This window comes from Chelmon rostratus, chromosome 1 (assembly GCF_017976325.1).
Source record: "Chelmon rostratus isolate fCheRos1 chromosome 1, fCheRos1.pri, whole genome shotgun sequence".
Taxonomy (NCBI): domain Eukaryota; kingdom Metazoa; phylum Chordata; class Actinopteri; order Chaetodontiformes; family Chaetodontidae; genus Chelmon; species Chelmon rostratus.
This window is the reverse complement of record NC_055658.1, coordinates 27257043-27385976: the sequence shown is the minus strand read 5'-3', so window position 1 is coordinate 27385976 and position 128934 is coordinate 27257043. Positions and strand designations below refer to the sequence as shown.

Sequence of the window (128934 nt, the reverse complement as noted above, 5' to 3'; positions counted from 1 at the left end):
CATCTCATAACTAAATCTCATCACATTAAATCTCATAACATAACATGAGATTTAAAATCCTGCAAACAAAGCAACGCCACACCAACACCAGAGAGAATGGAGTCTCATCCTGGTGAGCTTGGAAAAACGCTTTCGAGCTGAAGAAACTGAACGAAGACAATAAGCAAACACCCAGGGCCAGATTTACTCTGGCTGGATCATAGACTTGCAGAAGGACACAGCAACCGGGGCAAGACTCCCTCTCAGCTGCTGCAAGACCAGAATGGCAGCAACAAATCATGTGCCAGAAAGTGGGGGCCCCCTGCCAGGGCCAAATGCATTAACCATGCTGTTTAGACTCCATAAAATAGTCCACTTCTGTCCTCGGGGAAAACACAGAGTTCATCCGGGGACAATGTGGAGTTTCGCTCACTTGAATTGGTGACAAAGAGCTCAGGATTTCTTTGGGTTAGCAAGTCCAATGAAAAACTGAAGCACACTTTCAGTGAGTGCTCCACCTCTGCATGGGGAATCAGGAGCAGACAGCTGGTGGAAAACACAAGATGTTTATATATATTTATACATAGGAAAATTATATGGTAATTGGATTTCCGGGGTCTAAAACTGGACTTGGTATAGTGCAGTGGTCCCAAACCTGAATGTCAGGACCACTAAAGGAGATGACATGACACTGATATTTGAATTCTACAACCAAACAAATATGCACCTCCTTCAGAAGGTAAGCCCCCCAAATTCATGGACAAGCGAATCACAAGCCTTACGTCAGCAAAACACAGCAACACTAATGTAAGCCACCTATCAAGCAACACCAGAGCAGCCTCCACATCCATCTTCATGCCTCTCCAATGTCAGCGGCCTCACACATGCTGAAGAGACTGTTCAACATCAAAAATACATCTTTCCCTCTTACCTGTAGTGGTGTTTATCCACCTAGACTGTTTTGCCGTGAGTTGTTGAGTTCTGGAGGACTGGACGTCTGCCTTCTCTCAAATATAATGGAACTAGATGCCGCGCGGTTTGTGGTGCTCAAAGCGCCGAAAAATACATTAGAAAAACTCAAAGGCGATGTCACTTTTCAGAAATCACGACCCGCTTACTCAAGATAATCACACACCTTGTTGTGAGCGGCTGCATGTGGGAACTACTTTCTTTCTCCCGAACAACACCTGCCAAACGTATCCCTGCACAGAGGGAAGCCGAGTGCCACCTAGATCCATTATACTAGAGAGAAGGCAGGCATCTCTGCAGCTGGTATCTCCAGAACTCGGCGGCTCACGGCAAACAATCTGAATGGATAAAAAAACACTCAGGCGATCTTGGGGTGAACTGTCCCTTTAACATGTTTAAGCTGTGGACGTTTCCCGGTGCATGAGATGCCACCTGTCGCTGATTGGCCGGAATAGAGCTGTGTGGCTCGGTCACTTGCTTTGTTTCCCATTTTCAAAGCCAGGGCTGTGAAGCAAAACTGGATTTTTTTTCCAGCGCGGACACAGAACAGACAGCTGGCGTACCGTGAAGACACATTCACTGAATTTGACACAAAAATATATCGGGTTAGAATGGCTGACCCCATCTTTCACTGAAACAATGTGAGAAGGATTTGGTTCGTGTGGTTCAAACGGTTGCGGGTCATAAACGAAGACAACCTGTGAGAATGGACAGTAACTGGACATTTATTCACCGTAGAGAGTCAAAAGCCAAAAGAGCTGAAACCACCAGTCTAGCATTTAAAGGATGAGTCTGGATATTTTCTATATTTTTTTTATTGTCAACAAAATCTATTAGAATACCAAAACCAACAATGACCTGATCTATTAATAAGAACTGTCTGCTTATACAAAGCCTGATGAAGCTCATTCCTCTGTGTCACAGAGCGCCACAAACAAAAAGAGCCAGTGTAGTTTGTTTTCAGTCAACCACACTTACACTGTCCTGCTTCTGGAAAAACTCCCTAATCCACCAAAATGTGTGTAAATCCACATCTGAAAATAGTCCCCAGTGGATGTGGGGCTGAGTGCCACAGGCAGGCGGCAGAGTCAGAAAGCATTGTGAGACAGACTAACACATTGATTTGGTCTTTTTACAGGATTTGTTGACAACAAGCAAAATCTAGAATTATTTCGCCTTATCCTTTAATCTCCTGGAAATCACTGAGGTGTGTCAAGCTTTCCCAGATTGACTAATGTTCACTGCACTGGAAAAAACTTCCGTAATATTAAAAACTTCAAATTGTAATAATAATAATAATAATAATAATAATAAAACAATATTTAGGAAAACCTGATTCTCTGTGTCTAAATTAGACAGACACTTAATAATAAGAGCTGTAATTTAATATCACTTTTCAAAACTAGGCAGCTAAGTGCTTTATCAACATTCAACATACACAGTGAAACCACCACAAACTGATCCAACAGCAGTGACATTAGACTGTAACCAGCACAGATAATGAGATAAAGAGCGAAGAAAATGTCTTCTCCAAGTTTAATCAAAATGTTTACCTGCTAAAGCTCTTGGGGCTGCGGCGTTTTAAAGCTCTGGGGGGCCAACATCAAAGACCCTGTCCCTTTTGGTGCCGGGACCGGCCAGGATGGCCCCCCTGGCTCCGGCTCAGTGGGATTAAAAGATGTGATGTGTAGCTGGGAGCCAGACCAGGCTGAAAAACGTAGAGGAAACCAGCCAAAGCTGAGGTAGCAGGACTCCCTGACACCTGCTCCGACTCAGCAGATAAGCACACGTCAAACAATCTGAGGTGAAATTATGTGCTTCGGCCTCCCAGCTGCTCCAGTGAAGCTGTTCGCTTTAATCAGCGGGAGACAGTGGTTGTACTGGACATTTCCCAGGGGTGGTTCTACATGGCCGACCTTCCGTTTCCCCTTTAAACTGAAATCCACCCCCAGAGCCTGTTACACAGGAAGATATCACCCATCTGTGGTGTCTGCTGCCTCGCAGGAGTTATTTTAGGACGTGTTTTAATTTGCGGTGGATCCAGTTTGATTTAATTCCTCACTGGTGTAACTGACGTCTACTTCACTTAATGCAAAGTTTCAAGACCAACCAGAGAAGAGACCTGAACTCAGATCCAGCTGTGGGTTATACACAGCATGTGCCGGTGGTCACACTGCTCGCTCCACATTATCCCAGTCTGTGGAAACTTTCTTTAAAACTGGAACCTTTACTAAACGTATGTTTCTGTTGTATTTTTGTCATTGAAAGCACCAATTGATATATGTGCTACTGTCTATCAGAAGTGGGAAAAACGTACGCACTGCTGTTTATCTTAACATAACCTTCATGTTTGTCTTGAGTGGCTTTTTAACGCCAAACATTTTAGCACAAAAAGCACAGGTTTATATAATAACACTAATTATTGCTGTGATGCATTTAATTGCCGGTTCCTGGACCCTGGCACTGTGGCTGATGGCTCACTTCGTTAATGCTATTAGTTCCGCCTGTGCTGTTCCTGCTATGACAGGTCAAAGCAGCTCCTGTGAAAAGAGTCCACTGGCTCTTGCTTTGCAAAACCAGCTTTATTTTTTGCTGTGCTTCTCACTGAAATGCTGCTGCTTTGTTTTGTTGAATTGTGTTGTGAGGATTTGCAAAAAAATCTTAAATTTGCTCCAATGTGTGGAAATTGTGCAGAAATTGCAGGAATGCTTGTGGGAATTATTTAAATTACCCCCGGTCTTGTGTTTATAATGGAAGCCTGAAATATCAAATAAACATAGAATTTGGTGTTTCTAAACTGATAATCAGCCTGTTTTAGTCCTAACTTTACACAGTTTACAATGGCAACAACACACGCAGCCAATCACTGGGCTAGCAGCCGTGCGCTACACACACACACACACACTCAAAACAACAACTGTGTCTGTGTAGCTAGCTAGCATCAAGCTGCATAGCAAAGGTTAAAAAACTGACAAATGATTTCCTGTTAGCCAACCGCTAAAAGCCAAGTAGCAGAGCGGAGCGATAAATCCATTTAAGTTAGCCTGCCTGCTTTAGCTAACTTTAACGCTGGAACCCCTTACCGCTCCAACAGCCCACCCGCACAACGCTGAAGCGTATGAGGTTTTTTATTGTTCTTCCTGTGTATTACACAGCGAACAATACAACGATACAATCACAACAGGAGGCACAGTAAACTGCAGATAAACAACCATTTTTAAAATTGAGGCAACTCACCGATTACGTCTCTTGGTGATCCACAGATCGACAACACTCCGACAGAAACGGTCTGGTAACATCGACAAAGGTCCCAATGATCCACTGTAGTAAAAATATTTATTCCAAAACACGATAATAATCCACAGAAAGTTGTGCCAAAGCCAGAATGTTTTCAATTTCCGGGAATGTATAAAGATGGACGCCATCTTGTGTCCAGTGACTCTGCAGAGTCTCAGGTTTCAAATGATACCTCACTTGACCAATCACAATCTGCCATATGAAGCTGAGCAACCAGAGAAGCCAATAACAGTCTGAGCTGAACAGAAGGCCTGCCTTCTCTTCTTCCGTGTGAAGATTGAGCCAATTACAACCAAGTTTGTAGATGACTGGCGCTTCCAATAGCCAATTAAGTTGTGAACATGCAATATGCCAGTTCAGTGGCTTATTTGCAGTTTACAATCACATCAGATTAATGATTTCAGTGCTAATAGGGATATTAGGGATATACACAAATTTGAAGTGATATGTTTGGCAAATGGCCTCAATTTAAAGATATATAGCCACAACATATAGATAAAAGTATAATTAGAGAAAACATGAAAGTATAAGCATGTACTCCAAATGGTTCAAGAATCGGAGTCGGTTTACTTCAGGTATGGTTCGATAGGCGTTTCAGGCAATTCTTTTACTGGACTGGTTTAAAATTATTCCCGTTGCATCTAAGCTTCTAAGCAGTCGTCACTAGGGGTTGTGGTTTATTAACCCGAATCAGATTCATCAGAATTTAGCAATATTTAGGGTTTGTGGTTGTTACCACTCAGAGAGTCAGTAATCAACACACTGTAAAATGTGCACGGTAGGACGTTGGTGAGCACTCCGAGGGAAGTCTTCATGTTAAATGATGTTTTGAACTATCACTGGGCCCTGCAGAGGCCAACAGGCTGTGCTGCATAAATCTGCTGAGCTCCCCGACAGACAAAGGATTCTCCAGCTCTGACCTCGATTACTTTTAAGCTGCCTTTAACTCCTGGACTCGCCAAAGCAAAGAGCAGATACCCAGTTTGACCTGGCCTTACATCTACATCGATCTGCTCTGGTTAAACTACAGCGGCTGGCCTTGAAGACAACTTCATCTGACTGCTACGACCCGCTCCATCCAACCACTATCACTGAATAACTGCCTCCACTGGTCTTACCAGTTGGATGGGTCGCCACCAATCAGCAACTCCTGTGGTGGAGAAACGTTTGATGCACACTACCCCTGCAGGGAGGCTAGTTTTTCCCTGAACTTTAACTTTGATTTATTTAGTCATGAATATTTAATGTTAGAGAGAAATGTTGTTGATAACTAATGATTATAAGGAGGCCAGCCAATCAATCAGTAAGCAACAGCAGGATTTAGTCCTGTGTTTTGAAGATTGGGTCGACCACTTCGGTTTATGTTTGGCTTGTGGATGTATTTTTCTTTTGAGACCCAGGTATGAAACAGCCTTATGATTATTGAACACAAGAGCAAAATAATGGGTGAAGACACATAAAACTCATTCTAAAGATGATTCAAATCTCTCCGTGACATTGCCTGGAAACAGATGTCTTTTATTTATTTTTTCACATCTTCCTGCATCAACATTAAGAATAAATGCTGTTGTAAATATGGCTGCACGCAGCCCCGTCACTGCATGCTGTTTCCTGTTGTGTCCTTGGTAAAGCATCGCTGCAGTGTGCATAAACACAAGAAGGTTACCGCATTTAGTTCACATAAATCCTTAATAAAAGGTAAAAACCTCAGCAGCACGATTTTCCTCATGAGCTTTAATGAGAGCGTATCTCAAATTGAATCTTACGTGAGTGACATTTGACAATATTTGAGGAAAATGAAATTAATTTCATATTCATTTATTCTGTCAGTCAAGTTTATTCCATTTACCTCCTTCAGCCAAAATACATCACGGAGCAGAATGCTTGCCTGCTCCACATATGGCAATTTATTCAAATTGAGAAAACAAATGTAAATATGAGGAAGGGTGAGGACAAGTGTAGACTGAATGGGGAATCTGGTGAAGAAACACCAGAGCAATACAAAGGCCTGTATGCCTCAGGATGGTGACAGGAGGACAAAAATAGCTCAGGACAAGTGGCAGAGGACGTCCACTGGCAGCTCCTGACCACTTTTCCCTCGGTTTAGAAACATAAAGGTGGAGAGAATCACCCTGCCAGTATTTCAATGTGTAAGACCTTTGATATTTTCAGCTGAAAGAGCTGGTGTGTTCCAGCTCGACACTGTTTACTGCGGATGAAAAGAAATATGCACACAAGCAAATTAATGAGTCGCTTGAGAAAACAATGCACGTAATATTCTGCATTTTCAGCAGGTCTGACATAGAACGAGTAAACCCTGCGTGTTTAGTATGCACACAAACTGATCTACTGACACAAAGAGATTTAAACCCTTTTTCTTTTCACCCTTGCACTTTTTTTGTTTGGATGTCTAAGATTCATTATGACTACGTGGGCTCCAAGCAGCAACGCTGCATTAAGTGTCGACCCGACCCCGGATGCAGCTCTAATTTGATGAATGAGGTCAACATCAGTAATGGTGGAGGGCATCTTCTTTAAGTGTATTAAATTGGTTGTATGTAAAAGCAGAAAATGACTAAAATCTGCAGGCTGAATACAAACAGAATAAAGAGCAGTTTACATCAAACCAGGGCTGCAAATAATTATCTTCACTATCAAATAATCCAAAAAATGTCACGATACAGTAAAAATTACCAACATGACAATGACATTGCTTGCTTTGTCTGACCTACAGTCCAAAACACAATTATATTTGGTTTTTACAACCTCAGATGATGACAAAACCCAGCAAATATTCACAATATTATGCTGAAACTAGTGAATGTTTGCTAATGAAAGCCTACAGTGAGCATCTACAGCCATGATAGAGGCTCAGAGGGTCCACATTTGCCAATTAGCACTAAACACAAAGTACAGCCAAGCCCTGATGGGAATTTCATGAGATTTACAGGTATTTATGAAGAAAATAGCTGATCAGGGGATCAAAATGATTCCAAGTCATTCTCTTGGGGCCATTAATACGCCCATTGGTGCCAGATTTCACAGAAATCCATTAAAAACCAGAAGAGTCAACCTCATGGTGGCGCTAGAGGAAAAGTCAGGGGTCATTGAAGTCATTAGGATACATCATCTGAGATAATTTTGTGCCAGTTCAAGTAGATGTTAAGATATGTCACAGTGAAATGCTGATGGCACCAGAGGGAAAAGTCAGAGGATCACCAATGCCAGAATTTATCCTCGAGAGACCCTGAATGTCTTAACCAGTCTGGACCAAAGTGGTGGACCGAGCAACTGTGAGGAAAATCAAAGTCCAAACAGAGACAAAGTCAGACACGGCTGTTAACAGTACTAAAGCAAAGTTTATTAGAATAAACAGAAAACATCACAAAGACAAAATAGCTATAAATCTATCATCTTCCTCATTTTATTTTTCGTACAGCGTGTTTACTCCAGACTTCAATGATAAAACTGAAAAGTGTGAATCAGATTGAACCTGTGGGGCGGAGAGGATCTGCTAACCGTGAACCTGCCTGCAACGCTCACAGCTCACACCCGTTTGTGGTCACGGAAATCTTTAGGGTTTGTCCTATTTATAGTCACACAATATTCCACACAGACGCAGTCACACATGCTCGCGCACACACACACACACACTCAGACCAATGTCTTCACTTTGGTCTTTTTGTTGTCCAAACAGGGTGCTACACACTTCGCCCAGAGACTTGTCTAAATGAAGAGTGCTACGCTCATCATGTGGCACCCTCAGGGCCTCGACGGTTGACAAATCTTGAAGTCTGAAGGACGAACATGCACACGCCGTTTATTTATAATTATTTACAAATCTGAAAAACTCAAGCCAAGTTCACTTGCTCGCCGTTGCGCCCGTCACTCCTCCTCAGGACCCTCCTCTTGCTCAGCGGGGGGCCCGAATGGCGGCTGAGGTTAGTGGATCCTCGTCAGCTCCTCCACAATCTTAATGACCTCGTCCACTGTGGCTTCACGCTTCATGCCGCTGCCGTCATCGATCTGAAATTGAGCGATACGAAACAGTGAGCCCCCCCTCTAAGACAAACCCCTCCAGCGCCACTGGATGAAGACACACTGTGGATTCAGTTGTTTCAGGTGAGATGATAGAGAGCTACAGGGGATCTTTTACAGTATCTTGCCTCTACTGATTATAGATTGACTGCATTTTGTGTTTCTGCATTGCTTTTCCTCCGTCTCTCTCATGCTGTTAATGAGCTAACCTAAAAACGTGACCATGTCTCGTTGTTTTCAGCCTTTTCTGCTCTACATCACGACCTCTTCCATGGCGTTTCGGTGTGGCTGTGCAGATTAGTCAATTCTTTGATTGGTCGATCAACACATTTAAGAACATTGTTCTTTTTAACTTGTTTTACGTTCAGCGCTTGGAGTTTCACTTGAATGACTTGTGCTATTTAAATAAAGTTTTGATTTGATTAAATTGGCCACCATGTTATATAGTCGATTACAAGTTTAAGCCATTTTATGCAAAAATGTCAAATATTTGACAGCTTTAAGTTTTCAAATGTGTAAATCTGCTGTATTTCTTCGTCTGAACGTTGTAGTAAACTGAGTATCTTTAAGAAACTGATGCGTGTTTCTCACTGTATTCCGATGATGCGGAGAAAGATTGTTGATATTCGCAGAATATGAAATCAGTTGTTTGTTTTGTGCATGTGCGCTGAAAAAAAGTGTCTCAGACCGAGTGACGCATCACTTCCCAGCCAATCAGCAACAGGTGGCGTTCGTGCTCGTGCAGGACAATGGGAGGGGAGGGACAGTAAATCTGGCATGCTAACATTGTGCAGAGGGAAGGACAGCAATATCCACAATCTTTCTGAAGAATGACGCACCTTTTATCAATTAATCAAGCCAAAAGTCAAATTAATCAACTTTAAAAATAATCATCAGTTGCAGTACAAATCTTCAGACAACAAGCTTTAAACAGGAGTTTCCTGACAAACACATCGTCCACATAGTTTGGACTGTTTGTATCAGCTGGTCCTGAGAGGCAAACAGGAGACGCCTTCGTTTAAGAGTTAGAAGTGTGGGATTTTTTGAAATGCAGTGACAGTAAAGAGAGACACAAAGCAGAATATGCTCATTTGTTTATTTGCAAAAAGTGTCTTTGCCAGCTGTTCTGCCAGGCGAGTTATTCCCAGTCCTCACTCACAAAGCACAGGAGTGTAATAAAACTGTCTGGAGGGTCTTTGAAGGTTCAACGTCGCTTCAAGCCAAATACAGAAACAACACCACAGTATCAGTATCAGCTTGCGTCTTCACCAGATGTTTGTGGGAGAACACAATAAGCTTGTTATCAGAGTGGAGGTCCAGGCTCTAATAACAAGCTTATGTCTCCTTGTCCTTAAACCAACGTTCATATTTGTGTCCATTACAACAGCAGCAACCTGATGTCGTACGAGAGTGTGGACGAACACGAGCTCCTACCTGTAGAGTGCTGACGACCTCCTGCATCTTGGCTCGTCCGAGATCCAGGAAGCTCTCAATCAGATCCCCATCGATGAATCCGGTGGCCTGCTCTGTCTTCCGCTCTGTGTGGAAGGACCTCCAGGTGCCGCGGAGTCAAGAAAAATCAATACAAAGCTGCTGCTCTGCCTGAGCGTTGCACTTTGGGTACAGTATCTCATATTTTACTTCAGGCACCCTCAGAAAATATTCAGCATGATGTGCAGGAAGTCTAATAAAAACAGCACTGTTCAGAGAGCAGGCAGCTGCTGTTGAACCTGGTGTTTAAACTGCAGTTTTCATTACAAAACATAAAGAATGTGCTTTTAAAAGCATCTTAATAAGTGATGTGTAATGCAAAACGCCTCCAGTTTATCTGGGTGCAATCACCCTTAATTCTCCAATTAATCCTCCAAAAGCTCAGGTTTTTAGGTTTTAATGCATAACGATGATTAAATGATATTTCTGCAGCTAAAGCTTCAAAAATGATTTTTCAAAAACACCATCACCAACACAGTTTCTGCGGATTTGCTCACATCTCCCGGAGCACTGGTCTGTATTACAAATAGGGCTTTGGGAATAGGGATTGTTCTGCTGGTTAGCTTCTCAATAAATTACCGATTTAGTTTAAAAATGTCAAAAAATACAGAAAAATGTCCAGGTTGATGTCTTCAGATGTCCTGTTTTTTACGACCAGCAGTCTAAAACCTACAGATATTTAGTTTAGTATTGTAAAAGACTAAACTCAAATTATAAAAGCTTGAACTAATGGCAAAAAAAATCAGAACTGTTGTTTTTCTTTCTATCAACTAACTCGTATCATCCGATGGCAGAGCGGCCACATACAAACTGTTTCATGCATGAGAGTCTATCAAACACATCCAAAGCCAATTAAAGCAACTATTACGGCTTTGTCACTTCACTCTCTGGGTTTACCGCCTACGAGACGACCACGGCGTTCGGCGCAGGTCGCCTCTGTCCCTGCGACAGTCTGAACAGAAGAAGGATATAAGCTGTGCTCGATCTTGCCCACACTCTTGATGACCTTGTTGAGGCGGTTCTGCAGATCCAGGAGGAGGCTGTACCAGCCCTCGGACAGGGACGTCACCAGACCTAACACACACACACACACACACCTAGTCAATCAACAACACAACCTTTTCTTTGAAGGTGTAACATTCACGACGGTAGCAGATGATAAACACTTTCTCATCAGCAAAGAGGAAGGAAGATGTTTTAGTACTGGATTCATAATGACTCAAAAAGGTTTTACAATAAATAAAATATCATTAGCGTGACTGCAACCCTCCTGATGCAAGTTTCATGCTTGCGTGCTGGACGATGTTAAGAGTGAAAAAGAATGATTTTAACACTTTAATAATTGAAAATCATTCCAAAATGTTGTGTTTTGAGAGTAATTTCCCTGTAAATGTTGGAGCCACAGAGCTTTCAGCGAGCTTTCCTCTATGCTAACGATTCTGTGACAGTGAGCGTATTATTCTGATGCTCGGGGGAAATAATCAGCACTGAAATTACCACCAAAAAATAGGCAAACTTGTGAACAAAAGGTTACACTGATTTGTAATGCAGAGCTCGTCTCTCTGCATATGAAGCCATGAAAGTGTTGGATTTTTGGGACAAACTGCCAGCAGCAGTTTGGAGGACAGCAGGGCTGCGACTAATGATTATTTTCATGATCAGTTAATCTGCCGATTACTTTCTCGATGGAGGAAATTAGAGGTTTTGTCTATACAATGTGTGAAAAACGCCCATCACCAACGTCAGATCTTTTGTTTCTTGTTTGTTTTTAAGTGAACTGAATGTCAGAAACAACCGTTTACTTGTTTGCTTTTGTATTATTTATTATTGCTCAGTTTATTATCATCCTTTTATGCTGCAACTGTCAAGGCTACTAAGTCTTATGATATTAAATGTGTTTCCATTCACCTGTTTTCATGTGCATTTTCAATTCGTGAATAAAAAAACAGTGTAAAAAACCCAACAACCTCAAAATATCTCAAAAAACCCTTTTACTCCTGGTTGAGGTGGACACGTTAATGTATCGATTAAAGCACAATGCGACAAAGTGGAACGGAAACATTGCACTGTGTTGCACTTTGCTCAGTCATGATGTACAAATGTCGACTGAAGCTCTGGTTCCACTGAAGAGACTAAAAATAGCGGCAGACTAAAACATCGGGTCTGCATGGAGCGATGTGGAGTCTGTGACCTTCATCACATTAACACATGAAGCAAACACGGATGCCATATTTCCATCATGTTTTCCACGTTGTGTTAATTCGTCTGAGGTTTTACTCGTGCTCTTTAAAGTTAGAAACTTTAGAAGACTTCCATTTAATTAAAAGTTTTAAGTCACCATTTATCTCCACATGAGTTAGCACAACGGTGACTGAGCCTATGGCCCCATGAGGAAATTATTGCAATAGTTATATATTTTGCAGTATTATGAGCTGGGTGTCATTATCAACATTCCTTGAAAAAAAAAGCTATTTTAAGTTACTGTGAATGCAAAGTGATGCTGCAGTTTCACATTAAAAGCATTTCACTCGTGAAACATGAGTTGACTTTTATTATGAAGTACTCACAGGAAATGCAATGTGGTTGTCAGTGAGCTTTGCACTTAACCACCATCGTTAATCAAAAATGGGTCAGCAAAACAAGACGGCTGCCATTTTTTCTGACAGAGGATCAGTTTGGCACATTGCAGGAAGTCATGGAACAAGCAAGAGCAGCCACAGTGAGCTGTTAGATGAAGAGCTGCAGGCGACAGGCTGCACACCTTCAACTTCTCAGCAGGGTTGCTCCTTTCACTGTGACCGGCTGTCTGCACACTCATGCCGTGTGCAGCATAAAATCAGATCGCAGTCGCTCACAGAGTTATGGAAAAAGGCCAATTATTGCCTTTATCAAAACGTCTGTTTGTTTTACTGCCCCAGAGTTCTCTGACCTGCAGCTTTAAATCACATTTGCTGGTAAATACAAGTCAACCAGGACTGACATCTTCTAGATGGTCACTTTAATTACATCATATTGTTGCGCCCTCTTCTTCTGCAACACTTTAATGTATTTTGCAAAGCACTTTGAAACATTGTTCAGAAAAGTGCTATATAAATTACGTTTATTATAATATTTTTATAATATTTGGATAACATTGGTGGCTGGAAACAAATTCATTTGCATTTTCTTTTGCAGATTTTCTGGCAGTTACGTTGGTTTGCAAGAAATTTTGGATGAAAAATAAATGACTAGTGACCTTTGTATATCCAAATAAAAAGTCAAAAAGGAATTTCCTAAAGGCCAAGTTCACATCAAGGAAAAAATGGTTACATAAAACAGAGAAAAGCAGAAAATCATCACAAAGAGGCTGGAACTGATAAAAAATGACTGACAGTGAAGACAATGTACTGATCATCATTTTCTGATGACTGACTAATCAATTGATTGTTTCAGCTCTCCAGACAGTGATTTGTTTTAATGAGACTGCCACAAAAAAGCCATTATAGACCATCTGCTGAGTCCATTTCTCTCCATATCACCAGTCCAAATTATATGTTGCAAAGGTTAATTAAATACCCAGGTTAATAAAGACGTATATATAATAGTTGAAACATTCACTTTAAGTTTTATCAGGATGGATTCAAGACAGATCTTTTTAGATTTGACAGTGAAATATAATGCACGCTTGTAAAGTGTTGAGAAGACAATTTGCCCGCAGCCAGGCCTTTTCTAAAGCTTTGAGTTTGGATGAAATAATTTGACATTAGAAGGCATTTTCTCAGACATCGTGTACTCGTCTTCCTCGCCTCACATATTGGTGTGATAATCTTTCCATCACTCAGTGCGTGGGTTTTCAACAGCAGCCCAAAATAAGTTAGTCCACTTGTTGGTTTCTTTTTGGGTAGAGTAATCATGTTCTTCCCAGAAACATCTAATTTATCACAGCATCTCGAGGAGCGATAAGACCAGCAGGGTATTTTTCTTCATTGCACACTCAAGCCCATTATGTTTTACGGGGCTAATGTGGAAAGTTTTTTACTGGAATGTATAACGGTTCTCATTTCCTGTTAAACTTTCCTCAGAGACTTTTAAAAGAATCACAGAAGGTGTTGAGGTGAAATAACGTGCCGAGTGTTAATGCTGTGCGAGTGCATGGTGTAAATTACTGTTGTGTCCAAATGATGTGCACTCCCTATTTTTCATCTCTGCCATCATTATTGCCAGACTGAAAGCTACGAGTGTAAATCTGAGAAATGAGGTGTAAAAATATGATTTCCCTCTTTCTTCTCTCCTTCTGAAATGGAAACATTAGTTCTGAATAAATGGTTCTGACAAAAGTTTGTGCAGTCCCTAATTGGTCTGTGGTCTCGTTACTGCAGTCTGCTGATTATTGGAAATACTGGAAATGAGAGCCATCTTTGTGCAGCTACAGTCTCAAACTGACAACTGCTCATGTTTATTTTCCTGCATTTGCCAACCAGTCGAGACTCCAGGAGGTTATTGTTTCCAGCCAAGAAATAATCCAGAACGTAGCATTGCTGTAAAACCCCAAGTTCTCATTTATGGTTGGTTGTTTGTACAGACTTAACAAACTAGATACAAAGTGTTAATTAGCAAGCTTTAGAGGTAAATTATGCTACCTTTGGTGTGAGCCAGGCTAGCTGTTTCCACCACGTTTCCAGTCTTTGAGCTAAGCTAAGCTAATCAGCTGCTGGTTGCAGCCTCTTAGAATATTTAACCTGCAGAGTCACGTAGGGTTAATTAGCAATCTTCTAATGTAACTCTCTGCAACAAAGCAAATGAGTGCATTCCCAAGATGTTGAAATATTGCTTTAAAATAATAAATATGTGTGTGTGAAATTCTGTGTGCGCCTACCAATCATGCCGTTAACGGTGCCGAAGAGCACGGAGCCCTGGGTGGGCGTGGAGCTCTCGCCCAGGTTCTGCAGCACCAGCGAGCCGTGGCAGAAGACATTGACAAACTCCCCGAGGTGGAAGACCCCCACCTCCTGCAGGTGCTGCCGCTCCTCGTCGGTGGTGGCCGCACTAGCCGAAGGAAGGACGGCGGGAGAGAAATACAAAGAGATTACAAACGTTGGGGGATGGAACAGGTGGGATACAGAGGGGTTGAGACGGGAGCAAACACAAAGAGGAATGAAGACATCAAAGTGTAAAAACAAAGAGAAAGAGATGTCAAAAGCAAAGTAAGAAATGTTTGGGGGCATGAGCGATTGATTAAGCAAAAGAAAAACAAGCCAGGCAGAGATATCAGATGCGGTGTAAAAGGTCAGAGAGTGATAGAGAGGTAATGGCAAAAAGGGTGAGGAAAAGTGGAGAGCTCAACAGGAAGAGAGATGTGATACAAAAATAAAGGTCAAAAGCATTGAGTGGTCCGACGTGATGTATTGGGCGGATGATAAGTGGTGGCATAAATGTAACGCACTCACTTTCGGACCACATCTTTCTTCCTTTTCCATGAAATCAACACTTGTCTAATACAAAATGACTAAAGTGGGAGATGCAGCCGAGCGGCTAAAAGCTCAGCAGTGAGATGACTCATAATTCCCAAAACAAATGCAAGGACAATGCTGTTAAAGCACATTCCTATCAACAACGCTGCTGTGAAAAAGCATGATGGGCCTCCTGATGACACAATGTTGGTGTCAGTGGATTAATATCGGAGGTGATTTAGAAACCTCTTGTCAGTTCGGCTATAGAGGAGCAGCTCGGGGGACCAATCTCAGTGCGTTTATATACAATAAGGTTTTAAGCGTCCCTCACCTGTCCTTCTGGCAGACGAACAGATTGAAGGCGTTCTCCGCGCCCAGGAAGTTGTCGTCGTCCAGGATTTCCACTGCGCTCATCCAGTTAGGATTGAAGTCACGTGCAATCTGGCCACAAAAAAAAGCATGAGATGTGTTGGATTAAACAGTAAACAGCACAGAGGATGGTTATTGTCTCCAAGCAAGTGCTGTATTATCAATGAGCAAGGAAGGTGCTGACTACAAAGTGCTGGAATCCTTACATAGTCAATAGGCTTCAGTGCAAGTACCAAGGCGATAGACTTTTTAAATACCCTTGAAGACATTTACATACTCAAAAATGAAAAATCAAAAACCGCCCGGACCATCTGTTCCATCTATGCCTGCTAGCTGTGGCCTGCATACTGCGAGCAGCACGAATCAAAGACTGTTTTGTGAAGAGGACGCAGCACTCTGTGCTGTTAATATCTCCTGTAACTGATTGCCTCACAACACTTTAAGACAGCACACGCCAGACAGTAATCAGAAACTGCCGGTTAAAGGAATCGTTCCACTTTTTGGAGGATAGTCTTACTTGCTCTTGCTGGGAGTTACATGAGAAGATCAATACCACTCAAAGGAAGGAAACAGGCTATATATACAAAGAGCTCCACCTGTATGTATACTGTCTGTGTATACATTCGAGTGTGTGGACAGCATCTCCTTTTGCTCTGCTGCTGTTTTTCATTTTGCACATGTACCAAAATAAGGTTGGATGAAGACACTTTCCGTCTAATTTGCTTTTAAGATCGATACCATTCTCACACCTGTGCATTAACCAAGAGGCTGGGGTCAGGAGACAGCTTAGCTTCGTATAAACTAACATGCGTAACATTTTCAGTAGTTACAGATTCACTTCTGTGGTGTTCTCAGGTGCGTTCTGCTTCTTCACAATCTCTCACACTTATTACACTGGGCACAGCGCCACAGCGTGCCTTCAACAGCGAGTGTGACTTGTCGTCAAATCTCTTCATTGTTCGACCACAAATCAATTTGAACACGCAGCTCATCAAAAGGGTGGGAGGTACACGTCAGCGGCAATGCTTTGTAGAGGGTAAAAAACATTTACACAGCGAACAGGAGGTAAAACATGCATCCAGGGATGTGGAAAACAAAAAGCTACTACATATTTGAACAAACAGCAGCCTTGGCTGAAAGCGAAAACCCTGATTTGTGACTTCTGTTATGGAGCATACACTCCTCAACTTGCTGTGCCCTTTACAGTTCTCGTGTTGTTTTCTCAAAATCCTCTTCGCATCTCACCTCTTCAAAGTTTCCCTCCATGGGTTTGTACGCCAGCAGGAGGACGGACCTCATTAGGTCTCCCACCAGGATGAAATCTCCTTTGGTCTTCAGGTAAAGGGCCATGATGTTGTTGTAGTGGTTACACTCTGTCCTCAGCTCCTTCTCAGCCGTCCACTCGTACAGACGCACCTGAAACAAACCGTCAAGGTGAGTAATTGTTTGTTGTCATACAAGCTGCCAAAAGTAGATCAGCAATTAGCTCCGGCAGTATTTGATGAACCGGCTGACACTTTAGTTCCTCAGCGCTATCACTCTGGATAAGAAGTGCCTCTGTGAGTGTGAGGTTGAAGGGCTGATTAAGAGTCTGAGTTATCAGCCGCCACATTACATGAACAGTTAACAGCTAATTATACCAACTGTTTCACACGGTCTGCGCCCTCTGACAATTGTTCAAAATGGTTTTGGGGTGGGTGAGTGAGTGACGGAGGTGTGTCTCTGGATCTAATTGCTGCTGACTTGAGGCCAGACTGATGTTGAGAAGGTACCGTGACATCAGATTCAGCGCTTGGAAATGTTGAAATAATGGCACGGATGAATGTGCTTTAAAGTATGAACTCTGTTAGAATGAGGAGCTCAGAATATCAAAAGTGCAATCTTTTTAATGTGAGTAGGACTGAAAAACAATGACTATACAAAAAATAAGCCTCCTCAATCATCAGTCTCTGCCTCTATTTTCTTATTTTGCTGCATTCAGGATGTTTCTGGGGGTCAGCCTTTGGGCAGCAGGTGTGTAGCCCCCAGCCAATAGCAGATCCAGATTCAGATCGAGCTACTGGTGTCGATGAGCTGGACAGGAGAAGCCAACTTTGAGTGTTGCTTTTATAAATCACAGTTCCGCCTTTAATGTGATGTATCTTTCATATCTGTTTTCCTCACATGGCTATTACATTTTTATTCTTTGATTTTCTTCCCACCACCATGACCCCCATGTTTTTTAATGCATTATTGTTTAGCTGTTTTTTGTTTGCTCTGATATTCTGTTTTACTTTGTTTAATCCTTTTAAGTGAAGCACCTTATGGGCTGAATCTCTGCATGAATGATGCAGCACACAATAAATGTTTTTTTAATACTTCAAAAAGAAAAAAAAAATCCTCATTTCACACATTTTCTATGTCTATGCATATCAATCTACCCCATGCAGTGACCTGCATCTTATGCATTTCTTCATGCATTTTACAGTATTGGTTGCACATCAGGAAACCTTATCCTCGTTGTCTACAAGGACGGCAAAAAACCTGCATGCTTATGATTTTGCTCAGATCCAGATCTATTAAAGTCCAACTGAACACATTTGGGCATCCCATTTGTAGTCAAAAAATAATGTCTGCGTGTTTTTTTAAATGTATTGTTAATAGTTTTTTATTATTAAAGGTAAGAATAAAAATCAGCAATGCTCCTTTTTATCTCAGCCTTGTAAGATAACTGTGGGTTCTTTAAGGCTACAGATATTTTTACTTGTTATAAAAATCTTGGTTAGTGAAATTTTCCTCTTCTGTCGGCTGCTAATTTTGCTTATTTTAAGTAACATTTCCCGCATCTTATTGCTTTTGCAGAGTATCTCTTTAATTTAGACATGCCTTAACACCTACATTTAGTCTAAATGAACATATTCAATAATGTGATACTAAATTTATGTCACCTCTTTAAATTTGTATCACACGCAAACTGAAATGAATACAGATGTCGAAACACGGGGAATCCGATCAAAGTAAATACAGAAGCAATTTTCACAGTCCAACAGACATGTGATGTCTGTTTCTACTTCAGTTAGGGAATTTCTAGAAAAAAAAAATTCACAACCCTCACATGAAGAGGTTCTGGCATAAATATGAAGCTTTCGGTAGTGACAGTGATGAAGAGTTCATTATTCTCAGCAAGAAAATGCCAGAGGAACCAGAACGCTGCACAAGTGTGCTGTGTCCAGTTGATGAAATTATTAGAAAAGTAATTTAAAAAGGCATTACACAAGCAACTTATGTCAGAGCTTGTCACTATGTTGTATTTTGTTCTACTGAGGCTGCTGTTGAAGGGGAAAATTGATATAACGTCTATGACGGATTGGTCCTTATTGATCCTTCAACTCTGGTGCGTAATAGTAAGTTAAGAGGCAAAGATTCAGAGAAGCTGACACAGCTGATTGACGTTTGAAATCTTAGTGCATTCTGTCATTTCGCTGTAGCTGCAACATGCAAAGCGCGTGCTAAGTCACGAACAGCATCTTGAAGTAATTTAGAGTGAAACGAGTTCTTGAAAGTCTAGTTCAATAAAGAAAATATAAAAGAAAGGAACAGGTAGGAGGTGTGTCAATGTGCTGTGTGAAGAGTTCCAGAAATCTGCAACTCGTGATTCTTCGATTCACAATATCTTAAAATAAAGCTGCCTTTTCAAGCCTTTAATCCTTATGATCTATCTATAGCTCAGTGTGGATGAGCGCGGTATTAAAGGACAGTAGGGGGGAAGCTGTTTCTTTCGCACTGTATGTCAAGTGATTTCACACAGCAATCCATTTGGGACATCTGTTTAGATATTGCACTTTAAAATGACTGCAAAGGCACCCTTCCTGTTGAACACATCACATGCTTCTTAAACAAAGAAAGTTAAAACACTCCAGTCATCAAGAGGCTGAGAAAAAAACATCTGAGTCTCAAAAAAGGGAGGTATTCAACTGAATACAGTGAAAATGAGTAAAACTGTCTGAAATCTGGTGAAAATTGCATCATGTGGTCTTTCAAATAAACCCCACTGAACCTGGATACTTCAGTCTAAACATGGCATCAAATGCTAGGCCAGATTCTTGGTCTGGTTCAGTTATTACTTGATATCATATTTTTATCATAACTTTATTTTAAGCCCTTGGTTGGTACATTTTGTTAAATGTGAAAAAGGGTTTTGTAGAAGAGCACCACTCTTCAAATGAAGGTCTTTGAAAAAATAGCACCAAAAACTGAAGCGCTGGACTGAGCACAGTAAATGTTTAAACGTTACATGTTGCATTAACATATTGTAATATTATCAGTGAGGGAATATGCAGTTTGTCTTTATTACAAGGTTAAACAAGGAACTGAGTGATAGCTTAGATAGATAGATAGATATACTTTATTTATCCCAAGCTGGGAAATTGCAGCTTCCAAATACATCTGATTTTATTTTGTATCTTTTGATCTCTTGTTGTTTTTATTCTGCTGTTGTAACAAGTGAATTTCCCCTACATGGGATCAATAAAGTCTTATCTTATCAATAGAGAAACTGGACCTCGGCAGCTGTGGAGTTCGGCCAGTTATTTCTATCCTATATTGGACATCCAGCGTAAACACAATGACGTTACATCTGATAGTTCTCGGGCAGAAAACGGAAGCAGTATTGAGAGATGCTGAATCGAAATTCCTGGATCAGAAGTTAAATTATGATGTTAAGCAACCACGATGGAGGCGCACTTGAAAGAGGCACTTTGTCAGCACCTTCTCAAGGGCTGAGATTTTAATTGTACAAACAAATCTTGAGAGTCTTTGACAGTAACTCTGATGTGAAAGAAATATTCTGACAATATTTCAAAGTGTATCTTGAAGCAAATTAAACATTCCAGCCACATTTTTCTCCAAGTCTTCAAAAACATTGCACATGAACATGACTGCAATTGGAAAATGTCTTTGTTTGTCCAGCTGAAAACTATACCCTCACTTACTGTGCTATTGATGCTGGCCAGCAGTTTGCCATTGAACTCCACCATAGAATAGACAGCTCCTTTCACCTCCTTCTCAGCCACAGTCTGCAGCTTACCTGCAGGAAAGCGCACAATGTCTGTCAGGCTGTCTGTTTGGTTACCATTCAGAGTGTTACAAGCTCAATGTCAACCTAAACTAGCACCTACAAGATATTACAGAGGCGTCGTGCTCGGTGAATGTGGGAAATGGTGAAAGAGAGTTTGGAATAAGTATGAAGGTAGAATGGAAAGCTAAAAAAGGATAAATGAAAGGCAAGCAACGCGCCTTGAGAGGGACAGAGTATGAAAGAAAATGAGGGGGCATCGGTGGTGGAGAGAGGAGAAAAGTCTGATAAGAACTGATAAGAAAATGATTAAGTGAGGAGGGAAACAAGAGCATGGCAGGACAAAGTGTCCGTGAGTGGAAAAAACAGGACAGAAGGCGGGGAGGAGAAAATGAAACCGGGTGAAGGATAAAGAGACAAAGCAAAATGAGCCAGATGAGAGGACACAGGATGAAGAACAAAACATGAAAGTGCAGAGTTTTGTTTGCTGTAAACAGGGCGAGGTGAAGAAAAGCCTGGCTACTGACCGTCAGTGTAGTGGAAGACGATGATGCGCCCCTGCTTGGGCTCGGCCTCCTCTGGGTACACCATGGCGGTGCCGACGATAAAATACACTGATGGGTCTTTCCCCAGACGACATGACACCATGCTGAGGGCGTACTCACTGGGGAGGAACTGATGGGCATGGAGGACTGATAGAGATACAAAACACACAATCCTCAGGGAACTGAGAGTGAGAGCAGAACAATACATCTCCCTCTTAAAAGGTTTTCTACATTATATCTGTTGGCCTTTGTGACAGCCTTCAATATTCAGTTTTAAAGGATGATTCTGGTTTATCACGATTCAGTTTCTGGGAACACGCTGATGTAGCTACAACATCCAGCGGGGTAAACGTGAAACAAAGGACACATGAGATGTCAGACACACAAACTAGTTTTAAAAAAGACAGTAGTTTAACTAATCTAAACCACTTTAATTGGAGGTATAAAAAAATCACGGCCCATTAGACGTCCTTTTAGCGATAGTTGCCACATTCCCAGACCAAACCTGTGACGATTACATAATAAACTGGAATTCTGTATCAGATCCACGTTACACGGTGACATTTCAGTGACTGTATTCTGTCTAATTAGACCCGCACGGTCATTGTTTATTTATTTATCTCCTCATCTGGCCGGTGTATGTGGAGACAACTGATAAACTGAAGTGGCGCAAGGTACGGCCCTAACCCTAACCCTATTAAAACACATATGACACAGTTGATGTTGGTGTGAGAGACAGTAGAGCTCATTATGGACAAAGCTTGTGGAAGTAACTGCAGTTTTCTGTGGTGTAGCAGTGACTGAATAACTGATTACGCTATGTATATGAACTGTGCATTACTTCTCAAAAACTGTGCACTTATATGCATCAGTGAACTCACTGTTCGACCTCGACAGTGCACATACCGGACACGACTCGACTGCATAAGAATGTCTTCACGTCTGATAGATGAAAATCTCACAATTTCACACATCTAAATGAGCAGCTATCCGATCACATGTTGATAGACTGGAGTCAGCTGTGGACACAACGCGCTGAGCCAGTCCCATATTTACATGTCATTAACATAGAACATACCATAATTTATGCTGGTGTGGTATCTCGTGGAGTTTTAAAAGGGAGGCTTGGCGCAGCGAAATCTGCATTGCAAAACAGGCTGGAGAAAAAACCTGCCACATTCAGTGGGCTTCACTATGAAATGATCTGCATGACGCTCAACATGTTTAATTATTCAGCTACTCCATAAAGAGCCTGTGTGAGTTTCATATGTTCAGTAATCAGGATAACAAACTGATTTAATGGAGCAGCAAGTACAAATAAACACCCCAACTTAAAAGACATGAGATTAAATTCTAAGGTAAAGTGTGCACCCATTTCAATGTGAGCATACAGTAGCTTGATGAATGAGCGCTGGGACCAGGCTGTGGAAAGACTTTTCAGCACTGACCTGGTTATTCTCCGAGCTGAGCGCAATATTTTGCCATCAGAAGCTCCAAATGAAAGCGCCAGCTCTGTGAGATCAAATGGAAATGTACATCCGGCTGTCTCACCTTCAAAGGTGTGCTGATCCACCACGAGCAGACTGTGAACCTCCACCTCTTCACCGAAGGAGGTCTCGTGGGGAGAAGTGCTGCTGGGGAAGAGTTTGCTGGAGCTCACGCTGCTGGAGAGAGCCTGTAGTGGTGGAGATTTATGAGACGAGACAGAAGAGGAGCAGGGACAAAGAGAAACCTAATAAAGCAATTCAAATCTCTATTTCTGCCTGAGCTCAACGGCACAGTCGGCACCATCTGTAGCACCAGATGTGCAGCATTTAAAATCAGGTAAACATCTTCCTGGTCATCACGTGTGAGAGGCTCTGGATGTGCTCCGTTTCCCCAAAGTTGTGCGCTGCAGCAATAAATACAAACACAAATAAAAGCACACACCTGTCCCCTTGGGGCAGCTACACAGCCAAGCTGAGTGGACATAACACATGCTGTCACTGTAAATCTGGCTGAAAAGACTTTTTTATTTCCTCTCCAAGCACAAATCTCTTTTAAATGTTGCTCCCACTGTTCTTCTCTGGCAGCTGAAACCTCACTGTCAGTATCCTTTGACAACAAATCAAAAAAAGATGATTATTTTTAATGGGATTTAAACTTAACTTGAACTCTTGCAACAGCTAAATTTAGCTCGAGTGGAACAGTTAAAGGAATTTCGGACTGTCGTCATTCATTTCACTCTCTTACAACCTACATGTCGCTGCAGGAGCGCCGAAACAAACAGCGAGAAAACATGCTGGAGAATTTTGTATTACACTTTTTCAAACAAATAATATTTCAAGTAAAAATATACAAAAAAAATCTGCTGGTAACAGCTTCAATTATGCCAAGATTAATATCCTTAGACTATGAAAGTAAATGATCAAACAGCATTAAAATTTAAATCCTGGTTTAGAAAATCTGGTTCCACGACACCTGCAAAGTGCCTAAGAGGACGAGATATTTGTTGTCCTGACAAGCTTCCAGCTAATGTTATAAATAATGTTCTTAGTCAGCATGCCTGGTTAGATAAGAGCACAAAACAAACAAGCCCTTCGGTGTTTATTATCCAAACACGACACGCAGCTACAGTACCTGAGTGCTCGCGCTGGGGCGAACAGCAGATGTGGTGCCGCTCACATCCTGAATCTCCACCCTGCTGGACAAAACCCCGAAACACTGGGAAACCTCCTGGTAGCAGATCCTCCTGGTGGCGTGTTAAGAGAGAGAGAGACGACGGGGGTGAGAAAACGTGGAGGGAAGCTGCTGGTAAACATGAAAACAGCAGCAAAGAGGGGTAAGCTGAACAAAAGAAGGTGCCTTGGGAGAGTGCTCTGTTTTCTCACTGGATAAAACAGCAGTCAGCCTTTTGATAACTTATTTAACAAGGCGGACAAATGGTTGTCACTTAAAAAATTGTGCACAAAAAGATGGCTGATGGATAACAAAACCAACAGGAGAAAGTCGCTGGAATCAGAGCAAACAAGTCGCTGCAAACATCAAGCAGCATGTTTGTACAGATGATGGCTCCCAAATGTTTGTTTGAAGGTCAACGCCAGCTCAGCGTGTGACTGACCTGGGAGACTCGTAGAGGGGAACAGTGCGAATGTGGAGCTTCTGAATCTCGTCGATGGTGCCGATGGTCAGAGTGCTGTTGTTGGCCAGAGCCAGACTGTGAAGGAAATCAAGATGTGCATCAGTAAGGAGGAAAAAAAAAAAAGAAGAAATACACCCACTTCCTTCGAATCAAAACAAAGTTTGACTGCATGGGCTTCTGTCAGAGAACACATCTGAGCCAGCTGTGTCTGCTCGATGATCAAAACAAAAGAAAGTGAAGTTGTGTGTGTGTTTCCGAACTCTTCAAAGCGCAGAGGAAGAAATCATAACACGAGTAAGGAGCTGCAGAGCGATGTAATGCGTGAGCAGTGAAAGTTGTGCTGCTGACCTGTCGGGGTAGCCCTCAGAGTTGAGCGGACACATATAATTGACCTCCTTGAGGTTGACGTTGGAGAAGACCAGCTTGTGGTTGGAGGAGTAGATGACGGTGGGCCGGTCGGAGCAGGCGAAGACGTTGGAAGTGGACAGGGATCTGAATGTCCTCAGCACAGTGGGCTGGGTGCCGAGGGTTACTTTCTTACGCTCGCTCAGGGCTCCTGGGGGGAGGAAATAAGATCGAAAACAAGTTTAACTGCAGTTAAGGTGGGTGTACTAATCATTGCTTGGGTCAAAAGAGCCACTTGCTAAGCGCCTTTAGCCAATAAAGTTTGTCCTTGTGTGCAGAATAGCTGTCTCCTTTTGAATGCTCTTTAAACCTGAATGGTTTCACGTGCCCTTGAGCCTTCAATGGAAGCATCTGCCTTTATGTTCCTCTGCTCATTTATTCTAATTTTTGCTTTTAATTTGTGTACAACTCATAGCCTTAATAGTAGCACGTACACTGTGTATAAGCTTTGGCTTTTCGACGCCCTTGTATTTTGTCACTTCTGACCACCGTACACATTTCCTGAAACGAGCTGATCGAACTAAAACACAATGAATGAGTAGAATTATAAGCGCACTAATATCCTGCTTCTGAGTCTGATCCTGTTTTTGATTCAATTCAGAACAGAATGTTTACAAGGATAATAGAAATACTGATTATATTCACAGCCCTGTGTATGTGGTTGTAACATCCACTGGTCACTGTCTGCAGTTTGTGCAGGGGTTTCTTTGACTGACTGGACACTGGAGCTGAAACGATTAGTCAATTGATCAGTTAGTCAGTCAACATATAATCAATCTGCAAGTATTCCGATATAACATTAACCTTTTCAATTATTTTTTTGCTATGTGCTTAATTACCTTCAGGTTTTAGACTGTTGGTTGGACAAAACATGCAATCTAAAGACGTCACCTTGCATATTAGGGAATTGTGTTGAGCATTTTTAGCAATTTTCTGACATTTTATATTGAATATGTAAGGTGAGGCCATAGATCAGGGCGGAAAGGGTGCTTCTTTATTCTTAATTTGAAAATGTTAATGGGGTTAGCTGTCCTGATGAGTAATGAGAAAGAATTCCAAGGATAAGCAAGCCAAAATAAGAAAATCCTACTTGTTTTTCTTCTTGTTTCCTGTTCATTCTCTGAATATGTGCGACACACACAAAAAAGATGTGGTCACATTGTTGTTAATGTCTTAACATCAAGGGACAATAATTATAAGTATTTCAGCTCTTGCATATGGTTTATTCTAAGTTTTGAGAGACTTGTATTCAGTCTTTGTGGACGTTTAGAGTTGAGTTTTATTCATTTTTGTGTCTCTGAACTGTAGACCATCATCATCCACAGGTCCTGCTATCATGGCAGTCTAACAGTTTGTTAACTCAGTGCATACCTGCTCCTTAGTTATGTGGGAGGAAAACTCAAGAGCTCTGGTAACTAGAATAAAATTGAACTATAAGTTAATCACACAAACTTAATTCATTTAAATATGTGTGGTTATTTTAGAGATTTACACTTGCTAACACCTCACATCCAAACCTTAAACTGCATCCAGTGAGGAGTTAAGGAGTTAATACAGCAACAGCCTAATGTTGTCCTGTCCATTCTGTTCATCTTTTTTTTTTTTTTTTGGCACGTGCCCATGGAATAACTGTTTCCATGGGCACATCCCAACATATACAATTAATATAAAATAATTTAAAAATTAATAGATTTCTGGCCCCATTAGGGTTGATAAACAAGATTTTTTCCATACATGCACCTATTCAAAAGAGAGACCTTGAAGTCAACTTAAACAAGAACAGACAGCCATTCAATAATGCAGTAATTAAAGGGCCATTGCATGGCTTTAACATGTCAAAGTAAAAATGCTCTTAAAAGGGAATCCGACACAGCCTGTAAAACAGTTGTATTACAATATTACAATAATTCTCATTTTATTACTTGAATGACATCGCCTGGATGTCTTGACCTAGTGATGTCATTTCATCATCTAGTCTTGGGCTTGGAGACTAAACAGAAAGACCTTATCACAAACTGAGGATGTGTGGTTTGAAAGACTTGAGCATTCGGCAGGCAGGAACAAAAGGCAATACTGAGCTACATTATAGAAAGCGTAGCAAGTGTGGGAGCTTGGCTGTGTCATTACAGACGAAAAGTCAGGATATAGCCTGTGCGGCCCCCACTGTGACCAGCAAGACCAAGTAACACTACATTTTGGCAAGCGATGCTTAACTGCTGGGGTGCTCTTTCAATCGAACACAGTCAAATTTATTTGATCTGGTGAGAATTTTAGATGCAGCATGAAACTGAGGTTATTGGTTCACTCTCACTGCTGTCGCAGCATTGCTTTCAGACCCAGCAGGCTGTTGTTTACAGAGAGAAAGCAATAAAAGCCCACTGTAGTCGACCTGTTTAGCACCAAACAGACACAGTTAGAGACTTGCTGATGAACAAAATGGAGCATTTAACAGCTCAAGACTCAGACCAAAACCAGAGCAAGAACAGAGTAAATACTGGATTCAAGTTCACCAGGTGGCCACAAACATGACTCCAAATGAACAAACATGTTGCTCTGGAACTGCTGGATGCTTAATAAGCAGCTGTTTGCTAACAAGTTTGACATATAGACTTCAAAGGTGTTCAGAACTCGTTCTGCTGCCACCAAGTGGCCAAACAGTAAAGGAAAAAATAAAAATAAAATAAAATCAGGTATTGGAGGTTTAAAGGGCTTTTTCTCTGCTATTTAAATAGTTGAATAATCTTCTGTTTGTTGAAGATTAATAACTGCCATGTGGTGGCACATGACATGTTTAAATCCACCAAAAAGGAAAAACACCAAATAAAGACATACTTCCAAGAACCTTAGTAAACTGGTAGGGCTTTAAAACAAGCATTCAATTCTATATATGAAACAGCAATAAAAACAGGTATGACATTGTGTTTGAATTGCATTTTTTTGGCCAGTAAAAGCTATTGCAGCCAAACGGCAGCCTTTCAATCAAACCCAAAGCTTTAGCTTTGTCAGGCTGCAAAGCTTCTTCACCATCACATCCGAATGTAGTTCTGCAATTCTCCATGAAATAATATTCCAAAAATGTAAATGCTTTCAGACAGCTGCCTGAGGCCCTGCCTGGAGGCCCGCATCAGTCTGAGAACTTAGAGAATCTCTCATCTAACTTTTGTGGTGATGGTGGTGTGATGGACCTACCAGTCTGCAGGTCCAGACCAAAGTAGAACAGCGCTCCGTCTCCCAGCGCACACAGCAGGTAGTAGCTGCCTTCAAAGGTGGTCATTAGGATCGAGCGAGGGATGATCTCTGGGGACACACACAGTAAAATGATTTATTTTTCCTGCACACTGGAGTCACAGGTTCATGGATGAACACCAAAATGATAAATGTCTGCGAAAACGTCTTTGTCAGAAAAATCAATATGGCCAGACTGGCTGGCAACTTTTGGAAAAAAAGAAACATTTAAATGCTGCAGGGTAAATATAAAGTCTTCTGTCTTTTCCGTTTCCCAAACCTCGTTTTCTCTGACTGAGGGCCAAATTATTAAAACAACACTGGCTCTGATTAAATGCTTGCAAGCTGACTCTCCACAAAGCTGCAGCATTAAAAAAATGGTAATGGAATGTTGTATTTACACATTTCTGTCAAAAAGGTTAAAAAAACTAACACAGCTTAAGTGCAACAGTGCTGGGTTGTCGTGTTAAAATGATTCCAATGACAGAGCTAAAAATATCAACAATTAGAACAGTATTAGCTTTTAATTTGAAGGCTTCCTGTTTTAACAGTGTGCAGTCAGACCGTCCTTGTTAGGGGAGTGTACGAGAGAGCACAGTTTGCAGTTTGCGGGTCGAGCAGCTGTCAATCAAACACGCCTGGAAAAATCACGTGTGACACTTAGAGTAAGAGTGTGGAAATATTCTTCATGGGTGAAGAATCCTAATTGGAAAGTAGGAGTCCTTCCTGTGCTGCCTCTCCATGTTACGAAACTTTGTCTCCAGTGACTGCTGACTTTTTGATAAGTTTAACCAAAAAGTCCTCTCTTGCATATTTTAACACGAGTTTAAATACTTTTCCAGTGTCTAAATGGCGCACTAAATGCGTTTTGGTTGGCAGCATAGTTAATGTTCAAGTGCTAAAAAATGAGGTATTTAATGGGAGATTCCATTTACATCCATTAATGAAGCTGGAGTTGTAATCCATTTTAGCTTGAACCACACTATTATAGACCCATTCCTTGGACTTATTTATTGGACCTTTTAAAGGAATAGCTCCACATTCTGTCCATTCCAGAGGCAACAAAATTAAAGAAAAAGCAAAACTGTATTAGACCTCATCACTTCATCATCATGATTTTCTGAAAGGTGGCTATTTGTAATTTACTTTAAGGAATCAAAATTAGTGTAAGCGATACTAAAAACCAAATGTATAGAAGCAAAAACATGGTACAAATGTAAAGTGTGTTTATGGCCTTTTTTGTTTGGTTATTTCTGCACTCTTGTTATCTAACAAACAGCCGCTGTCACAGTGATAATGAGATTAAAAATATTCACGCAGATAGAGCTGTGACGCTTTGTGCTTTCAGACAGTGTGCAGTTTGTCAAGGTTGAATGAGGATTTAACTGTATGCCCAGATAAAGTAACGAACCCCCCCCTGGCCTGTATTCAGGCTGTTGCTTTTTCCCCTTTTACATGTCAAGGTTTCTTTTCTCGCTTTCTGAGATAGCCTGAGTTAGGTTAGCATTGCTTTTGTAGATCTGAGAAGCCAATTGAGACATTGTATGTGCAACTAGGCCGTAGAAATAAACTTGACTTTATCTGACTTTATCGAACTATCTGCACGAGCCAGTAACAGCTTTCCTCTTCTCCTGTCAGTGCACCTGCCTCTCTTTTCTCTCACCTCCGCCCAGCATTTCCTTGTGCAGGGCTGTGAAGCAGGGCAGCTTGAGCACACGGGCAGAGATGTCGGTCCAGAGTCCCACGGCGCAGAGCGGTGACTCACCGCCACCCTCCCCCAGAGGTGTGATGTCCAGGCAGGCCACCTCGTGCTCCATCTCCGTGGTGCTAAGGGAGGTGTAGAGGACATGAGAAACACAGTGGCAAGCTGTCCTGCACATGGTGTGAAGGTGGACTGCGTGCGACAAAGTTTGACACAAGCAGCAGCACAAAATGACTGATGGCATCAATGTGCTAGTGACACAGAGCAGACGTTTTTTTTCTCATGTGAGATGCAAATTGAGAAATGTTTAAGTCATGTGGTGAGCTGAGCTGTGAGCTCACACTGGATCACGCTTCCAGACGACCATTTATGTCACAGCTGTAAGACTGTGGTGTGATCTAAACCAATGTGTGCACAGGCAACAAGATCTGTGTCTCAGCCGGCCACAGATGGACTCTGATCATTACCCATAAACAGCCAATCAGATTTGTTGTTTAAGCTTTGCTGTGAATTTATTTCCTTAACAGGTCCACCTGACAAATGCTAAAATGTTCAGCAGTTGATCAGTCATTTCCTCAATGCCCGTTCCCTGCAAGTACTGCTGGAAAAATGAAGCCTTAGGAACCATTTGAGGGCAAATGTTTGCATCCGTCAATAAGTCAGTGGTATGCTATGAAATTTTTATCAGAGCAATCATATTTTAAACATTGTGGGTATTAGTCTCAACTTGTCAAAATGATGAAGTGACAAGCAGTACAGAATCAGCAAAAAATTCACATTTGGCTTAATTTGTCACTTAACACTACTGCACTCAATGCCTCGACACAGAGCGACACGCCACTAAAGCAAATTCATAATGTCTAAATTTAAACTAAAATCTGAATGTCTGATTACCACTCAGTGTACAGTGTTTTAGAGCTGCGGGACATGACGACACACACTGTGAGATGATATAAAATTGCCTCGTTGTAATGAGGTAGCAATCCTTTCATATCTCTGGTTGTTCACGGCCACTGTGGGCAATGTAGCAAATCATGTAGTGGGAATCATTTATGGCAATATTGGATTTTTTTTTAATGATTTTTACATCAATGTGATGTAGTATCTTGATGTGCCAGGTATTTAATCCACAGAAGTAGACAGAAACAGACATCGCTGTCTGGTTATTTCACCCATGAACCAGTTCTGAATCATAGCATACTGTACATGAAATTACAAACCGTAATAAAGGACTGTGTCGATATTGTCCATATCTTAAATACAATAAAAAGAGGAAAAGCTATAATTGCAAAAAAATGGCCAATAACTAATGTAACAAGGATGATCACTCAGTGCTTAACTGCCTCACAGAAGAGCATTTCAGCCACGCACACACCTTTAATGCAACTATGGCTGTCCAGCATTTTCAGACTTTTGTGACTCACGCAGGAAACCAGCAGCTCATTGATGTTGGCCAAACATTATTTCACAGCTCTTGTGAGACACTTCACTCTGTCTCCTTCATTGTTCCATCATCTACCAACACTGTCAGGGCTGCAAACAAACACTCTGTGCTTCGAGCAGCCCCGATGGCCGTCTTCACAAGCCGTGTGTCTTTTTGTGTACCCTCAACTCTGTTTTTCAAACTACTGTAAAAATGGTGGCTAAAAGCAGAGTTACTGCAATGCCTGTAGAAAGACAGCCACAAGGGTAGACCACAACAGCAACATGACAGAAATATAATAAAATGTAAGACAGCTCTACTGCACCATTCACTCTGGACTTAAAAATGAGATGCAAATCCCTGGACTCAAACTTTACCGCAGATCAGGAAAGAAGATATTAAAACGAAGGTAAGAAGGTAAGTGCAGGATAATAATACCACATAACTGAGTCACAGAGAAAGTTGTTGAACTATTGGGAATACAGTAAATTAATGTTTGATTAATTAAACTTTTATACAACAGTTCTTTTGGGTATTTTATATGCAGTCATATGTCAGATTCCTCCCTGCTGTTGTTTCATATTAACTATTAAATTAACCTGTAGGTCTATTAGTTAGGCTAATTTAATAACAGCAGCAGGTTGGAATACAATATCTTGATTGTTTCCTGACGAGGCATGAAGACTGGTCTCTGCAGTCGATTGGGTTAGCTAATATTTGAAGTCCCCCTCCAGTCAGAAACGTGTTTCTCTTCTTGTTCCAACAGTTGAACGTTTGAGCTTCACTGTGCAGAATGATGTATGTGCACTTGAAAAGCTGTTTTTACAATCTTATTGCTGAAAGTGGAGCGTTTCTCTGTGCTCACTGAAAATCCAATTTCAAGGGGTGGGCCTACGAGCATGATTTGTGACATCACATAGAGCTTGGGAGCCAACCCTGGTCCAATATTCAACTTACAGAAGCGTGATGTGGAAACTTGAAGCCTCCAGTGCCCAAACACTGAGGGTTGACTTTTCAGAGAAGCAGGAGAACTCTTGTGCCCAACAGCTAAACTTTGGAAATGAAAAATAATTCTATTCATACATTCTTGAATTTCTGATTATATATAAGGGAGGAAGAGTAGATCTCATTTTAAGGATTTTATCCTAACAAGATAGTTTAACTGTTTGTGGAAAAACCACATCAGACTCAAATTATTATTCAAAGAAGAGTATTTTATATGCATCTTAAAATGTGTGCAAGGAATCTTTAAGTGACAGATGGATGATAGCTACTGTATGTAGCATTCATGCTAAAGGGCTTCTTTATAAAGAACACAGCTAGGGGATAACTGCAGGGACGAGGTTGGACATTTTTTTACTGTTAAGCTTTTCTGAACATGCAAGCTGACCCAGTTTGTAGGTGTCTCACCATCAAACTCACAGACAGACAAGAAGAGCATTAAAGGAATTGTTTGACATTTTGGGAAAGAGGCTTTTTCACTTTCTTGCCTAGAGTTAGATAGTAAGGTAGATACCACTCTGATGTCTGAAGGGTAAATATAGAGCTGCAGCTGGTTAGCTTAGCTAAGCACAAAAATTGGAAAAAGCATCAACATGTTGTCTTCTTATCTAAATCTAACCAGAAAAGTAAATGTATTTCCCAAAATGTCAAAGTGCAGGGCTGAAGTGTCCTCTCATTCTGTTGACATTCATTGCTTCTTGAATGTCATACCAGGAGATCTCCAGACATCCTGAATTCACCAGTATAGATTTATATATAAGATAGTGTAGATGTCATGAACAGGAAGCTGCATGATACATGATTGAAAGTGCTTATTGACCTTGATCAGCTCTGTTTGTAGTAGAGGAGGAAGTCAAATATTGGCTGAAAATGTCAGGACATGGACAATGGGTCTATCCCTTGTGTGTCTGTATCTCTGTCCTACCTGATCTGTTTGAGCTCTCCAGCCAGGATCTGCAGGTAGTAGAGGGCCCTTCCCACAGCAAGCACCACCTGAGTGTGATTGCAGGCAGCCACGCTGATGTTCCTGCCCTGCGGTTCCTTCCATTCACTCACTAATGCCTTGCTGTCCTGGAGCACCAGGCGCACAGAGCCTGACGTAATCTGGGGGAACACACAGTCGTTAAACCTTTTTAAAATGTCATTTTGTACAGCATTTTTGGGAAGTGACAGCGAGGATGATGGGGAGACTGGGAGCTAAAACAGAAAGCTGTTACAAAGTAAATATCATCGTTTATATATGATTCTGTGAAAGGATTGTTATTCCACTTTTTTAATTACTGAGAAGAAATCATGATTAATTGCAAGAAGATTTCTTTTTCACATTTGTAGTTTTGTAAATAAAAATGTGATGAGACTGTGTTTCTGATGGTGGAGACTGAAAAGAAGTTTGGCGTTTGGTAAATTATGAGATCTTTCTGATGTTTGAAATAAGATAGAAGCAAAGACAAAGTGGCATTTTACTCATTAGAAACCATTAAAGAATTACAATGTATTCATGAAAAATACTGCAGTCCAATCACAACACAAACATAAAGAAATATGGCTTTATATAAAAAAGTAAAAAAAAAAAAAAAAAAGAAAAAGTCAAGCCTTTGTGTGATCATAGAAATCTTACGAAAACATCAAAACAAGACGTTTGTGCTATCAAGACCTATTAGTATTGTTAGAAAAGTTTATTTCATTTCATTTGTTTTGCATGTACCAAAGAGGCTTTTGTAGACCTGGTAAAGGGCCCTCAGGTTAAGGAGATATAGAAATGTTGATATTGAAAACGTAATAATGTGATGAGGAGAGCCACACAGCATTGAAGAAGAAAGACAAGACAAAGGAAAAAAAGAGCTGGAGAGGCCTCATTAACAGACTGCAGCAGGTACGAGCAACAGTCAAACTATAAATGGCCTCTTGTGAATGTAAGCAATGACATGTTTTCTTTATGATTTAGGTTTTATATTGGAACACACTGTTACCCGGCTAGTGTTGTTCACCATGTTCTGTAGTAGTTTTTAATAAACCCACGTAGCTTGTCACGTGTTAGCAGGTTCACAATTGTGAACTAGCAATAAACACGAAGTGTAGCTGAGGCTTTAGCTTGGTAACAAAACAATTGAATTAATACTCCAAATCAAATAAAGTAGTGCTAACTATTGACTTTGGCTACATTGTCGTAAGCAGATGTGTATGTTGGGCCATGGGCGACACGAGCATCCCTTTAAAGTTGGGTTTTTTGTCCATCTGTTAACTCTAACATTCAGCGGTCTTTGAGCTCTGGCTTCGGCTCAAGCTCCCCCACAAGAAGAAATCTGGGTCTTTCTAGATGCTCAGTGTTCACCAGGTACTTCTTTAGACTTTTGAAGTTTCCTCGTGGGCAGGTAGTGCACTCGCCTGTGCTTGTTTGCTGGAAATTGCTGCCTACATTTTTTTTTATTGCAGGGTTAATTAGAGCTGCAAAGCTCAAGAACACAGTCTACCTACAGGACCAAAATAATGAACTACAGCAAGGCTAAAGGCTGCAAGAGCTGCAGAGTCAGGTGTTCATTCTTTTTGGGTTTCACACTATGAGCAACCCATTCACATTACATGGAGTCATTTGATTTATTGTTAGTGTCAAAAGTATTGCAATGTGCCGAATTTGTAAAAAAAATATATAAAAATGGGACACTGCCACTGAACATGCTGCAGTCTCTGTGTTTCTTTCAGTCCATTAATTCTATCGTCCCTGACGCTGTCTATCACAGTGTCTTTTTTGATAAGACCACTCAAGGCCAGAGTAAAAATATTCCAGCTCGACAGTTAGTGGCTTCAATGCAACTCTAAGTACAATCAACTTACATTATTTGAAGTAACTTTGTCTTATGCCAAAAAGCAAGAGCTGTGTGAAACGAAGTCAGATTAGCAAAAATGTAAAAATATATATTCTCTGTAAAAACACCAACTCTGAGAGGGAAGAGAGCTGCAGCTTTAAAACACAAGCAGTGTTGTCATAACAACCTTACAGTTGAGGGTCTAACAGTTGGCAGAATTCCCAGCAGGTTTCATCCTCGTTTCAAAAAGGCAGGCTAAAACTTGAATTTAAATGAAGTGCAATATTCATCCTAAGCAAATGTAAAATACATGAAGTCCTTTTGCGACCCTCACACTCACAACTGCCCCTTTCAATCATGCATGATTCAGCACCAGCAAAGTATATCTTATTAAAACGAGAAAGGCAGCTCAATAATTAATTTCGATAATGAATTTTGAATTTGTGAAACTAGATGCCTTCCTGCTTTGGCATGGGATGTACAAATAATGTTAAGTCAGCTAATTCTAGGAGAATAGACTCAGACATCAGATGAGGGTCAGTGTTAAATTAACCAAAGCATGTTCTGGGGAAGGACCCTGACAGCATATGTACTTTTGTGTGTGTGTGTGTGTGTGTGTGTGTGTGTGTGTGTGTGTGTGTGTGTGTGTGCGCACGCACTTGAATGAGTTGTTGGTGTGCCACGTTTCCACAGTAAAATGTCTGCTGGTTGTCCACAAAGCCTGGAAGTTCAGTCTCCTCGACTTCCTCGCCACTCAGCATCAACACTCTGGAGGGAAACACACTCTTAAGATAAGATAAAGGCATTCAGAATTGACTCTACACTTATCTGACAAGCTGCTCGGAAAACACTCACCGTGTCTGACCCACGAAAGACAGCACCAGCATGTCATCTGTCTCCCTGCCTGCCTCAGAGCGGAGCGGCCACAAACCTTGAAGGGTGTTAGAAAGAAAACTTAGGAGCAGTCCAGAGCAGGAGAAACAGAAGATAGAGCCGGTATCAAAGCTGATCTTTAAGTATTCCATGTGTCAAACGTTAACATGTCGGGAGACGTGCAGGTTGCAGATCCCTTTCAGAGAGCCATTGATTGGTTAAGTGAATAATTGCCTCTCATCAAGAGGCCAGGAGAAGGAGGCAGCAGCTGAGACATTCAGGGCAGAGATGGTCAATAAACGGCTGCAGCCTAACAAGTGCAAGCAGACCTTCCCTGGCCTGTGTGTCTCATTTAAGGATCAAAGAACAGTCTTGGGAGCGGAACCTAATTTTCGGAGATTAAGAGGTGTCTGCCATTGTTAAACCTGATGGGATTCTTCAACTTGTCACTATTGCAGATGCTGCAGAGCTCGTTGGTTCGCTAAATGAAAACAAATGTTTCCCAACGTAACCTTGGCAATCGTCCTGTTCTTTGGAAAGTGACGAGGCAAGACCTATGACGTCCGAGCTGTCTGCTCGCACTCACACGCCGAGCAACAGCTGGCGTCTTGGCAAGGACAGGCAAACAGATGTGCAGGTTGAAGTTGCTCTACTGTCAAGTCCGTAAAGGATTAAGGTCCGGATAAAGTCAAGACTTGAGAGGGAGGCGGTGGAAGAGACGCAGGCAAACACAGACACACAGACACACAACAAACAAACCTTTGATTCCTGGGAGGTCAATGCTGGCATGCTCATGAATGCCAATGCCATTGCGAATGATCCGAAGAGAGCCCTCCTTGAAAGCACCCGAGCACGTCACCAGCTGAAAGCAGGAAAGAAGACATAAAGACAAGGATTGATTTTTTTTTCTCCCGTTTTCTAGGATTGATCCTGTTATTTTTAGTGTTTTCTCCTTAACAGCTTTGTAATCTTGTGATGCCTTCTTATTTATAACCTTGGTTTATTTCGTAGTTTTAAACATCATTAAAATCTGTACTTGTAAATGTCAAGCTATGGTGTATGTAGTGCAGAAGTCTGCGTCAAAGCAGTAACAGGTGTAGCAGTGAAGGATTTGTAAATCAGTGTGAGTTTATAGTAAAGCTTCTCTGAGGTTGCCCACTTCAAACATGGCAACAGTGTTGAGATCCAACACCCTGAAGGCAAATAACTCTGGTGTCTGTACGGTCTGACTGGAGAGCATCAGAATGTTATTCATTCATCCTGTCATGGTAGACTAACAGGATTAATGCCAGAGCCTGTATAATCTCAGCCCCAACCACCTGCCACCCAACAGCTTCATCCTAATGGAAATAACCATTGTGAACCTGGCAACTCACCTAACTCCCCCGAGCATGTACTGAAATGCCCTCGCACACTCAGACACATTCTCACGGGACTGACTGCACCCTGATAATCTGCACACAATACGCTTGTGTTTACTTATGCAGGGTTGATCCTTCATAAACCCCGGCGTGGTTTGTCGCACATCTGTGAATACGATAATTTTCAGCTTTGACTGTAAACTATGCCGTCGTGCTTTTTCTGAGAGACATCCAGCAGCTTATGCACCAGTCCTCTGCTGTCTCGACTGTGTTGGAATGTGTCCGCACCAATTAACCAGGTCAAACGCTCTGTGGATTTACAGCAAATGGCATATTAAGACAATTATGATTGGATTTTCGTTCTGGGCCTCAGCAGACTGAAATGAGCTCGAGTGTGTGTGGATGAATATGGTCAGTGGCTGCCTGTGTGCTGGTCTGTACCCAGAGAGTGGCTCAGTGCTCTAGTGGACCGTTGCCTTTGGAACCACATCAAGTACCCCTGAGGCCTGCAGTCAAACCCTGCCAACAAAACCTTCTGCACTGTATCTCTCTCGTTACTTCACTGTTTCATCTCCCTCTGCCTCAGTGATTTGACACAAAGGACAAATATTAAAATCAAAAACTGTTTTTGTCAAACTATTATACTTGTGCAGTAACACTTCAAAGAATGTGCCAAAAACAACCAGAGCAATTCAGCATCTGGTTTCATTTAACAAAAAAAGACTTCATACTTTGATATTATAGGAAGAAATCAATTCCTCTACTGGGTAGATGTGAAATTGTATCTTGCTGCCTTTTAAATGTTACATTCACTTGCAATATGGGTTATATTACATTCTATTTGCAATACAAACTGTTTATCAACAGTGGAAGGCAGACGAACTTTAGTGCACAGAAGAACTAAAGAAGATCGATTGTCAGGGAACTCGCAGACGGAGAGCAAGCGAGACAAAGTCCTCACTGTCAGTTTTAAAAGGTGGAAATATTGTTAGAGGGAATAACATGCACAGCAATCTGTCTTTTTGCCGTGGAACAAGAAAGTCAATTTAAGCGTGAGTACCGGAGATGCATTTTAACATCAGGTGCAACTACAGTCCAGCTAAATCATATTGAGGTGCCACTAAGATACCAGGTGCATGCTAATGTCAGGCGTACAGGGACCACTGGCAACAAAAAAATCAACTAGACAAAAGAAGAAGAAACAGATGGCCTATAAAAAGGCGCAGGAAGACATGTATTTGATGTCAGCCTGAATCTCTTGAACACTGGTACCCGGCTACTCTGGCCAGTGGCAGGTTTATGCTGTAGTGTGTTGCATGCTTGATTCTGCTGACAAACACAATGTTAACACGACTCAAGAACTCGGCTGCATTGGTTGTATAAGCCCAGACTGCCTGAAGGCTGCATGATAAAGATGAAACCACAGATGGAGACTCGCCATACATGTATCCAATGGGTTTTTAGTCGTCGCCATGTAAAGAAACCTTTTATTCTATCTGAACGATCTGTTTTCAATATGTAACTGTAATATAATGCATTGTGTCTTTCATATTTTGATGGTTTGATTGTTTACTTTTCACAAAAATAAAGGAGCTTTTGGTTGTTACCTGGCCCTGGCCTTGCCTCTCCAGGTCTACCACACACATGTCCACGATGGGGCCCAGATTGGTGAACGTCTCCATCACGGCCACATATGAGCCTTGGTCATTGCTGTCCACGTTGAGCTGCAGGGAAACAAACAGAGGCCTCTTTACAAATCAACGAGAAAAGATGAGACTACGTGTAATTTAAATAATTTAAAGATTATCAAGATTTAAAGTTTAAGAAATTTAAATGGAAATGGGAAAGGTACTTAAAAAAATCGAAAGAGGGGACGTTTTCAGACAAGATGTAAGAAAAAAAAACATGCACACAAAAAACACCTGAGATTAAAACATTTTTAAAAAGTCATGAATTTTTATGATTGTAAAGGTGTGAAACTTTCTCTTGCTGTTTACCTTTACAAGCTGGGAGTCTCCCAGTCTGGAGCCCACAAAGACCACTCCGTTATCCAAGTAGGTCAAACACTCAGCAATGGATGTCTGTTAGTGAAGAGAGACACAGAAACAGCTCAATATCTGAGGCCACATAAATAAGTAACGATTATTTCATTTCAGCAAGGTTTGGCTCTAGAGATGATAATGTAGATGTGTCAGTCGGTCCAACACTTTAATGTATCTCACTAACTTTGACGACATCGTCTTTTTGGCTTTGATTGAAATGTCTCAATAACCTGTTGGATGGATTGCCGTTAAATTTGTTACAGACATTCATGTTCACCTTCGGATAAATTGTAATGACTTCGGTAAGCCTCTCTTTTTTCATCCAGGGCCACCATCAGGTCAAAATTCCAATTTGTCCAATATTTAGGTTTACAACCAAACACCTGCAAAACTAATTACTTCCACCCCAGTCTCAGCTGTACTTTATGTTTTGTGCTAATTAGGAAATGCTAGCATGTTGACACACTAAATTAAAATGATAAACATCATACCTGCTTAACATCAGCATGTTAGTATTGTCATTGTGAGCATGTTAGCTTGTTGTAATGTCCTTAGCCCAAAACACTGGTGTGCCTAAGTAAGTAGCCACTAACACGGCTGTTATTTACTCTTATTTACACCTGGTATTAAAATGCAATCTGTATTTGGACATGTTATCCAGATAAAGATAAACACATTAATGCGAGGTATAAATGTGTTGTGATCGGAGTGCGATTGGATCTGCCTGACCACATCTGGCTCACATCGTCTTTGGAAGTGCAAACCGTACACAACATAACACCGACACAGTCGTTTGTTTTAGTTAACATAAAATAGAGGTTGTTGTTCAAATTTAGAGAGCGAGCAAGCGAGAGGGCTGAAAGAGACACATCTCTAATGACTGATTATAAGTCTGTTCTGTGGCGCGAAACTCACCAAATGATGCATTATTCAACAGAACTGTGTGAAAAACTAAAGCAATAGCAGGAAGCAATAATAACTAACTGAGTTTGACGGTGTGTATTGGACTCTGTGTAGCTCATCTGCTGTTAACAAGACATATAATCTAAGAAGTCAAAGAGTACCAGAGTCATGATATATATTGTGACCAGCAATATATATATTCTATACAAAGAAAGTAATAACTTAATATATTACATTTCTAAAATTTACAAGAGGGGACAATTAAGAATCGAAGATGATTGTAAAGGTGACGTCTGCAAATTGTTTTGTTTGTCCAACCAACAGTCCAAAACCTGAAGATATTTAGCTTTCTATCATAAAAGAAAAAGAAAAGCTGCAAATTCTCACATTGAAGACGGTGGTAACAGCAATTATTTTGCATTTTTGCATGACTGACGTGATTTGTCAATCATCAGAATAGTTGCTCATTAATTTTCTGTCGATCAGCTTATTGGTTAATGGTTTCAATAATAACTGTCAGATTACTTCAGGGTTTGCAGCCCAACCTGTGCAATCGTCTGACAGCAACAACAGAAAGGTCACTGACAACGACTCAGCAATACTAAAGACAAATTAAATCATTAAAACAATGGCAGATAACAACAGTAATGCAGCGCTGTTGTTCCAAATGGAAGGAAGATTAAAACATCTAACTTTCCCACTGTTTAGAAATTTCACTTTCGGGCAGTGATGACAAAAACAGACAGGCTCTGTTTGAGACATTAATGATGTTTTCAAATTCACCTTCATCGGTGTGAACATGGCCTTACACTCTAAGGTATTACTGATACACAATAAAGAACATTTCTGTCTGACATTTTAATGTGGAGCTGCTGCTGCCTGTTGACTGAGCAGACTGCTCCCAACAATAAAGTTAAAAATGATTTGAAAAGCAATCTGTCTCTACCTCAGCGGTCCGACTCTGCTCGATTGTTTCTAGCTCCGGCATCAGTCAGCGAACTAGCAAGAAAGCTCTTTACCTTTCTAAACTCTTTGGCAAGTCATTAGCGAGAGGTACCACAAGCCAAACGCCGAGTGCCTTCAACATGAGATTTAGCTTTAAGCACAGTATTGACATACAGTCATTGTCTAAATCAACTTAAAAGGGATAAGTGACAACCCGGCAAGCAAGCAACAAAGAGGTGCACTCATTTTTTCTCATCTTCTGTACAAGTGCAGACTGATCCATTAGCTCCTGTCAGGGCCATAAACCATTAAGAAGTCAATCGTAACAGAAAGGGTACGGAGAGGAAAAGGCAGCGGGAAGAAAATCAAAAAGTAACAGCCAGAGTGGTCGAGCCAGGTAAAGAGAAACGGATGGGAGGAATGCCAGAGGAAAGACAGGTGGATAAACAGAGACAGAAAAGGATAGAGAGACACGGAGAATAAGATAAATAGAGGACCTCTCCGAGCAGCTCCACATGCAGGTCTTTGAGTGCCACCGTGCCATCCATTAGCTCCTCCTTCTCCAGCAGCAGCATAAACAGACGTCCCTCCATGTCCCCCAGCAGGTACCGCGAGCCATTCGGGTCAACCCGGTTGTGACAGACAATGGTGCTTTGCTGCAAACAAGAGCGGAACGCAAACAAATCATTAAAATGACGCTCACAGTGGAGGCAAAAGCCTGCAAGAGCTCCTTCAATTACACCAACACGAAAAAAGTCTTCATCCTCACCTCATGCATTATATATACACACCATATGAGCATGTCAACGTGCAGCCACAGAGACCTGTCTTCATAATGTTTGTTTTGTTCCTGCTCATTATGAAAACATACTCTGAGGAGATTCCCCAAAGTACAGCTTAAATCTGACTCATGTACAGCAGCAAGAGACTCTTCAAATTTCACCTGACAAGAAAAGCAGAGATTAAACAAGTCCGCCTGCCGTCCCGTCAGGAACCTGTGTACGCCACAACAGGCGTAACACAAAGGTTCATGCTGGAAGAGAAGGATTTTACTACAGTTTTCTGCTGCATGTTTGAGAAACTACAATTTGAGAGACGATTACAAATGTAATGCGACACACAGGGGTGTTAATGTTGAAGAAGTTTGTACAATACTTGTTATTAGGGCCTGATTTACACTGGATGTCTGATGCGGATTATTTTGATAATTAAGTTTTAAAAAATCTGATGACACCTTATAATATTTTTTCCATGAGCAGATTACATACACAAATATTCTGATAAGGATCCTTAAATTTTGAGATTAAAGCATTGTGACCAAAATACGTACTGAGCAGGACATTATATAAATATAAATCTTTGGTTTTTCTGTGCTGGCTTATCAGCTGACACGTACGCTGATACCGATAGATGTGCGATAAGCTAATATTGGCTGATAACATGAACCTGGCTAGGTTTTCTGTTTATAAGTACACGAATTCAGTGCATGTTGGCATACTGTGCAGTATTATATAAGATTTGTTCCCCAAATAAAACTGCAGAGCCACTCAGAGTGAAGCTAGGGGGGTTAGAAAAGTGTAACAGGAGTAACACGTGTTTTATTTTCCACCTCATCAAAACTCTTGTCAGAGTCTCTCTCAGTTTTCAGTCCTGGTTACACTTGAGCTGCCACACACAAAATGAGCCTAACCAGACCGAAAACATTTTTTAAAAAATACAGCAAGCTTTAAACTGGAGCTGCTGGAGAGTCTGTCTCCACTATAACTACAAGATAAGATGGCTCGAGAAGTATCCATGATTGGAATTGGCATTAAAATCACATAGTGTGACTGAGCCTGCTCTACTCTTAAACAGAAGGTATTGTTATTGTTGTCGACTACTGTACAAGCCGAGTCAATTTCTCACTTGATCGAGCCTTTACAAAACTTGTTTTCACAATCCTCCCTCCTGTGGTGTCGCTTACATTTTCTGTTAAACCCTGGAACAACTTTTTTCCACAAACCTCTCGCGTCCCTCCTGACTGACTGGCAGGTAATTAGCTTGTTAGATTTTACAAGCTTCATGCGACCACTGCGCAGACCAGAGACCAGTCTACCAAAAAGTGTTATGTAAGCTCAGACACACTGGGCAGACCTCCATGCAGGCAGAACCTTCGGTGTCTCACATTAGTTTTTCCATTTTTGTGCTCTAGAGTGACAATTTATTAATTAGCTGCCAAAAATGTTGTTATACATCAAAGGATACCCTTCTGTGTTTTCTTGACATTGCTGAGAGGAGTGTGTGTTTCAGCTGAATACTAATGTTGCGTCAGGTGTGAAAGAAAGTCAGAAATAATACTTCATTCTGAGTGGGGCTTTGTTTAAACACACAGCGACGACAGATGCTTCACTGCCTCTTCCGTCAAACATCTGCTGAGCAGTGCTGGGCATTGCTACTGTACTGTATCAGAGACATGACAGCTTGCAAGACAACTGTGAGTTGTGCTTTTAAAGACAGAGCTGATCAGCAGGACACAGATATGAGCTGCAGCCCACGGTGAGACGACAATGTGATGACGCATGAACACATGAAGCTATATTTTGTTGCATTAATCATTTATGATAATTGGGTAAGGACAACTTTTGGTGCAGCTAAACAACACTGAACAAAAGGTAATGGAGCATGTCTGGATGCTTAGTTGAAGGATGCTTAATTGCATATTAAAAATAATTTCCAGGCTCACTTCTGATGTGGTACAGATACCTTGTCTGTTTCACTGAAATTGAAAAAGCACTTTTTTTATGAGAGCCTGTTACCTAAAACAATACCAAACTAGAATTGCGTCCAAACATTCTATCTGGTTGAAGTCATTTGCATCCAAGACAACACAGGTTTTGTTGACTGAAAGGACAACAAGCGCTCAACAGCTGATTGTGACATTTCAATGACCAACAACACTGACATGTACTGCATTTAGTAGTACATTTGTTTTTTGGTAGCATAACGATTTTCTTTTCTAAATTTCAGAATCAGAAAGAGCTCATATGGAATGAAATATGAGCACAAATCACAAATAAATCACCCTTACGTAAATCACATTGATAAGTTACTTATCAGCATTGCCAATAACTCTAATATGACAAAGATTTTATTTTTTTTATAATAAAGATAACACAAAGCTGTGCCCCTCTAAATTAGAAGCTACTACATCTGAACAATCTGAAACATCCGTTTCAAAATGTATGAGGCTGTGGTACCAAAATGCAGCAAGACATCCTCTAGTTATAGAAGCAGGATGCTGTTGAGGAGCCCCTTTGGGCCATGAGCTTTGTTAAATATGAGCAGAGCAGTACAGACTGCAACTTAATCTTGATAAAAGCAGTGGTGTGCAGGGAGCTGCAGTCATAATGATGGCAGTTAACTTGTCTTTAAACGCAACTTCAACATCAATCACAAGATTCATCACAAATAAACTCTAACGTGTTCACCTCAGGGTCTCCCAAAAGTAGCCAAATACCCATATGTTCATATAATAGATTCTGATGACACTTTTACTAACACCATTTTACTTCACTTCATTATATCAAAGCTATGCATCTGGGACTTAATTTCTCACAAAATCTCCATTTAACTTGACTTAATTTTGCTGGAGCCTCTCCTACCCTCTGAACATAAACTGAACTTAACTTTATATTAAAAAAAGTCAGATCCTAATGACTGTTACTAGGCGTTTCTGAAATTAAAGACACCTATGGCGTTGCACTACATTGACTCTCCAAGTGACTATACATTACTTTGTAGCTTTATTTTGGTGGTCCTCATTAAAGAAATGCTTGTATTTATTGGGATGTAATTATATGCAACACATTTATATGAGGAAAATGCTCACTGCTGACACAAACGCTTGTATCATGATGCCAGCAGGATGCTTTGTTTTAAATGAAGCTGTATTCCTCTCCTCTATAAAGTCCTCCCTGCAGAGCTGGATGCTTTACATAAGATGAGGCTAAATATCTGTGATTTATTCTACCTCCAAATTGTGATAGGAAGAAATAATTGCTCAGATAAAAATATTATCACACTGAGAAAATAAAATATACTTGCTGTGTTACTATACACTCTGTAAATGAACTCTGCACTAAAATATGCTGCCACTGCAATGTTAAACTATCCTCCTTTGGACTACTGAATGATGAAATATCTCAATATTGTTCTTTTGCATGAGACGGACAGCAAAAATAGCGCACTATCAACAGCTATTATTATTATTATTTGATGTCCTTACCTTGATGGTAGGTGGTGCAATGGCCAAGTATTTGTCTCCATTGTGGTAGGTGATGGACTCTTGTCCTATGATTATAGCTCCACCAAATGGCTCTGGGACTGAAATACAAGCACATAGGCAAGAGAGTCAGTGCTAAATTTGTAGGAACATTTTCTATGTTCTAAACAGGTATACACTGAAGTAGGGCTGCAAATGATAATATTTTCATTATCAATTACCTTTGTTTTCATTTCATTAATTCAATCATTAAACTGCCTCCACTCAATACCAATTCATAACTCATACCACCTATGAAAAAAAGGACCATACTTTTAAAACTGCTTGCTTTTGTTTGACTAAAGGGCAGGACTCCTTTTATCAGGCCTTTATTGTAAATTTTAAAAAAATGAGCAAAAATCACACAGAACACTATACCACTAAAATACAGGTGAGAATCTGCTGATAAAAATACAACTTCAGTGCTATATTTTCTGTTGATTTAATAATTCATTGACTGACTTATCATTTCAGTAATGTACACAATATAAGCTGTGATTACCTGGGATGACCATCGATGCCTCAGCCTCCACGTTTTCCTGTTTCCAGGGGCCCTTGTTGAACTCCTTCTCCCTAAGAGAAACCTCGTAGGTCTTCACATGACGTCCTTGAGGGTCCTACAACACACAGAACACCATGTAAAAAAAAAGTAAGTCAGTAAGTCAGAAGTATAAACAAAATGAAAAGGTTCCTTGTAGTGTTTTAGACCTCTAGTAGCTATGAGAGGGTACCGGTTTTATTTATCACATGCACGCTCATGAGGATGCACACATGCAAACACCTGTATGCAGGTGGCGCACACTTTTACCGATGGTGTCACACTATTCTACTGATCAACAGTACGGATCCAAGTGGCAGTAATACACCAACATATGCTGCAATTTCCAGCAAAGCCAGGGAAAAAGACGACTGCAAGCTTGTAAATATGGATGGAAACAATGCTGGTTTTCAAATATTTAAAAAATCATCTTCACAAATGTTTATTTAAAAAATGGACTTCATATATTTGTTAGACCTCAATACAAACAATGCATTTTGGTGAGCACCGCTAAATCTAAACATAACTTTCAGTTGTTTACAGGAAAAAATGAGGCCCTTTAAACTTCACGATCAAACATACATCACAACAATATAATATGGGCTTGAGATTGTGCTTGAAAAATGCACACAATAAATGCAAAAGTCTCATCTTCTCTTATACACAGACACGTTCCCACATCCAAGCACAGCAGCTCCTACAGTACCTGGTAGATGAAGCAGACGGTTGGGGCCTGGCAGCCATACAGGAAGTGAACATCAATGACCTGCAGCTCCTCCAGTCTGATGTTGAAGGCCTTGAGTTCACGGTTGTCCCGGTCCAATGGGATCACCTTGAACAAACCATCATACAGCCGCAGGCCAATCATACGGCATTCTGGGTCTACAATTCCGATAATACCCGTCTCTGATGGACGCCCAATACGATCCTGCAAAAGAGTGTTTGTTTCGAAAGGTTTAGAGCCAGAGTACCCTTCAGACAAAACTCACATTTAATGCACTCTCAGCTTTAAACCCTTCGTCAGCTTCTATAGTTTAAAATGAGACCTAAGAATTGCACAACTTTGTTGATATAAATCCTATTCAAGAAAATAACCCTGATATTTAGATAAAATAGTCCTACCAATTTAATCACAGTATATTCTAATAACACCTGTCATAATGGGACTATGGAACAGCATTTGGCTGAATGTAAACAGTCTAACTTAAGTTTCATTAATGAGGGTCTGGTATTGATATAAAGAGTGACAAAGGGCATTGTAAGAAGGTCAAAATACACAACGTTCTTCATATAAACAAACCATAAAAAATGTAATTACCCTAAATTAATGCTTAGAGGAGATATCACATTACAGTGAATTTCAAGAATATATCTGTAGTGCTGTCTCACCCACCTGGACATTGCCGTGGGCACGAGTTATGATGTCAATGCTCTCCCCATTCTGTTTGTACTCTAGGATGCAGGCGTTGTACTTGGATGTGAGAATGAACAGCAGGTCTTTGCTCTCACCCTGAACAAGCGAAGAAAAGACACCAAAGTCATCAAAGACCAAACATGCACAGACCTGCTTCCAATTTAATGAAACCAGCCCGCCACAACAGGCTGTGCCAGTGGTACTGATCAGCCACCTGATTTGACAGCACCAGCCTAATTAGTAGGGACGGACTTGATCTGTTTATGAATTCACCATACAGACCACAGCAGCTGCTCGAATAGGATTATCGTATTTTTTTCCACACCAAAATGTATAATAGCCACCAATATTCGGGATTATGGCACATACATCTACCAAGTCTAAAGACTTCTATGAGAGGACATCTAGCATAATCAAAATGTTCAATTTCCCAACATGTAAAATTTCCACCTGAAAACTATTTGTAATGATCACTAAGAAACAAAAAAGACCAGCGCACTGCAGCGTTAAGTATAATGTAGAACATAGGGTATATCAGTAGGCAAGAAACTTGTTCACGGTGCAACCACAAATACATCTTACATTACCCTTTCAATATTGGGGCTGCAGCTATAAAAAATGACGGTCATCATACTTTGTACATTTGCTTATCTACAGTATTGAAAACTACTGCATTAGTGTTATAAAAAAAATTAAATAAAGATTAGATCTCTACGTAACTATACTTATATCTCTTTATAAGATTCATGTCTGTCACTCAGGACATAACATTTCTTATCCTTTATGGGTCACTGTAACTGATAATGATAATTGTGCAATACTGTATATCGTGACAGATTGTTATCATACTGTAAAAATCTCATATGCAACCCTATTTAACAATTTACACAAACAATTCAACTTGTAGATATTATATGTTGTTGTTTATTGTTGCGCTTTATATTAATTTTCTATCTATAGTCAAACATGTATCTACTTTTTTCCCTACCTCATATATAGCTAGATGTTCATTTAATCTTTGTTTAGCTTTGTTGTGCTTGATTTTAACTGCATGTCAATTTTTATCCATATTCCTGAAAACTGCTCTTGTTCTTCAAGAGTAACAAAAAACTGAAGTAAAACTCTTCGTATGTGTGCACATACTTTGCCAATAAAGCTGATTTTGATTCCGGTTCTGATATGAATCTTCACTGGGACTGGCTAGTTGACCAGTTGTTCCAACAGCCCACAACACGTACCTTTGGCCTGAAGAGCTCCATCACAGAAATCTTTCCATACATGCCCACTTCCTTAACGGGCCTCAGCCCCTCTGCTGTGACCACATAGATCTCCAACCGTGTGTTTTTAGCAATGAGCAGATTGAGGTCCTCTGCAGAGGTGAAGTGACCTGTAGAAGCACCAATGTTTAGAATATGTTAATAACGCTGTTGTTTAGGTGAGAGCAGCTGAGAAAACAATGACTGACATACGTGGACATGTGTCCCACAATGGGGCAGGAGAGCAACACTGATAACATCAAAAATCACAATTTTCTTGATCAAATATATTTATTGAGAGTGTGGCGATATTTAGGGCATGATTATTGTCACATTTCAAAGATATTTAGACTGTGGCAGCAACTAATAACTACTTTCTCTACGGATTTTGCATTGGTTATGAACACAATTTACTCAGTCTATCTCGAATAAATCTCCTATCACATATTAGTATCACATAGTAACTTGTATCACATTATCACTGAATCAACCAGTTGGTCAACAGAAAATCATATTGATTAATTAATCAATCATCAGCCATTTATTAAGTGAAACCCACAGACATTTTCCTGTAATCATAAATGTGTAGACTCACAGTCTGTGTTTTTTGACAGCAGGTCAAACAAAAAATGTAAATTTAAGGCATCACATTGATTATAGGCATACATATGATTTGTAGGCAGAGGGATCCTCTGTAGTATCACAACGCTGCATTTATAATGGCAGATTGTGACAGATATACGACACATTTTACTTTTATCAAAAAATGTCAGCTCATGCAGTTTGAATATTGCACTTTGCCATATTGCAATAACATTTTGATTAATGGTTCATTTGTAGCAATTATTATTCCTTGAACATGTTATTGATTGAGTGAAATTATGTAAACATTCAATCAAGAATAGTGTTGTCCATCTGTAGACATTTCAGATTTAACCTACATCACTACAGTATGATATGACCTAGAAAGAGAGCTGGCAGAGAAGCATTTTCATAGAGATGTGTGAACAGATAGAGAGGATTCAAACCTTGCCCTATTTATGATCATGTTATTACTACTAAACGGAAATGTGTTTAATACAGGAATAGGAAATGGAAACGGAAGGTTAACACTTAAGTTAAAACGGTCATTTCTATGTACTCAAATTCTAAGCAGTAAAATGCATTTAACGTTCATGGGGTAGGACTGAGCAACACATAGCCCATGGGCTGTTAGATGATTCAATTACACCACCTAAGTGTCGTTAGCATGAGTATATTTACGTGTCCTGTGGCCCATATTACATCGAACGACGACACCAGATTTTACATGGGAGGAAAATATTTGTCAGAACGCAGATAGCCAAAATCTGTCGGCATGCTGCAGACAGTTTGCAATAGCTGTGGAGTGATATGATCATGTTTGTCAGCAAGACGAAACATTTTGATCCGGATTGACTAAACTAGGCACGACAGCGGCTAACGTTAGAGGCAAAAAAAAGGGGTCCGTATTGCGTTGGGTATGTGCATTAGAACAGACATGACATTAACAGGTAAGAGACGTGTGTGCTATAACTCGCATAGAGATCAGTATGCCTTGTCTAGGACTGGTTTAGCAAAACAAAGGCTAGCGGTAGCTACAGGCCCGTCTGGAGGACTTTACTTGCAGCGCGGGAGCTCAGCTAGCACGCAGGTGGCAAATGTTTCATTACCGCACAACTGCAAAAACAGCGGATATTTACCTGTAATGCAGGCGTTGACTGCCGTAGGTTTCTGGGCTGTTACCACGTAGTTGTACGACATTTTGGACAACAACAAAAGACAAACACCAGAGTAGTGTTTTAATCTCACAAAAGTGACAAAATCATTGATAATAAAACTCCCGGAAGTAATTAGCTGAGCCGTTTAGGCATGGAGCACAACAAGTAAACGGCAACTGACTCTGGGTTGGAGCGCCCCCTGTGTCGCGGAGGCCGTTTTCGATGGTTAAAACAATCTCAACTTCTATTTTCTGCAACTGTATTATTCTACTCCACTACTCTTCATAGGCTAATATTGTACTTTTTACTCCACTACATTTATTTGACAGCTTTAATTAGGCTACTACTTACATTGCAAATTCAGATTATTAATACAAAATATAATGTCAACAAAAATAATTTAAGACTTTATTAATCTCACAATGGAGGAATTCACTAATTAATAAAAAAAATAATTATGATGTATTATTATTGATTAATCTATCCAGCACTATATAAAGTAGTTCAAATGAGCCCCACCTTTACTAGCTGCAACAATAAAGTGATGCTTACACATTAATGTATCAATAATTGTAATGCAATTCTATTTTAGATTATTCCTAAAGTTATTTTACTTCTGGTACCTAAGTATATTTTGGTGCTAATACTTTTACCTGCAACAGAGTATTTCTACACTGTTGTACTGTATTGTTATTTTAACTGAAGTCAAAGATCTGAGTGCTTTTGCCATCACTGGAAAGATATATGAGTAAAAGTATATTTTTCTGTCTTGTCAATGAACAATAGAATCGACCACATGTTAAACATGTTATTAGGGAAAACCTTTGTCAATAAAGCCAAAAGCATTTTATTTAGTCACAGTCTTTGAAATAAAGCTAGTGACATATTATCTTCTTCTTCTTCTAAAATTATGAAAGGCTATTTTGCTCAAAACTATTAACATTACTTGATGAATTGCGTAAAGCATAAATAATTTGACAGGATCTTTCCAAATGTGTTCTTATCTATTAAAGGAAGTTCTGTTACTCAGCATAACCTGTGGTGGTGAATATAGAGGGTATTGAGAGCTTGACTGATAAACCTTGAATATAGGCTACCGGTAGTAAGCAAGACAGTATGCTGAAGCTTTTCACTTTCAGTCAACTTGCTCAAAAGTACAGGGAATCACTTTCTTCCAAAGATGCCCCACCCACTTCATTTGAACTAAATGTGCCTCAAAATTTTCAGGAAAGGACTGTGTTTATATTTGCTGTAAATTATGAAGTGTTGCACCATCAGTGCAGTTTCCTTTGAGAGCAGCGACCCCTGGCGCCACAATGACGCCACTACAGAGGCAAAATCTAATTTCCCTGAGAACAGTAGCAGGAGAAATGCTGCTATGCATTTGGTGAAAAAAGGTGAAATCAGTAAGACCAACATCTGTTTGTTACAACATGAAAAGCCAAAATTACAGAAACATCTCCCTGCTGTAGTGAAAAGCTGTCTGTGTAGCTGAACAACTTTCACTGTTTAACAACAATCAAAGCAGAAATACTGCATTATGTTTTTCTATTTGTTGCTTTGTTTCACTGCTGGGAGTATGGTGACCTTTTACCCATTGATTTTTTTTCTTTAAGGTGATCTGAAAAGCCTTTTCTTAATCGTTTTTGAGTTATTGTTGCCGCTGTCAATCCAACGTCCGACATTTCAGATTTTACTTGAACTCACCACCGAATGTAGCCGTGTTGCCATGGAAACGGGACTCGTATAGCGTATTTAACAAGCAAGCAATCACTTTCTCAAAAGTCTAGCCAACGTTCGTCTATCGTTTGACTACAAACACGATGGAGACACCTGAGAGCAGTGCAGGAAAACAGTTGGCTATAAAAATAGCTGTCATCCGTGGAAATAACCTGGTAAGCTCATTCAACGTTAGTTTGTGTAACTAAAGTGATAAACTTGCTAACACATGCTAACTAGTCAGCTAACGTTAACTGAAATGACGTTACCAACGGCGAAAGCAACAGAAATGTGCCTAAAGGTTCTTCATGAATGTGCATTTTACCTGTCACCATTAACCCAGCATCTGTCTCTGACTGTCACCAAAGTATAGTTTGAAGCAGGTTTGCTGTGAAAGCCATGTTAAAACTCTAGACATCACTCAAACTAAGGACTGCTCATTTATTGTTGGTTAGCCAATGATGTTGAATTTCAGTGATCTGTATCCAGTGGTTCAGTTTTGAGCTAGTAATTATGTAGCAAGACCGACTCTTCACTTTTACAGTAAATGGCTCAGATATTACTTAACAACCATTGGTACTTATTTTGAAATAAATGCCCGACTTTTAATTTAATTTTAGGTTAAGTGGATGATAGATGATACTATGTAATAATAAACTAAATCTTACAGTTTACAGTGTGTTTGCTAACCGATATGAATTGGTACACAAGTGCAGGCCTAATTTGTTTATGTTTGTGTTATGTTTCACTGTTTTTGTATTCATGTCAGACTCTATATATATTTATTTAAATCTATTTTTGTATGTATGGTCGGATAACAAATGGGCTGCTTGTATTTTTGGTTTGTTGTTGATTGATGTGTCTCAATAATCCCATGGAGATGGGTCATGTAAAGGATAAGACACAATATAGCTAGTATAGCACGTTATAGTTAGAGCTGTACATTACGCTTATGCGCTTGTCTAAGAAAATGAAGAAATTAGTTTGCTGATGTTACTCAGTTGTTGTTTTACCTCCCCCTGTTTGCACAAGTGGTAGTATTAGTATTCATTGCATCATTAAATTCACAAGTGGGGACCAAGTATTCACCTTTAATGCAAAATACTCTATTAAATGTAAAAAAAAATGTCATCTAATATTCATTACCATCACCATTAATCATTAATCTGTGTCTATATTTTATTATTGAGCAGCAAACAGTATTTTCATCAAGTTTTCAGGTCCCACTTCACAGTTCCATTCTCACTTTTCAGAGGCATCAAACCATGCAACTGATCAAAGCATCATCCTGCCATGAGGGTTTGGCAACATACCAATGACTGAAATTCATGGGATACACATTTGACATTATGTCAAGTATACGTACATTAATAAATTGATTGTTTTTTAATAACAAAAAAACTTTATCTTGTCTTTTGACATAAACATCAGAGGACTGCTCAGTACTGGAAATAAATGATCAGGATCAGGGGCGAATGAAAACTCTGACAGCACTAGAAGAATAGCTGAGCTTGAGAAGGTGTGTCAATGGCACTACAGTATCCACCTCTTGTTACATATTCTGTTTCTTCTCTTTTCAGCGTGGAAAAAAGGCAGACAGCTTCCAGAGTTTTCTGCAGGTTGAATTGGATGGAAAGGTGTTGGGAGAGTCAGATAAGAAGCAGATCAACCCTGTGGAGCAGCGTGTTGACTATGACTTTACCTGCAGCTTCCACTGCCCCAGTGATGCTCAGGCTCTCAGTAGCATTGCCCATAAACCGATCATATGTAAGCTGAGATTGAAACATCTGCCTCCTGATGTCTGACATAACTGACAGCTGAGCTAGCCAGAATCTGACACTGAGGTTTCTTAACATTTAGTTTCACTCCGTCTCTTCTTTCAAATCTCCTTGAAAGAAGCAAGTATCTCCTTGATAGCCACATTAAACGTAGCTGGTTAAGTCTGCATGATACAAAAACAGGAAATGGCACTCTACAGACAGGACGGGAACATGGCAAATGGGAAGATTTAGGCGCTTAAACATGCTGATGCTATATAATTTATAATGCAGAACACTCTATACACTGAAAATGTTTCAGATTGCTGGCCTACAACCTCTCCCAACCAGCAGTGTGTGAGTTCAAATTTGGATCATGCTTTTACTAAGATGAGTGTATGTGGCACTTCGCTCATTGAGAACCCACTGCCAAAACAAGCCAGCTACAAGAAATTTGCAATTATATTACATTTCAGAAGAACTGTCTTAACTGTGACAATAGCCTTCAACCTCTAAAATCACCAGATTGTGCTTCAGTTTTCTTGTCACATGACAGAAATTTTGACCATAGCATAGTTTTTATGTTTGTCAACCATCCAAGACTTATTCTGTGCAGATACGTAACTGCAGCTTAAACCGAAACGAATCATTGTAATAACATTTGTGATAGTTGCTTGCTGCCGAATGAAAAAACACAGGAAGGTCTAGAGTGTTCATGCTGGTTGCACAACCCTCAGTTTTCACAGCACTGTTTAACGTGAATGGTTCTATTGCGGTCAGTGATGGTGATGGAGGTCCTGCCTGAGGAGAAGAAAACTGAGGCAAAGACAGCAGTGCTGGGTCAAGCTGTGGTCGACCTGCTGCCGCTGCTACAAGGTAGAGCTGCTCCTGTTAGAAATAATGTATTTTCATATTATAATTAAGCAAACTGGTTTATTTCCCCAACTGTAAGTTGCTTTATGTTTCCTTTCAGGGCAGGACTTTAACTGCTGGAATGATTTTCTCTTCTGTCTTCAGGTCAGTGCAACTTCTCGTCCACAGTCCCACTGAATCCAGTGACCAGCTCCCCAGCCAAAGAGTTTCAGTCCTCCAGCAGCAAGGTTGGTTGTTTAATGTCTCAACAATAATACCACTCAGTTACTGGTAGAGGCAGAGTCATAGCTACTATGAACACAAAGGTCACATCCTCTGTATTTTTGCAATTTACACAAGTGCATAAGTGCAGTTAGAAAAGATCATTGTCCAGCCTTCAATTACTCACTAATGAGATGTGCTGATACTAAATTTTAATGACTTTCATACTCTCCTTACTTGGGAAGTAAAACGGATTCACTTATCAATTGAATTTTAGTTACCTGTTGTCATAGTTCACAGTGTATGTTATTCTGTAAATAATATTTACACGAATAACATTGCACATAAATGATGTTTACATACTTGAATCATGGTAAATGGTGTAACCGCTGGGATGTGTTTTTCTGTCAGCCTGTTGAGAAAAAATCAATACTGTTACAGCAACTCATTTTACTCAGCTTTTCTGCCTCTACTAAATCTGTATTACACAAATGCATTGTGTATTCCTGATAAAGGTGGTACAGAAAGCTGCAACAACTCCAGAACCTCCTTACAGATTTTTAGTGATAAAAACCTTTGACATTTTTTCCTCATCATTAGAAATACTAAGCCATCAATACAGATGCACAGTAGAAACTGTTCAGCACAAGCGCTACATGGATGAGGATTCATGTCCAAAGCAGGAAGAGAAAAATGCAGCCAGTAGTACTGATGAGTGGTTGTTTGCAAAATTGTTTGATTAGTGAGTTGCAAATCTCTTTAGTTGTCAATGATATATGATGTTTTTGAGGATTTTGCGCTTTTTTTCAAATTCTTTGTCTCACCTTTTTGATTCAACAATGCGATTGAAACGTACTCACGTTTTGTGTGATGTTTCTGGGCAGATCAAAGACTCAGATGCAGAGAAGGACTCTGGATGCAAGGTAAAGTTCAAAAGACAAGGCCTTTACTAGAAACCCAGGCAGTCATACAAAGGTAATCATTCTTAAACATAATAACAAATCCAGGCAGGGAGTAGGCAAAAATCAAAAAAAGCAGAGAGCATAGCGAATTTAAAACCATGGAGACTAACACTAGAAAAAATGCTGGTTAGCAATGAACACACAACAAGGATGAACAAAGACAATCTGGCAGGGGAACTGGCAAACCAGGAGAGTATATAGTATATATGAGGTTGACAGCAAGACTGATAGCAAGACCAGGTGGGACCAGATGAGTAATAGGGAGGTGCGGATGATCCATGCAGTGGGAGACACGTGAGGACAGGAACTGAAATGAGATGACTTGTTAGTATTTAAAAAAAAAAAACAGGAAACACAACCAAAAGCTGATAAAGCACAAGATGAGGATCATTTTAATTATATAAGAAGATGGAACTTGTTAAATAGGCCACTTAAGAAACAAAATACACATGAACTGAAACCTTTAGTCATAGTCATTCTTGTATGTCCCTACTAAATGTTTCAACACTGTGAGATAAATCTGCGATTCAACTTTTCTCACTGCTGATGAACATGAACTTTTATTACGAGAGGTCCTTATCTTTGAATATATGACAGTTTCAGGCCAAAAAGTAAAATGACTCGACATTTTCCCACCAGCATTTGGAAAAGCGCTTTGAACCTCAGGTTAGAAACATCTGGAGCAGTTTACAGCCTTTAACATAAAAAATGGTATTAGTAGTAAATATAATTAAACAGATATGAACGTGTCTCACAATTTGAATCCCTTTAGCAGTCGACCCCGGATATGTGTTTCAGTGTGTACTCCATAAAAAGTAATCTAATATTCATTACCATCACCTCTGATCATTAATCTGTGTCTATATTTCATTATTGAGCAGCAAACGGTATTTTCATCCAGTTTTCAGGTCCCACTTCACAGTTCCATTCTCACTTTTCAAAGGTATCAAACCATGCAACTGATCAAAGCGTCATCCTGCCATGAGGGTTTGGCAACATACCAATGACTGAAATTCATGAGATACGCTTTTGACATTATGTCAAGTATACCTACATTACTAAAATGGATTGTTTTTAAAAAACTTGTTGTTGATTGAAACTTTATTGTGTTGTTGTTGATTGAAACTTTATTGTGTATCAGAGGAGGGCTCAGTACTGTTTTTAAACATATATGAACGTGCCTCACGATTTGAACCCCTTTAGCAGTCGACCCTGGATGTCTGTGTCAGTGTGTCGGATCCAGTGCTGTCTGAGGCTGAACTCTCAGCCTCCAACCTGCTGAGGGTAACCATGGAGACAGCCTACTCGGTCCCAGAGTCATGGATGCTGTCTGGTCCTGCACCCTGCACATACACTGCTGTCCTGGAGGTCCCTCTTACTGCAGAGGTGAGTGTTAGTGCTTTTCATGTAGCGTCTTTGTTATTTCACTGAACAGAACCGATGGCAGTCATGTGACACTCTAATGTAACCCTCCAAGAAAAAAGTGTAGGGTCATTTTAGGCCTTTGTGATGTAAGATTGTGAGTTACAAAGGTAATTGTTCAATCAGAGTGAAACAGAAAACTCATGCTGCCTCATTCAGACCAACTCAAATGTGAATCTATCCAGAGTGAATTATTCTAATACTGTGGTTGTACTACTCCTCCGACTCCCAGAAAGATCAGGTGCTGACGTTCTGCGAAGGGCAGACGAAGGCCGGGGGGCAGAGGGAGGAAAGGGGCAGACAGAAGAAGAGGCCACATCAGGCCCTGCTGGTCCCGGGAAACCACTTCTGGCCTGCTGCCTTTTTCCAGGAAGAATCCATCGAACAGGAGGATGGCGAGCTGACCGGCTTAGAGGTAGCTGCCAGTGCTGCTTGACTCTGCTGTCGGTTATATGAGCTAGAATACCTTGGTGCATTGATTTTGCAGTTTAGCACATTGCTGTCACCCACTGTCAATATTTGGAATTGCATGACATGAGGGATGTTATATATATTCTTTTCATTTGAGAGACAAATTTTAAGGAAAACACCAGTTTCATTTCCAAACACATCATGCAATTTGATGTGTTGGTAAACTGCATAAAGCTTAGTTGTCAAGTTTAGTGACTTAAAGGTGCCTTAAAAACATTAAAAGTAGGTAAATCAATTTGCCCTTTGTAGCATATATGATACTGTAGAAGACCCTGGAAAAAATAGCTCAGTTACATGGACAGTTACAGAGCTGAAGGTCTAAATGTTCCTACAGGACCAGGAGTTTCGCAATGAGGCAGAGACCATGAAGAGCAGGGTGAGCTGGGACACAGAAATGTGCTGCTTCCTGGATGAAGGAGGAATTACCAGGTCAGCTTCACACACACCCCACTCTATGTCTGGACTTTTCTACAAAAGAACCACATTTCAGGTTTACAGCAGAGTGTGCTTGAAATCTTATTCAATGCATTTCAGGCCAAGTGGAAAGGAAATCAGGAAGTCTCGGAAAAGTTGTTTGATCTTTTTATTGACTTTTCCTCAGCGTCATGTAATGAACCTGGAATTCTGTGATTTGTGTAACTGTAACTGAAGTTAATAGGATTAACTCTTAAATTAAAAATCTAATCTCAGTGAAGAAAACTTGTCTCAGCAGTAGCAAATAATTATTTTGGATTATAGCAAAACAAAGGTAGAGCAAAACAAAAAAAAAAGAGAAAATAAATAAGATCAACATCAGAGAGATAGAGATACAGAAAAACGTGAAAATATGTGTATCAGTGTTGACTCCAATTTCAGGCTGCGGCAGAGGATCACTGAGAGCAGACTCTGGCCGGTGGAGATTATGAGGTCATTGGCTCCGCTGGCAAAGGCAGAAACCAAACTGGTGAGATGGCTTTGTTATCAAAGGATAGGATGTATTTTCAAGTCTCCTCTCTGTACTGTATCGACCCTGAAGTTTTATCTCTAGCCTGAACACAGTGTAAGAAATAGGGGGCAACATCCACAGTCTTTTCAGGCTTTTAAGTTTAACCAAAGCTATTGTGATTAATCCCTTCCCACTTTGTGTGTGTGTGTGTTAGTGTGTGTGTGTGTTAGTGTGTGTGTGTGTGTGTGTGCCTATAATGTAAATCGTTAAATTTTAGGGTAAAGGCTTGGGTTAAGGTTAGGTTAAGGGTTAGGTTTTGGCAAGTAGTGGTGGTTATGATTGGGATAATTCTCCAGTCCATGTGATGTCCTCTGAAGTGATGGAAACATGACTGTTTGATTTCATGAGTTTGTGTGTGTGTGCGTTTGTGTGTATAGCTTGCTGAGGAGAACCCAGAGATCCCCTTCCATGGTGTGGCGTTTGTGGACATGGGGCGGCTGCTATATCCTGGAGTCAGCCGCATCCGAGGAGCATACAGCGTTCAGCCCTTCTCCAAGGCTGAATTGCTGAAAAAGGTCATAGAAATACACACATTATTCAGTTGCTTCCATTTTTGTTGATTTACATTATTAATAGTTTTGGATCTGTGTATTTACTGGATCACACGTTGTATGATGAGTACCGGGAATTAATCTGTACACAAATGTTTTTGGCTTTGTAACCAGAGTCTGACAAAATTGTATGTCCAGTCCAAAGACCATCATGTGTAATACATTAATTAAGACTTCACTTAAGATAGTCTACAAAATAAGCCTCATGCTGGTCCCACAGTGTGTAACGTTAACCCTTTTTAAAGTGAGTTTGTCATTGATCTTGTACTGAAAGGCCAAGCGGAGTGTCAGTGTGTTAAAGGAGCAGGCCAAGGCTGCAGCCAACCTGGTCAAAGCTCGTGCTGGCTCAGCTGCAGGCTCCCACAGGGCTAAAACAGGGAAGAACATGGATGGAAGCAACAAGGGAGCCAAGGATTCCAAGGAGGTAGCCAAAAAGGTCAGCAAGATCCTGGCTGTCAGGGGAGATTCATTTTTACTTGGCAGTTTACTAAACAGAATTTCCAGGGGTTTGGAAAATCAGATAAAACATATACTGTAAAACAAGTCCTTAAATGTTTTTGAAAACTTTTCAACCTGAGCCAAACCCAGTGGTTGATTCTTTTTACCTCTGAAACAATTGTTTCACCAGGATTTCAACACTAAAAACATTCCAGTTTTTAGTTTTCTAATTTCACCAAACTGTAGCCTTGGAAGTCTCAATTTGTATTTGTGAAGGTCAGATCCTAATGTAGCCTGTGTTCTTTATGTCAGCAACCTGGTAATCAGAGCAGGATGCCTGCACCCGACAGCGCAGCTGACAGCCTGTCCGAAACTGAGCTGCCGCACGGCAATACAGAGGGAAATGTAAGCTTCCACTAAACAGCAACACAACTCCACACAGTGTTTAGTTCACTATTAGTGCAGTCACAAACAATCTCCAGTTTACATGCTTGCTGTTATGCAATATTTTGGGAAGTCTTGGGAAGTCAGCCTATTAACACCTCATTCCTGTTAATGACAGATGTATGTGGAGGCCAGAACTTACATTATCATTGAGATATCCTTGGAGAAACCGCTCGTACCCATAACATCTCCAGAGGAACTGGTCAGAAGGTTAAGTGTTATATAAATCCTCTACGTCCTGTTGTCAGTGAGTTTGACCTGGTTCTGTTGGTTACACTGTCTTGCTAGATTGTTGGCCTGGACGATCAGAACATGTAAGTTATCAGAAAATGTTCACTTCTGAAGTTAACTGGTTATTAAATTGAAAATGAATGCCATTTTAACTATTATTACTGTCTATTACATTTGGTCTTTGCCTCTTGGGTTTGTGACTGACTGTGGAACACAAATGAGTGAGAATGTTCTGAGATGTGTCTCCATTTCCTGCAGGGTGAAGGAGTTGATCCCACCCAGACCTCCACTTCCAGCAGGCCCCAGCAGAGCAGAGAAAGTAAAACAAAGACACAATACACTATATACATTTTTATAGACGTGCGTACACAGAACATGCACACACACAGAAAATGAACATCACTTCTGAGGAGAGTTGCTTACTTACTGAATTATTTATTGAATTATCTTAATGGATGTGTGCTCCTGCAGGCAGTGCTGGACTTCCACAGCCAGGTAGGCAACGTGGTGACGCATGTTTCGGAGCAGTATAAGGAATTGTTTGGAACAAGATGCAAGCTGTCAGAAGACTCCAGCCAGGAGCAAGTGAAGGTTCAACTTATGGGAGCACTAAATGTCTCAGGGAGATACTTCACCTTCAAGGAACAGATGAAGGTCAGAACAACCGCACACATCCCTGGTGGATGGATTAAACTTGCAGGAACCTGAAAGTAGCTTTTTGGAGAGGATTTGTAGCCCATTGGGTTTTTCTCCGGGTGATGTTTGCTTACCTCTCACTATTTGACTCCATAAGTGTGTGTGTGTGTTTGTGGTTTAGCATGCAGTGGTGAGGATTGTACGTGACACAATGCAGCGCACAGAGCCATTCACCAACCCTCAGGAGCTACAGGCTTTTGTCAGCAAGCTTTATGTTTACCTGGTGGATGAGATGCACATAGCTCTCAACAAGGTAACACACACACACACACACACACACATACATATCTATGTACTGCATATGTATGTTTATTTTCATCCTCTCTTCAACAGATTTATTCAGAAGACGTCGATGATGACTCCCCGGATGAGATCCAGTTGAGTTCCTCTCAGCTCAGACAGTTTGCCAGGGAGGCTCGGCTTACTGGGGATTATCAGCAGGCTGTTCAGTACTACCAAGAGGTAAAATAACACGCTTGCCTTTCTTAATACTTCACACAAAATAAATGAAAAGAGCTCGCCTTTTAGTCACAACTAGACTGATTTATATACGTAAAACTACATTATAAATCAAAATGCATGCCTATGACTGATTTATTGGTTCGTTTGTCTGTTATCCCTATCAGTGTTTTTCTCTGTTTGTTGCATCAGGTGGCCACCAGTCATGTCGGAACAGTAATTAATTGTAATCTCTACAGTATGCAGATAATGACACACACTGGCTAATAAAATATCGAAAGTGGCCGATGATTTTTTTTTCCTGCAGCTGGTGGTGAGGCACCCCAATGAGCCCTCCTTCAAGTTTGAGTGGGGAAGCCTCTACATGCTGACTGCAGACTTAATGAAGGCTAAAGAGTGTTTCCATGATGCTGTGTCCATCCAGCAGGCACACCAACCCAGGTTAGAAATTCTCACTAAAAACACAAACTTAACATAATGTCCCACAACTGTCTGTGTAGTGGGAAGTCCTGTGTGTCTGTATCCTCTTGTTTCTCCAGTCTGATGATGTGTGGGGTCTTGGAAGCCATGTTTGAGCGTTATGAGGAGGCCCAGACCTTCCTGGAGCGAGCCGCCAGCCTAGACCCGACCAGTGTGGTGGCCTGGACGCTGCTGGGTGAGATGAAAGTCTGTGTTCCTACTCAGTGACTGACAGGCTGCGAATCCAAATGGTCTTTTGTGAAATATTAGATATCTGCCAGTGTTGTATACCTCTAATATGACAGAGGCTTCCTGAGACACTTCCATTGATATGGTGTATGTGTACGTTTTTAAAAACTTTAAATTCATTAGTTTAATTTCAGTACAGTGTTTTAATCTTAAAAACACTGTTTCAGAGGGTTTTCTTTACAGCTTAAAGAGGAAAACAGAAAAAAACAACAACCTGATAACGAAAATCAGGTACTCACAAATGGCAAATATCAAAGTTGTTAGTGATCAGCACAAATTATCCACATTTAGCTACTTTGGTCAAATAACATTTACATTAGCTCTCACAAACTCTGGCCCGAATTTACCCTGAGCAGTAAGGCAGGAGAGTTGCATGCTGGAAAATGTATAGTCTCATTTCACATTTCTGGGCCTGCTTTACAGGTTTACTCCATGAGAGCCGGAATGAATCCATCCTGGCTGAGAGGGCATTTCTGGAGGCCAGAAGGCAGCTGAGGGCAAACGAAGCAAAGAAGCAAACACAGAGGGAGGAGGAGAAGAAAGTCAAGGAGGAGAATTTTAAAAAAGAGAAACACCAGCCTGAAGAAGAGGAGATGGCCACGTCTGCATGTCCGTCTCTCACTGCCAAGCAAGGTGGGATGCAATTGCAGTAAAAGCAGCCGGAAACAAGTGTGCCGTCTCCTCATCCGTATGTAATGACGTGTTTTCCCGCGTCATGAGGGGCAACTAGGAGGCAGACATAAATGCTATTCTTGCAGAGAAAAGCAGAAATGCTAGAGGCAACTCTGGCGTTGTGTCTGTGCCAGTGGTGACTGAGAAAGGGCCATTTAGGGTTTAGTTTGTATCTCGTGTTTCTGGTTGCAGTTGGCATTTGTTCTAATGGATCTGCAGTGTTATTCTGAGCAAATCTTTGATGTATCATATCAACATATCAACATGTAAATAAAAATGTTGATATACACCATAGTCTCACATGCAATCAGAAGGTAGTGTCACTCTATAAGATAAGATAAAAAAAACTTTATTCATCCCACACCAGGGAAATTAAATTGTTACATGCAGCAAACAATAAAAGATAGACATGGGAAGACCAAAAGAGTCAATAAAAAAGGTATACAGAATAATATAATAATAATGGAATAGACAATCAGCTATGTATATGTACATTATATACAAAGAGTATGAGAATACTGCTGCCACAAGAGTACATAATGTATGCTGCCTTCAGATTAATAATAATAATAATAATAAATAAATAAATACTTAATACTATTGCACAGTAGAAGAAAATATACAAAACATGCATTAGATGCGTCGACGTTGGGAAGAATCAATAAAAATAAGACTTAAAAATAAGTCACCTCAGCCTGAAGGCCTGTAGCAGATATGGGTTCCTGGAGCAGCCAGTGTTCCCTGACTGTGTTACCATCATTTTCTCCTAGACCCAGACTGTGGAGACCAGGACTCAGGGGCACAAGAAGAGCCTCCAGCACAGAGTGTCAGCTCCAGATCAGCTGCAGCTAAACTCTCTTCCACTATTTATACAGAGACGGTTCAGTTCCTGCTGCAGAACGTTGCCCTGCAGGTAGAAACACACTCAGTGGCTGGTCAGCCAGCTGGATCCACACTGGTCAAATATTAATGAAAACAACCTACAAAGTGCAGTATCATTTTAGCGTCATTTTGTGACCCTCAGGTTAATGTGTTATGGCCAAAGCGATTTATGTCGACCATTGATACTCCGGCATTTGCAAAATGTCAGCTGGCTGTGGAAAAGCCACATATTATATAAATCTGTTTTCAGAAAGTCAAAACACATTGTGAAAGAAAAGAATTTGGTCTCTCAAATCTCAGTTGTCAGAAGATTTTTGAACATAGCAACAGGGAGAATCTCCACAAGTTCTATTTTATCTATATTGTCATGCTAAAATTGACAGTTTCTACCTTGAAAGTCTAAATCTTAAAACTCAAATTGTCAGCAGTTAAATTTAAACAAAAATGAAACAATACATGTCCATGTTGTGGTTGCTAACAGTTGTCAGCAGTCACTGTTTTGCTGTCATCAGATGGCGGAGCGTGCTCTGTCCCAGGAGCTGCTGTGCTCAGACGGTGGTCGCAGTGTCTCCTACCTTCTTCATCTGGCCCAGTTGCAGCTGCTCAGAGCTGACTATTGCAGTGCCACCGAGATCCTCAGCGAGGCGTTGTTTCACAATGAACAGGTATTCACATGCTAACTACTGGCTGCAACACTGACACAAGACTTGGTGGAAAATATGACATGAATGGTTCACTGTGTCTGTACTGCTCTGTTAGTCTGAGCTGTTTAAGTCTGCAGTCATAAGTTGTCACATGTTTAAACTGCAGCAAAGATTCACATTTAGTTTTTGATTGATGAACTTCTTTCACCTCATTGTTTTTTATATACAGCAAAAATATAATTGACTGGCCTGAAGACATGACTTTGAATATATTATGTCACTGAAATTATGAAGTTAATCAGCACTGGCATGATCAAGTGGAGAAGTGAAAACTGACAAACAGGATTAATATATCTCATTAGCAGATTATGGATGTTTGGCTATGTGGTATTTGTTTTTAACCACATTCCTCCATACAGATGAATAGAATACTGGAATTATTTCAAAATGTTACAGATTTTAAGATAAAATATCTAGCAATCTGTGCCTAACCTTTACAGAGGATGTAAGTCATAAATGTTCTAGTTTCTGCACTAACATTATAGTTAGTAGTCTAACAGTACATTCTTATTGCCTTTAAGTGCTGTATCAATGTGTATGGGAAGAATCCTCTGTGTTCCTTTGAAATTATGTTTGAAATATGGCAAGTGGGTGAAGCTGGTCAAGGAAACATTTGTTCCCAAGCTTGGACATTTTCTAAGTAGTTCAATTATATTATGGTCATGTTATACTTTCCCTCCTGATAATCATTTTTGTCCCACAGTTTAGTTTGAGGAAAAGCTTATGTACTATAGTAAACATGAGCCTCGGTGACTGTTACTTATTTTGACCAAAGCCATAAATTAGAGTCCTGTCATAGTTAGTTCTACATGCAAAGTGAAATGATTCAAATTTCATAACTTCTCCAAAGTTCTGCTACTGAAACTTTAATGAGTTCAGTGGAAAAAGACAGAAACTTCTGTTCAGCTTTTCATATGAATGCTGAGCTGTGTCAGAGCATGTTAAACACAGAAGACCAATTGAGGAAGATGTGTTGAAATGATTAACACTGAGAGCGAACACGAGTTTATCTGAGGCAGTGAGTCCTTCTCAAAGGCCCATTGGTGAAGTTAGACATGTGTTCTTCACTGACTGTGGTTCATTTATGAAACGCACTTTTTGAATTATTCTCTTCAGTGGATGTGGGGGAGCCAGTTTACGTCAATGAACCATCTTTTTAGTTTGGTTTAGTTGTTTTATTAATGCGATGTGAGAACACAGCAGTGGCAAAGTGAGCACCAATAAACCTGATTAAACGAGCATCTCTTCTGAACCAAGAACTGAGAAGTGTTGTGCATCGTGTGGGCAGGATGCGGATGTGTGGGCTCTGAATGGTCACTGTCACTACCTGCGGGGGGCCTTCAGTGATGCCCAGGAGAGCTATGAGCGGAGCCTGAACTCACTGCAGCAGCCATCAGACTCTCACCTTGTCCTCCTCCGCCTGGGATCCATCTACCTCCAGCAGCAGAAGGTCAGATATTGAGACAAGCTCCATTGCTGTCTGATTGGTCAGATAGTTTGCTGATGTACTGTGTCTGCTCATGAGTCAGAGGAGGAGATTTTACCAGGAAAGACCACAAATTTCACCAGTTCTTAGAATCAACCAGCCACAGGAGGCACTCCCACACATCTTGCAACTTGATCAGTAATGATCAAGTTGCTATTGTATTGCTATATGTGAATGTGTATAACTATGCGAGTGTGTCATAATTCACTAGTTCATGCAACCTTTATTTAAATCTCAAAGGTCACACTTTCAGTACAGTTAAAACACAATAAATACACACACAAATAAATAATAACAAAACAAACCAATTTTCTTGTTACATTCAAAGCAGAATAGTTTAAGGTTGATGAATAGAATAACTGTCACCGGCTTGCTGACAAGTGTGTTAAAGTGAAATTTAAGCTTAACTTTTTTCCAATTGGATATCAAGATATTTATACTCTTTCAGTGGCTGAATATGCAGTGTTGACAGAGCAATACAGAACTGTATCACCTGCATAAAGAGGAGTGCTACAGTTTGTTATATAGGATGTTATATTGTTAATGTAAGCTGTGAACGAGACAGGACCCGCTATTGAATCTTGTGGAACAAGGAGAAAAGAAAGAGCATTGTGCTGTAGACACCAAGCAGCAACAGCTATTCTCAAGTTAAAGATCATCATTATAACTGTAAAACATACTGTTGAAGCCACTAACTAGTGTAACTTAATCTCTCATTGGTAACTTTCAGTTTGAGCAAGCCAGAGTTGTCTACCTTCAAGCTTGTGAGGAGTCTCCATCCTGCCTGACCTGGCTGGGCCTGGGCACCGCCTGTTACCGGGTAAAAACACTACCTAAACTCTAACTGCTTAAATCCAGCTCAATGCTGGATTTAAAGGCTCCAAAGAAGCAGCCTTATTTCCACATTGTATCTTGTGACATTACAGCGATACAGGCAGTTGATGTTGGAGATATATCTTCACCAGAAATGCTGTGCAAATGCAGTGATTTCATCATCTGTTTAAAGCGCTGTCCTAATTTAATCTGAGCAAAGCCCAGGTTACTCTTTGATTTACTGTATAGTTAGCCAATAAGTTTCCTGTAAAGACAGCTGTGGAGTTGTTCGGAGCCACTGTGTTTTAATTGAGTTTGTAAGGAAGTGAGCCTGGGTTGTGTCTTTGTATTTGTTTTTGTGTGTCTGTCTGTGTAGCTGGAGGAGCTGTGTATAGCTGAGAAAGCTTTGACTGAGGCCAACCATTTGAATAACCACAACGCAGAGGTGTGGGCTTACCTGTCTCTGATCTGCCTCAGGGTGAGTGATGATGAGGCTCTGAAAACCTCCCTTGAAATCTATATTTAAATACAGGATATGACTCAATGGGCCGACACTTTCCCCTGATGAAGAATCCCAAAAACTGTCACCAAGAAATGTAGTGTCCTTTACCCAAACACAGGACACACAGCCGCTGTATCCTTCGGTCCCTAGTATCCCACGATCCTTTGCTCACCAGTCACACGACCCTGTTATTTTTCAGTGAGATTCGTCCGCTTCAGTTGTGGAGGAGAAGCAAATTCAGTTTAACCACAATGTCCAATGACGGACACACCTTTGTGTCCTGCAGCACTTCAGGAATGTAGCCAGTGAATTGGGACTCTTTTCACTGTGTGCAGCTGGATTTTAGGAGGCAGGCCACAGGAACCTGAACTAACCATGTCATGAATCTTTTGTTGTCAGTCTGGCAGAGAAGAGGAAGCAGAGCAGTTTTATAAATACGCAACAAGGGTGAGTTAGTCTGGTGTTTTTATCAGTCATGGCGATTTTAAAGCAGGGCTGGAACTAGTTCTGGATTTGTTGTTGAATATTGATAATGCCACAAAATCAATCTTTTTTTCTATATTAAACACTAAACACAGCAAAAGTCAGTAAAATACTAGAAATTTTCTTGTAGCATTTGATAATTTTTTTAACTGAAGAGGAAATGATTTTATATAGATTTCCAAGTTTCTTTGGTTTCCTTGTCACACAAACAAATCTATGCTTCTGTATTCAACAGTAAATTTATCATAATGTATTATTTTGACTGAATATGTCCCTGTCATTTAAGAGTTATTTGAAAAGTCATATCTATGCTTCTCTTTCCTTGGTATTCAGTTCAACCTGCAGAAGGAGTCACTCCTCAGTGAGTTCAGTGAGCTGAAGGATCAGCTCCGCTTCAGTCATCTGGCATCATGTTTTGGAACAAGTTCTGAAGCAAAGGTTTAAATCATATGACCAAGCACATTTCATACACATACACATGCAACGTGTCTAAATGAGCAACACTTTGTATATGTATTAACATTTATTGTGATGCACATGATGGGTCTGACAGTGGAGATCAGTAACCGGCCAAGCCATAATAAAGTTCATTATTGACATGACACACAGATTCAAAGAAATTTAAATAGTCTCAAATGTATATAAAACAACTGCAACGTGGTCTTAAAAAATGTACAGCATTAACAAAAGAAAAGAAAAAGGGCATGTGGTGACTGGTATCAACATAATATATATATATATTTTTTAAAATCATGATCACATTTTTCATTTTTTCAATCTGAACAGCAAAACAAGCCTGATGAGACGTTCTGGTGTTTGAAAACGTCTTACCAGATTTTGGCACAATCCTTCCTGCGCTGGAAGGGAATGTTGTGTGGAATATATATTTATTGGCTACATTTTCTGTCAAATACATTCATAATGCATATTTTGCACTGAATGCATGTTTTATTTTAAATTGAAAAATTTGTGTTCTCAATATGTAATTGGTGTTGTGGTTGGAAAAGCATTTTATTTTGAAGTAGCCTTTTTTTTTGTTTTATTTTAAATGTGCACTTTGTTGTAACATATTTGCTTTCCACATGTGCATTTTTTATTGTGCCATTTTTATACCAATTCTGGCCTCTGTGGCATCATGCGCTGTTGCAGTGGGGTCAGTGTCTGACCCGAGCGTAGACTTCTCGCAGCCACGGTGAGTCCTCGTAGAGGCGAGGGTCGCCCAGATACTCTGAGGTCCTCTTGTACAAGTAGTAGTACAACACAGATGCTGTGAACAGGAAAACATATGAGGATGTGTTAGAATGGAAAAACACCAAAACATACAGAAATTACGCTTAAGGTGCTCTGAGTCAGATCTTCCCATAGCTCAAAAATTACAGAGAGTCACCAAAGTTGTTGGTGAATACTGAGTCAGGGGTTACTCTATTGCAGGGGCTGACACTGAAAGATAGTTTCTGTCCTCGACTTTATTGTATTTAAAAAAAACCCATCCTTCGCACTAGTCCAAATTTCAATGAAAGGAGGACAGTGCTTTGAATAAGCAGTCAGCAGCACAATCACATCCAAGACAGCTAATGAAAAACCAAATGAAGTTTAGCGTCTCTGTCAAATCTCCTGCTGCATTAACTTTCAATATTGTCATGAAAATCAACTTGCAAAAACCTGAGACTTGCTTGAGTTATGCTAATCCATCACACCGTGTCACTTCAGTTGTTCCTCAGTGGCAGCGCACACTTTTTAGAGACCAAATTCCAATACCAGAAAAGTGATGACACTACATTTCCATACAAAAGATAAATGCATAAAAGCATGACAAATGATGGTGTAAATAAATATATTAAAGGCCCTTTTCAGTTTGCATATTTCATTAGCCATTTCCAAGCAAGTAGCTCCTATTTTACGACTACACAATGATTAAGTTTACATAGATGTTAGTATTGCAATGACAGAGCGAGAAATGGTAAATCTCCACCAGCATCTATAACTCTGTGTGGGATCAGAAAAGTACAATTTAGCCCAGCAGAGTTTACAGTGTCTTAATGTAGGATCATAATGAAAGAGACTCTGTGAAGTGGTGATGCAACACTGAATCACACACTGAGTAACCGTCTGGATGTGTCTTAAGTAGCAGACAAAACAGAGAGATAAATGAAACATGGCTACACTCCTCATACCCCCTCATGCTTAATAAGGGATCACCTGCAGAGAACAACAACAAGACAATAAATCCTTTTATCTACTTATGAGCTTATGCGTGTATGAAAATCACACCCACATGGAGATATGAGATCACTGCCTGGAGGCTGCTGGTCGAGAGGAGGGACTAACACATTCACAAACACACACTGAAATGCCATTCTGTTGTGTGTGATGTGTACTGCAGTGCAGAGGTCTGAAACAGGATGGGTCAGACATAAAGGGAGATAAAAGGTGGGTGGAGTGATGGTGCAGTTTACGTGGTCCTTTTGTTTAATCCTTGTACGGAAAAGCAGCATTCAGTCTCTTGTAAATGTTCCTGCTCTGAGGGAAAAAAATCTCCTTATATCGTCTCCTACGTCTTATATTCAGCTGAGAGGAAACATAAACACTTTCTCTGAGTCAGAGCATGTCTCAAATGTAAAAACTAATTCATACCAGTGGTACTGCCTTGCCGCTTCCCGTTTCGTTTAAGATTGTGAATACAATTAAAACTCCGAAACGAAATGTTTTGACATGCCCAACAAAGCTCCAGAGACAGCAGTAATTTAATATGCAGACTTCTGTGCTCAGACATTCAAAATAAATGCATTTGTTTGGCATTAAAAACGATGGAAAAACATGTCATCTTACCTGTTCTTTGGAACACAAAAAGCACCTGAAGGCCGTCTGTCCAAATAAATCTGTTGGTATTTAGCCAACGCAGATTCTGGAAATATTATACAGAAACATTAATGGTTATTTTGATGTCACAGCTTTTTTTTTTTTTTAAAGAAAAAATTATTTATAAAAATAAATAAATATTGTTATTAGTCGCATTTTAACCTAATTGAAAAATTTGTAGGATTTTGTCCCCTTGTGCATTTTTAGAAATGTTGCATAAATCCATGACATGAAAAAAACTTGCAGTCTATTTGGTTCATATAGTAAAAAACAAAATAACATTCATAAGGACTTTAATATATCTCTGTACGTTTGTGCACATACAGCACGTACCATGAGCCAGGAATGGAGTATGATACTGAAGGTCAAATAGAGAGCAGAGAGTATTAGCAGAGCTCTAAACCGCTCCAGCAAGATGGCGACCAGGCCGACCTGGAACACAAACGTGTTGAACAGCATCAACAGAATGATGATCATGTTAAACAGGATGGCAATGTCCTGGATGCTGTTGGAGAAAAAGAAAAGAGAAGACAGAAACAGAAAGATTACTGTCTTTGTGCGGTGCTATTTCATTTCATTCCAGCATCCCTAATGACTCAGTATAGACAACTAAAGCGTACTATTTTTAGCTCAGAAATGTTTTCCCCTCCAGCCAAAGATAATGCTCTGCAGCTGTAACAATGAGGAACTCTTACATGAAAAGTACCAGCTGAACAGCCGGCTCAGCCCTGAGCAGCTCGCTGAAGGAGTTGACAAACAGGTCGAAGGAGAGCAGGCTGAGCTGAATCAGTAACACCAGAGAGTAGTTGCTGGTTTGGAGCGTCTCCGGCCCGAAGGCAGGGCGCCCGGGCGGACTGTGGTGCCACGATGGATCCAAGGCTGCACTGCGCTCGCACACACACTACATAGAAACATCAATCCACACACAACAGTCCTGGCTGCTCTGAGGTCTTAGTTAGGCATTCGGATGGCTCCACCCTCGCTGCCCAAATGCAGGTGAAGTGTGATTGATACAACATCAGGGCTCCATTTTCTGTTGTTAATATTGTCCTGCTCACTTGGGAAAAACTGAAGTCCTTTCAAAATGGGAAATGCGGTCCAGTTTTGGGATGAGTCGCATGGAAGTCACGGCTGTCAGCATGTCACAGCAGCTGGTTTTCACAGCTCCAACATGAGCAGATGTGGTGTGGTGAAAACCTTCAGCATTGGCAAGCTGCGATAGCAAAGGGTTTCTTATCAAAACTGGTGAAATATCAGCGCCCAAGTAAAACCAGCAGAGGCTCTGTGGAAGGAGACAGGAGAGTCACATTAGTATTCTGCTGGAACACATCAAGCTGAAAAGCTGCATTTACTGCACAGTGCAACTCTCCTTTACATAAACTTAAAGCAGAGACTTGATTTGAAAGAGAAAAAAACATATTGTATTACCACCAGACACATTAAACTGCCTAAGGTTCTCCTCTAAGAGGGCAACCTTTGACCTTATCGACACAGCTGTTGAAAAAACGCTGAAAAGCATCAGACATTCAGTCACCTGGCAAAGGCTTAAGAGGAACAGGATGACCGAATAAACCTTCACCTGAATGAATGAATCACACTTCTGAAAGGGAGGGACCCTGTGCTTCCTGCAACAGTGACTGAGGTGTGAGTAACCAAGAACACTTTTCTGGAGAAGTTGACTGGCATGATGATGACTGAATACACTCCACACAATGTCGAAACAAGCAGAGTATTTTTAACTGCAAGTGAGAGGCTGTACCTGCCAAATGATTGGGGCTGGCATGCTCGGGTCAGTTGCAGATAGTTTGGGTTTTATTTGTTCCCATTTTGAGATTTCTCCCTCTGAGATTTCTGCCTCTCCCTTGCTGTCAGTGGGGTTTTTTGTTGGATTTGCTCTCTAGTAAAAGAAGAGTGAAAGAGAATTCCTGTTGAATTTTATTTCTGTAATTTTAGTTTTTTAGTATTGAGAGCACAAAAAATAGAAATTCCACCCGTCTCCAATGTATTGGCCTGGAAAACCTTATGATGCCAAAAGAGGCCAGTGAGAGAATCTGACCTCTAATCATTTGCATGAACCAAACCTTTAAGCACAGGAAAAAAATACCTTAAAACTATGATACTTTGAGTTTTTTTGCAAATTTCAAACATCCAAATAAGCCCAACACTGGTTAAGATTTAATGACACCAGGACATTTACATGTAAATTACAGTTTACCGTTAAGTAGAAAAGCAGCTTCTTTCTCATGAGAGCATCTTTTTCTGATGATATTCAGCGATATCCCAGTAGCAGCTCTTGAGGTATTCCTTCAGGTTACTTCTCATCCATTACATTAAAACTATTTCTTCACTTGTTTGTTGTAGACTGAGAAAGCAGGTCCTCCTTTCACTACTGCTGCACCACTGCGAGTATTAGTTAAGTAGGCACTGTAAATCTTTGCCTTGGCTCCCCTTGCCTCTTATGAGCCAGGATCACTATCCAACAGGCTCCTTCACACCGACACCAGGCGGATCCTCTTATGACTCCTGTATTTATAGCTTGGCACGGCCGCAGCAGGTGTGAGGAAGATTAGGACTGCTTCTAAACAGTGGAGCGTCGACCAGAATCCCTGAAAGCTTTCCCACTGAGGTTCTGGGTTAGCAGTTCAACTGGCGAAAACTTAGAAAACAGAAAATAACACCAGAGTCTTAAAGGTGAAACATCTTATTTGAGGTTTTCCAGTGCTGTGGATGCACGGCAGAGACAGAATCATCAATTTCCACTCTCTCTTCTTATAAAATGCAACCAAAAAACATCAGTTTGCCAGATATTTAGTTTTCCTACAACAACAACAATGTAGTGGTGTCATTTAAAAAGCTTCTGTTGTTGTTAATGTGCTCCCAACTTGTAGTTCTTAGCACTGCACCATTTAATCTTCTTAGGTAACTCTGTAACAGCTTGTTGCTTCAAACAGAACTGATGCATCCTCCCTTTTTACTATTTCAGAGCATCAACTACTACAGTCAAACTGTTGTCGGAACAAGTGTGTGTACCTGTAAGTGAAGGCTGATTTCAGAGGCTGAAGGAGCATCTGTCCAAATGATGCATGAGGCACAACAACACAGTGTGCAGCACAGATTGACAGCTTGTGTCTGCTGTCCCAGTAACAGGCTTTATCCCCTCCACCTCTCTAATAGACAGGCACAAGGTTTTTGTCGTGGCGAACTGAAGTGTGGTTACTTTGTTTACATAAATAATGACTGATTGTAGTTTTAAAATTTGTTTAAAAAAGTTAACTCCCTATTTCAAAGATTGGGTCGATGCAGTGATGGAGATTGTTTTGCATCCTTTTTTCAAGTTTCTCACTTCTGTATGTTTTATTTATTTAACTTATCCTTTATTTCTAACACCACGTCCTGCAACAGTGTCTGCTCCTGTGACTCTGAAATTATCTAAAGGTTTTCCTGCTGCCATGCCAACCATTTCTTTAAAATAAAAAACTTGAATGCCAAAAAACAGCGCTGCAAAATCTATGCCTTGGGTACTTTGTTAGATAAAGTTTAGTTTCTTTCACAGCGGACTGACATTTATCAGAAAGGACAGCAGGTCAAAGCTGCAGCTACTTATGAGAGAATGATGACGGGTTATAAGCTTCATGCTGTCTGAGCTTTTTCCAGGGCTTTTTCAGTCACATTTCCATTCAAGATTACGGTAATGCTTCTAGGAAAGACATCTGGAGTCGAGCCAAAGGGAAATCACTGTCATCTAGTGGTGAATGTGCATTACTACACACATACACACACACAAACACACACACACACACACACACACACACACACACACACACACACACACAGAGAGAGAGAGAGAGAGAGAGAGAGAGAGAGAGAGAGAACAATGCTGCAGCACTTCAGTTCGTTGTGCTTGGTTTTTGGTGACTGGATAATTGGATTTAATCTAACGTCGTCTGAGGATATGAAATGTGTAGTTGGTGTTGTGGGGCAGTTGTGGTTGAGGAGATGGAGCCGGTCGCAGGACACTGAACCCCAAATTGTTGCAGGTGGTCAGACCAGCACCTTGCATGGTATCTTGAAGCACTTTGGATAGAAACACAATATAAATGCAGCCATTTACCATGAAAGAGCCCCTTTAGATGGCTGATGGGTTTTACTACATGACAGCCAATAAGGATGCATAATATGGGTCATCAGGTGAATCAAGCCATGTGCAGTAGTAAGGTCGGACTGTTGTCTTTTATTTAGTGAAGGGTTTTGTGGAATCTTTACATTTTTCATTTAAAAAGAGATGTTGCACATTAATCTCCACTGCACTCACTTGCTCTGCAGAGTTACCTGAAAGAAGGAGCTGACTGACCTGCAGCAGCACAAATTAACCAACAGATACTCCAACAAAACCTTTACAGGACGAAGCACAGAATTTCTTTTTTTCATTCATTTAGTATCACAGAGAAACTGTCCCCAAGCGTTTGGCTAATAATCAGGCAGAATTACCACTTTCCTTCATTACATCAATTATTTAACTTCAACTATTCACACTTGATTTTGCATGACTTCATTTATTAGTGATTGCATACTTATTTTTTATTTCCTCTGTTTAACCTCAACTGCTTCAATGGTGGAGTGGAGCAAAGTACATTCACTTCAGTCCTGCACAAATTCAAGATATTTTTACTTTACTTGAGTATGTCTATTTTATGCATCTATATACTTCTTCTACTCCGCTATATCTCAGAGGGAAATATTGCACTTTTTAATTCACTGCATTTATTTGATGAGTGCTAGATCTGGTTCATGCCCAATTATGGTCATTCTTTAGGATTATACGTGATCAATTGATTTGGCTCTCCATATCTAAAACAAGGAGCAATGCTTGTCCAATGCACGTTCCCCAGCTCACGTTGCAAGCATCTTCAGGTCGCCATCAACACATTTCCTCTAACAGGAGATAGTCTGCCCTGCCATGTCTGGAGGACAGCACAGCTTATCACCTATGCCCTTGGTTGCCTCAGCAACAGATCTTCTCTAATTAAGAGTAAATATGATGCTTTGCTGTAGACAAAATTTAACTACTCAGCAGTTTATAAGTACAGCAGGAAAAAATATTTGAATAATCAAGTTGTCAACTGACAGAAACTTAATTGGCAACTATTTTGATGATGGTTAAGTCATTTTTCATGTAAAAACATTTCATGGTTCCAGCGTCACAAATGTGATTTGCTGCTTTTATACTGTAACAGTCAGTGTAAGCTAAGTGTTCAGCCTTCTGTTTTACTGCAGACTCGTCAGGGAGCTTTTAGAAAATGTTAATTTGGCCAAAATTGAATAGAAGGTAACTAGCTTTCTAGGGATTAGACGAAACATCTGCAAATGCTGTAATATGCTGATGAAAATTGTATCAATCAGGTTATGAGTGGTGGAAGAAGTAATCAGATATTGTTTTTTAGTAAAAGCAGCAATACGGCAGTGTAGAAATACTCTAATTAAAAGTCTTGCATTTAAATCTTTACTTAACTAAAAGTACGAAAGTATTAGCATCAAAATATACTTCAAGTACCAAAAGTAAAAATAGTAATTTGTCACAATGGCCCGTAATCTATAGTTTGTATGGAGTCTGTGGACAGTCAAATCCAAATATTGGATTTGAGAATGAGATCCGGTTTGCATGTAGCCTGAAGACTTTAAATGATTCAATTATTATCATTGAGCATGTCAACGAAATTTGCATTGCAATGCAAATGATCTAAAGGGCTGCAACAAATAGTCATTATTGATTACTCTGTGGATTATTTAGAATATCAGATCATAATTAGTAATGCATTCATTTGTGCATCACTTTAACGTTGCAGCTGTTAAAGTTTTTACCAACTTTACACATAGTTGGTTTGTGAATTCCCCCTCATATCTTAACCTCTAAGAAGACATCAGAATTGATTGATTGACCATATTTTGTATTAATAATCTGAATCTGCAAAGTAACTAGTTACTGCAGCGTTCAAATACATGCAGTGAAATACAAATTAAAATGGAATTACTCAAGTAAAGTACCTCAAAATTGCATTTAAGTACTGTACTTGCGTAAATGTACTTAGTTACACTCGACCCCTGGATTATGAATTAATATTATCGTCAAGTGTAGATTTTGAAGATTATACATTTGGACATAAATCCCTTAAAACACGCTTGTTTTCCACTTTCTCCCTCAGTATCTGCTCACTTCTGATAAGCATTGCCCCGGGACAGTAAAAAGGCGAGAAACATGCCAGGTGGCCCGGGGTGGAGTCAGCAGCAGCAGCTCCAGCAGCTCCAGCCTCACTCAGTCCGTGAGCTCAGCACTTTGATTTTCTAGCCTCCAGCCTCACCCGGCTGTCGGACAAGCCTCGATCCAAGAAAAGTGGAATGAAAACAGACGACATCTAGGAATAATTTCACACATTTTATCGCTCTACACCGAGAGAAAAGATCCCAGAAACGGCAGGTAAGAGAAAGCAGGAAGTGCTCCGTGAGTTACCTCGATGCTGCGCTAGCTCGTCCTGCGGTGTCGCATCGGCCAAACATGGCAGCGTTTGTCGTCTTTTGCGATACAGCCGAAACATTTCACAGCTTTGTACGAAAACGAGGTTACCAGACAAGTTTTTACCATATTTATCGCCGTCTTTAAAAGCTGGTCGTCTTTATGAAATAGGTCGTTTTCTCCACTGTTGTTTCAGCAGCAGCACGGAGGGCAGTTGAGGTTAGCTTGAGATGGGATGTAGCGTTAGTTGAAAATCATCGAGGAAACATATAAAGATGATCTTTATCAAGTTGGGTAGTCCTGTAAATTAATACAAGATCGAGTTACCCTGCTTAGATGGTTATTGTAAACTCAAACTCTATTAAAAACACGAGGACGTTACTTTATATTGGTTTTACAGCTGAGCCGTTGTTAGGACACAGTCGGGATTTGTAACGGAAATGTTTAGCTAGCATAACTTTTCCTTGTAGTCAGTGCTAGCAACGAAATATGTTTCATCTTCAGAACCACACATAATGATTTTTTGGCATCATTTTTGAAGAGCAGCTACTCGAACAACCTGGTTTTCTCTGCCACTGGTGTTTTTCCAGTCAGTTCAATGAGAGAGGTCACAGGTGTGATTAACGTGACTTCAGACGTGACTCACTTGAAGTTGGTTTAGTTCGTCACACCAGGTGTGAAGCTGTGTTCACACTGGTAGCACAGGATTGATTCACTCACATTCAAATCAGATCACTTGAACTATCTCTATAAACTAGATCATTTTCTTTTAAACAAAACATGAACTTTAAGCAAAAAGAGGTGAAGAAAAAGAATTATTTCGCACAGTCACAGCTTTTATTTGGGCCGTTGTCTACTAATTATATCTATCTGGATCTGACTCAGGATCTGTGTCTTACCACCACATCTAAACCCTCTCCTCTGGGAAATCCTGAAAAGAATACATTAAAGGTAGATCCATGTTAATTTGCATAAAGATGTATTGTAAACTGACCACATGCAGCATGCTGCTTTTTTGTTGTTCACTATGCTGGTGACACATTTGTCCCCTAAGACTTCATGGCAGAAATGAAACGTTATGGCAAATCACATGCAAGTAATCCAGATGTGGATCTAAGTTGAGTTGTGTCTCTGTGTTGCTGCTTAAATGAATGGAGTTATCCTTGTGTCCCTAAACTGATTAAGAGAGTATTTGACTTGGAAGTCATGTAGGTGAACAGTGGTGTTAGCCATGTATGTTGATATGAACGGACACAAAAATGTTACCGTAGCACAGATCCAGCATTTTCAAGATAAACACCTGAGAACTGAAATACTGAGCAATATAGTGTAAGCATCCTTGGCTGCAGGCTAGAGATGCAGAGACCCTGTCTACACCTGGCATTAACATGCATGTTGGGTGATCCAATCACAAGTGGATCACTTGTGTTCATATTTTGCTTCTATGTCACTGCAGCTAGCAGATCAAAGAGCCTCATGCACAGTTACAACATGTCGCCAGATTTCTTTCACATGGGCTAACAGCTAACATACATGTACGGGCTATTCCAGTTGTTGAAATTGGCAGGAAAAAGTCATTTGTGACTTGCAAATGAGCGCAGGACAAGAGGAAAAAGGAACTTGCTCTCCAACCACATACATGAGTGCTCCTCTCCATTTTTCCAAGCATTGGCACTGTCACCAAAACAACCACCAATGATGAGTATGTTCCTGGTACATCGGGACACATCAGCTTTTACACTACAAAAGATATTTGGTCAAAAGCGTCCTAGACCACCTCGGAAAGTGGTTTGCGTGATCAGATCATGATGCTTCTTGGTTTTAATTTCTACTTGTATTCAGCACAATCCACTTGTGATCTGATCACCCTGGATGTTCATGCCAGGTGTAAACGGGGCCAGAAACACAGTCAGCATCTCCAGGACATGTGTGCAAACCTGGGGTTACGTTATTGGCGAGAGCAGCTGAGTGATTTAAGTTTGTGGTTTTATCTTCCAAAATGCAACATTACCTTTTGTGAGGGTTTGTAATGTCTCCATTCAGAACATGGTGGTTTAAGCTGATAATTGTCATTTTTGTGCGGTTAAAACTGCAGTAATTTAGCCAATTCTTTGTCCAACAGGCATGAAAACTGCTAATCTGCAATATATGTAGCACTTAAATAAATCTATTTGGTCATGCAGATAATAAAAACTTTTCTGGACCTGTTCTAAGTATTTCTGCACGTTACTCCCTGGAGTAGACGAGACAGCCATTAGCTTACTAAATGCGATTTATGGTGAGTGTGTCAGACAGGTGGCACTTCTCGGCTTTATTTACCATCTTGTTTAATGTGCCCTTGAGTAAAGCTATCACATCCTGACATAAGGTAAAGCTAATAAGATGCATAGTTGTGAAACTCATTTGTTATCCAAAGTTAAACCCTTATTTCCTCTGTAGTGTTTTTCCATTTTCAAAAGAAAACATGTAAACTCTTTAAATAGTTTACCTACTCTTTTGACTCAGCTGTTTCCCATCCAGCCCTTATAAGTAAAGTAAGGAGTTGTCAATTAAGTCTTGTTTGAATTTCATTAACAAGAACCCGCTGAGAGGGCCCACCATAACAGATGGTCAACAGACAGAAGTCCAGTCACACTCACTCATTCATGTAGCGCTCACATCTGAACTGACAGTATTGTGTGTGTGGGGGTGGGGGAGCAGACGGGAGAGTCAGGAGTGGAGGCAGAGAGGTAGTGAGAGGAGGGCGAGTCTGGGCTTGACTGGCAAGTGAGCCAAGAAAATTGTAGAGTAAAAAAAAAAAAACGGCTGTGATACTTGGGTAACAAAGATGACATGAAAGCAGCGAGTAGCGGGCGATGTTCTGCATTGAGATCCATAAATCTTGCAAACATTGTGGTGAAAACACTCAAATTTTAATATTGTATCAAATGACTGTGGTTTAAAATCAGCGTTTTTTGGGATAAGCTTCAATCTGATCTCAGTCCTGTTTAAAAAAAAAAAACTCCAAGTGACATTTTTAACCATTCAGCTTAAGTGCAAGTCATCATTTTAACTTAAACTGCCTCTCTCAAGTTGATTTATAAAACACACCCAGCTAAAAATATTAATTTGCTGTTAAATGCAGATGAATTTTTTTGCTTCTAGAAGGGTTGGATGTTGCTACCAGGCACCAGGGAAGCGGGTGGTTATAATTTCCAGCCTTTGGCCGACTCTCAGCTCCTACTCAGTGCTTAGTCATGGATCTCTCTGCATACACACGTAATAACTCAGCTCACTGATTCTGCCTACACTGCTAATCTGATGCTTACTCCCCCATGTTCTGCATTAGCCCTGTAACATCTGATTTGTTAAAAGCACTTCACAATAAAGGGAAGGTTGGCTTTTATTTCAAGCTGTATTTCTATATCCTCTCTGCCTGCTACTGGTCTGCATTGTGCTTGTTTAGCTTATCATTAGCTTAATCATTGGGGTATCTTTCAAATAGGAACTGCAGCGATCAACAGAAAATACATGTGCAGCCTTTTTGGTTATTGATTGTTTCAGTTTTTCTTTTAAGCAGAAATGCCAAATATTCCATGTCTTTTGCTTCTCTTAGGAGTTTTTGTTGCTTTTCTTTGCCAGATAAAATGGTTTTGGTCTTTTGTGTGTCTGTAGCAAGTATCGAAAATAACACTTGCTGAAAACTTGAATCAAATTTTCACTCCGATTTGTTCTGATCTTCACTTATTCCTTGATTTTTGTTGAGTTGATCCAGATTTTAGAATGCATTTGCATGTGGGCAGCAGTTTTATGTTTTCGAAGTGAGGTATTACTTACTAAAAGTATTGGTTCATACTATTAAACTATTATCAAACAAATTTCTTGGCACATATAATGCTTGCAGAGAAGAGTTTTACATCCTGTGCAAACAAGTTGCCAATCACCACAAGAGTCATGTTTGTCACGTTTGTCTTTACTAACACATCTCTTCGTGGCAAAACTCAAGATTTTTGTCATTGCTCACAAGTTGACTGTAGTGAATGTGCTGAAGGAACTAAAAATGGCTCCTGCTATATGATATTGTCATGACTGACCTTAAATTGTCTGTCTTTTGCAGCATGGGGGTGTACGAAGAGAAAAAGGAAACATGTGGAACTATCTGCCTGAAATACCTCCTGTTTACTTTCAACTTTCTCTTTTGGGTAAGTTTCCATTCTGGCATTGTTGAGCCTGCACAGGGGATTTAATTGCCAAAATGCTTGTGTTGGTTTAAAGTGCTTCTCAAGCACCTGAAGGCTTTGGGCAGAGTTTTCCCAACATGCAGGCGTGTCTTAAAACTTTTATGATCTGGATATGTAGCTTACCTACAGTCTCTTTTGCCTGTTGGTTTTGGCGTCACTTTTATTGGTTCATAATAACATTGTACTCAACAAGGTAATTGCTGAGATCTTGGAACACAGTGAAAAGAAGTGGAATGAGGCAAGAAGCACAATCACACAGGTTTAATACACATCCCCTTTGGAAGCCATGCTTGGTGTATGCGGAAGAGAAAACAAAAGAGACTGAACAAATTATTTACCAAACTCTCTGTTGTGAGCGTGCATGAGAGTTTACAGGCCTGGTTCAACTTTAAACTCCTGCACTTGCTGTAGTTTTTCACCAACTCAGATTTCCTGAGACAGTTTGGTTGCACTTGCTTCAGGTTTTGCCTCCAAATAAAGTGGTCTAGCAGCAGAAATGATGCCCAAACCTGCAAAAGTAAAACCCAAACAGTTTTTAATGGAACTGTCCCTGAGACTGTATGATATCTGCCATCAGGACAGGGGCAGGGAAGAAGTAGGCCAATCAAATTGGTTTTATTGGTCACATGATTGGTTTAAAGTATGAATTTCCCTTTAACTTTTCAATTCATATGATTTTAAAATGACAGACCTAACCAATCAAGTTTTATTAATATGGAGCGCCCACACTTCAGCTCAGGCATTTAATATAACTGGATAACTAATTCTAACTGATCATCTTCAACTAATCACTCAGAATAGACTTCATGGATGGTCTGAGGCGTTGGCTTGATGCATTTTGCTGAAAATATATTTAAAAAATTTTTTTTACCTCATTTCCATACATCTGAGTGTGTTGACATGAGCTGTCTGCATGACTTGACAGAGCTGGCAGTGGTTCTGATGTGTACCAAGTCTGCTGCCTAAATCCAATATAAACAAATCTGTCCGACTCATGTGTTAAGATAAAAGAAGCCGGAGGGATCAACACAGGTCCTGGTCATTTCTCAGAGCCCTGGACAGCCCAAATTATGAAATTTATGAAACTGGAAGCAATTCAGAAAACACATCCAACCCCAGTCCCAATAGAGTTAATGAGATGATATTTCAGATTTTAACAAGCCGGAGCTAGAAAATATTGTGTTTTCTTTCACTGTACAAGGATAGTTGTACACATGCACACTGTGTGTTCTTGTATTGATGTGATTTTTTTTTTCACGTGGGACAAATAGAAGAATTAGCTGATGAAAGTCTTTCACAACCCTTCAACAAAGCCTTTTTATTCAAGCAGCAGATAAATGCCGGCTGCTGCTATTTCAGTTCACAGAATCAAAGCCAAGTTGCATATTTTTTACAGAGGACACAGAAGATGCATTCAAAGCCTAATTCCCCCCAAAACTTTCCAGTGTCAAGAATGTGGTGTTCCAGGAGGAAAGCACTACAAATAAATGAATTCATAACTTGAATGTTCTGCGTAAAATAAAGAGCCAAACATCAGTGTGGCAGCCTCACTGTCAGCAGACTCACTCGTTCTCAGTGTGAAATTGCACTTGCAGCTCGTGCCCATATGTGATAATCATCTGTCTGCCAAAGAATCAGATCTCTCTCAAACTGGCAGACAAAAAATGCTGAATTTTTCCAGTGCCAGATGCCAGAGTTACAGCCATATGGATGTTTCAGGACCAAATCAAATCTTTAGACTAAATTTGACTTCATATTTTCCAAATACTTTACTGAAGCAACATGTTTCACAGCTATTGAAAGCACAAAGTATTTCTGGACTGAACTTCAGACAACAAAATGAACACACTGAAACACTATAAAGTATTTTGCTGTCCATATACCTCAGGAATAACATATGGTCACTATGTCCTGTTTCCTACTGATGTGCTGTCCTTTGATTGAATTTTGAGGTGGACTCGACCCATCGTATTGAGTAAAAAAAGTGAATGTTTCTGCAGGATCAGATGGATTTCTGTTGGTCCTACTGTTTGTCTGCTTTTTGTTGGGGGCAGGGCACATGTAGGCCATGATAGGGATGCTTCTTCCTTCAATAACATCAGTAGACCTGGTAATGTATTAAAGGGACAGTCCAAGAATGATTTGGCCATACTGACTGAGGCTTTATCAGTTTATTGTCACTATGTATATTAAAAACTTTTAAAATTCAGTTTGGGTTCGATGTTTTCATTTGTAGTAGGGTGTTGCGTGTTCCTCCTTTTGAGGTTTCAGGTTGAAGTTGTTTAAGATTTTGACATTAATAAAACTTTTTTACATTTGATTCAAAATGCACAAATTCTAGATAAGTTTGACTTGAACGTGGAAGATTAACTTGAGTGACCGTCAGACCTCAAATTCATATCTGCTGTGTTTGTGAACATAAACAAACATTTTAATCTTGAAGGCCAAGGACTTAACTTTGAATGAGCAGTGCATTGCTATCTTAACAAAGCTCTGATTGCAGCACCAGTGAGTTCAAAGATTAAAATAAAATACAGAAAAATGAAATAAAAATGCATGCTTTTGTGCATAAAGACACTAAAGAAAATAGTGTCATGCAGCTAACAGGTGACAAGTATTCACTGTATTTGCCCTTATTAATTTCAGGCATCAGTTATGTCCCCTCCGTCTCCAGCAATAGTTGAAAGACTGCAAAAGACATTTTATGGTGGTCTTCACCCTCATTACCTGCTAGGAAAAAGAATTACACCCTATAGAAATCATGAATGTGCAAATACACTGACATGACATTACATTCACCTCAGTGTCCTTTCACTCAAAGCTCCAGTTTGTACCTCTTGCTGCCACTAGAGGTCGCCAAAGTACGAATTTCCCGTATGCAGCTTTTAATTACACTTGGGAAATAATCACTAATTCCTGTGGTTCATTGAGTTTTAACAGCAGATAAAGCCACAGCAAGCATCATGTTCACCACATGGAGTGATTACTGCAAACACTGAACCCTATTCTGCTTCTTGATACTGTGGTTCTCAGGGCTGGGATCTTTCTGTGGTTAGCGAGATGATATTTGGAGAGTTGTGACATGCTTTATGTAAAAAAAGAAAATATGTGTTGACGATTTAGTATGAATTTTCTCCTACGACTTTTTTATGTGTCATGTCAAATGCTTGATAAAATGAATAGTCTCTCTCGAGTCAAACTAACAGGTTGAAAACATTTTAAAGGAAAACAAATGTTTTGATTGAACTGTTCAGTTCTCACTTGCAGCTGGTTTTTAAGTGCTCATGAGAAAAAACATTGAGACATTGAAACAGTGCGTTAGTGGGAATGTATAAATTGTTCTGAACTGTGAATTAAACTGAGAATTAAACCACTAAAATGACCATCATATGCAATCATGATGACCAAAATATGCATCACAATTTAACAGGTAATTGCTGCTCCTGTTGAGTAGTTAGTAAAGCACTGTTACTTTTTAAAATAGTAATAGTAACTAAACTAAAATATTTTGCTCATCACTGTTGTTCTGTGTTTCTTCCCCTGTCTCTGGGTGTGGTACAGTCTGACTCAGTCTCGCCTCTCTAGCCATCCTCATCCCTTATAAATTAAATCTAAATTAGGCAAGCTGTTGGATTGATGGCTTTGGCATGCTGACAGATTGCTGTTGCAGCACCGCACCATCTGCTGACTCGTCATTGTGATATCTTATTAATTTCATTTTCCTCATATCCTCTTTAACTGTTGGCTTGGGTAATGCTGAAGATGTTGGACTATGACAGTTATATGCTGGACTGAGGCACTGATTTTTGTGCTTGTTTGTGATTACAGTTAGTTTGTCCTGTGGGCTTAAGGTTTCACTTCATGCTTTGTAATTTGTAAAAAGTTAAAACCACATGGTTGCTCTGTACGGTTAAAGTCAAAACCTTTTTAGAAGCTAGAAATTCTCCAACCAGCAACTGTGGGGAAAAAAAAAGTTTTAGGGCAGCAACTAACAATTACTTTATTTCTTAGTAAATCTGCCACTTATTTTCTTGATTAATCATTTAGTTTCTATATGATAAAAAATGCTGTTCACATTTTCTCAGTGCCCACAGTTATGTCTTCAATTTGCTTGTTTTTTTTTTTTCAGACCAACAGTACAAAACCCAAACCCATTAATTTTACTGTCATACATGACAAAGAAAAGCAGCCAATCCTCTCATTTGAGAAGATGAACGTAGAGAATTTTTGACACTATTATTAGAAAAATAACAGAAACAATAAATCCATTATCAGAATAGTTGCAGATTAGTTTTCTGCAGTCTGTCAATAATGCAGTCTGTCAATAATCAATTCATCACAAGCTGACTTGGGTGATAAATAATTTAAACCTTCACTTTTTGTCTCCTCACTGTGTGTACGTTGTGCTGCTTCGGGGACGAGAGTCTCATTGGCCGAGTGCGGACTCTTATCATGTGCTCTTCTCCCAGTTGGCAGGGGGCGTTGTGATGGCGGTGGGTGTTTGGACCTTGGTTGAGAAGAGCGACTACATCAGCCTTCTCTCCTCCAAGACCTACGCTGCCTCCGCCTACATACTGGTCCTGGCTGGAGCCATCGTCATGGTAACAGGCGTGCTGGGCTGCTGTGCCACCTTCAAGGAGCAGAGGAGGCTACTGCGAGTGGTAAGAGATCACGTCAGGATAGAGACATAATAGAAGCCACACACAGCAGACTTGTGAAAATATATAGGAAGAATGTGCTATACATGCTTATTTTTTATATATAGTTACTGTTTCACTCATGGCTCTTGGAAGATGTGGAAAAAACATCCAAACATGTTAACTGCCTGGTCAGTGGTTGGGAAATGAACCCTAATACTGAAAAAAATGTTGTAAGATAAATATTATAGGTATAACAACTCAACCCATGCTCGTTATTCATTATGAAAAATACCAGTCTTCAGTTTTTTACTACCTTGAATTGAGTTAACTTTATTGCCATTTTGAAAAATATTGTTGGGAACTTAACAAGCACATTGTGCTGAGAGGACGTATAGGACATTCAAGACAGCACACAAATAATAAGACATTTTAGAATACAAAAAAAACACAAACCAAAGACCAAAAAACATACAGTACAAAATATTTACCGTTCAAGAGGCACAAGAAATGTACTTCTTTTCAGTGTGCTCTTTTCAAAATGTACACCTGTCCAGGTACAAAACAATGGAAAACACTGGTTCTGTATCACCTAGGACAAAACAGAAACTTTCTGTCTTGTCTCCACCCAGATGGCTAACTAGCGTATTGTTGCAAGAAACAAAACATTTTGTATGTGGTGATACTGAGCCGATGTGAAGCCGTAAAATACATCTACTGTAGCAGTAAATTACGTACTCAGACTGACTCTGTGAACAGAATATCACTTAAAAAGGGGCAGGACTGCATATTCTTCAGCAGGATGGACATTAGTTGATTTGGCCACTGTGGTCATCGTAGGCAAGTAAATCTGGGACACTGTGTAAAAAAGCAGTAGTTTTTGGTGCCACACACACAAACAGACACACACACACACACACACACACACACACACACACACACACACACACTGAGAGCCAACCAAGGCCGTGATGTCAGCCTCAGTTGCATTCCAGGTCGGACAAAACAAGAACTTCACACAGTAGGAGCGTGTGTGGCCATATTTGATTCAGGCACACTCTGTAAACAGCACCGGGTTTGCCAACAGAGACACCTGCGTGGCACTAGAACCAGCTCAAAATACAAACACACAGAAACACTGTACTATTCACACACTCATGAGCAAACACACACAGCTCAGGCCCTCTTCCACACATTTCAACATGGTAAATGTACGCATGCACACCACTGTGGGTGTAGCTGAAATGTTTGTGTCGTATAAGCTTTGCAAGAACGTGCGTCATCTTTGGCATCATCCACTTTTCACTGGAGACGAGTCCACAAGAATCCGGCACTGCCAGATATTTTCATCTCGGGACGAAGCAGATGCCAAAATATAGCCAATTTCCACCAGGTGTAGTTATATGTAGCATTCATGAAGTAGCAAGTGGGACAAGAATAGCATTAGGGTTGGCAAGATTTTCCAGTGGCTGGTGATTGCCAATGTATTTGCACAGGTGTGGAGGCTTTAAAATATAATTGAAAAGTTTGTAGAATTGTGAGCGATAAATGAAGTTCCCTCTCTGTCCAGATTATTTGATTTATAACTCGGCACTTGTGTGTAAATGGAATGTGTGCACCACCTCTTTTGAAACGCTCGGTGCATCCTGAACAGTCGAGATTAGGGCAATGAATCACACGGTAGAAATGAACTTGTCGGCAAGGAGAGATGCTATCGGGATTGTTAAAGAGGGCAAACATAAGGGCAGGCATAGGTGGGGGGAGAGAGGTAAAGTAATTGTTTTTCTGTATCTGCTGAGAGTGCACGAGAGCAGCAGTGATTGGCGACACTGTCCTGTAACCTAAAGGTCACAAGTTGCCGCCATAGCATCACCAGATACTCTGCAGCATTAGCTGTGCTGCTTAAATAAACTAGCTGCAGCCGATTAAAGGGATGGCCATATCAGATTTCCTGTAGTTTTTGTAGTTCCGTGCACAGGACGAGGGGTGTGTTTCTACAAACACACAGCTTTGTTGTTTTCTTAGAGAAAAGTGACACAACAGTAATGACTCAGAGAGAGGAGGGAGAAACTTTTTCCTTCCAAGTGGCAGAGTCAAATGGAAAGCAGTCCTAACAGAGGCTGGATCCACCTGTGGAGAAACTGACTTCATGCAGTTTGACCCGACATATTACAAGTCTGTGTGTCTCAGCCTCTTCTCTGCCTTTCTCTTTAGTTAGCTTGTCTTTTCTGACTTTATCTGCTTTATGTCTCTCTTTATCTTCTTTATGTCTCTCTTTATCTTCTTTATGTCTCTCTTTTTATTTCTCTATGCTTCCCTGTTTTATCAAAAAAGATTTTTCAGCACTAATGTTATAGATTACATTTATTATGATTATAGCTTTTGGTTTTTATTGGTTTTTAACTTTTTTTTTTTTGAGAAAATCTCCATCACAGTTCCCCAACCCTCAAGGTGGCATCTTCACTTTCTTGTTTTGTCCGACCAGCTGTCCAAAACCAAAAGGTATTACATTTACAATTTAAAAAAAACAAAAACAGAGAATTACAAAAGCACCAATATTTATGAATTTTAATTTTCTGTCTATTGATTAATCTTTTTTAATTTGGAACTTCATCTATAATACAGATATTTTGTCCAAAACAAGGTTTAAATAAATGAGCAAAGAGACACAGGACAGCACTTTTTAAGATGCTATTTACAAAGAATAATACTGTGTGTACAATGTCAAATTGTCAAAATAAGGAAAATGACAATTATTTAAAATATATGACTGCATTTGATTACTATTTTAATGTTTTTTTTATTTTAATTTTTTGAAAGCGGTGAGAAATAATCACAAGAGTGATGGTGTGATGTTTCCTCAGTGTGAGCATTTACTGGAATGACAAAAATAGTGTGGTTTCCCCCAAGTATGTGGGTGGAGACAAAAGCAATCAATTCCAGACTAGCAGCTTAAGACTGTCTTGCAGATCGCATATACAGTATTATAGCTAATCTTTTAAATATAAAGAATGAAATAAGCAACAGGTTTTTACTGCTTTTAAGCAATTTTTAAGACATCTTATGAATTGTTTGTCATGACTGTATGATCTTTTAGCCTTATCACAGTCATTCCTGCTCATTGAAAGTCATTTTTGTACGGTCCTGACTATCACAAATATAGCTTGGTTGACTCTGTGTGTAAATAGCTGTATGGAGAGAAGTGTTGGCATCTTGTTTTAAAGGTGCTCTATGTTAGACAGTATCGTCCACACAGAGAAGTGTTCAGTGCTCAGTTTGAAATCTGTGCACACCTTCTGTGTGTTTTTTGAATGCATGGTGCATCTTGAAGAGTTGAGATCACAGCCATGAATCACAGAGAAGGAATGAAGTTGTCAGGAGGAAGGGAGGATCGCAAGAGATTGCCAAAGATGGAGAACTGTGTGTGTGTTGTGTGGTGTTGTGCGGGTGTGTGTGTGTGTGTGTGGTTGACTTCAAGTCATGCATCAGGGGACGCAAATTCATGGAATGACATCTTGTCGCTACATCTTGGAAGCATTAACATTTTTCACTCATTAAAACTCTTCATCTTCATCCAAAATCTTTTATTTATGAAGTACAAATCATCCATAAAACAACAGCCGACATCTCTCGCTTTCATTCTATAATTAATCTAACTGATCGTTTTATTTCCTTTTTTAAATATCGTCCACCTGCCTTTGCTGGCATTGGTGAATTGTGAGCACCGTTTCCTACTTGCTTTGAAATATTTGCAATGTGTGTGACCACATGGATGATACAAGAGGCCACCATTAAACCTCCTATCATACCTACTTGTATTTAGTACCAGCACACTGATACGTACAGTATGTCTAAGGAGAATTGACATTAAATCTGACAAGATGTGTGTGTGTGTGTGTGTGTTATTAATGTGGCGCACCCGTTGAGAGGTTTGATTCAGAGCTGAAACAGATAATCCAGTAGTAGATGGATTATTTGTTTCAGCTCTGCAGCTAGTTGATAGAGAGGTGTTCAGTCATGATTCAGCTCAGCAGCTGACTGATTGACTCATCACAACAGTGTTGCAGCCAAGGGTGAGAGTCTCTTGGCATCTTACCATTCCATTCTCATGCAGAGGATTGCGATGCAAAAACGTTTTTCAATGCAGCAAAATTTTTGATATCTATAAATATCCGATTTTATCTCACTGTGTGACTACTTGCTTCTTTTAAAACGTAGCCTGTGATCTATAATTAGTTTATTTAGACACAACTTTTATATAGTGGGTCTTATTGTTACAGGTGATCATAATGCTGAAAATGTGTTTTTAGATTTCCTGTATCGAGACAATGTTTCGAGAGAATCAGTTTTCCCCCGTGTACCCCACCCCACTAGTTGCAGTGTTGTTCAGTTTTTACACACAATAGCCACACTTCACGGCCAGTGAGACAACAGGCTGAAGTTAGTTTGATAATCAGAGCTATTGGACACAGGTTAATTGAGTCTGCATCAAGGTAAATTTAGTCTAATGTTCCAATTGATTTAGCTGTATGAGGCCAGAGAGTCCACCATATAGCCAAAAGGTCCCTGGATGACTCCTTTCAAAAACCCAGCACGTGTCCAACCCTTATCTCTCTGTTTAAAGTCACCTTCAGTGTGACTCTGAACTCCTGCTTACTCAGTAATTGTAAAGGCAGCAGTACACTTCTAATGAAGTCTGAAATAGAAACACAGTCAAACACAGAGCTGCATACAAATGTGTGTGTCTCTCTGCAGTTCTGTGTTGTTCCTTTATGTTCACTGGATGCTGGTGGAAGTGCATGAAGGTGAAGGAGGAAAGAAGTTACAAAACCTCTGGAGTAAAACAGTTGCTGTGAAAGAGGAATACAAAATGCCAAAGTAACTGTTCAGATATTTTCAAACTACCACAGCAAGATGAGTGTGAGTTTACCGGGATATATAAAGACACAGACCATAAGTATGGTAGTATTACAAAAACTGGCCCTGCTTAAACTCAGTTGTCCTTGTTTTCAGCGACCCTGCAGAGATTTTCTGCACAGATGTTTGCAAGACATCACCTCAGGTAGAAGAGCAGTTACCTCACTGACAAATAGTCGTGAGATCAGATCCTACTTTGTATCGGTGTTAAAGATACAATATTAAAAAAGAAATCAAATCACAGTTGCACCTAATTTTAAGTCACCTAATGGTAGAAAGGTGTTTATTTTTCATTCTATAGTTGTAAAGACTATTGTCCTACTAACTACTACTTTTCTGCCTGATGAATATTTCAGTTTCAAAGCCATGGATATCAAGTTTTGAGGAAAGAAGTAAACCTTGATAACCATATTAGCTGACAGTTGTTTTTACACCAGGGTTGTGATAGACATTTCCTCAGGCAGAATATTTTACATGAACACTGCTATCCCCATTCCAGAAAAGTTGAGACACTTTGTAAAACATAAACAAAATGTGATAATTTTCTAATCCCTTTTGACATATACTCTATTGAAAACACTACAAAGACAATAGATTTAACGCTAGAGCTCATCAGCTTCATTGATTTTAGTAAATATCTGCTTATTCTGAATTTGATGCAGCAACATGTTTCAAACAAGTTGTGAGAGGAGCAACTAAAGACTGAGAAAGCTGTGGAACGCTCCAAAAAACACCTGTTTGGATCATTCCACAGGTAAACAGGTTGATTGGTAACAGGTGATAGTGTCATGATTGGGTATGAAAGGAGCATCCTGGAAAGGCTCAGTGGTTCACAAGCGAGGATGGAGCGAGGTGCACCGCTTTGTGAACACATGATCGTATAAAGGATGCTACTACATGGGCTCAGGAACACTTCGTAAAACTTGTAGATTGTCAGCAAACAAAGTTCATTTGCAAATGACTGCATTATGCTTCTGTTTATCAGGGTTGCATTATCAAACATGGCAGTGACAGTAAATTGTAAAAAAAAAAAAAAGCATAAAATGAAATGGAAAACTTAACTGGAAATGTGATTATTATAAATAAGTATAGATAAAAACAGTTGCAGCAAAATTGTTTGTATTTAAATATATGCATGCAGTGCTGTTATCCGAGATTGGCAGATATTACCTGTCTGCTGATGCATCTGTCAAGCTTTTTTGGACCAGTATGATGTATGGAACAGCTCTGATTTAGGGCAGACCTTCAGGTAATGTGCTTAATTATTGCTTTATTAGTTTAGTTACTTAGTACAGTAGTATTTTTTGAATGAATCAAACCAAAACTAATCAAATCATAGGAGGAGTGTAAGATTTTGTAATGCATCAAATCTTAAAGGGTGTGATATCAAAGTATAATTGGATCTTTGCACACCTTCTTTACTGTTATAGGTTTGATTCTTTGTATCTCACTTTTATATATATATATTGGGTATGTGTATCTGTTGCCGTACCATCAACACAACATCAAAATGCATCTAAGAGTCTGCTCAGCATTCAGGCTCAGAGCCGCTCAGAGATCTAATCAGCCCAAGCTATCAAATCAAAGACCAAGTCCACTTTACCGGGCTGATTTTCTCTCTCTGATAGCAGCGGGCCAGAGGAATTTGGGTCAAGGTTTTGTTCTGATAGTATCTCTTCTTGTCTTTAATTCTGAAGAAACTTGGCATGAAAGCAGACCTTCCCCCTAACTCCCATGGGCCTGGTCACGAATCAGATACCGACGATAAACTCTGGGCTGCAAACCTCACTTTAAAGGCACATGGTGTGAGATGTGCCACTGTGCAGTGACTCAATGTTTGGCTTTAATTGACCAGCTTTGAGCAAAAGAGCTGGACACCAAAAAGCACAAAGGAGTTTTACCTCAATTTGCCGAACTTGAAGTTCTGTCATCTGTTGTGAGGCCTCTTTTTATGAGCTGGCACAGTTGTACATGTACTATGCACTACTATTGCCAGTTTATTAGTTACACCTGTATAATGTGATGCAATCCAGAGCATCAGCCCTGCAATAAAATCCATCATTGTGTTTGATTGTATTACATTTACATATACAGTATGCAGGTGATAGAACAGGTGGACACAAACACTGCTGGATGTGTGAATAAGCAGCTGCTAACAAATACGTTCTATGTCAACCTAAAACATGATATGTCAGTATGGTGTTCTTGTCGCAGTTGCTTCTGCTGTGGCCAAAACATTCAGTTCTGTACTAACAAATCAACGAAAGACTTATTAAAGTACTTCAGACCTCAGTCAAGCTGTGACTGCCAATGAATGACAGCAAAAGGGTTAGAGATGTTTCTGGAGCTGTTTCATCACCATCCACAATTAATTTAAATTTGTTCCAGCTGTGAGCAGCTCCTCCATTTGTGTTTTGTGCATTCCATCTTGGGAGACTAGTGCACATCAACAGAAATCGTAAGCGTTGTTAAATATGCATCTCGACTGTAAAGTACATACCCAAAACCTGCTTAGAATTAGTATGTTTGAAACCGAGGCCGAAGGCAGTCGGAATGTATTTATGAGCCTCGCTTGCTGTCAGTTGTTTCAAATTCTAATTAACAGCTCAGTAGAATGTGACTTTCGACACTATATGTTTCGATTATGTTTAAACTACCTTTCTAGCAGTGCTGCATGTGTGACTTTAAATGCAGCTGCATCGGATGTTTAAGCCACCTGTCACCTCATCACATTACGATCCACTAGCTATATTTTCTTCTCCTCCTCCGCAGTACTTTGTCCTGCTGCTGTGCATCTTCCTGTTGGAGATCCTGGCTGGCGTTCTGGCTTATATCTACTACCAGCAGGTATTATTTATTTATTTATTTACATCCTTTCAAATATGTTTTACAGCCTGGGATTTGTGTGCCAGATTGTGTACATGTTACGATGGAGGAGCTGACAGCTGTCAGATATGGGAGGACTCGATGCTGATTTCAAATGACAAAAAAGTAATTTAAAACTTGACACAGAAGTTAGGATTTGTTTTAAGTAACAATACAGTGGTGACTGAATTGGGTTTGCAGATTTCATAGTCAGGGGATCTCATGAGTGCTGTTATTTTTTGTGTTCTGATACACATTTTTGATTAATTATCTTGTTTATTGTCAATGACTGTCAAAAAAAAAGGTCTTGGTGGACTGTATACAGATTCCACTATAATACAGAAAATGATCATGTTATATAAAAACCTGATGTCTGTGAGTGTAGCAACGATGATAAACTCCAGTAAAACCTCAACAGAGCATGCTTGGTATATATTTAAAGTCTCTCAGTCTAAGCACGTAGTCAAAAAGGTTGTAATAAAACACAGACGACTGTTTCAGCTCCCACATGGCATGTGCTGCGCTGTAATTTTAACCACGACAAAACCAGCATGAGAAACGAGATCGCAGGCGAGGAATGTAAGACTGCCCATTAAAAATACAAATATCAGACCGGCCATATTACTTGTGGTACATTTAGTGCAAATGGAATGAAAAATGCCTCCAGTAGTACACATAACAAAGCTAAATGCACTGTGTCAGAATCATTTAAAAGCATTTTGTTATGATTTTGAACTGAAATGCACTGGAAAATGATAAACAAATAAATGCCTAAATGCCCAAAGAGAGTAAAAACACTGCTTGTCACTACAAAATGTGTTCCAAATATACACAGCTCTGCTTACAAGTGATTATTTTCTTATCTCATGTACTGTAATGTAAAAACTCCCTCAGCCCCCCTCTGAACATTTCAGCTCTGCCATTGACGAGTTATTCTGACTGTACTGCAAGAAGTTACAAATGAGATTTTTTCTTCATCTCGTGTAATTTTAACATGATTTTGCTCTCCACCTGCATCAGTCCCACCCTGACTAGTCTTAAAGCCTGGTGGCTTGTAGCTCAGTAGCAGGCCTTTTCTCCATCTAGAGGTGCTCTGCTATCATTTAAATGTCTCATTCATTTCTAATTCTCATGTGAGCAGCAGCCGTCACTGAGCTCCTTGGCTCTATCCTGCTTCCTGAAGCTCAGTCTTATTCACTCCTGTCAGAAGATTCTCTACAGAGCTCTGCTGTAGGGCTGAGTGATATGGCAAAAAATATGATCTCAATAAAAGGAAAAAAAAAACCTTATTGATCAATATTGATATTTATCACAATATTTAATTTGATAATGCTGCCAGTTTGAAGAGTATCTTGATAATGACTGAAGCCTGAAAACAGATTGTTAACATAAAAAATAAAAAAAAAATAGACATTTAACTGCAAACACAGCTTGGTTTAGGATATATTTTGTGATAGAAGAACATGTTGGATAACAACTAAATAAAAAACATGCCTTATCTTCCTCAGCAAAACAAAACAAGTTGCACAAGCTTGTGACTTTTAAAATAAAGGTGTGATGCTGGGATGTGACCTTTTCAGGTGATAAAGATTTGTTGTGTTTCCGTCTTGGTTGTCAGTGACCGATCGTAAATTTTGCAGACCGTCTTAGTGCTTCGTTGACACTTTTGAGATGTTTGATATGTTTAAAACAAAGCGGGTGTGGATGAAGAGGCAGCAGGTTACTGCTGGCAGAAGACGTCACATTTCTGTTCTGCCTGTTCAACAGGTGTTTGATAAGTTGATCATACTGTCTCCCTTTGGTCTTAACTATGGATAATGAGCGTTATCATCGCTGACTCCAGTAATATATATCCTAAAGTGTTTCATTCCCTGCGCTGTGAGCTCTACTCTGAAGCTAACGCTGCTGTCCACTCTGTGTGATCAGCTCAGCCCTGCAGAGAGGCTGCAGACTGACGACTGCGGCGTTTATTTCTGCTGTGTGAGGCTGTTAGATCTGTCCGTATCACGCAAAAAAGGTGCAAAATTTGTCATCAACATAAATTCTGTCACACTCCCCTATCAAGATTGTTTTAGCGCCCAGCCTTACTTTAAAGCCACTCTTCTTCTCTCTCTCTATTCCAATTCCCTTGTTGTCATTCCTCTGTTTCCTCTCTGGTTGCAACTCACTCACAGACACATTTATTCATGTTTAGCAAGCTGCAGATTACCAATAGGAGAAGCTTTTCGCTCATTGTTCTCTCAGCTCTACACATGTCAACTGGCTCCACCTAAAGTGAAGGAAAGTAACAGCAGCTGCTCATGTAAACATGTCAGTGTTACCTCCATCAGCTAAAGTAGTAACTACTGCACCTTTTCTGGCACCTGCAGCCAACAAGCACAATACTTGTTCTGCCTATTAATTAGAATATAATGTTTATATAAAAAGGAACATCCTTGTGTCACAGTAACCTTCAGAGGATGATAGATCTAAATAAAATCAGCATGTGGCTATAAAACTGGCTTCACTTGGTGTTGACAGAGATCTCGTCAGTGAATTTATAATTTCCTATATTTCCTTTTCTACGTGTGAATGTATGGCCTGAGGTTAACATCGAGCTTCGTCTGACACAAGTGAAGCTAGAAGTTAAGCTTCAAGCAATGTCAAACAGTCAACTGTCCAAGTCAACCTATTCTGCAAGTAAACAGAAATATGTAGAGAACACATAAAGTTCTTTCCAGTATCCAGCAAAACAATATGCTCATTCATAAAACTTATATTTAAAATGTAACAGATGTCAAACACCAGTCATGAAAAAGAATCCTATTGCAGCTGTAGCACTAGTTGCCTTCAGGTGACAGTAAAACAGCGGATGCTATTACCGTTTTTGCCTGTAGATGGCGCACATTTACACATGACCATCAGCACTTCTGTACTGCTGCTGTTACTTTCCTCGTGAATCGGTGGTCCAGGTTGGGCTGGAACAGCCTGCTTCACAGCCGTCGTCTGAACAGATGCTTGAACTCTTGTTCGCTGGTTAATGCCACATGACGCTGTTCACTCACACCGGCGGTTTCTACTCATTGAGCCATTATAAATCTTGAATTGCTGTTTTTACTTCACTGTCGCAGTGTCGCAGTTTCCCAAACTGTCAACAGGTAAAATGAACAGCTAACCCCACCCCACCCCACCCGCCCCTCCTGTTTCCTCCTCCTCTTCCTCTTTGTCTTCACCTCCCGTCTCTCATCTCTCTGCCCTCCCTTCCTCTCTTCATCATTCTTTCCCTTGATATCTCCTTCACGCTTTGATTTACAGTGGTTTCCCAGCTGGCTTGTTGCCATAGAAACTGAGCCCCCCAGACCTGCTGCTCCTCCATTGAGCGTTTTCTGCTACTGGTATAGAGAACAAAAAAACACCGACTTCCTCCGCCTTCGCCCCGGTGTCGTCTGCTCCTCTGTTGTTAGAGCTGCTGTCCATGACATGTATCGCCAAGAGAGCGTTTAAAGTCTGTCTGCTATAAATCTCATCACTAACAGAGTCAACAACTGCAACTAATTCATCACTTGGTAACAGCCTGAGATTTTTGTGTCGCTGTGTAGTGCATATATCTGTGCCTTTGTGTCTGAACAGTTGAATGAGGAGCTGAAGCAGAATCTGAGGGAGACCATGACCCAGAAGTATCAGCAGAGCAGCCACGAGCAAATCACCAGGGCTGTGGACAAGCTGCAGCAGGAGGTGAGTGTCTGCGTAAAAGGATGGATAGATGGATGGATACAGCTGCCAATTTCACAAGGTGGAGGGTAATCTGATCTTACTTTTTAACACAAACACTGAAATGACAACTAATGTTTACTTTAAGAGTAATCCAAGAAAACTGGGTGTATTTAGGTTGCTGTTGTCATCCACACAATCATAAGTGAACCAGAGCTTCGAAGCAAACGTCACATGGACTCACATGTGGCTTGTTGATTGGACAGCGTTTGGTGACCTATCATCCCATCAGATTAGAGATTTTGGTGATGAGGGCGAGTAGAAACAAATCCGATTCAAGTCCCTCTGACTTCAGCTAAGGATGATGGACTCGCCTGCTCTCCCTGCTGTTATTTAGCCTCTCTTTTCCTCACACCAGTTGACAGCACATGAAGGAATGAATAAATCTGAGCACCAGTTGAGGCTTCAGTTGGTTCATTTTCTCTATGCTCAATTTTTTAAGTATGAGATGCCCCAGGCTGTCAGATGTCATCATTTATTCCTTGCTCTTTATTCTAAACGTGTTTTAAATTCTGAATAATTTTCAAGAATTTGTGTGGACTCGTCACATTTTGGGAAATATTTGCTATCTTGCTCAGAGTTAGTTGAGAGGACTTGCACCACTCTCACGTCTGTCTGTTAACTATGGAGCTACAGCCAACAGCCGGTTAGCTTAGCTTAGCATAAAGACTGGAAACATGAGGAAAAAGCTAGCCAGGCTCTGTGTAAAGGTAACAGAATCCACCACCAATACCTCTAAAACTCACTACTTAATGTGTTATATCTCCTGTGTTTGAGCAGTACAAGCGACTCATTGTAAAAATGGCTTCATGATTGGGAGTTGTTGTCATGTAGCCAACAGATTGCATAGAGGAATTGTCCCATACTTGACCACCTTTGGGGACAGACAAGCTAGCTAGCTAGTTTCCGTTTCCAGTCTTCACGGTAAGCTAAGCTAATTTACTGTAGAGGTATCAGAGTAGTATCAATCTTGTCACATAGCTGTTGGTAAAGAAGAAAATAACAGGCAAATTCCACTGAAGTGTGAATGAAAAATGATCATCCATTGGTGTAAAGCAGCTTGTAATGTTTCATATTAAACTTTTTACGCTCCTTTTCTTCCATCAAAATTCCCCTCTTAAGATATCTTCTCCTCTGTCTCCTGTCAGTTCAAGTGCTGTGGCAGCAACAGTTCATCGGACTGGGCTGAGAGCGTCTGGATTCGCTCCAGAGACGCAAACGGCAGAACGGTGCCTGACAGCTGCTGTAAGACTCCCACTGAGCTCTGCGGCCGCAGGGACCACCCATCCAACATCTACAAGGTGGAGGTGAGCGGGTGAAGGGTGCTGGGGGGCGTCGGAGGGGTTGACTTTTCAGCGCGGGTGGCTACATCAGTATTTCTGTCATGTCTCAGTATGTCAGCGGGGAGATTGTGTGATGTACATGGTGCAGAGAAAGGAGAGCTGTCACATCCGAACCGTATACATAACATCTGTGTGCGCTGAGACTTCAGCAACACTCCCACGTCAACTGATGCAACATAAAGACTCGCTTTGTTCTCCCATTTAGGGCGGCTGCATCACCAAACTGGAAAAATTCATCCTGGACCATCTGAAGATCATTGGAGCAGTGGGTGTTGGGATTGCCTGTGTACAGGTGAGCAAAGGCCTCTGCTTTTTCAATACACATAGAGCAAACATTAAATAAACGGATGACCATAGAGATTGCAGTTTTACTATATTATGTTTCCCTTCTCCTCCATCCTATTCCCAGATCATAGGGATGGTGTTTACATGCTGCCTATATCGAAGTCTGAAGGCAGAGCCATACTAAGAGAAGCAGAAGAAGAAAAATGTGTGGGTGAAGGAGGTAACTTCATCACCACTTGCCATTCTCAAATAGCCCATAGGTTCTTTTCTTTGTGCCCCGCACATAGGGGAAGGAAAATTTGGCAAGGGATCAAATTACACATCTGAGGATCTCATTTTGGTAAACAAAGGGTGGAAAAACACCACCAGGTATCTTGAAGTAATTAGGCACTCAAATTGCAGTCTCAGCTACATCTTCAAGATCACAGCACTGTGAGAAAAAAAAGCCTCTGAGAGAAACTGATGGGAATTTTAGCACAGATTGTGTAAATTAGTGTAGGACGGCCTCCTTGGGACTAAAGCATTGTAGTATTCTTCCACTCGGATTCCCTCGAAGTACATTTATGTTTGTCGGCCAGGTGCCGCACCCGAGAGTGGCGTAAAGATCAGCGGAGTAAAACCGGCACTTTGCAGAAAATGTTAATCCTGGTCGCAGCAGCTTCTCTTCCCCAGCAGCACGGTTTAACAAGCCTACCTCTGGGGCCCCATGCAACTGCAGCAGCATTTTGTTACCACGCTCTCTAGCCAGCCATGCATTTAAAATATTTGTTCAGTTGTGGCCTTTTTAAACTTTTGAACTGTTAGGTTTTATGTTGTGTAAATGATTATTTTCTGTAACATTTGAGGGGCTTTCCTTTGAGCTGCGAAGCTTTGTTGCCTAATGTGTCTTTGTAGTGACACGTTGCTGTTTTGATCATGTTTTTAATCATCTCTGCCACCTTAAAGAGCTGCTGAGGAGAAGGACACAAAATCTATCACGAGTGAAGGTGCTTGTGCCTTGCTCAACAGCATAACTATTTTGTTTGACACAGCGACGCCAGCATTTTAACCCTGTGTGTACTCTAAGGTGTAAAGGTTGATGTTAATGAAGAGATTTGTGTTAAGAATATATTCAAGCAGTGCCACTAATTCTCATAAGAAAGTGCCTCATGTTTTTTTTTTTTCTACAAGGGATTTATCCACTGATACCAAAGTTGTCAAGCGTAACTTTGTGTAAGGACCTGCTGTATCTCTTCAGCCTTTCTCACTTATCTACTGATGTCACTCTTTTTAGATTGTTTTCCTAAATGAAGATTTTGTTTACTTTTCTATAGACCATAAGTATATTATTGTATTTAACAGACACATGGTAGGAAATGATATTCACTCACTGTTAGCAATGATTTTTTTCCTATGTGCCTCAGAGACCACACTAAATTAATCTGCTGTATTTCTGTCTTTGTGATAATCCAGGAATAATTTTAGTTCGAATAAACACTGATCAACACTTCATTTTGCTCCCGCTGTGTTTGCTCTCTCAGCAAAAGTCAAGCCGCCAACAGACAAAACGGGTATTTTAATAACTAAAAACAGCAGTACTGCTCGAATGCCGAGCGGCGTCCTTCACCTCACAGTTATCAGGTCATGTCATCCCACAAACTGCCAAAAAAACCATTCTTGTGTGAAGACAAAACCACGTGCCGGTAACCAGTGGCCCTTACACAATTGGCACCAGCTTACAGGTGCATTAGTGTATTAACCCAAAGTCAATTCCCTAATGTTACTGTACTGTGTTGATGTCGATTTGGGATGTAAGCCATATTCCTGCTGCCGGAGTGTATTACCTATACAATGACAGCTATACGGCCTGTAATGGGAGTTATTCTGCTGTTGGAAGCAAGGCCAGCTCATCTGACCCTCTGTGTCGTTGAGAGAGGCTGAACATCGGTGTCATAACAGCGAACGGCAGCAATTACTGTGTGCAAACACAGGGAGGCAGCACGCGCCAGGCTTCCACACCACAACACCACACTGATGAAAACAGCTGGTGAGAGTGTGTGCATAACACCCAGAGGCTATTGAGGATTACCCCCTCCCCAAACACATTCGCACTCTCTCCTAATTCAGAATGGCAGAAGAGCTTTAACATGGGTTCCTGGAGCGTTCAGGAGGGGGAAAAAAGGGAAATGAGGCTTTTTAAATGTGCTCACAATGACAGAATGTCACTTGGATGTTGAACTTCACCTGCTTGCATTTTGTTAGTGAAGCATACAGTTTATTCATTCAGGAATATGCTGTGCTGTGTAACAAACTGAATAAAAATGGCAACCGGTCAGATCACAGCTACAGACTACTAATAGGTTTCCATTGGGACTGCTAACAATGCAAATTAAACCATTTCTCAGTTCATGAAGCTGGCAGTGTGCAAACATTTCCCCTCTGTGTAACAGGCGCACATGGTGAACAGAAATGCACGCCTATTGTCATAATACCCCTTGAAGGTGCTCTCACAGCTCACCTCGCGAAAGCTGAGTCATCCCTGGCAAAATGAGCCTGTGAGTTTTGTTTTGATTTTTTTTTTTTTTTCCTCATGGGAGGGGGGATTCAGCAGTTAACGTTTCCATTGGAGTGAAAGTAGTTCAGCACATGGCAATTTTAACAGGGCGCTTTTCCAAGTAGCAGACATCTGTGGAATGCAAGTCGTCTGCCCTGCTCTTGACACAGCCGTTGCCTTTGCTTGTTGCCTGAGTTTGACTTTAAATAGATGACAGAAATGATGACAAGCCTTTGAACAACCAGTGTGTCCCACCCAATTGTGCCCTGCTGATGAAAACCCTAATAAATCTCCCTCCTCCTTGCCAGCCGTGCAGGCCTCCCTGCCTGTCCTGCTTGCTGACTGTGACAGCCCGCATACAGCCTAACACAAGGGGTATGTTAATAATGCCAGTGCATGACATTTCCAAAATATCTCCTCCAATACTCTCTAAGCAGTTGTCCATTGGGTGCACATGTCACCCGCTGCACCTCGGCCTGTTGGCCCATCCAGCAGAGAGCTCTACACTATTTTCAGTCCGGGGGGCTTGTGCACCCTTCCCCATGCACCTTTCTTTTCCCCCTTATTTATTTATTTATTTATTTTTTCCTGGGAGGTGACGTGATTTCTGTGCCTACAGGACAAACAGACGACCGGGAGCTGTGCTATAGTTTGTCTGCTGCTGGTGACAAGAGGACGAACATGCAGGCATTCGCTCCCAGGGTCACTGAAGGGCAGGGGAACCCAGGAGTACAGACACCTCTGTGTGTGGGGCTAATTTTAGGTATAGTTTTTAAGATTTTCAACATAAACTTAATCAACCGGAGGCAGCTCGTCTGCAGAGCTTTGTTTTTGTTACACAGCGGTTACATTATCCTGAGCTAAAACGGTTGCTGTCTTCACCGGGCTCCGGTGAAGGTTAAGGCTAGGTAAGTATCAGTTAAGTTTAGCGTCACCTACAAGGAAATAAACGTAAATCCCAGAAATAAACACCTCAGTGGTTCCCAACCTGTGGGTCAGGACCACCCAAAGAGGTCATATGAGAAACTCCAGGGGTCATGATGATTAACGGCATAGGACAGAAGAAACAAAATCATGTGCAACTCAAAGTTATGTTTATTTTTTCATACTTTGCTCTGTTTGCCTTTTTTTTAACCACTCATGCCTCTAGAAATTCAAAGAAATCAATCTGAGAAGAAAAAAAAACCCACAGTGGGTAGAGACATGCAACCCCTGACACAGAACCACAAATAGACATTGCATTGTTTTAAGAGGTCACAAGCCGTAAAGGTTAGGATGTACTGAGCGACTGTATGTCATCATCTGCATGTGTACACTATATAAAAAAAGTGGGAAGCACTACAGGGAATTCTGTAGGCAGAATATTTTGGGAGGGCTCTGAACCTTTATAGCCGTGCTATAGCCAGCTAATCCTGTGCTGTTGCTCCAGGTGAATGCAGGAGGTCTAAACATAACCCGCTCTCATGTTTAGCTGTATGTATGCTCTGCATCCCGCACGTCTCTGCTGCAGGCACGGACGCGTCAGGCCATTTCATTTTCATTCAAGGCCTCGGGCGTTTACATTGTGTTTGTGTGAGGGTGGGGTAACAAATGTAATCTCGAGTCTGTAGATGGCAGCAGCACTCTTGGCCAATCTGTCTCAATAAAATGAAAAAAAAAAAAGTCTTTTGTCATGACGGTCAAGGGCTGCCATCTGAAATTGAAATTAATTGGAATAATCCAGCGTGAAGGGAAAAAAAATCCACTCGCTACCGAGATGAGTTGTTTTCACCGTCATCCCTTGTTTACCTTTGCACATATACAAACCAAATGTATGCGTAGTGGCTCTCTGGGTATGACTGTATGGATGTTAGTTTATTAAAATCCACAACATGCAGAAATGGATTAAAATACAGTATGATTAATACAGAGTAACAGCTTCTGCTTCACCCACATGATGATCATGACTCTGGGTCAGGGATAAGCCTCATTATGCAGCAGAAGAAGCCAAATAAAATGTCAGTTTTATTCTGCTCACTTGGTCAAACTGCAAATTGACTGAACATGACTGATTATATTTGGCTATTTTTACACCGTTATCAACAGCCTTATTAAGCGCTGACTTCACATTTTTTGGGGGGTGTGTGCAAGGAGGGTGCTGATTATGTAAGTCATTTACATTTCCTCTAATTTAAGAGTGACTGGCTCAGCGAAGTGAGAGACTTTGAGCCTCCGTAGCTTTCAAGCTCCCCTCCGACTAATGCTGAAGAGCTGTGTGAAATAAAACCTCTGGCTGAGCTGCCTCTCAGCTTTTAGGAGATGTCACCGGTGCATGTGCTGAAAGAAGGAGCGACTACAAGGACGCACATCAGGGTAAAGCTCCTGTGTGCTGACAAGAGGCTCACATGTGGCTCTTATCCCTCCGCATGCAGATACAGTAGCGCACACCACATACGCCACGCCGCCTGTCGCTCACTTGCTCACTCGGGCTTACTTCAGCCCTCGCTCGCTCCCTGAAGCGTAGCGCCTCAACATCTGGCTCTCCATCCTCTTCCTCTTCTGGGTCACATCCCATTCAGGCAGAGGAGATTCTGAGTCCTTAGGTGGTTAGACCCTCTCCAAGGTGGTTTGACCAGCTGGCTTTTGATCCTCTAGGGGCTTGGAGTGTATCTGTTTGAGGGGGGTGGGGGAGCCGCAGTGTGTCCCCAGGGATGGCAACAGGGTTGCAGCTGAAGATGTGGAATCAGGAGGAGTTGTAGAGGCCATGGCCTTGGATGTAACACTACAATGCACATGAAAACAACCCAACATATTTGTATGTTCTGCCACCCCACTGTGTGACATTATCTTCTGAACACAAAAACCTGAAAAAAACACTTAATTTTAACATTAAATTTGGGTGCACAAACACATTTTTGCTAAATAACATTACAGCAGATGCTATCTGATTAAAAATGATCTAAGAAACAAATTTGTACCCGAGAAAGGCCATGAATTAAGGGGCAACATGGTTTTGTTTGATTTACAACTGAAACCTACAGAGCATGCATTCATTTTGAACTTCCTTTGGCTGAAAAGACACTAATTAAACCATTACATTAAGCGTCTTTGCATGTTCCAAATGAAGGCCATGAATTTAAAGAACAATATGGTTTTGATGTTCAAGTGAAACCTTGACAGAAGAGAGTCAGTCTGAACTTCTTTCGTTGAGATAATGTTAATGCGACCATCTTATTAGATTAAGCCATTACTTCTGTGCAGAAACAAAAAAAGCCTGTGAATTTAAAGGATGACATGGTTTTATTTGATTTCCCACTGAAACCTAGACAGGAGGGAGAATATGCTCATTTTCAACTTTTATCCTTGAGGCTAATTCAACCTGTCACTTCTGACAAAACCATTTTCTCCATTCAAACGCAGTAAAAGGTGATGAATTAAAAGGACCACATAGCTTTAATCAGCAGAGGAGGAAGTAGTCAGATCATTTTCTTAAGTGAAAGTTGTAATACTGCACTACCGTATAAAAATACTCCATTCAGTCCTTCAGTCCTGTAAAAGTACAGAAGTGCTGCCAACAAAACACACTTAAAGTCTCATGCAGAATGACTCCTGTCAGATTCTGGATCATTATTATTGATGCATTAACATGTAAGCAGCACTTTAATGTTGCTGTCTGGTTGTTCAATCCATGACAAGCATCATTTTATGGCCCAGTTATAAGTTTTGTATGTAAAATCTTAATCTCAAAAGTAACTACTGACTGTATCATTGGAATAATGAAGTAAAAAGTACAAGATTTATCTCTGAAATATAGTGGAGTGGAAATATAAAGTAGCATTAAATGGATATACTTAAATAAATGCATTAATGTATATACATAAAGTGCTTCTGTAAATGTACTTAGTTGCTTTCCATCACTGGTTTTAATTAAGTGAGTCAATAAAAACAGCAAAACAGTAAAACTACTGGATTATCCAAAAAATGTGTGAGACTTCGGAGATACATGGTTTTCACAGGACAGTGACAATCATTATACAACTTATTTTAAAAAGTTGTCAAAATGACAAATAAAGAAAATCATTACTAATATATCACTTTTGAACAAATATTTTCTCAAAAGTTTACGAAACTTAAGGTAAAGTTAAACTTCACGTGCTTTGGTTACATGTAAACCTTCAACCAGCAGATTCAATGACTTGGTGATACTTATTTTTGAGAAAGCTAACATGAGGAACATTTTTCCATATTGCACAAATGTCTGGGAGGAAGACTATGGACAGTTATCTATATAAATAATTTTAATATGTTGTAATTGTTTTGTTTTATTTGAGGTCAACTTCCTGGTGAACATTTGAATGCAAGTGGCTGTGCACAGATGATGCGTTTGAGTTCATGTTAAATTGGTTCACATGTTTTTAGAGGTGAAAGTGAATCATGTGTTTGTGCTACTAATTCAGTCAGTCTGACTACAAAGGGCTCACAGGATTTACTCAATAATGCAGAAGATGCTGCAAAGTGCCAACTTAATTATTTTAAGGTGAGCCAGTGTGTCCTACACTCCACATCTATTTACAATTACAGTTTGTTTGACTCTATGACAGTGATAATGACAGGGCATTAGTCAGCACACGTTCCCTGTGTGTGTGTGTGTGTGTGTGTGTGTGTGTTTATGTATATTAGAGGTTTAAATATTTTAAATGCTGCAGGTGCACTTGATTTACAGTATCTAATTGATAGCATCTCAACAGTGTTGAGGGTCAATGACTCTTAGCCACACCTCACCAGAGCCACCGGGGACATTAAATGTGCATTAAAGGATTTTCTAAAGTGGATAATAAAATGCTTATCGACATGCTTGGATTAGGCCACGGGGTGAGATGGGGATGTAGATTTATTTTGTGATATCTTTAACTTTCAATCAGAAAATGTGCTCATGCTGGGAAGATCATAATTAAAGGTAAGACCACAGACCCAGATAAATGCAGGGCCTATACCACAAGCTATTGTGTTATTACTATTATCATTATTGGAGCTTTGAGAGCTGGGTGCTCCTGCACTCAACGGGGACTTCAAGGGGAAGAGGTATATGTTGCCTGCTGCTTGAAGGGGAGGGGGATTCATATAGAGCCAATATACATTTTTTGCTCCCTAGCAGGCTAATCTGACCACGCTGCCATAAAAAAAAACAGCACAAAGCAGCAAACAATATCTAGTTCAGATGAATGTTTTGGTAAGTGCACAAATGCTATTAAATATCTGTGTATGTAGACTTTTTTTCAAATACAGCAGGCATGCGTATCAGACTACGCTGTAGACATTTTCTTTTTCACTTTCCTGACTGAGCAGCAGTGATACAAAGACCCCTCAGGGTGTCTGAATGTGCCTCAATATTGGCACAATAATAAAGTCAATGGTCTGGGGCATTCTGCCTGCTCAGAACACGTTTTTCTATCTTTCAGGAGGTAATTGCATTGGGATTATGGAATTTTCATCTTTATCTTATTAGGAGTGACTCTCAGGCCAGAGTGTGTCTATATGCACACAAACACACGCTGAGGATGAGTATGTAATCCCGGCTCATTCGCAGAACAATATACGCTGAACTCGCAGCGCGCAGTCTCTGTGATTACATGTGCAGCGTGAACTCTGAGTTACTGTGAAAAACCAGATTACTGCAGTTCGCTGGTAGAGACCAAAAACAGCTAAAAGAGAGTGAACAGTAGACAAACGTGATGATGCTGCTCCGTAACTGCTGGATGTGTAAATAAGCAACCGCTCCACATATCAGATTAAAAGGTGATAATACATCAGTGCTGCGTTCAGCGGTTGTTGCTCTGAAGAGGCCAAAAACATCAGCTATTGCAGGTTTAAGTCGTCATTAAGTTTAAGTATTATTGGCTAAAAGTACTCATCTTGTTCTGCAGAGAAATTGCTGCTGTAGTGTTATATCATTATACCGTATATTTGACTATAATACACTATAATACTGACGCATCAGTATGTAAGTCGCATTTTATTGCTGTTTTTACAACTTTATCGACTAAAAGTTTGGTCCAGTGGTTCCCAGCCTTGGAATAGGACCATTTCAAAGGGTCACGAGATAACTCTGAAAGGTCGTGAGATGACTGAGAGGGTATAAAGAGGAAAAAATAACAATCTTTCATATTTTTCATATTTTTTCATATTTTGGCTCTAATATTTGTTTTGGGGGGAATATTGAAAATATTGCAAGGGGTCATGAGCCAAAAAAGACTGAAAGCACTGATTTAATCTTTAACAACACAGTGTATTTTTTTTTTTATCTTATCATGTGTATTTTATGTAAAATCTGCAAAGTAACTACAGCTGTCATTGATGCTACAGTGCAGTACAAAGCACAGTATTTCTGTGGAATAACTTGACTCTGTGGTGGGATCAGCTGTGCTCTGCTCGGCCAGTAGCATCTCAGCAGCAGACAGGGAGAGACTGGACAAAGCAAGATCAGCTCTGCCCTGGGACGCTGTTTAGACTGCACAGAGGATCTGTGAGAGAGGAGGATGATGGCCAAGCTACCGGCCATCGTGGACAATACCTCCCGCCCCCCTGCATGAAACCCTGGGAGCTCTGGGCTGCTCCTGCAGGGACCAGACTGCTGCAGCCATCACTGTTCACGGCAACCAAAAAAAACTACAGGACTACAGTTCAACCATGCAGCTCAACTGTTCACATATCTGCACGTCTGTGTTTGCATCATGAAACATGCACTTTGCTTTTGCTCCAACTAGAGCTATAAACTGTATTTAATCCTGCCAACGCTGTTATCTGCAGACATTTAACCACCAAAACTCTCTCTCAAGTGCAGTTTTTGGGTTTGTTTATTGCAACTTCGTCATCTCATCACTTTGTGTGTTTATTTCTCAGCACACTTAGTAGTTACTATGGTTTGGTGTGGAGTATCAGTATTAACAGTCTAATAATGTTTGATATTTGATATAAAGGCAACCACAGGGGACATTTTTCTGTGGAAGAGTACTTTTCCTTTTGAACTTGAATTACATTTAGCTGAAAATAATGTACTTCTTCTAGACTTTTTAAAGTGCAGAACCTTTACTTTGAGTATTTTTACATAAATGTATTGACAGTCACGGAAAGTAATGAAGTACATTTACTCAAGTACTGTACATTTTGAGGTACTTGCACTTTACTTGAATATTTTAATTTTCTGCTTCTTTATACTTCTACTCCACTAAATTTTGGGGGAAATATTGTACTTTTTACTCCAGTAGACCTACATTTATTCAACTCAGATTCATAATACAATGTATGAAATAGGTTATGATGTGTTATTATAGGATACGACTTTATACGGCAAGAAATGTATCAGCTAACCAGCAGAACATCAAGAAATAAACAACAACAACAGCAACAATAATAAGATATAAACAATTTGAATTAAAATTAGCCTCACCGTTACCAGCTGCAACATTTAAGTGATATTTACACATTAATGCATCAAGAACTAAAATACAATTATATACATTACTCCAAAATGGGACAGTCTGCATATTGAGTACTTTTACTTTTAATTAAATTCTGAATGCAACGCGTTTATTCTACCACTATTTTTGCACTGTGGTCTTGCTGCTTGTGCTTCAGTCAGAGCCCCTCACCTTCACTCACTTCAGCAGCTCCGCCCGCTGCCCCGCGACGATATCGAACGCACCTTTTTCAACATGGCGGCAAATTCAAACCGTTACCGACCTGCTGCTCGGCTGCTCTCCTGTAGCATTTCATTAACAAGCTAACCTGTAGACAGTTTGGTATCGTCGCTTCAGGAGGTTTGTTGGAGGAATTATCCTGTTTTCAGTATGTCAACACCAGCTGAAGCTTCAGGTGTATTTTGCGGTCTCTCTGGCAGCAGTTTGGAGCTACAGGAAGTCTTCATAAACGACCAAGGTAACATTCAGTACTGATTGTGTTGCTAACTTAATGTTTGAGCTAACATGCTAATCTGTCATGGTGGTAAAGTTATCCTCTGTGTGCTCGGTAGCTCGTATCAGTGATATTTGTGAGTGCAGACATTGTTGGCTGTTTCATTGCTCTGCTGTCTTGGGATCTGTTGGATGCTAATTTATGCTTTTATGCCATCAGTTTATGTGCAGTATTAGCATTTCCACCACGGCTGAGGTTAACTTTCTTCTGGTTGTTGTTTGGTGTGTATATTTACAATGCTGTCATGGAGTATGAATACTCACAAATACTGTACTGTGAGTGTTATGGGATGAACTGGTCCTGCGATAGATTCCCCCTTTGGTTGTAGCTGATTGGAGAGTTTCTCACTTGAAAACTGTACATTTTATTGCAGTGCAAGAAGTACCCCTTATCAACTGAAAATACACTAAAAGTCCTGCATTCAAAACCCTTTAAGTGAAGTATGTAAGTATTCTCAGCAAAATGTACTTAAAGTGCTCATGAAGAGACATGGTCCTTGTCAGTGTTGTATTTTATATCAGTTTTTGGATTAATATTCAATGCTGCATTAATGTGTATGTTGCATTTTACTGCTGGCGATGTTAAAGGTTGAGCTCATAGTAACTACTGTATATACTGTCAGGTAGTTTCATGTACAGAAATGCATCATATTTTAAAACCATCATGTGTTTGTAATCTAAAAAGTAACTATAACCCAGTACAGTGTCCAAGGCAGACAGATATGTCTCTATATAAGCCTTAGTAGGCCCTGACTGCATAAGTAACACAACCAATTTATAGCGTTCAAGATGAGCAGGAGATGTGCATTAGATTTACTGCTGGGTGTTATTAAAAATGGGATGATTGTTGTTTTACCTGAGAGAAAAAGGAAAGAAATGATCATAAGTCAAAGACAAAACCTTTGATTTCACAATACTCATAAATGGATAAAACAGCTAAACTGCTAAAACACGAACCGACTTCGCTATGAAGTACAACACAAAGTCTTTACTGGTAGCAATTAGGTAGGCAGGGTACTTACTCTGTGATCACTGACACTGCAAGGAAAAACAAACCTAGAGGATGATTGAAGTCACCACCACCCTTCAGACCTACCCCACTGCATGCAAGAGCTGTGTGTATATACCACAAGTAACCCCCAGCAGGTATTCCCACTGCCTAAAGGAAAAAGACAAAAGCAGGTATTCCAACGACATCCAGTTGGTTCAGATTCGCAAATGTTTAAAAGACATTCCTGAAAATTACAGACAGCATATCAGCCAGACTTCGAAACAATATAAAGCAAACAATTTACAACAATCTATGGTTAGACGTGTTGGCCAGAGAGCACTGATGAGTCGGTTCAGGCCAAAGCAGCAGTACGGTACTAAATCTGCAATCAGGGCAACATGGCAAAAAGTAAATTATACCAGCTGGTAAAAAACCATGTAGAGAATAACCCTCCTACATTAACATACCAATTTAGGTTGTCTTGCTCATGTAGAGTCCTGATGAAAAGTGCCACAGATTAAGACAGCTGGCTCTGTACTGTGCCTCAAACATGGGAGAGGTGGAAGCTGAATCCTTTCCTAAAGAGTTAGATTATTACATAATATCAGTGATGTCTAACGTCAAAAACAAACAACAGAATTATCTGCAGCCTACCTCTTCAGCATGGAGCAACGGAGCATCCATCAATCTGGATCAATAAGGACACACCCGCCCCACAACTAGATATATAACACACCTAATTAGATTTCCAATAAAACAGTGCAACCAATCTTTCTCCCTAAATCTCCCATACCTGCACAAACAAAGTGCCACACATCTACCAGGCCTCAGACAAAGAGTCTGTCCTCATAAAGGCAGGGACCTCTCACTAAGCCTACCTACAAAGGCGGTGCTCCAAACATAGATGCCAACCCTCACATCTAGTAAGTCAAGCTCTCAGGCAAATGTGGTGGAGCAAAAAGTACAATACTTTCCACTGACATGGAGTGGAGTACCAAGTATCAAATTGCAAAAAATGGAAATACTGATAGTGAAGTACCTCAAATTTCTACTTACGGACAGTGATTGAGTAAATGTACTTAGATGCATTCCACCACTTAGAACATGGTAATTCTGTATCAAATCATCAGGGTGTGCTAATGAATTTATAATTTTGATTATGGTGGGTTTCAACAATTTGAAGATCAACTGGTTAAAGTGTTTCCATGGCAGCTTTGTTAATATGTCCCTCGCTTTAATCTGTGCATGAATGCCAAAAAGTGCAAAAATGTAACCGAGAGACTTGTAAATCCTCAGGATATTGTCTCACCTTGTTGTGCCTCGCTGAGACTTCCCCCTCCCTCAGACTCAGTCAGGGTGGAAGATGACAGTGCATAATATTTCCGCAGTTCTTGCTTTTTCTTTTTTTGTTGTTGTTGTTTTATTTTTTTTCCCCGCCGTGCACGAGAAGCCAGGAGCTGCTGATGGACTGTGCCTCCAATCCCTGTGTATGTGTCATTGATGGGAAAAGAGATCGAGGTGGGGGTGCTGAGGGTGTGTGTGTGTGTGTGTGTTGGAGGTGGGGGGGTTGCGAGTTGCTGGGGCGTAAAAAGTCCACTACTATTTGTCACCGTCGGCTCTGTGCCCGGCTGTCAGTGGCGCCCGCCTGCGTGCTGCAGCGAAGGCCTCTGGGAGCCCTGTGTTTCACCCCGTGCATCTGCCATGCATGAACCTGAATGCCTGTTGCTCTGCATGTGCATGTGTGTGTCTGTGTGTGTGTGTGTGTGTTTGTGTGTGTGATGGGGACGGCGCTTCACCATAATTATCTACCTGTGCCAACCTGGGAGACTCTAAATGGACTGCTGTGATCTGCAAAGCAATAGGTCACGTGACCGACAGGGGTAGCCGAGCTAGCACTATGGCGAGCTACTGCTGACTGACCACTATTAGCTGTATTAGCCAATACAATGTTATTAAATTGACCTGCTGATTCTTGGTTTGGCAGTGTTGTTTTGAGTTTTTACTTGAAAAAGGTTTATACTTGACAGAGTATTAGTGAATTTACATTTGTTGTCTAATAATTACACACATTAGACTGTGCTGTCTTCATTATCAGGTTTAGCTGGAGGGAGGTTTAGCTTGCTAAAAGTCTTTACTGGGTTACTCTCATGATCATCATTTTCACATTCAAACATGTTTGAGTTGTTAAAATTACAATTTATGAAACTATATAGAGGCTTTACTGTGTTTTTCCTTTTGCTTCAGAGAGTCGGACACATTTTCCATTAACAGATGTGTTACAGACTTCCTCACTATTCAGCATGCCAGCAAGGCTACCAAAACCTAGCCCACCGCCTGCAAGGCTGTCTCCATCGGTCACATGGCCCTTGCCTTGCAGGTTGTAGCAGTCATAAGGATGCATGCAAAAGAGGCAACGTGGAGTATGTGTGATTTTATAAGGGGATTTGTGGATTTACTTTATGTAAAACAGCAGGCAAGAATGGATCCGGGCATCAACTCTAGTCCAGAAACACACAGACACACACAGACATTGGTCCTCTCCTTGGCCGGTGTTTCTTTTCCACATGATTCATCTCTCTTGACACACAGGTCATCAGCTCAACATGGTAATGAATGAATGAATTCCCCAGCATGCTGAAGTAAACGGCGATCACAAGATGGGTCCAGGATGTCTTAGTCAAGCTGTCTCTTGCATTAAGGTTATATAACTGAGGGAGTGGAAAAGGACGTGCATGTGTGCGTGTGTGCGTATTTGTGTCGAGTGTGTGTGTGTGTGTGTGTGTGTGTGTGGGTGCGAGCTCAGTTCCTTTATTCACAATTGCATTCTGACTTTGCTCTTTTGAGGATTATGGAGGTGGCAGATAGCTTCAAAGAGTATCATTTCCAAAGGTCATTATGAGTTATTCTCGCGCTCAGTTTTTTGATCTTACAGAAAATAAAAGACCTTTTCGGAATTACTGAATCTCTATTAAATGTGCAGATTCTACTGTGGCTCTATTGGTTCTCCTTTGTTATTATTTGCAAGCTAACTGTAGCTAATGTGGAATGATTAAGAAAAGCTGAGTTGCTTGATAAATTCTCCCTTTCCGTTATGACTGCACCTCACCCCATAATTAATCATGGCTTAAATATTGATCATTTTTTGGATGAATCCATTATTTTGTTTCTTGTGTAAAATGTCCATAAATTGGGCAAAATGACAGTCATTGGAGATCCCAAAAGGACATCCTTAAATAATATTTTTATGAAAAACTCAAGCTTATTTATATATTTACATATTTTACAGCTTTATAAAACCACTGAAATGTAAAGATGAATGTTTGGTTTTTTTTCACTTGATGAATGACTTTGTTGTGTACTTTCTTTCTGTTGATTTATTTCATATTTTTAGTCATTGCTTTCACCTGTTCGAAGAATTTATTTGTAATTTAAAGTTAACTAATACATATTTTTCCCAGATTTTTATAGTTATCTTTGCCCCTGCCACTTCATCAGAGTAATTTAAACACCAACTGTATTGTATTTATGTTAAATTTGGTGGGCATATTGGACCAGTAGTTTCGATTTTGGTCATGATCCACAGCTGGGACTCCTGCCATTTTTTTCAACTTGATTGGAAATCCCGTGGGTCTGTTTGCAGGGACAAATAATCTATTTCACTTGAAGTGCAATTGAGAGGACAGCTATCTTTCTGTGTAACAACAAACCGAAGGATTGTTCAGCACGAGTGAAGTCCTTGCCACGTTGTAGGTCAGCTCGGGGTCCCCCAATGTGTCAGCCTGTGTTCACATCCCATTAACTCTCTGTTAAAGTGCCTCAAACCTACAACAACACCTCCTGTACCCTGTTTATCCTGACTTTAATGGAGTCAGTGATTCTTGTTCGTTATCTGATAGGAAGCTCCTGTGCCATGTGACTGTATGTGAAGCCAGTCAGTGTGTGCAGCCAGGGAGGATCATAGCTTGCATGTGCACATGTGTTGTTTGTTTGCTCGCCCTGCCGCTTTACTAGCTGGGGGGGGGATTTAGGCTGCCAGCTCTGACTGCATGTAGTGCCGAGGAGAGAGAAGTGTGTGTTTGTGTGTGTGAGTAGAGTAATGTGGAGGGGAAAAAACCCATAACAAGGGTTTGTTCAAGTATGTGTGTGTGTGTGTGTGTGTGTGTGTGTGAGAGAGAGAGAGTGAATATTGTATATTTGGATCTAGTGTAGATTAGTGTTGCGAAGCTCTGTGGAAACATGATCACAGTTTCCCCCAAATTCAATTTTATTTCATTCTGGACTCCAAAACTGTCTGACTTTGAACTGCAGGCTCCATCCAAACAACAGCAGCTGTATTAAAGCCAGTACTTGTGTTTCAGATGCACAGTTTGGACAATCTGTTGTGAAAGCAACATTCAGAACGTTGCACATGGTCTTCAGTTGTTGTACGTTTCCAAATCAGTCACTCTGGCAGTCATGCCCATTTTCTGCAGCGAGTCCCATTCCTGCTTCCGCCACTGTTTATGTTCACTCCATCATTCTCCTGTGAGTTGGCAGCAATGAGAGCAGCATGCTTTTAGAGAAGAGACAGGAAGAATGTGACCGAAAGCTGGATGGTGTCTTGATTGGCAGATATGAGCCAGTAGTTGGCTTCTTTAATGCCCTCTCTCACCAGGTAACATGAAAGGATCAATTCACATGTTTTTTTGAATCTGTCATGTACATATATGTACATTGATTTTGTCCTCCAGCTCTTACATGAGAGTGTAAGAAGGGATGCTGTCACAACCAGTATGTGGAGAGGGAGCAATCATGGCCGCCAACAACGCTTCTATATAGGTAGATGTAAGTGTAATATTTAACTCTCTGTAGCTGTTTGTTGGTCTGATGCAACAGAAATGGGCGATAATAGGCCCTTTTCGCAGCTGACATTTTCAACCTGCAGTGCAGAACTTCTGACTCCCCCTTCTGGCAGTGAGTGTAATTACACAAATAACATTAACACCGTCTTCATTTTACTTGAGTGTTTCAGTAAGCCATGGCAGTGTGACAGGCGGAGGGTTTCCATCCACCAGTTTTTATGCATATTTAACATTTAAATCTGTGCATTAAAAAAAGCGTAAATGGCACACATTTGGGGAAAATCTAAAATATTGCAAAAAAGTTTTTACGGTTGGCTGAGGTGGAAGAAGAGTTGGTTGATAAAAACAAAATGCGATGAAGTTGTGCAAATATTTGCATAAAGGCAATGGAAACACACATTAATTTGCATTTTCTTGTGCCAACTTTCTTGAAATTCAGTTAAAAGTGAGCCAGCATGCACAATACCAAGACCATGAAACTGAAACAACTCATCATTCATTTTGTCATTCACACCTGTGGTTTTCACAGTGACATGTCAAAATGCCTTCTATGAAAAAAGTACAATCAATTTTATCATTTACCGATTTTCACTGACTGAATATATTATCATGTTATTGCTTTACATGATTTTGTCATCCAAATTAATTGATTAAGAGGAAATAGTAAGCGTTTTGTCTAATGTAAAAAGTATAAAAGTAAAACACACTGCACTGCATTGAACATCAATTAGATTATTTTTACATTTTGCATGTAATTCTCCATGTAAATGTTCTTATTGATACTGTAATATTAACAAGAATTAATACTGGACCACTTTTAAAAGAAATTCTTTTGACCTTTTGCCTTCATTAAAGAGTTCTCTGTGGAGAACTGGGGTAGAGAGAGGAGGGTATGACATGCAACAAAGGTCTACAGCTTGAACCGAACTGGGAATAGATACTGCATTAAATCACTAGGCCACCAGGATGCCCACTGATCCACTTTGTAATTTCTTCCCCACTATGACTACCAGCGTCTTGCTCTACTTTCAAATGTAGCTCTAAAACAAGCAACAACTTGGCTTTTCCAACATATATCAGACCTTTCTGAAATAGCTTCTTTCTTCCTTTATATATACAGTCTGTGTGTGTCTCTGTGTGTGTGTGTATATATATTTTCATGTGCAATTTGTTGTTGGATCTTGGGTCTTCTCAGTGCAGCCTCCTCCCCCACGTTGAGCGAGAAAATGACTTTCTAGGAGTGCACATTGCTCCGAATCGTTCAGTCAACAGTAAAGTGGACTCACACGAAGACATGCAGTGTATGTATGTCCACAGTGCCTCAGGGAAGCTTGCAACAGCGTGTTCGTCACACACACACACACACACACATACACATCAACATCCATGGACAGCTCATTATGATAATTCGGTTGTCCTGAAATGAGAATACGCTGCTCAGATCCTGAGGCTGAGGCTTGGTGTGCCTTTCTCACCAGTTTAATGTAAGTTTTTCCTGATTCTCTGTATGCACTGAGAACCAGTGGGTCAAGTGCAACTATATTTTTGGGTCAAGTTTGTCCGGGAATTGTGATTTGTATTCTTCTTGCATTGCCTTCGAATCAGCTAAAAGTCCACTGTGTTAATCTTGCTCGTGGGTTTCATGTGTGTTAACACTAGTTGATATCAAACTGGAAATGCCAGCTGATTTGAGAGTTTAAGAGAAGGCCAAGACATCAAATTAAAAGAAGAAATGTTATCACAAGTAATATTTCCTTTCATGATTCTGTAGAGGGTGTGTGGAAAGGAAAAGAGACAGTCATGAATATTTTTCACTTTTTTGAAATTAAAAGAAGCTGCCAGCTGAATACACTTTGACATTTAGGGGTGAATCAAATTTCATGTTTTATTTCCACTGCAGCCTCCAAACTCACTAAGGAGCACTGTGATCAGCCAAAAACACACACATTTGCATACATACATTAGCAAATAGACAAGCCCATCATCCAGCAGCTAGATGCACGCAAACAATCACACATCCTTAACAGTTAAGCAGGAGCCTCCCCGAAAGAGCGGTAGGCTATTAAATGACAGTGATTGGGAACAAGTGGATGGGAGCAGCCAACTAATGATATCTATTTAATTTTCTCCAAGCCTGGATGCTCAGATGTAGGTCACATGGTGATTCATTGCAGAATCATCCTTGCAAAAACAAAAAAACGACAACATGGAGACGTTAAGTATGTGGGAGCTGCATAGGCCGGCGCAATGTCTCCTTCCATATCTGTCTCTCTCTTGGTATCTCCCTCTGTCTCTCTTGGTCATTTTCATTCTGTTTGCAGCTCAACGCCCTCACCATTTGTCCACACGACTCAGCAGTCATCCTATCTGCCTTGACAAGGAGGGTCCTGCCAGACGCTCATTTGGAAATGGGTTAGGGCTGCATCAGTGACTCAATTGAGATGCATCTGAGGATGTTAGTCTTGCTCTGGGTCGCCACGGTTGTGGGTGACGTGGCCACAGCTTCAATCAGAATGGAGACGGTTTTCTATTCGTTCAGACGTGCTCATTAATGTCAACCCGACGTGACAGCGAGGACAATTTGCAGTACTATTTTCGACACACTTTGTCCCCTGTTGTGCTGTGCTGTCAAACAACTATTTGTTTTCCAAGAAGTTGTGGCAGCTGAACTTTTACTAACGGCAACATTCGTTGTGTGTTTTACGCACGCAGGTGTTGTATTGTGGCAGAAGCTTAAATCTTTAGGTGAATGTCTTGGTGATGTGAAGCTTGCAGGCTACTTTGAAACTGTAAATCCTCTTTTTATGTCGGTTACATGATACAGTACGTACGAACCCAGCCACAGTCCTAGTCGACTGGACTGATTTACTCTGAGGGCATTTTTATCAGGCTGAGCGCCAAGCAGTGATGTAACTAGGAGCTGACCTCTCTAACTGTCTGTGGCAGGGAGGGAAGCCTACACATAAAGCCACTGCGCTGGATGGGACTTGACACCATTGTATGAACCTGTCAAAGCCAACTCTGTACATTTACAAGATCCACTCAGCTCCTACTATAAAAGACACGAGTCAGGGTTGATGTAGTATCCATCAGACCTATGGGATCGTATTAACAGTGTGCAGAAAGGGAAACAGTGTATATCTAATTCTGATAATTGATATAGTGTTTCAAGTATGATTATTTATTTAATTATTATTGTTAGCTTGTTTCCACTTCTTGGATGTAAAGATTTGAAGCTTTTCTCTGCTTCACATTGGGATTTATAACTCATTCAGACACACTAAGCAAGCCTGAAGTGGTTTTGGAGAGCTAGAAATGAGAATGTCTTGTGTTTGTGACATTTTATATATTTTTATATTGGTTGATATTGATATATTGACAGACTGTCCACGTTTCTTTCCTCTTGGCTTGTGTCAGGGAAGTGGAGATTTTTTTTAATATCATGCATTGTTTTATATTACTGTAATTAATTTGTATTAATTAACATGTAAATGTACATGTTATGATAATAATGACTAATCTTTTTAGGGATAGCAACTTGGTTAAGAGTATTTAGATTTTTGTACCATGTAGTTGCAGTAAAATACACAGTATTTGCGCCTGTATCCCAAGAAAAGGACTGCATTTATGTGACAGGAGGAAGAGGGGTCCAAGTTAAAGATACCCAACAATATTATGCTTTTATTCCCCTGAATTACATTCTCGACTTTGTACAAATACAGACAGAAGAAGCAACTACCAGGTGTGTGTTCGGACTTTTGCTTGATTTTCAACATAGAGCTCCATTAAAAGGAGGACAGAAATGTCACAGCATACTCAAAGCTTGAGTTGAACCATCATAATGCATAGGAGAGAAACAAAAGCTCCACTTGTTTACTTTATTGTGCACATCAATGACTGTGCATGTCCTGCAAACAGCAGTGTGTTGAGCTCAGGTGGTGGTCAGAGTGAGAACAGTGGCCCACGCACAGAAGCATCACCACCAGACTTCATGGATGAGCAATTCTGATGAAGCCTGGTGGTAAAACATATCATGATATCCATTGTTTTGTTATCCTGCTGTGCAGATGCAGTGGGATATGTGTACTAAGTACTTAAGGCAGGCATTTGAAGGTGCATTGGGAGAGATTGTGCACCTTAAGGTGAAATTCCCCAAACTGTGCTGTCCTGGTGGCTCAGATCTGCTGAGAACCTTTCATGCTTGTGACTTACATGTCTTGTATCTGTGAACCACTTAATAAGGTAGAAATGCTTTAAAAAATTCTTTAAAAGAAATGCCAGTGGGCTCTAATAGCATGGCAATCCCTAGGGAAAGATCTTCAGAAAATCTGCTTGAAGAAGTAATTTCTGGTGACTTTAGTTTTTTTTTTTTTACAGTGGCTTGTAATAGTGTGTGCAAACAAGTGCAAAATATCATTCTTCAATCATCGAGATTCTCGGATCAAACATATGTAGAAGATTTTTTTTTATATTGTTTGTACTGTTGTAACCCTACTACACAAAACAGACTGCAGTCTGCGTTGCTTTAGATGCCATATGTGATTAAACCTGACCTGGTGCTGGATGAACAGTTGAATAAGTGAATGTTTTACAGCTTCAGCTAAGATTTAATGTTGAGCAGGTCAACGTGAGGATATATAATGTTGGTGCAGACCCTGTTACATCCAAGAATATGAACATTGAGAATGTGGATTTGTCATTGATTGTATTGATTTTTGATTAATCATACAAAGATGCAGTTTTTAAGCCCTCCTTCCTCTTGTTCTGATGGTCTCGTCGTGTTTTTGAAACTGTAGAACAGCATTCCTGCTACTCCATAAGATTAATATAGAATCCAATGAAAGATGACAGGTATCAAATGAAATACAACATGATGATAAATGAATTAAATGCAGTGTGAAATTGAACAACTTCAAACAGAAATGACTGTAGTTGTTAATCAGGATAGATTTAAAGAACCATAACAGTGTCTTTGAATGTCTTAGTCTATTTAAATCACATAATTATAATTTATGTAACTCCAAAGCACTGCATAGTGTTTCACATTTATTTTACGATTAGTTTCTCAAACCTTACAGTTGTCCCTTGGTTTCCATTTATTATTGTACAATATGAAAAACAGTTTTAAAGTCTTGAAACTTGCTTGAGGCAGTTCATCACATTGTAGCTCATGTCAGCTCTTCTTGTTGTTGTCAAAGTTTTGTTCTTGCTGTGTGATGAATCAGTGCAGACATTTAAAATCAATATGCATTTGAAACTGCAACATCATGTAATGACAGTGAAACTTTGACAGCAATGAAGGTAGACTTAAGGCGGCGCTATGCTATAAAAGAACTAGTGTGTCTGACGTGTTGTCTGACCGTCACAAGGCAAAATTCATAACTCAAACAGAAATCAACCTGATGTGAATGTCTGCAGGTTCATCTGTACGGCAGCTGAGCAAATTCCATCCACTGATGAAGACCCTGCTTGAAAGCTCTGGAAATGTTAGACAGTCAGTGGACCTTGAGTTAGAATTGTTTTCTCAAACTACAAAAGGTCAAGAATGAACTCTCACATTTAACCTTCAAAGACAACAAAAAATCATTGTAGGAGCAGTGTGAACGAGCACTTGGCAGGGTGACTCTGGGACGTCTTAGTTCACCGCCTAGCCTCCTGGAGGTGTAGTGGGACTAAGTAGGCGAAACACTGTTGAAGGGAGGTTTCCACCTGATGACCCCCAGAGACTTGTTAGGAATCACTGCTCTTTGGCATGTATAGAGGCAGATTAGGGCTCCAAGGTTCTTCACTGAGAATGAATCCTCTTTTTAAGCACAATTATCTTGTGTTTAAATCAACTAAATTGTATCTGCGCTAAATGTCCAGTTATCACTTAATGCATGCTAAATATACTGTATGTCAAAAACTTCTCTTTTCTCTCACTGTGAAACACTGGAGTTTCTCATCTGAACTCAGGGGTGTACACATAAATCTATTGAGTCAAATGTGATCTGGAGCGACCAGCTAAGCCAATACATCAACCACACTTGACCATTCGAAAGTTGTAGCACATGACAGAGCGATATCACGGGTCAGAGGTGTGCGTTTGGATATTAGTCGAGAAATGCTTTGTTTACATTTTCATAGGAAAGTGTGGTGGTGCCCTGATATATTTGTTTCTCCCTTCCACCTCTTGATCTAACAAACTGGGTGCTGGTGGTTTGGGTAGAGCCCAGCAGTCCTCTACAGACTCTTTAGCCACGCACAGGTCCTGCTCCTTTCGTAACTACACCCCGCTTACATATTGCACTTCACTCAGAAATACTTCACATTATCAAAGATAAAGATGCTGCAACTGTTATTTCACCGTGACCTTAAGGCAACATAGACAAGAAGTCCTACAAGAACCACATTGATGCATGAAATCACAACAGCTACTAAGCCTCTTCAGAGCTCTTGAAAAAGTTTGGAAATGGAGCTCAAGTTCAGAAATTTACAATTCAGGTGATTTGTTGAAAAATTGATCATTAATCTGTATTTACAGGGCACATTTGGTCCCAAGACAAGGTACAAAATCAGTTTTTTACTATCTAATAGTGTTAGATAGACTCACACGATATGTATCTCCAGATATTTTGGCTCTTCAGTAACTGAAACTGAATGCCAGCTGAACCAGAAGCTCTTTTTGCCCTCAGAAATGACAAATGAATCCGTTTGGTGTTCTAATTATGCTGAAGAATTCTGAGATTCACTTTGCTGAACGCTTGGTATGCTCTTTGAAGCAATTAGACCATTGTAGGAAAACGGATACGTTAGATTAAGCTTGAGTTATGTGAGCTTCTTTTTCACAAATGTGACTTCTTCCATCATGAGGAGGAGGTTGATATTATTCCGTCCATATTTGGGAGTCTGGGTTAAAAACAACAGCAGTGTATCTCATGTTTCAGATCACATTTCAGCAGTGTTCATCTTAGTCAAATCTGCACATTGTTGTGCAACATGAGTCAGTTTTAAGACAATCTGCGGGTTTTGAGATGCTGTCAGAGAACACAGCTTGCTGATTGATGAAACTTTTCATTGCAGGACATCTGCCTCCTGTCACTTCAGCCTTCCCCTCCTCCCCGTCTATTTTTGTGAGGTTGGAACATCATGTCATACACAATATTACAGCTACATTACAGCCGGATTGACCGTTTTTATCCTGCTGTGATCAAATTAAACTGGATGGGTCTGAAACAATGAATGATGATATAACCATCTGGGCGCCGGCCACTTGTCGTTCCAAAAATCAATTGGTATTTGGCCAGAACAAACGCCTGCACAGAGACTCCAATGTGGTGTGACGGGACACTTCAGAGTTAACAGGCTACTGAGGCAGCACTGCAGAGAAAATTGTGTCAGTTAACTGGAGATTTGTATTTTTAAAATGAATAACTGTAAATGCTCTGAGAATGTAATTTGCATATGTTGCATGTGTGCAGTGTGTGTGTTTACAGTGACATTATTCTGTGATATTTCAGTTTAACATGAGCAAAAAATCCTAAATTTAAATTTAATTCTCCAACATTTTACTATTTAGTTTACAGAATTGGTTTAGTTAATTATTTTATTGCAATAGTGAATATTATCAATATTTATTACCATAACCATATCTATCATAACCAACATTAGCATTCATCATGGTTGTGTTTCTGGCCAGCTGGAGGGTATAAGGCTTTGTTCAGACTGCAGGCAAGTCAGTTTTGTTTTTTCAAATCAGATCTTCGGGACAGACTCTCTGCATTGTTTTGGGTGTGATCAGGTCAGATTTGTGTGTACACACATCATAGACCTATCTGCGTGGGTTGCTGCGGTGACGACGTAGGCATCAGAAGCAGGACTGATTCTGCTCAGCCGCTTTGATGCACTTTCCCTCACTCTGGATTTGACGTTGTTGTTCTTTGTCGGATTGTGAGTGACACGAAAGACTTGAGCAGGTAGAGCATCCGGACTGAGACGCATCTCTAGAAATCTGATTGAAACATTTCAAACCACCTCCAAATGTGGCTTGGATCCGATTTGCCAAAATCGCATTTTTAGGTGGTTTGTTGCTTTTCAGACTTTCTGAAATCATCAATTCCCTGGTGGTCTAGTGGCTAGGATTCGGCGCTCTCACTGCCGCGGCCCGGGTTCGATTCCCAGTCAGGGAATCCGTGGGGGCAGCCGTGGCCTAGAGGTTGGAGGTCCGGCTTGTGGCCGGAGGGTCGCCAGATTCCCACCGGACTGACAGAGAAACTTGGGTGTGGTGTTGAAAACCCTCCATTAGCTGGCTGATGTGCCCTTGAGCACGGCACTTAACCCCCCAATACGCTCCTGGGCTGCTCCTGTGTGTCTCACTGCATGTTGCATGTGCATGTGTTTCAGTAAATCAGCGATGGGTGAATCCCCAGTTTTGGGATTACTAGAGTGAAGAAAAATAATATAATATATAATAATATAATAATATTAAAATTAAAATTAAAAAATTAAAACGGATGCCAAAAACGGATTTAGTCAGGCAGTCTGACCAAGACCTGAGACTCTCAATTTACCTCTGTTGGCCGCTAGCTGCTCTACTATGTTCACCAGCTAGTCGCTAACTATGTCTGATTGCTGTTTGGTGCTGAGTAAACAAAAAAGATCTTAGTATTTAACAGAAAAGTATCTCTGTAGGAATCTTTTCCACAATGCTGCAAGACACTCAGAATAACAATCTGAGCCTGTTAGTGGCAAAACAAGCACTTTTAGTGGACGTACATTGATGGTGCACAAACACCCGGAGGGAATACATTGCAGCCTGAATTGCAGCTGCCGGCTGCAACGCTTGCACTCAGTACTAGATCTGTTTCAAAAATTGTTGTCAACGTTATTCTCTTGGACACACAAATGTGGGAAATAGGGTCCACAGATAATATTTGACCCTAATTTCTCCTATTTGTCCAGGACTTCTCAGGACACTGTTGGCTGGGAAATGCAGTCCAGTGTGTGCCCCAGCTCAAAATGAATTGTTTAGTTAGCAGTTACTCTAACCCTAATTGCAGCTTTTAATTCTGCATGTGTGAACAACCCATAAGTGAAAAGCAAGTCTTCAGTTCAGCAGTACGTTTAGTTTCTTGCTGGTTCAAGCCTTCATGCAGTACAAAACTAGCTCCTATGAGCAGTGTTTATGACGTGAAGCTCTGCAGTTATTTATTTGTGACATTTATCACATCATAATCGTTACTGTGGTTTTTGCAGTCTTTTAATGGGTTTCATACAAGGAAGTGTATCACGGCTGAGCAGATCATGAACTGCTAAAAGCTGCTGATGCAGTCCGTGATAGTGGTGATTCAGTACAGTCTGCTCACTTTGAAGATTCAGTCTTAAAGATTACTTTGTACATGTACTGAATGGGATTCAGGTAGGCATCATTGAAAACCCTCTGGTGCTGTTTGGCTGTGGTGTGTTCATGTGGTGTGGGAACCTGCAACATCCAAAACTTGAGGCAAAAGCTTTCAAATGCAAAATGATCAATCTGATAATATCCATGTTTGCTTCTTTTTTTTTCTGACCACACTGAATGCTACCAAATGATGTTTGGAGCTTTTCACAGAACACGAACGCAACTCTTGTTTGAGCAGCTACATGCAGAAATAAATGTGTATGAAATCCTTCAACCAGGCCCAACGCTAACCAGATCATGTGTGACGATGTGATGTCCTGTTAGTTTTACTCCGGGCTACCTGTCTCCTCAGCTGATAAGCACCGACTTGTGTTGAGTTGGTCGCATGTTTACAATTCTGATTTTGAATGAGCGTTTTATTTATGCGTAGTGACTCACAGTGTTTGAGGGGGAAATTTGAGCGTTTTGTGCAGCACTTTACCAAAGCAATCTCAGGCATTCTGATCGTTCTGACAGCTCTAACTTATTTACATGTCGCAGAAAACAAAATGTTTAAATGAATATGTGTTACTCAAGCATGAGCACAGCTTTTACAGTTGCCATTTCTAGATCACAGTAATGGAGGCATCCGGTGTGTTTAGCTTTTATTTTTTTCCTCACATGTATTTGGCTGTTTTTGTATTTCAGTGCTTAAAAGAACCAAATTGCTTCAGAAATATAAAAAACAGGCTAAGTGAGGAGATTTGGCAAATCATCTCTTCTGCAATGTGCTAGTTCAGATTCAAGGCTTGATTTTAAATATTATGAAGGTTGTTTTTGGCTAAGATTTAGATTTAGGGTTAATCATTTTACAGTAATTCATTGGGGGATTATCCTCAGTAGTATATATTTCACTTGTGTGTTATGTAGTATAATATATGCTATAGTTGATTTTATTTTGTTTCTTTTTATTGTCTATTTGTCCTACTTGTTCTTTTTCTACCTCTCCTGTAACAAGTGAATTTTTCCAGCATGGGATCAATAAAGTCTTATCTATCTTATCTTATCTTGTTTGTCTGATTTTAAGAATTTAATTTTATCTAATTTATTCTAATCCAATTTAAACTGAAGTTATCGAACATTCTGTAATTTAATGTAGTCAACCTTCAAAGATAATTCTATCCTTATCCTAATGTAATGTTATCTCATTTTATCTAATCTAGTGTAGATTAGATAAAATGTAATTCAAACAGTTAAACAGTTAATTTACAGGGATTAGTTGGACACCTAATTTGACCCTAATTTAACTATAATAATAGTCTAATAATCTAATCTGAGATAGAGCTAATCCAAATGTAATGCAATTTAATTGTATACTTATTGTTATTTTATTTAATTTCAACTAATATAACCTATTTAGGGAAAGAGTAGGCATCAGAAAGTTTAGATTAAAAGTGAGTCTACAATGAAGATTAGACCACTGATTAGTTTTAGATTAATCTTGAGAGTTCAGCACATCAACGTGAAAACTGCCGGTCCTCACAGTGTGATATCTTAAATACTGCATGACTTTTATTTTTCTTTTTGTGTCTCAGTGCAAGCACGGTGCATTGGTTTCTGCTGAAAACACTTTGCAGTTACACAGCAATGCCCTCAAAGCCGTCATGCATGCCTGTGGAATAAACTGGGGGCGCTACAACGCTGAGGCTGCCAAATAAACTCAATAAATGAAAGAAGTGTTGCTCAGTTTCTGTCAGGTGCTGGACTGAACTGCTTGTTGAAGTCGTTGAAGTGACATCATCTGTAGAAGTGCATGAGTCAGAAGTCCCAAACTGTGATCGCATGCTTTGAGACTGCGCCGACAGCCATTCAGACAGACAGCTGGAGGTGGCTGTGCGACCGTGTTGTGGGGAATTGTCCATCCTCACTGCATGACACTTGGGCGCGCTCTGACAGACAAATGACCGGAAGTGATTAACATCTTGTCACACTGATTCTGGGGCATGTGGGGCACCATCAGCACCTCCGGGACGACTCGCTGCACAGCCGGAGATTTTGGCGACACGTACAGTGCTTGGATGTGACACAAGTCGACCCGAGAGAATAATTTCACTTGAGCGTTTTGAATATGACAACGGTCCTTAAACCAGTTGTTTTCATGCTGAGCCACAAACGCATACAGACACTGCAGGGCAAGAGTCTGTGCAACTTTTGACCTATATAGAAACTGCTAATTCAGACCTGAAGTCATCTTCTTTAACCTGCAGATCATCACTTTGTGTTTTCCCAGTATTTCCTAGTGTTCTTTTGGATAAATATACTCATCAAGATATTTATACTCATTAAACGCGAGCTCTACCCAGCATGCTGTTCAATGGTTAATAGGGGTCCCCTCTCAACACGCTACAACGTGTGCACTTCTTCGGTAGTAACTCATTGCAAATATGTTCTGGAGATCTCAAGAGCTCGCCATCCACCTGCCAAAAGTGAAGGATCGGCTGGACGGTTGTCCAGAAAATTTAAGGCAGACATACACACGTATATACAGAGTCTCCTTCCATTTTACTTAGATTTAGCAATACTTCAGGCTTTAACATCATCATCTCTCATTCACTGCAGTTAATGAACCGTGTACATATTAGCTGTCAGCTCTCTGGCAGGATGTTCCATTTTTCTTACCTTGCGGTCTAAGTGTTAAAAATTATTGGCTGCATTTTTAACTAGATAAAATGAGACCAGACTCAAGTGCCAGACTGAGCAAACTTCAGATCCCTGTCAAATTTCATTGTTTATATAAGCTATTTAGAGCATTTTTATAGCTTTTGGAGTGGTTTGTGAGCATGGGGAGAAGGCGCAGCAGTGCACTCACCTGTTAACAGATGTGGCTAGATCAGCTGCCAGTTTGCACACCTCTTTTTTTGCAATTACAACTCACCAATGTGTGTGAAACTGAAAATGATTTGACAGCTTTTCATCTGTTCTTCATTACTGTTACCATAAGCTTTGGATTAACCCAGGTTTTAAATATTGTGCCACAGTGGATTTCTAAACCCACAAGCGAATCAAACCAGAAATGCTGCATTTCACAGTGTAGCTGAGATATGACTTGCTTTAAGAATCTCAACTGTTTGACCATCTCATATGTGTGTTGTTTGACCGTAAACTGAGCGTTTTAATCGATTTTCTCTGTTAAATGGTGCTACAAATGAAGACGTCCAGCCTGTGCCATACAGAACTGATTGGAAATTTGTCCCCAGTCATCTTTGGGTCTTCCTACCAGCAGTGTCTGTGGCGGTTGTTATTTTAAGAGCTTTTGGTTTTCCATGTCATGCACTTCCAGATCCTAAAGCCAAAAGACAGGGGGGAGAAAAACAAAGTCTACACATGGAGGCAACCACCCGCAGGTGATCCACAGATCATCCTACTGTCACTATACACTAGCTTGCCCGCTCTGGTTTTTCTGTTTGTTCAAAACAGCAAACAAATGCTGATATTGTTGTAGTTGGGGGAAGAAATAACAGGGACTTAGTCACGCTGCAGAAAAAGTACCTAAGGGGAATCCACTTCATCCAACAGGCAGCTCGGCTTCAGTGTATTAAGAGATGAGGAGGATGAGTAAGTTTGATGGGCTTTCACAGTAAATTCCCTTAGTTCTCTTCCTTCAAAGATATCTTCAAACCTGTTTTGAGAAAACATTTTTTACTGCATAATTTTTTCAGATCTAACTCTTCTGTAAGCCTTTACAGCTTTGTGGCAGAAACCTGGCACTTTAGTATGTTACAGAGGGCCGAAGTGAAACATAAACACCCAGGTTGTGTTCCAGAAGTAAGAAAACCTCATTCAAAAGCCTACTGACAATTTCAGCTATACTAATAACTAAGAACCCAGCCTTGGAATAGAGCCTTTCTCAGCAGTATGTGCTGGGACTGGCTTCATATGTTTAGCTGAGGACAATGAAATCTAATATCGTTGTTTATTCAATATTTATGTTTTTCAGCGGCCTTTGACCGAAACTGTTTCCCATAAGCCCTACAGGCTAAACGTCAGGGCTTGACAGAAGAGGCGAGTCTTGGAGGGAGTCGAAGGGCTGCAGTTAGTTCAGACATTTCTGTAAAAACAACAGGAGAGGTTTTAGACATGAGAGATTACAAAAAGAAAGTTGAGAACATGACAAATTAAGAATGAGAAGAGAGCAA

General features: G+C 40.4%; 4 protein-coding genes and 1 non-coding gene across 5 annotated transcripts; 3 read left to right on the top strand and 2 right to left on the bottom strand.

Annotated features, from left to right (window-relative positions):
• Positions 1 to 7588: 7588 nt before the first annotated feature.
• Positions 7589 to 50361, bottom strand: ddb1 (damage-specific DNA binding protein 1). The gene is made up of 27 exons (XM_041935921.1): positions 50206 to 50361; positions 48467 to 48615; positions 47208 to 47324; positions 46521 to 46742; positions 45779 to 45893; positions 45241 to 45338; positions 41474 to 41632; positions 39084 to 39167; positions 38694 to 38810; positions 36485 to 36587; positions 35708 to 35783; positions 35512 to 35620; positions 32974 to 33152; positions 29585 to 29748; positions 27886 to 27993; positions 24640 to 24847; positions 24271 to 24366; positions 23790 to 23901; positions 22722 to 22845; positions 21153 to 21317; positions 20543 to 20637; positions 16818 to 16988; positions 15535 to 15644; positions 14630 to 14799; positions 10746 to 10848; positions 9718 to 9841; positions 7589 to 8271 (listed from the first exon to the last, which is right to left on the bottom strand). The coding sequence occupies exons 1-27, from the start codon at positions 50264 to 50266 to the stop codon at positions 8188 to 8190; spliced, it is 3423 nt and encodes a 1140-aa protein (XP_041791855.1). The 5' UTR covers positions 50267 to 50361; the 3' UTR covers positions 7589 to 8187.
• Positions 50362 to 52046: 1685 nt separating this feature from the next.
• On the top strand, positions 52047 to 68126 carry cfap70 (cilia and flagella associated protein 70). The gene is given in 26 exon segments (XM_041935933.1): positions 52047 to 52118; positions 53523 to 53709; positions 54480 to 54575; positions 54717 to 54877; positions 56939 to 57121; positions 57390 to 57572; positions 57963 to 58057; positions 58484 to 58571; positions 58991 to 59128; positions 59439 to 59600; positions 59915 to 60007; positions 60165 to 60256; positions 60536 to 60596; positions 60749 to 60931; positions 61095 to 61226; positions 61307 to 61435; positions 61740 to 61873; positions 61972 to 62087; positions 62564 to 62773; positions 63583 to 63725; positions 64207 to 64359; positions 65687 to 65848; positions 66615 to 66704; positions 67074 to 67175; positions 67599 to 67646; positions 68016 to 68126. Coding segments are annotated over 26 exon segments (3324 nt in total).
• Positions 68127 to 68252: 126 nt separating this feature from the next.
• On the bottom strand, positions 68253 to 72967 carry LOC121609593 (transmembrane protein 138-like). Its single transcript, XM_041941266.1, has 5 exons — positions 72757 to 72967; positions 71237 to 71823; positions 70875 to 71046; positions 70512 to 70587; positions 68253 to 68949 (listed from the first exon to the last, which is right to left on the bottom strand). The coding sequence occupies exons 3-5, from the start codon at positions 71016 to 71018 to the stop codon at positions 68837 to 68839; spliced, it is 333 nt and encodes a 110-aa protein (XP_041797200.1). The 5' UTR covers positions 71019 to 71046; positions 71237 to 71823; positions 72757 to 72967; the 3' UTR covers positions 68253 to 68836.
• A 3845-nt stretch (positions 72968 to 76812) lies between these two features.
• On the top strand, positions 76813 to 100557 carry LOC121604054 (CD151 antigen-like). The gene is made up of 8 exons (XM_041933452.1): positions 76813 to 77013; positions 81146 to 81230; positions 85739 to 85930; positions 93596 to 93670; positions 97298 to 97402; positions 98587 to 98745; positions 98987 to 99073; positions 99191 to 100557. The coding sequence occupies exons 2-8, from the start codon at positions 81147 to 81149 to the stop codon at positions 99248 to 99250; spliced, it is 762 nt and encodes a 253-aa protein (XP_041789386.1). The 5' UTR covers positions 76813 to 77013; position 81146; the 3' UTR covers positions 99251 to 100557.
• A 22919-nt stretch (positions 100558 to 123476) lies between these two features.
• On the top strand, positions 123477 to 123548 carry trnae-cuc. The gene has a single exon. It is a non-coding gene; the product is annotated as a tRNA-Glu (tRNA).
• The last annotated feature ends 5386 nt before the right edge of the window (positions 123549 to 128934 follow it).

Excerpts from the sequence above, each read along its gene's own strand:
- LOC121609593 (XM_041941266.1), bottom strand. The coding sequence starts at position 71,018 with ATGATCATCATTCTGTTGATGCTGTTCAACACGTTTGTGTTCCAGGTC. Across the intron at positions 70,588-70,874 it reads TACTCCATTCCTGGCTCATG|AATCTGCGTTGGCTAAATAC; the intron begins GTACGTGCTGTA and ends TAATATTTCCAG. Across the intron at positions 68,950-70,511 it reads TTTTGTGTTCCAAAGAACAG|CATCTGTGTTGTACTACTAC; the intron begins GTAAGATGACAT and ends TCCTGTTCACAG.
- LOC121604054 (XM_041933452.1), top strand. The coding sequence starts at position 81,147 with ATGGGGGTGTACGAAGAGAAAAAGGAAACATGTGGAACTATCTGCCTG. Across the intron at positions 81,231-85,738 it reads CTTTCAACTTTCTCTTTTGG|TTGGCAGGGGGCGTTGTGAT; the intron begins GTAAGTTTCCAT and ends CTCTTCTCCCAG. Across the intron at positions 97,403-98,586 it reads TGGACAAGCTGCAGCAGGAG|TTCAAGTGCTGTGGCAGCAA; the intron begins GTGAGTGTCTGC and ends GTCTCCTGTCAG.
- ddb1 (XM_041935921.1), bottom strand. The coding sequence starts at position 50,266 with ATGTCGTACAACTACGTGGTAACAGCCCAGAAACCTACGGCAGTCAAC. Across the intron at positions 22,846-23,789 it reads GCCCCAGCGCGAGCACTCAG|GCTCTCTCCAGCAGCGTGAG; the intron begins GTACTGTAGCTG and ends CCACCACTACAG. Across the intron at positions 14,800-15,534 it reads TTCGTCTGCCAGAAGGACAG|TGCGGCCACCACCGACGAGG; the intron begins GTGAGGGACGCT and ends TCCTTCGGCTAG.